The sequence below is a fragment of the Pieris rapae genome, chromosome 14 (assembly GCF_905147795.1).
Source record: "Pieris rapae chromosome 14, ilPieRapa1.1, whole genome shotgun sequence".
NCBI classification, from domain to species: Eukaryota; Metazoa; Arthropoda; class Insecta; order Lepidoptera; family Pieridae; genus Pieris; species Pieris rapae.
In genome coordinates, this window is record NC_059522.1 from 2,639,356 (window position 1) to 2,783,534 (window position 144,179).

General features: G+C 32.8%; 10 protein-coding genes across 14 annotated transcripts; 7 read left to right on the top strand and 3 right to left on the bottom strand.

Annotated features, from left to right (window-relative positions):
• Positions 1–322: 322 nt before the first annotated feature.
• LOC123689745 lies at positions 323–5,888 on the bottom strand. The gene is made up of 3 exons (XM_045631157.1): positions 5,867–5,888; positions 5,524–5,799; positions 323–574 (listed from the first exon to the last, which is right to left on the bottom strand). Exons 1-3 carry the CDS (start codon positions 5,886–5,888, stop codon positions 423–425), a joined length of 450 nt encoding a protein of 149 aa, XP_045487113.1. The 3' UTR covers positions 323–422.
• Positions 5,889–10,746: 4,858 nt separating this feature from the next.
• LOC111001935 (cytosolic 10-formyltetrahydrofolate dehydrogenase) lies at positions 10,747–21,354 on the top strand. Its single transcript, XM_045631065.1, has 15 exons — positions 10,747–10,837; positions 10,924–11,065; positions 11,710–11,807; positions 15,060–15,196; positions 15,882–16,033; positions 16,228–16,346; positions 16,632–16,886; positions 17,172–17,776; positions 17,998–18,325; positions 18,461–18,623; positions 19,070–19,188; positions 19,742–19,939; positions 20,153–20,325; positions 20,827–21,026; positions 21,206–21,354. Exons 1-15 carry the CDS (start codon positions 10,811–10,813, stop codon positions 21,259–21,261), a joined length of 2,772 nt encoding a protein of 923 aa, XP_045487021.1. The 5' UTR covers positions 10,747–10,810; the 3' UTR covers positions 21,262–21,354.
• An 872-nt stretch (positions 21,355–22,226) lies between these two features.
• Positions 22,227–23,330, top strand: LOC111000316 (NADH dehydrogenase [ubiquinone] 1 alpha subcomplex subunit 7). The gene is made up of 4 exons (XM_045631048.1): positions 22,227–22,411; positions 22,491–22,579; positions 22,843–22,941; positions 23,202–23,330. The coding sequence occupies exons 1-4, from the start codon at positions 22,346–22,348 to the stop codon at positions 23,272–23,274; spliced, it is 327 nt and encodes a 108-aa protein (XP_045487004.1). The 5' UTR covers positions 22,227–22,345; the 3' UTR covers positions 23,275–23,330.
• Positions 23,331–24,192: 862 nt separating this feature from the next.
• Positions 24,193–40,119, bottom strand: LOC111001224 (bromodomain-containing protein 1). 2 transcript variants are annotated; one of them, XM_045631088.1, is made up of 23 exons: positions 39,439–40,119; positions 39,045–39,284; positions 38,392–38,535; positions 38,113–38,206; positions 37,910–38,011; positions 36,587–36,725; positions 35,679–35,787; positions 35,236–35,322; positions 34,491–34,710; positions 33,671–33,767; positions 32,485–32,662; positions 31,292–31,455; positions 30,477–30,676; positions 29,557–29,648; positions 29,347–29,482; positions 29,072–29,191; positions 28,468–28,542; positions 27,467–27,581; positions 27,179–27,283; positions 26,635–26,745; positions 26,126–26,243; positions 25,264–25,361; positions 24,193–25,042 (listed from the first exon to the last, which is right to left on the bottom strand). In XM_045631088.1, the coding sequence occupies exons 1-23, from the start codon at positions 39,886–39,888 to the stop codon at positions 24,712–24,714; spliced, it is 3,525 nt and encodes a 1,174-aa protein (XP_045487044.1). In that variant the 5' UTR covers positions 39,889–40,119; the 3' UTR covers positions 24,193–24,711. The 2 variants fall into 2 exon arrangements, with proteins under 2 accessions (XP_045487044.1, XP_045487043.1); XM_045631087.1 differs by having other exon boundaries at positions 28,468–28,557; positions 39,439–40,118.
• A 466-nt stretch (positions 40,120–40,585) lies between these two features.
• LOC111001447 lies at positions 40,586–42,644 on the top strand. The gene is made up of 3 exons (XM_022271387.2): positions 40,586–41,027; positions 41,129–41,353; positions 41,603–42,644. The coding sequence occupies exons 1-3, from the start codon at positions 40,741–40,743 to the stop codon at positions 41,760–41,762; spliced, it is 672 nt and encodes a 223-aa protein (XP_022127079.1). The 5' UTR covers positions 40,586–40,740; the 3' UTR covers positions 41,763–42,644.
• A 987-nt stretch (positions 42,645–43,631) lies between these two features.
• On the bottom strand, positions 43,632–76,061 carry LOC111000550. Of its 3 annotated transcripts, none has more exons than XM_022270141.2 (8): positions 75,761–76,061; positions 61,022–61,098; positions 50,472–50,710; positions 47,776–47,959; positions 47,148–47,298; positions 46,106–46,369; positions 44,549–44,650; positions 43,632–43,832 (listed from the first exon to the last, which is right to left on the bottom strand). In XM_022270141.2, exons 2-8 carry the CDS (start codon positions 61,079–61,081, stop codon positions 43,684–43,686), a joined length of 1,149 nt encoding a protein of 382 aa, XP_022125833.1. In that variant the 5' UTR covers positions 61,082–61,098; positions 75,761–76,061; the 3' UTR covers positions 43,632–43,683. The 3 variants fall into 3 exon arrangements, with proteins under 3 accessions (XP_022125833.1, XP_022125752.1, XP_022125913.1); XM_022270060.2 differs by having other exon boundaries at positions 47,776–47,962; positions 75,761–76,058; XM_022270221.2 differs by lacking the exons at positions 61,022–61,098; positions 75,761–76,061 and adding an exon at positions 54,398–54,559 and having other exon boundaries at positions 47,776–47,962.
• LOC111000889 (26S proteasome non-ATPase regulatory subunit 10) lies at positions 64,575–65,848 on the top strand. The gene is made up of 4 exons (XM_022270525.2): positions 64,575–64,836; positions 64,921–65,166; positions 65,301–65,470; positions 65,578–65,848. Exons 1-4 carry the CDS (start codon positions 64,735–64,737, stop codon positions 65,714–65,716), a joined length of 657 nt encoding a protein of 218 aa, XP_022126217.2. The 5' UTR covers positions 64,575–64,734; the 3' UTR covers positions 65,717–65,848.
• Positions 65,913–80,616, top strand: LOC111000741 (methyl-CpG-binding domain protein 4). 2 transcript variants are annotated; one of them, XM_022270334.2, is made up of 2 exons: positions 65,913–66,411; positions 79,755–80,616. In XM_022270334.2, the coding sequence occupies exon 2, from the start codon at positions 79,758–79,760 to the stop codon at positions 80,436–80,438; it is 681 nt and encodes a 226-aa protein (XP_022126026.2). In that variant the 5' UTR covers positions 65,913–66,411; positions 79,755–79,757; the 3' UTR covers positions 80,439–80,616. The 2 variants fall into 2 exon arrangements, with proteins under 2 accessions (XP_022126026.2, XP_022126105.2); XM_022270413.2 differs by lacking the exon at positions 65,913–66,411 and adding an exon at positions 79,325–79,479.
• A 2,146-nt stretch (positions 80,617–82,762) lies between these two features.
• Positions 82,763–103,109, top strand: LOC111002362 (jmjC domain-containing histone demethylation protein 1). Its single transcript, XM_022272550.2, has 21 exons — positions 82,763–82,920; positions 83,864–84,090; positions 86,329–86,440; positions 88,340–88,504; positions 89,894–90,029; positions 90,705–90,832; positions 91,374–91,523; positions 91,970–92,143; positions 92,515–92,674; positions 93,323–93,452; positions 93,650–93,773; positions 94,091–94,181; positions 94,355–94,509; positions 94,664–94,753; positions 95,254–95,347; positions 95,806–95,972; positions 96,156–96,323; positions 96,961–97,097; positions 97,639–97,927; positions 98,760–98,926; positions 100,055–103,109. The coding sequence occupies exons 1-21, from the start codon at positions 82,873–82,875 to the stop codon at positions 100,170–100,172; spliced, it is 3,030 nt and encodes a 1,009-aa protein (XP_022128242.1). The 5' UTR covers positions 82,763–82,872; the 3' UTR covers positions 100,173–103,109.
• Positions 103,110–136,476: 33,367 nt separating this feature from the next.
• LOC111000127 lies at positions 136,477–138,564 on the top strand. Its single transcript, XM_022269519.2, has 3 exons — positions 136,477–136,725; positions 137,662–137,833; positions 138,284–138,564. The coding sequence occupies exons 1-3, from the start codon at positions 136,477–136,479 to the stop codon at positions 138,562–138,564; spliced, it is 702 nt and encodes a 233-aa protein (XP_022125211.2).
• The last annotated feature ends 5,615 nt before the right edge of the window (positions 138,565–144,179 follow it).

Below are 144,179 nucleotides of genomic sequence, written 5' to 3' on the forward strand. Positions count from 1 at the left end.
CTATTTCAAAATTCACAAAATTGTCGTAGTTATTCGCTGTTGAAAAACCATCTCGCGCATTTATTTTTCTGCCAATACTGTTTATCTCTTCTCTATTGCGTCAAGTTTGAAAGCAGATGTTTTTGAATACTCTGTCACTGAAGCCTACCACTGTTCAGTTGTGGGTTTAAAGACGTTATAGACGACAAGAAGTGTATAAATTTGTTGTATATGATGTATATTCTAACCATACGAACATATACCAATTCCCTTAGTTAAAACAAATAAAACCAATTTTAAAACATAAGTTAAAGGTTCCTTGTTCATTTTACAATTTGAGACTTTATTTCAAAATACAAATAGAAAGTATTTAGCATATTAAATTAGTATCACAGAAATAAAATTAAACAAAATAAACGTTAAAAAAATGCAATTATATAATATTAGACACTGTCTTGATTGTTATTTTGTCTAGAATGTTCGAAGTGACTCTGTAGGCTTTGGCTGTTCAGTTTTTCTCGTCGTATAGCTTGACATCGGGCACGCCTTTTACCAGCTGGAGACGCCATTATGGAGCGTCTTCGATCAGCTAAACCTACAAAGTTATAACTGGTATATAGTTGGTGTCGACTAAATGATGAAGGGTTTCTGCAGAAATTGCTCACGGTGTCCTCCATTTCAGCAATTTTATATATATAAGCGCACTACCACTCTGTGGAACCAGCTGCCCAATACTTCAGTATTTCCGAACCAATTCGACTTAGGGTCCTTCAAGAATAGAGCGTACAAATTCTTAAAAGGACGGCAACGCACTCGAGAGCCCTTTAGCATCGAGAGTGTCCATGGGCGGCGGCATCACTTGACATGAGGTGAGTCTCCTGCCCGTATGCCCCCAGTTCTATAAAAAAAAATATTGGAACTTTTAAAAAATTCTAAACTTTTAAAAGTTCGATAAATTCCTGAGGACTAATAAATAAAATAAAATAAATAAAATAAAATAAAAAAGCCTCTTTATTTCCTACAAATATAACTACTAGATAATATTTACTATTACATTATTTTATTGTATTATTAGCTGGCTTGGTTAGATTTTAGTATACTTAAATAATATAATTTGTAGGAACCCCATTATTGGGTGAAGGCCTCCTCCAAAGATGCCCATTTGTATCTGTCCTGTGCAGTCTGTTTCCAGTTTGGGCTGGCTACTTTTTTGATCTCATCATCCCAACGAGTATGTGGTCTTCCTCGATTTCTTTTACCTTGAGGTCCATTCCAAAAGGTCACTTCTGTGGTCCATCTTCGGTCTTTAAGCCTCGCGACATGGCCAGCCCATCTCCATTTAAGTTTTTGTGCGTATTTCAGTGCGTCTGTAGCTTTGGTTTTTGATCTTATTATTGTGTGTCGTATTTTGTCTGATTTCTTTAGTTTAAGCATGCTGCGTTCCAGTCCTCTTTGACAGGTGGTGATAAGATTTTTTACTTTTGAAGTGAATTTCCAGGTCTGGCAACCATAAGTCAAACTTGGAAGAAGGTTAGAATTCATAATTTTTGTTTTTATGGTAATAGGCAGGCCACTTTTAAAGATTTCCTTTAAACTCCAATATTTATTCCAAGTTTGTTGTACTCTTCTTTTCACTTCTAGTTCGTTATTTTTCGGATGAAAACTAATTTGCTTACCTAGATAGATGTATGAATCTGTATATTCGAGTGGCACATTATCTATTGTTAATATTCTTCTCCGCCGATTTGTCATTGCCATAGTCTTAGCGAGATTCATTTTCAGACCCACCTTGATACTAGCCGAATGTAAAGTTTCCATCATTTGTTGTAACTGGGTGCTGGATTCTGATAACAGCACTAGGTCATCTGCGAATCTTAAGTGACTTATGTATTTGTCTTTTATATATAGGCCTGACTTACTCCAATCTATCTTCCTGAAGATAGTCTCCAGAATTGCTATGAATATTATTGGAGATAAGGGGTCGCCTTGCCGTACGCCTCTTTCTATAGTAAAACTTGGTCCTAGAGATTCTAGCTTAATTTTGCCCGTGTTGTTTTTGTATACGCTCTTTATGACTTGTATGTATACGTCTTCAACTCCCTGCTGTTTTAGGCTTTCCCATATACTTACATGTGTTACTGTATCGAATGCTTTTTGATAGTCAATAAACGCTATGTATAGCGGTCTTTGTTGTTCTTGGTACTTTTCGATGATTTGTTCAAGTGTGTGTATATGGTCCACAGTTGAGAAACCTTTCCTGAAGCCTGCTTGCTCTATTGGTTGTTTTAATTCCAATGTGCTGCTGATTCTTTTATTTATAATGGCTGAGAAGAGTTTGTAGAGGCTCGGGAGTAAGCTTATTGGTCTGTAGTTGCCAATATCTTTCGGATCACCCTTTTTATAGATGAGTATGATGTCCGATTCAGACCATTGTATGGGCGTTTTAGTCTTTTGCAGTATTAAGTTAAATAGTTCCGCTAGTGGTCCAGCTAATGTTTTGTGTGCTAGTCTTAATACTTCATTTGTTATGTTGTCCGATCCAGGGCTTTTTCCCAGTTTTAAGCTATTTATTGCTTCTTGGACTTCCATTTCGTCCACTGGTTTTATACTTATTTCGTCGTTATTTTCGTTGGTGCTTGAGATGTTATTATTTTGGATGTTATCACTGTATAACTTTCTATAGAAATCTGTCGCCGCATTGATAATGGCAGTGCGCTTGCACAAAGTTCTGTTGTCTTTACTTAATCCTCCTATCCAGGTTTTGTTCGTTCTAAGTTCCTTAAAGGCCTTCTTTGTGCTTCCTGTGTGTTGTAGATGTCTTTCTATAGTATTTTCTCTGTATTTAGCGTAATCTCTTTTTATGTATTTATTTGTCACTTTGTAGAGGGCGGAAAGCTCATTTCTCATTGATCTCGATTTATTATTTCTTTCTTGTAGTTCTTTTCTTCTTTTTAGTAATAGAGCGGTGCGATCTGATAGTATTTTGTGGTGTTTGTGTGGCTCTCTTCCCTTTTCTCGAGCTTTTTGCAAGCTTTGGCTAATAGCATTTACTATTTTGTCGTGATAAGTTTGTATTGATGTATGTTTCAAGTTGTAAGAAGGGTAGGGTAGCATTGAGGTTAAGTTATTGTTATATCTTACTACTTCGTCTTTGGTCTTCAGTTGAAAGTTGATTTTGCTTGTAAATTTCACTCTACTTTGTTTTTGTTTGGCTATTTTTAATGTTGATCTAATTAATCGGTGGTCTGACGGATAGTTTAAATTCAGGACTTCAAAGTTATTGAATAGTTTTGGTTGGTTGGATAGTATATAGTCGATCTCATTTTTGTGTTGTCCATTTGGGGATCGCCACGTCCATCTCCGGCTACGGTTTTTCTTGAAGCATGTATTGATGATTGTTAAATTGTGTTCAAGTGCGTAGTCGACAAGTCTCTGTCCTCTATCGTTTCTTTCACCGTCCCCATGTTGATGCACTATTAAGTATTCACCTTCTTTAGGAGCCCCTACCTTCGCATTAAAGTCGCCCATTAGTATAATGTTCTTATGTGTTATTTCCATAGCTTTGTCGATAGTTTTATAAAATTCCTCTATTTCTTCTTCTTTTGCGGATTCGGTGGGTGCATATACCTGTATAATGGATATCTTAAATTCGTGAAGTATTAAATTTAGCATTGCCACTCGTTCTGTTAGGCCGATGAAGCTTTCGATGTTGTTTTTAAGAGACTTCTTAATGATGAAGCCGACTCCAAATTTACCTGGTGTACTACCAATGTAGCAGAATATTAAGTTGTCATATTCCTCTATTTTATTACCAAGTCGTCTGATCTCTGAGATACCGATTACGTCATAATTGATATTTTTTGTTGCTTCATTTAACTCCAACCAGCGTTCATGTGAAGATAGGGTCCTGACGTTGTAAGCTGCGATTTTTAATTTGGTTGTGTTTTTGTATTGTCTCATCACCGTCTGTGTGGCTTTTTTTGGAGGGTTTTGGTCGTACTCTCCCGCGGTGACCGGCCGTATTGGGAGATTTGAGGTTGGGAGAGGGTCCGATTTTGATTGCTATTCAGTGTTGTGTTGAGATGTATTCGTTTGGCGTTGAGTTGTTTCTGCTTGAGTGAGGATTAGTTTGGGCTTTTGTATAAAATAGTTCTTCATGCTTCCTTTGTTTTTCTTAGGTGGTTGCTTTTTAGCTTGTTGAACACCTTGGCTGCCGGGGTGAAGTGTCTCCGGGGATTCAGAGAGATTTCTTTTGTTTGACTGTTTATACAACGGTTGTTTGTTGTTCAATATAATAATTTTGTCGTACTTTATAAAGGCAGTATTGCCTGCATCTTTTTCTTTTTGAACTTGGACTTGAAGTTCTCTACGCTTATTTAAAATTTCGATTGGGTAGTCTTCTTTTAGGTAATAAGAAGTATTTTGGAGGTAATGTTTATTTTTTTGGATTTTTAATTTGAATCCCAATGTGTTGAATGTTATTACTATAGGTCTAACTTTTTCGCCTTTTTTCCCCAGTCTTCTAACAGCTTCTATATTGTGAGTTTCGCATGAAATTTTGATGTATGTATTTATTATGTTTATGACCATTTCTTCGAGTTCATCGTATGACTTTTCGCTCTCATCTACGCCAAACAAGATTAGATTTTTGCGTCTAAACTGTCTTTCTAGGTTGTTTATTTTTTTTGTTTGTTCTTCTAGGTTTTTCTCCAAAAGCTCGTTTTTTAGTTCTAAGTGATTAAACTTCTCGTTGAGGCTGTTGATTATTGTACATTTAATATCTTCTTTCATATCTAGCATGTCTTGTTTTTGTTGCTTTATATCTTGCTGCATGATAACTAACATATTTTTTATTTCCTCCATCGCCTGTTATAATGCACTTAGTGCCCTCTATGAAAGATGTATATATATATTTTATATTCTTATATTAAAATTAAGTGTTCAATATTTATTGAAAAATAAATTTTTGAAAGTTATTTTTCTCTAGAGTGATTCGAACTCGAACCCAATGGGAACGTCACCGGCACCGCAAGCTATTTGACTAAGTGTCCTTACTGCATTTGCTTGAAAATATCGTACAAGTTACACGCGTCACAGACATTAAATGAGTTATATTAAATGAGTCAGTCTTGACACTTGTGTCGTTATTTTTTGCAAAAATTAGTTCACTTCACATCACTACACTATTTCACTTTAATGTTGTTCATTGTGCACAATTCCTGCATTTTACGTATTCTTTTCAACATAAGTTATCTACAAAAGTCATTCGTTTGAAGCGTTGTGACTTTGGCGAATTATCTATGCTTTTACAATGTTTCTCGGCGGAATAACATTTACACTTTTTTATCTCGAAATATTACACCACTTTTCCTACTTTTGAAACGATATTATTTCTTGTTTGATTTTTGACTAATATTCACATATTAATATTATAGGTATTCTATAGACAGCTTGTATTCGTATATATCATGAATTGGTGTTGTTTATAGAACTTAAAAAACTAACTGGATATATTATGGTAGAATTAAAGTTAAAACATTTCACCTTTTAGTCTAGTTAAGTCAGAATAATCATGGACATCATGCTTTTCTTCTTCTTGACTGGCCTTCATCATTTCTTGATACAAGTCGTTAAATTTCTTACCCAAATGGGCATCGTCCAAGGTCCGACCGAGGCGCTTACCAGAAAAACCTAACGACTTGGATAATGGTACTTCATCCATTGATTCTAAGTTGGGTAGTTCTGATATTGTTATCTGTAAGGAAAATCTTCTGGATTTCGGATTTTGTTTAGACTTAAAAATAAAAGAGATATCGTTAAATTTTGACAATTAGGTTAATTCGGGATGAATAAATGTAGCAAATTAAAAAAAATTGGTTCTACTTACCTGTTACTGTTCTGTTACCCATTATGGGTTTTTATTAATTAATCTTTAATTATGTACTCAGATAAATTAAGATTAAAGAAAGAAAAGATAAATAAATTAGTTAATTGTTAGATATCAAGAAGGCATTAAAACAAACTTGTAAAAACCCATCGTTATATTGTCATCACTGTTGTGTATTTATTTATTTATTTTCAAAAATTTGCGTGATATCAAATAATCTTTGTTTTTAATTTATTTTATTATTCTTTATTACTCAAGATGTCATATGGAACATGGTGTAATGGTTGCAGTTCCTTACAAACGTTGTGTAAAAGAAAAAAACTTGTCGATGAAAAAGAGTGGCGGAGAGTTTATTGCCAGTTCTTCTCTTCCATTCTACGCCCTTGATTTGAGAACTGGCAGTATTAGAAGCATTTAATGTATATTTCTTTTTTTGACGTTTATTAGTGTACATTATGTTACCTACATGAATAATTGAAATATGAATTTTAATTTGTTTTTTACATTACTCTTGCGTTACGATCCAAGTTATCTTAAAAAGAAATATAAAAAAAACAACAAGATAACAGTAAAATAAAGTATAATTTTAGTTCACAAATACGGTCCCGATATTCCAAGAGTTGGCGCTAATACACGGAAAAAATTATCTTTATAATATACCTGCCCGCAAGTTTCGCACAGCTGAACTATATTTTATAATATTTCACAATAAAATAATATAGCCTATAGAAAAAATTACAAAAATCTCCTATTACTATAAGTATAGATAAAAATACTACAACCAATTGTACGGGAATTCTGTCTTTAATCAGGCAACAATTGGTAGGTACACTAATCATTTAAACTAGGCATACAAACCTACGTAATAAATTCAGCCCTGTGATATTTTTACTTTTTATTGAACCTCAAAAGGAAATTAATGTTAACTTACTTAGAACCAATCAAAACGGAGATTTAAGTTATAAGTGCATTTACGAAAAGTAAAAGTGCACCACATTGGAAATTTAATTGTTAAATTATATGAAGATACCTCAATTAGTAGAGAAAATAATAAAAACAAAACCATCACTAAATCAAAAAGACCCATCACTGTGTCAATCAAGAATTATGTCATAACTGAGTCTAGGTATGTCACTGGTTCAACGGAACGACTTGATCTTGCATTGTTCAAAGACAATGGTATTTATAAGATTTTAAAACAAACACAATTATTGAAGCGTGTGTTGGTAATGCAAGCTATCTCTTTTAACGAGCTCATTGCAACGGTTCCGTACCATAGCTTTGACATGTATGTATGTATGTGGGGGACTCCGTTTCCGCAATTAGACTCTTAATAGGTCCGTTGTGCGTGAAGTCCTGGCTAACTAAGCCAGCCCAACTCCTTCCAAAAGCACAGAAGCTTCCTGGGCACTTCGCAGGCTTCTCGGAGCGACCTCATTGTTCCGAGGATTTCTTTACGTTGTTTTGCCACAGCCTCGCATTCCAGGACTACGTGGGTGACTGTTTCCTCTGCGCTGAGACAGCCTCTGCACATGGGGCTATCTGTCACGCCTAGGACAAAAAGATGTTTGTTGAGGAGACAATGGCCCGTGATTGTACCTATCATTGTTTTGAGATTAGTTCTGTTGAGGTTTAGTAGTTGTTTTGTCATTTTTGGATTAGCTGCCGGCATAACCAATTTGGATTGCCTACAGTCCTCACTTCGTGCATAGCTTTGATGTAATCAATTTGTTTTGACTCCTTACTCATAGGATAAGATCGTGTCTTCTAACTTATGAAATAGAGTGTCCCTTTATATTACACATCCCTTTATACTAATATTCCGATTTTTTTTATATAGAACAGGGGGCAAACGCAGGAGGCTCATCTATCAAGTTCCATACCAGTTCCAGTACCGCCATGAACACACTCAATATCCAGAGGGCTCGCGAGTGCGTTGCCAACCTTTTAAGATTTGGTACGCTCCTACGACCCAAAATTAATTGTTTATTGGTTGGGTTGAACATGCACTTATATAAAAATTTCCAAACAATCGCAGTTGGTTCCTACACCAAATTTGTATGGGTATGACCACGTGACATATGTGAGTCAATTTGTATGGGGCTGACGTTAGTCTTCACTTGTCTCAGTCTCCTGGTTGAAGGAAACCTTTTAGGCTATATTATACTACGACCGAATTTACGCTGCATTTTTTCCAGCTGTAGCATTATTAAGGACAAATCCGCGACGAAGTTATTACCATAATATTACATGGATTTTCTCAATCTATTTAAAATTGAAACTACCTCTCACGATATGATGTCTTTTCCGTGTCTATTTTAAACCAATTATTAAGAATTGAATCACAATAGCTATATAAAGGCGAAGCAGACAGTGTAGTTAAGGCAAATTAAATATGTCCACAATAAAAGCATAACCCTTTATTGTAAGAATAAATTCTAGAGTTGCTGAAAATTTATTACTTAATTTCGGACAATGAATATTAATTTATTAGACAAATTAAAAAAATTCCTACCTATCTGACGATGCAGTAGTATTAAGAAAAAAACATTAAAAGAAAATTATTTAATTCCCTAACCCTGCGGAGATCTTGCAACAGTACAGTTGGTTGTGATTTCCAAAACTTTGGTAATGTAACATTGTTTGCAAAATGCCAAATGTGCAATTGAAGTGTACTATAGAACAAACAGATGGCGCTTTTTTATGTGTCGAATGATTTTGTATTGCTCTCCTAAGGCCAATCTGATATTACACAGGTCTCAGATTTTCGGGTCGAATGCTGATCTCCTCACCAATACCCAATATAAGGAATTACGCTATTCTATATTTTTAGAATACACCACTCTCTCTCACCCCTGAGGCTGTCCGTGCAATTACCGGTTATCCCCCAACGGATCATATTGTCTTATCCACAATTGCTTGCTTGAACGGTGAATTTTAGTTTTAGTGACTTTGATATTCATAACTGAGATATGCGAGTGCTCCCGTTCGGAGCATGACACATATTTATGTAGTAGACTTTAAACGTATAAAAGAAGAGTGAGCAAAGGAACAAGCAATGGCGTAACTTGTAACGCCACTGGGTTGTTCCATTATCTAAAAAGATAAACACGCATTAATTTAACATAAACAAAAGAATAGCGATCAAAAACTTTTTCCACTACTCAAACAATACGCGATAAGAGTGGAATAAACAATATTTCTTTATGTCATGGGTCAAGTGATTGTCAGTATCGCCTCTCGATGTAACCAGATTGAACTGGCTCCACATGAACAGTATTGCCAATAAATAATTTGTAAATTCTCGGGGAATTTCTCAACGTTAGGCAAGATTGTAGTATCGTTAATTACACAAGTCGATTAATTAGTCTATGCTTGTTACAATGTTATATGCCACCTGTTGAGTATAGTGATATAATATAAAGATTAAATCATATAGAGATATATCAATCATAGATAGACGTTATAGAACACACAATTTTTTGGTACGCAGGCCGCATCGTTTAAATAATAACTAGATTATGACATTATACGTATTTTGTTCTTACGAAAGGAAGATATAATTTAATAAATACTATACATATTATTATTTTAATATAAAATAAATAATATCCTTATATCTTAAATATTATAATATTTGAATTACGAACTGCAACTTTAACAAAAAATAAAATATATATGATCATTACGAAGCTTTGTGGTGTGTGAAAAGCACACAGATAATTAGGTAATGTTAATCGAGTTTAAACTAGTATGTCATATAGATTTTTCATTAAAAAACCCAAATTTTTCCCAATCGTAATTGCAAATGTAAATTGACAGAAAGTGCAATTATAGTTCCTATAATGTTTATTAATTTTATAAATAACTTTCATCAAATGCAATCTTTGTCATCGCTAATATAGGAAGTATCTGGCATACTTTACACGTAGGTTAATAATTTAGAAATAAAATTGGCCTTTACGACTAAAAACTGGTAAACGACTTCGCGAGTCGACTCCCCGTTCATAATGATAGGCCGGCTTTCTTGAACTATCTGAACTCATTTTGAACGGCAAATAACTGCTTTGAACTGGTTATATGTCATATTTTAGTTTTTATTTATGTTATTCGGAATTTACCGCTTTGCAAATTAGGGTTAAGAAACCGGAATATTTTTGTTGATTAGTGCAGGGGTACTCCCTTGCAAATGACTTTTAAAGGATTGGTAGTATGAAAAGGCACAAGTATGTATGTGTTTATACTAAAATGTAAATGAATATCTACTTCCGCAATATTTGATGAAATAATGTAAATATATTAATACAATAAGTTACACATTAATGTAGCAATACAAAATTAAAAGTTCGCAAATAAATTATTTGGGTATATGTTGTAAATCTATAACGTATGTAAATATATTTATTAGAATACAAACTCCTAAAGTATAAAAAATAAAAGTTAATGCCAAATTAGATTTTCCTTTTTCTAATACTGATGTTCATAAGTGTAAATAGTAAATATGTATTTAATTTAGTGTAAATAATCTGACATACAGATAGAGTTAGAGTTATTAATATAAATTGACACACCTTGAACTTCACAACAATAAATATATGTACATATATACTTAAACACTTTCTCGTAAAAAAATATAATGTTCCTTGTCTTCAACTTGAATTAATAAAACGTATGAAATATATATTTGAATATCAGAGCAGGATCTAATTTTAGACGTCACGCTAGCTTTTTTTTTGAATTGATTCAAAATTAAGCTTTTTGCAGTCTTTAAGTTAATGGTAAAGCTATCAAATGTTTCGGGTGACAATCAAAACAATGACGAAATACCAAAGTCAAGGACGCAGTGAACCTACAATTATTTCTTTATAAAGGAAGGAGATCATAACTTCGTGTTAGTTAGACCACAGTCGTAAACACGATCGGGCGAAAATTACCTACTCAAAGATGCCACCCGTTGCTGTGCCCAATGAGGTAATATTCAATTGAAATTATATTTGTGTGGAATTTTTCTATTTTATAATTCTCACCCTTTCTGTTGTTTTTTTTTTAATTTTTAGGCGCCAAAAAAATCGCTTCGGATTGCAATTATCGGACAGAGTACGTTCGCTGCGGAAGTTTTTAAATTACTTTTAAAGGATGGACACCAAGTTGTCGGTGTATTCACTGTCTTAGATAAAGGAAACAGAGAGGATCCTCTGGGTAAGCATTTTTAATCTAAACATGTTTTAAATTTTTTTTCGCCCATGGCGCAGGCTTTAGTCTTTCGACCATACCGCCCTAGTCTTTCGTAGAATTTTTACATTAATTGTATATTAGGTTCATTTATATCTTTCGTACATATACATATTTTTTAAGTTACCTCAACTTTAATGGTGATGTCAAATGTCAAATATTGTTTTGCCATTGAGAGTCCCAAATATTGTTGATCTGTTGTCGAATTTCACTTATTTCAGGAATACAATTGAGTAACAATCAGCTGACATTAATTAAAATGTAGGGCAAATATAATAAGCAAGTTTAATTATTAATAGTAATGCTGATAATATACAAAGTATAAATGAGATCAAATAGTATTTCCTGAAATTAAGATTACATGTCTTGCGATAATATTTAACCTCAATAATATACATTGAAATATAATGTTTATGTACTATTATTTGCTAACAATTTTCACGTTTGTTGTTTTTAAATAAAATAACATACACTTGATAAAATTTTCACATCAAACTGAGTTCTTTGCGTTATAAAAATTTATAACATAACTGCTAAAAATAATAATTTGTGTAAATGAGCAAAACTGTCCATCATAACTTTTGTATAATTAATTAAATAATTTTTTTTAGCAACCATCGCGTCACAAAATGGAATACCAGTATTCAAATACAAGAGTTGGAGAATCAAAGGCAAAGTTATACCAGAAGTTCTAGAAGAATACAAATCCGTAAGTTTTTACTCTTTAGCTATCGTTCAGTTACTTTATCTGTGTAGAAAGTGTTGTTTATTTTTTTCTTACCGGCTTAAAATTTCGCCCATTGCTGTGTATTGTATTTGAAATCTAACGAGGCTTTGTCGAGATGCCTAAACAGTAGTGTATGTAGAATGTGGAAAACTCCCCAAATTTAAATGAAAATTTGAGGACGCAACATTTGACTAAGCCCCCTGATTTCTATCTGTATAGCTTTTTGTGTGCTGACATTTGACATTTTCCTATGGAAGGACGATTTGTCGGCATAACTTCGATATCCTATATTTGTGTGCAATTTTTATGCTTAAATGTATTCTAAATCAACATAATTTTGTATCTGTTACGAAATACGATAGAAAAAAATAACCAACATAATAAATAGAAGTTCTAATTTACATCTTACCTTTAACTTCTTATGTTAATAATATTCGTTTATAGACGATCTCGGATCTCATTGGAATATTTGCAAATGATTTATTACACATATAGTACTAAGAATGTAATTTACATTCTTTAGTTTTTATACGGAAACGCATATTATCGTGTGTCACAATATTGTACAATTACTTTGTGATAAATGGATAAAGTGTCAAATAGCTATGCAACACATAAATTATTCGAAAGATAAAAGTTCCAAATAAGATACTTCACATTTAATGACGTATAGCGCTATCTGACAGTCGTGAAACGCAAAAATACTATTTATCCTACCAATAAGTAACAAATAGCTTATTAGGAACTTATCCGGACATTGTGAAACAGGCCCTTAATATAATTTTAATTTGGAATGAGAAAAGTTTTAAGTCATTAGAAATAATTGTAAAATATAAAAGACTGCACATAATAATTAAAAAATAATTCCTTAAATAAGAACAAGAGTTTACGAACATTAACAGATACAAGTACCACGTAGTAGATTGATAACCCATTCATATCAGACAGCTCGATGCGTGACAGTTTAAATGATATCTACTTACCTCTTATGGACTCCCAATAGTCAAGTAATTTAACAGATGTATAATAAATCTGTCTAAAATTTTAGATTCAGTAAATGTTATACGTCTGTTGGTAAATATCTAGGATCTAGATGAAATAAAAAATGGAAACATATGGTTTTCTTTTGTACTTTCTTAATTTGTTCTTTAAGGAAATGACGTATTGTTAATTTTATAAAGTTTATAAAAAATAATGTTGTATACTAAGTATTCGCGTCTTCCGTGAATAACATTTTCGCGCGTTCATAAGAATTTACTTGACACATAACATTTTGTGCCTTACTTAGTTGGCATAAAGATTCTTATGCAATGTAAAATATATTTAAAAATAAATATATTTAGGTCCGTGGGGTCCTAGCGCATTAAAGCTTTTTAGGGAATTATCAAAAAGGTTAGTCGACATCACAGGAGAACGAAGAGCTGGCAGCTACCTCGCACTAAGAATTAGTCTAGCTATTCAAAGGGGGAACGCTGCCAGTATCTTCGGAACCTTGCCTAAAGGGACTCCTTTTAATAATATTTTTTAATAATTAAATTTTAAGGTTATTTATTAGATATATTTTTAGTTTGTAATTGTATATTAATATAATTATAAATAAATATAGAAATATAAATTATGCAAATACCACATAAAAGTATACTAAATAATGAAAGAAAAGAAAACAACGCCAAAGATAACGATAACATTTAAAAATTAAAGTTCATTCTGCGGCAATAAAAATGAAGCCTGAATACGATGAGTGTTGCAGGATTTACAGAACATACTGCTCCGAACAAATTTCTTTGCTATGATATATGTTCATTCATTTACCAGCTGCCCAAACGATTATTAATATTTATTCTTTTTACATTTATAGCGTTACATATTCTTTATATATTATATGACGGCAAATTAAAATACATAAGGCAATAAAAACTATAGAGCCGGTATAAAAAAGATAGAAATAGAACAATTTGAAGTTAACTTTTTTAATGATTTTCTCCAAAAAAATTCAATCAACATGCTAAGGTTGTTTTTAAAAAAAAACTAAACGTAACTTAGAGCAAAGTGGTAAACAATATTTATTTAAATTTAATTTATTTACCAAATCATTTAGAATATGTTTTCTATTTATCTTCGCGAGAATTTGTGTATTGTGTAACCAATAACGAATGTGTCGTATGTTTTATCAACACTTACCATTATAACTCTAATTACTTTCATGAATACGGGTTTGTTATATAAATGCCGCTCAAGCATATTAATTAAGCATTACGAAAAAAAACATTCTTCTTATTTTATTAAACTAAATATATTCTTTGTATTTCGGCTCAAATCTATTAAAAAACGAACAAATTACAAGACGCTAGTCTGAAAAGGTTCGACTATCAGTGGGATAATACAATAATAGCTTATAAGAGAATATATCAAAAATCGTTCTGATCTAATTGCTTTTAAGAACTTAATTTCCAGAAACATCGAACCTTTACTTTTTAAAATTTTACCATTACACAAGCAAAGATTAAAGAAACCTCCGTAACTAAAACTGGGAGAAAGACTTTCTTCCAATTAGATTTTTTGTGCAACATGTCTATGATGCCTTCTGCAAATTTGATAATATATATGTAATATGTATTATATAATAATCATACATGTATATTATATATATATATTTAAATTTGGCATAGATATGCTGTAAATAAATAACGCCTTCATCACCATTACTTTGCACTTTTTATAAAACTAACTTATTGTCTGACTATGACATAAATAATTGGTTATATCACTGAACATATTATATATATCATATTTATACCACTTCTGGAGTAAAATTTCCAGACGGGGATCTCCGACATCTCTCGCTTCATTCACAATAAATGCTCATCGGTCATGAGTACTTTTCGCTGGTCCCTTCTCTAGTACTTTCTGGAATTGGTCCAGGTACGCGCGACATCGCCTATCTAACCCTAGTTGCCTTGTCTATCCTATATATCTAATAGATTCTTCTTATTCATTCGTTCCTATTCGTCTCTTGTGATCACGTCCTCTTTTAACCCACGTTTCTCATCTTTTTGTTTGGACCACACATTACAGTTCGAAAGTTATCATCTTGGTTCTTAATATGAAAAGATTCAAGGACAATTCACACATGTTTTGGTCATATCGTTAATATAGAAACAATATGAATTGAAATGATTCATTCTACGATTCGGTAGTTACGTAAATTTTTCACTGGTAAAATCTTATTTGCAGGTAGAAGCAGATTTGAACGTTCTACCATTCTGCACCCAATTTATCCCCATGGAAGTGATTCTCTACCCCCAGTACCAAAGTATTTGCTACCACCCCAGTATCCTCCCGAGACATAGAGGAGCGTCATCCGTGAATTGGTAAGTGGACTTAGCTACTTTTTTTAGTCTACAATTATATATATATATACAATACAGAACTGTCCAATGGGCACATCTAATAAAAAAAAATAATACATAAACTTTAAAAGTAAAGCTATACTTTCTGAACATCAGTGAACTTTTAATCCATTATGAACACAAGTTATTTCTTAATTTTAACGTTATTTATGTCAAACCACAATGGTTTTACTATTTATTGAAGTGAAACTTCTTTAGAATCGTTGTGATTTCAAACCGGATGCAACGAAAAAGCGACAGTAAAAAGAGACAGAAACATTAATTCATATGATTTAACGTGGGAGAAAATGAGATAGATAAACTTCTTTCGAATCGTCGTGATTTCAAACCGGATGCAGCGGTAAAGAGAGACAGAAACATCAATTCATCATATGATTTAACGTGGGAGAAAATGAGATAGGAGGCATTATACAGCCTCTATTTACTGCCGCTTTTTTTTTGATCGAATTTCAAACTTTCGTTGTTTTAGTTTTTGTCAAATTAAAGATTTATATTAAACTTATAAATTAAAATGTATAATTAAAATATACTGTTTTTAAAGAACACACACATTTAGATAGTGGAAAATGATTAATTTATATTTGTTTTTGAAGGTTTCACTTCTACCATGTGTGAATTGCACAAATGTTTTTTTATTTATTTATAGGACCCTTATAGAAGGCGACACAACTTGTGGTCTTTCCATATTCTGGGCGGATGACGGTTTAGACACAGGACCAATTTTACTGCAAAAAAGTTTTCCGTGCACTATTGATGACACTGTTGACACAATTTATAATAAATATTTATATCCCGAAGGTAAGTTTACAATAAATTAGCGATTAAAATTAATATGTTGACAGTTCGAAGTTTTTTTAGGTCTTAAATGTCTAGCCAAACACGATTACGAGGATTTCATTCAGAATATTTAGTATGTTCTTTATTTTTAAATGTATTTTTTATACCTTTTAAAATTATCGTTATATTACTAATAATAAACTACATTTTTACAGGAATTAAGGCTTTATCTGAATCGGTAAATATGGTAGCAAACGGTACAGCACCGAAAATTAATCAAACAGAGGAAGGAGCTACTTATGATCCAGCATTGTTTAAGGCAGAGACGCATCAGGTACCAGTTTATATATATTGCTATGCCACGCTGATTAGATTAAAAAAGCATAATTATTTTAATTACATAAGTTTTCTTTAAACGTACATTTTTGTATATGAAACGTATATTATTATACAATAATTTCCTGGGTTTTGACGCAGATTTTATTATTACATCAGCCGGACTATAATATATACATCGTTAAACTATTTTTTTTTAAATACGGAAAAAATAAACTATCCTTAAAGAATTGCTTACGCAGCTATCTTTTAAATAAAAAGTTAAACAAAAATCATATTACAGATCGATTGGTCCAAAGGTGGTGTAGCCCTACACAACTTTATCAGAGGACTTGATTCGTCTCCAGGAGCCACCACTTTCATTAAACCACAATCCAAAGACAGTGAAAATGAAAATATTGAGATCAAGTTCTTTGGCTCTTCTCTATGGGAAGGCGAATATGAAGCAGAGGGAGATGTTATTATTATACCTGGATTAAATAAACCGGCTGTGATTCATGATGGTGGTTTGCTGATTACAGCAAATGATGGTGTAAAGGTATGTAGAATTAATAGTTGATGTCATGTGTAGATTTATGAATGATGAAGTGAGTATTAGTTATATGCTTAATGAATGGCTATTAAAAGTAGAGATACAAACAAACGAATCGACTTAATTTTCGTTAACGTTTTATGTGTATACCTAAATTTAATGTGCCGATCGTAGAAACTTCTATATTATATACCTGAAGCTATCGTCCAAGGTAGTTCAACAATTCAAACGTACATAAGCACAAATACTACATTTTCTCAATTCTAAATTTAATATGTGTAAATTTTTCAGTTAAACATACAAAGATTAAAAGTAAACGGAAAAATGATCAACGCACAAAATTTTTATAAAGCCAATGAAAACAAAGTATCGCTAGAGTTAACTGACGAAGAAAAGCAATTCGTTGAGAACGCTAGAAATATTTGGAAAGCAATACTTAGAATAGACATAGACAATGACACGGATTTCTTCGACTCGGGAGCAGGATCCATGGATGTTGTTAGATTAGTAGAAGAAATCAAAGATTTAGTTAATATAGAATTACAAAACGAAGACATTTATATGAACACAACGTTTGAAGAATTTTACAATATAGCAGTTTTAAAAGCAAGAGGAGATTCGAGTAATCAAGAAATTAATTACGAAGGTGTTGAGATGGAAACTAATAAAATGAAAATAAAATTCCCAACACAATTGTTCATTGATGGACAGTTTGTTGATTCTGATAGTGGAAAGACTTTAACATTGATTAATCCAAGTGACGAGTCAGTTATATGCAAAGTACAGAGTGCGTCCAAAAATGATGTTGATAAAGCTGTAAAGGCTGCGAAGAAGGCATTTGAGGAAGGGGAATGGTCGAAAATCAGCGCCAGGGAGCGTGGACAAATTTTATTCAAGTAAGTAAATATTTGAAATTTTCTTTCTTTTTTTTTGGTTGCTCTGTAAAAAAAATATTTTTCAACGAACTTCGGTCTTTTAGAATTTGTCAAAATAGTTGTAACATGAGTTAGCTATTTATTGAGTTTCATATTAAACTGCTTATAGACACGAAAATAACCCAAAAAAACATATGTTGCGACGGAATTAACTTAAATCGGAAACTATTAATCATTTTCAGGTTAGCAGACCTTATGGAGCAACATAAAGAAGAACTCGCCACTATAGAATCGATTGACTCAGGTGCAGTATACACGTTGGCCCTCAAAACTCACGTGGGAATGTCCATTGAAACCTGGAGATATTACGCGGGCTGGTGTGACAAAATTCAAGGATCTACAATCCCCATTAATCATGCCAGACCCAATAGAAATTTGACTTTAACGAAGAAGGAACCAATTGGTGTCTGTGCGCTCATTACCCCATGGAACTACCCGCTCATGATGCTTTCGTGGAAGATGGCAGCCTGCTTGGCCGCTGGCAACACCGTTGTTATGAAGCCTGCAGCGGTAAGTTTTGTTTTGTTATGTCCATTCTTACAGAATCTCTGGCTCTCATGTAGGCTTGCTGTACTCCTGGATTATTATTATTATCATTACTTCGTGCACATTATAATATGTAGTTATGTATATAATTTCCCCCAGGTTTGTCCACTTACCGCTCTCAAATTCGCTGAACTATGCGTGCGCGCCGGCGTGCCTCGTGGTGTAGTAAATATTCTCCCAGGAAGTGGCACGGTCTGTGGTCAGGCTCTGGCTGACCATCCACTAGTTAGGAAACTTGGATTCACTGGCAGTACTGAAATTGGTAAGTTTTAATTAAACTAACTCCGAGATGAATTTGATTCCTGGCGAACCAATAAATTTATTCGATTGGATGTATGTTAATAATTAAGAGGTCCCTGAGAACTGGATACCCTAAATATCCAAGTTTATTTTTAAGTAGCAGTAAATTTCGATTGCTTCGTATGTTTCTATATATTTCAGTGTTGTGATAATATGCCGCTCCATCCAAAAGTCTTTCTTTTTATTCATCTATATTTATTTATAGGAAGAAAGATTTATAGAAAGGCACACAGAAAAAAACTATTACAATAATTAGACCAATACGTGCCCTCGATTATACATATATAAATTAAAAGCTTTTTCGATTAGAATTCCTTTCGTTTAATTGATATAAATATTACCTTAAAAGGACAGATAAATAAATACAATTGTTCAATTGTTGCGTTCTATAAATGACGTATATTCCAGGTCAAACTATAATGAAATCCTGCGCAGCGTCCAATATGAAAAAGGTGTCGTTAGAGCTGGGTGGAAAGTCACCGCTCGTGATATTTGAAGACTGTGACATGGATAAGGCTGTTAGGAATGTGAGTATCTTCTTTAAGAGATCTTTGACTGCATTAAAAAAGCTATACTTGATTAAATCAAGAGTAACCGTGACTATGGAAATATAATGATACATTTAACAAAGCCCAAAATGTGCGCGATTAAAGAAATATTAAAAGACAATGTTAGCCCCAAACATGGATGGGGATTTCTTTCTCGCTTTACACACACGGATACAAAATCTATCAAAGATACACAAATCTCTCAAACCTTAATTATAAAATTTAATTTTTGAATATCCTCGAGATCTCGTAGGAAATGCTATCCTCCTCCGACCCTATTGCAAGTTAATTTTGTCAAAGTAGGTAAAAATACGTTGTAGGTAAATTTTTTCGTATATAATTTGTTTTTTTTTAATTTTTACGAAATATTATTTGCGTTGTTATACAATATATTCCGTAATTGATTATTTTTGCTCCTGAATTCCTGCAATCCATCCAACTCTCTTACTGCACAGTAAAACATCCTCTATCAACTAAGTTCTCAAAATAATTTATAACAATAACTTAATAAATCACTCTAAATTATTCTTAGGGTATGGCATCAGTATTCTTCAATAAAGGCGAAAATTGCATAGCAGCTGGTCGTCTATTTGTAGAGGAGTCCATACATGATGAGTTTGTTAGAAGAGTTGTAGTAGAAACGAAGAAGATAAGTATCGGGGACCCACTTAACAGAGGAACAGCCCATGGCCCCCAAAACCACAAGGCACATATGGATAAATTGATTGAGGTAAGTTCTGCATTGATTCTTAAATTTCTCAACATAACGCCCTAATTTAGGGTGATATTAAACGAAACATAAATGACACCCGTAAATCAAAAACGTATTAAATTTTGACATTCGCGAGCCATAGTTATGAACGCTAAGATTCTGAATCTTGGTTGAGATGAGAAATTTGTGTTTGCATGTTTGCAAAAATAAGTTTGATAAAATCTATTTCAGTTCTGTGAACGAGGAGTAAAAGAGGGCGCAAAATTAGTATACGGCGGTAAAAGAGTAGACCGACCAGGCTACTTCTTTGAACCAACAATCTTTACTAATGTCACAGATGATATGTGGATAGCGAAAGAGGAGTCGTTTGGGCCTATTATGATTATCAGCCAGTTTAATAGCAAGTAAGTAGCATGCGGTTTATTCAAAAACATATAGAATTTAAATTTAGTCAACATTTGTCGTTGATTTTTATACGATGTCACCGGTCTTAGTCTTACTATGATATCAAAACCGCGCTATTGCACTGAAGTTTTTCCAAACTCTAAGGATGTATATCAACCATAACCACTAAGGCTTTCGGATAGACACTCGTTAAACTAGTTAAGGATCCTCAATTTAAATCGGAGGATAAGCAGCTCCTTCATATGGTTAGCCAAAATATAGAGTGGTATTTTTATTTAGAACAGGCAAACATGCAAGACCTTTATCTGTTGTTAAGTGCTACCGCCCCTCATGGCCACTATGCCAAAGGGCTGGCGAAGTGCATTACTTGCTTTATAATTTTAAAATTAATTTCCCGGTCAGTTCTACGCTTGAACCATGACTGACATAAACGAAACAAAGCTATTTGACAGTGCTTTTGTGTTATAAACAGCAAAATGTATGTCTTGATATGTTTTCAGAAACATGGATGAAGTTATTCGTAGAGCAAACAATACAGAGTATGGTCTGGCTAGTGGTGTATTTACCAAAGATGTCTCCAGAGCTCTGCAATTCGCTGAAAAAATAGACGCTGGAACAGTTTTTATTAACACCTATAATAAGACAGATGTCGCAGCACCCTTCGGTGGTTTTAAACAATCCGGTTTTGGAAAAGATCTAGGTAAGTTAGGTGTATGGCACCAACTACAATTAACAAAATAATCATATAAATTAATAATTATATAATCATATAAATATTTCATGTTTATGGACCTAATGCTTTATGGATCTGTCAGATGACCTCGACAGAATCGATCCTGTTTTGTAATACGTATTCATTTTATTACTTTTGTGTTTCAGGTCAGGATGCTTTGAACGAATACCTCAAGACGAAAACGGTTACTATAGAATATTAATATGTCTTAGAATAAAAATAATGTTGTAAACAATTTTATAATAACATTATAATGTAAATTTATTTATAAATTATGTAAAATAAAACAATAAGTAATTTATTTTAATGTTTTTTTAACAACTCCTCTTTCCTTTGGAAAATACGTACGTATCTATAATATGTACGTATCTATCAAGAATGATGATTGATGAGAGATATAGTAATTTTAACAAATTTTTAAGAATACTTAATAAAAAATCCCGATCTTAACGTGATAAATTGTTGAGCATAATTAAGATACAGAAACTATAAAGTTCATAAAATAGAGCAATGCTATAATTTAAGCAGTCACACTGAAATAAGTGAGACCTAGGACTAGATATATTCACTTTTCGACAGATCTTTTTTGTCACTTAACCAATACGCAATTGTTAAATAATAATAAACAAGTAAGTAAACAATCTGACGAAATTCAATTTCAAGACAGTTATTAGACAGATGAAGAAATAGGAAATTGCGCATGCTACGTCATAGTTTTTTTGTACCATTGTGACGATATTTATAAGTATTTTTTGTGAAATTATTAATGATTATATACAAGTTAATTCATAACGCTTTTTAAAGCCCTGTTGTACATACGGGTTGGGTTTACAATTCAATACCTTGAATTTGATTATACTGAGTATGTACGAATCTAAGCGTCCAAAAAACGAATTATTATCTAGTTCGGTTAGGTTAGGTTATGTTAGGTATTGAATTGTAAACTTTAACCAATTAATAATTCAAAATTGATTATTTTTTATTAATTACATGCCACAACCAAAACAGTGTAATACTAAGTCACGATTTAGTTTTTATTATACTTAATTATTAAAACAAAAAATCATTTGCCAGTGATTGCAGAGGAGCGAAATGTTGTGGAAAACATTTATAGATTATCTTAAAAATTTACGATGAATGTGCTGTCACCTATCAGCTCTCAAGCTGACACTGCTGTCAGTTCACAGCTGTAACATATTTACCAACCTATATTTCGCTTTACGAAAATTAGTCTCAAACAGAAAATTAAGACAACAATCGAAAATTAGTAAATAAAAGTTCCAAAAATGGTAAAGGTTCCGCCGCGTGATCTTTCACCCTTTATGCAAGCGTTTAGAAATTATCTTCTCGGCGTAAGTAGCATTGTTTTGGTTTGTTATTATGTAATAATTTTTATTATCCTCTTGTTAGAACATTTTATTTTAATTTTAGAGAAAACATACGAATGCATTGAGGTTCGAACCGTTTCTTGCTGCTCGAACTCAGCCACCTCCACAAATTCCTGATGGAGTCTCTCACAAGTTGGTATATCATTTATAAACATCATTGATTGACTATTTAATATCAATAAGTTGTTAATGTTAATCAGAAGAAATAAAGGTATCATCAAGAACTGATACCGAGTTACCATGATCTGCTATTCATATGAAAAGATATTCAAAACAGTTTCTTAATGATAAAAACTTCATGATGAACCAAATAATAAAAGTAAAATAGGTTGTCCAGTGACAAACACCAAAATATAAAATAACATCCTAATAGCATATTTATTTAAACATTCTAGACATGCACACAATTACTACTGTACTCGTGATGCGCGAAGAGAAGTAGCACCACCTCTTGAAATATCTACTAAATTGTTAACAACTGGAGCAGAAAAGGGGTAAAAAACTTTGATCAACTGATTATTTGAATTTATTGTAGTAATGTAAGAGTATATGAATTTAAATAGTTCAAGGAGTGAAGGAGTATGATCCCTAAATATTGTTCTATTTGGTATAGATCTATGTAATGTAATATGAAACATGGAGCAAATTTCACACCTCTTAAATTTTTTAATGTTTAAACAAAACAATATATAAATATGTTAAAAAGTAACTGTCATATTACTTCTAATTACCTGTACAAACTTTTTACTTTCAGAGAAGCAAGGACAGCTGCAACTACGAGGCCTACACCTGGCAAACTATTCAACTGGGACAAACACTATAATTAAACAAAGAAATATAGAATTATTGTGAATTATTTAAATGAGTAAATAGATATATTACACTAATCGTTTTTCTTAAGACAGTATAAGTTATACCACATGGATCATTGGATTTTTTGGAACAGAATAAACTGTCAGAAATTTTAAGTAATTAAAACATTAAATCAGAATCAACAATAATCTAAATAAGATTAAAATGTAAAACCATTTTAAATGTTGTTTGATACTTCATAAACATCATATAAATATTTGCCATTCTTTATCAACTGTTTTCCAGATATCACTACATAGTATAAAACAAAGTCGCTTTCTCTGTCCCTATGATGCTTAAATCTTTGAAACTACGCAACAGATTTTGATGCGGTTTTTTAATAGAAAGAGTGATTCAAGAGGAAGGTTCCGTGATGATATATGTCTATCTCTTATGGATAACCCACATTTTTATATAAGATTTTCTGAAGTGTATTTAGTATCAGCATTGCACCCGTGCGAAGCCGGGTCGGGTCGCTAGTAAATAATAATTTTGGTACGCCTGCGAAGCCTTTAATGGCCTTTAGGTAATATTCATGTATAAATATTTAGTCATATATGTAAAGCCGAGCAAAAAAAAAATCATTATTATTATAAACTTCAACTTCTACAAATAATTACAATTTTTCCGCCTACATTGCAAACGCAGGCTGAACCCTACGAGTTTTATCAAAATAATGTACTAAGTATTGTACACATTGAAAAGGTCTACAGAAAAGTCCATGATGGTATATGTCTATATGGATGTGTCGCGTATATTATCGGAGCTTTCCAGCGACGGCAATAACAATACATAATAAAAACCTGCTTTTCATCAGCATTGCACCCATGCGAAGCTGGGGCGGGTCACTAGTTTATTTCTAAAAAGGTTTTGAAAGTATTTAAGTATAAAAGAACATTTATTACAAAGTTTATTATCACTCACAAACACATTCATAAATACTAAGAGAATTCTTACAATGCAATCATAGCTCTGCTATGCCAAATTTACCTCGACACTAGCTGATTAAAACGCATATATTGTTTATCCTATTTCAACTAAATACTCATAACAGCTGCAAACTGAGGCTACAAAATTAACAATATGTGAGTTTTAATCAGACTCGAATATCTATATAGTAGGCAATAAGCCTTTTTATAAATACTTGTCAGGCTTTATTATTTTTTTAATTTCATTGATTCATCAAATTTGTTCAATAACAAATTTTAAGTTTACTACACAAAATACATAATCATGTGACGTTGTTAACTAATTACAAAGATTACAAATTGTAACACTAGTTACTTCAAGTAACAAAGATTTAATAAAATCTAATCACTACTGCTATCAGTAGTGTTAGGCGTCTTGATCTTCATATTTGAGAACATCCCAAAGCTAAACTTGTAATTAGGCCTTTGCCTCCTAAACCTTTGTCATTTCTCTCCGTCCACCTGTTTCCTGAATTGCATGGCATCACCAAAGGCTTTTTTAACTGCTTTCCTCTCGGTTGGTTTCCTTGATTCAACCATCTTTGCTTGATCCACTGCTTTTTCCACGCCTAAAAGCTCTAATTTGTTTGGTGGAAGCCATTGCCAAGTTCTTTTTACATCAAAGAACAGAACAAGGTAGAGAATTGGTTCATGAGCATAGTTTTTCTTTAGGTTAAGAACATCTTGTGGAGGTACGGGGAGTGGGACACCGTTATAAATAAATCCTTTTGGCATTTTTGGATCAATGATTAGTGCAGGGTACCATGGGTAGCCTCTGAAAATACAGATTTTTTAGATTAAGTAGGTTAGTACTCTATTATTTTAGATATTTTTGGGAAAAAAATGGAAATTAAACACTAACTAAACACACACACACACACTAACATAATCGGATTTCAGTTGCATGAATATTTTTTTTTACTAATTTTAATTTTAGATTCTCTATTGCTTTATAATAGGTAATGGAGATTTAATGATACACTAAAAAAGACAAACCTGCATTTAGCCCATACGAGTTGCAGTGGTTCCATTATTATATCTGTGGTCGATGTTTTCAACGGCGTCTTTGAGGTAGTAGACCTGGTGCCACGACCCTATTTATACATTAAAAGATTATTTAAATCGAATCAAAATAATATCTAATATTAAGTTATTTTTTTTAATTAAAGTGTTAAAGAAAAACACTTTTTTAACGGATTATAGATATGTATTATTATATTTAAACTTATAATTATTTTTACATAATTTTAAATTTAAACCGACGTTTCGCGTGCTTTACAGCGTGCGTGGTCACGGTGACTGAAGACAAAGGTGTTAAATGTCAAAAAGTATTACAGCTGCAGAAAATGTTGTGTTATCTGTATTTATTTCCCCGGAGTTAATTATCAAACACCTGGGATCCAATAATATCCAAATTAAAATCTCAAAATAAACAACCCGCGAAAATGGAGGACACCGTGAGCAATTTCTGCAAAAACCCTACATCTTTTAGTCGATACCAACTCCGGGGAAATAAATACAGATAACACAACATTTTCTGCAGCTGTAATACTTTTTGACATTTAACACCTTTGTCTTCAGTCACCGTGACCACGCACGCTGTAAAGCACGCGAAACGTCGGTTTAAATTTAAAATTATGTAAAAATAATTATAAGTTTAAATATAATAATACATATCTATAATCCGTTAAAAAAGTGTTTTTCTTTAAATGTGTAAAAGTTATGTAAATAAAAGACAATATTAAAGTGTTAATTCAAGTCAAAAATTCAATCTGATATTTATAACTTATAAATATAATTTTTTTTTTTAAGTTCTTGCGTTATAGTCTATCTACAACTAAAAAATGTCGTTAATTACTTTTTGCGGTGTAGTTGGTGTTTCCCTTTCAGACTCGGCATTTCTCGTTCGTCTCGCGGGACGCCGTTTGTCCGAGCTCCCTTCGACGTTAGATTCCAATGTGTCATTGCAGCTTGAACTATAGAATTTAAGTTTTTACAAAGAAGCAAAATCTTTATACGGCGGCATGTCGCTGATTTTTTTTCGGATTAGTTAGTTAGCCATTGTGCTTCATCGGCTAGCTTTTTAAAACTAATTGCTTTAAAAATAGACACAGAACCATGTCCATAGCCTGAATGAAATGTCTCATTATCCATATGCCGATATATGGCAATACGCTATGTTATCTTATAGCGTATATTGCAATAAGATTCGTGTAAAGGGATATTGGTTGGTCATTGTTTGAAATCTTTCAGAAATAATGCTTCCTACTGAAAATAATACATTTATACAAACGCTAATAAAATACTAATAATATGATACTAAAAAATTCAACACTACGATTTATTTATATGAAGCGCAAAACTCACCCCTCTGCATCAGACGATGATAGCGAGCACGTACGATCGGATGCGTTCTCGTCGTCATAGTGCGTACACGACGAACACGATTTGGACCACACCGAACTACTACTCGATGACCTGATAAATATTATAATGATTAATAAAAATTAAGTGTAGAGGGATGACACACAAAGTAGTCGGAAACTTCTTGACCCAGATTGGTGCCGGACATGCCAGGTGTTTTGACAACCAGACCAGAGTCAGGTTGTCAAAACCCTCTTGGAGGTTGTGCATTCAACTATATCAACACTATATAGTGAAAGAAACAATGTGAAATTTTGCTCTTGGATAAAAAAATTAATAAGAATGTGAGGCCAAGTAAAAAATAAGGAAACCGTGGAAGTTTATATGAAAAACTATGCGTTTATCATAGATATATCAGATTTAGCTTATATTCCATAAGAATATATTAGTTAAATTCAAACAGGGAATTCGGGAATCAAAGCATTTATAACTATTTTTACACGACATGCAGAAATTAATCTGCCCCATACGAAACTTCAGAGTTTACCTGGATAAGGCCAAATCGCTGTCAGATCCAACTTCCCCAGGTGGTCCACGATATTGCAGAAATGAGGCCGGCACTGGGGTCTTACTGTCGCCCGTGAGCGATGACCTGCAGTATTTATTTTTATTCATAAACCAGTATTTAAGTAACAATAATCATAATTTTTTCAATTCCATAAGAAAGCAATTAAATAATTTCTAGAGATATTTAGCTAAAATAAATTTTTAAAAGCAATCTTATAATCGTAAAATTTTGTAAATCTATACTAACTCGATACAGAGGAACGTTTACCTAAACAAATCTGGCGAAGTGGGCTTCTCCTTTTCCTGTTTCCTAGGTCGACCACGCCCCTTTTTTCTCGGCTCCGGCGTGCGACCCAGGCTGGCTGATAATGTAGGCAACGTTGCTATAACATATGTAATTATTTATAAACCGTCTATTTCAATTCTAAACACTATAAAGTTTTCAGATGCAATATCAACAAGTCTTTGAGAAAAACTAAATTATTTTCTGAAAAAAAGTTTTGTTTTTTTTATGTAGTTTGTAGATTATTAAGTTTTAATGAAAATGTGGGTAGTTATAAATCTATTGTCTGAACAAGTAACTGGTGTTAACAAAATAGCCTCAATGTCTCAATGTAAGAAGTCTTAACAAAGTCACGAGAAATATTTTAGAGCTTTTGGCAGTGCTTACTTTTTTTATAATTGATACAGCATGTTTTATTTTATTTTATTTAAATTATATGTTCGAGTTATAACTAAAAATAGGACTTTCCAATCTACAATTTAAGATAACGCAACATTGGAATTTTTTTTAAATCGAAATTAAATATTTGATTTATTATTATATAAATAGCATCAAAAAAGGTTAAAGCAATTAGGTTTCAATCCACTTTTGCGGTACATAGGTTTCTGATTTCTCTTTTATCAAAAGGCAGACTTTTAATAAATTTAAGAAATGTATTAAAGAAAAGCTGTGTAAAAGGGCTTACTATAAAGTTATTGATTATCTAGTTGATAAAAGGGCCTGGGACTAGTGCTGAGCAGGCTACCTCTAATTAATTTGATATATTTGTTTTAAATATTGTTTGATGATTTGCTTTTTTAAAAGAGTACCGAGAGTTTTTTACGTCAGCTTTTTCTCTCGGCCAACACCCTCTGTCTTCTTTGCCGATGAGTAGGGATGCCTACAGGTTCAAATTTAATGACGTGGAATAAGTGATACCTAGATTATCTTATGTTCCAAAATAAACGTATTTTATTTTTATTAATTTATTTTTATAATGAAGTTACCATCAGCACCAAAACTTCGGGGTGGTGTTGTGATGGTCGAAGGCGGCACAAGCAACGTTGGCTTCCGAAGACCACCTAAAAGACCCAAACCTGTGAATTATTTATTTCAAATAATTTAAATATATCTAATTTCGGCAACTTTTTTTCTCTTAACCTTCTAATACTATCGTATATATATGTCGTTTATACGTTTGAATGAAAATGTATTGACATTTTTTGAAACAATTATTTTATTTATTGTCATTTTTGTCACCAATTTCTATGTTTTATGACATATTCCAATTTTTAATAATCTGTGGCAGCATTATTTGGCGCCATTTACATGCTTGAATAAAATTATCATTTATTTTCAAAGAACAAATACATCAACAATGTTTTACCATTTACTCAGTTATTATTTTTTAAGCTTTTCAATTTGACAAGCCATTATGAAGACTATAAATTCATATTCATTAAAATAACAAACAATCAACCGACTTTAAATAAAAATCATCTCAAATATGAGAAATTTATGGACATACATAAAAATTAAATTATCTTACATGTTTGAAAGTCAAAATAATATACAGGTCAAGTCATATTTTTTTTTATTCGGATAAATTACCTGTACTAGGCGTGGTAGGTTCTGGTACTTTTGTTGGTGATTTGTCTGGCGTCACAAGTTTCTGTGTTCTTTCCACTTTCTTAATAATGATTGGGGTTTCCGAGTCTGATGTAGCTGTATCTAAAAAAAGTTTAAATATACTTTTATAAGTATTATAAATATTTAAAATTTTAGTTGACATTACATTGTCATTTTTCTTAAGTTAAATTTAAATAAATCATTTTTATATAGTCTCTATGTCATTTGTAAATAATAAAATTGTGAAATATACTAACCAGCTTCTTGCACCCGCCGTACAGCAGACAGTGCTGGTCTTCCCCTCCCTCTGCGACCACGCCTTCCCCTTCCCCTGCCCCTCCCTCGCCACCAATTCTTATTAACCTTATTCTTTACTATCGGTGAGTCATCTCGCTGAAAATAGTAGTAGGTAATATATAGCCTCATACTAAAAACTCTAATTGGGGACATATTTTATTTATATTTACCGTATCATCATCATCATCATCATCCGAGCGTACTGGTGTGATGGCTCTCTTTTCACTGGGAGCAACAGAAGCGCCTCGTTCACTGCGCGTATCTAAAATACAATTTATTAATACAACTTACAAACTATATTTATTTATTTAATAATAAGGAATCAACAGCTACTTAACACATATTATTATACAAAACACAAAATACAATACACACAGCCAAAACAGATTCCGATTTTTTTAAGTAGCAGTTTTTTTTTTAAGTAGTAGATATTAATAAATTCGTAGTATAATTTGTTGCTTTTTTTTAATTTTGCAGTTTTTAATTTTATTCTTTTGTTTTTCTTTTAAATGACACTTTGTCTTTTATAAAAATTGAACATAATTAAATGAAAAGGAGGGCAGCTGGCGGCCTTATTGCTTTCGAAAGATTTCTTCCAGGCAACCACTGTGAGTAAAGGGAAAAAAATGAATTAAATCACATAACGTAGGCAAGAAGTGCAAAAATACATATTACATACATAATAAGAAAAAAAAACTTAACTGGAACAAAAGTAAAAAGTGCTCATGAATCATGATAATCTAATTCAAGATCGGTCTCACGTCAGTTAGTACGCAAATTAGACATAGACATATTATTTATTACAAACAAAACACACACACATAAATACACAACACAGCAGTAATCAAAGAGAAAAAATTAAATAAAAGATAAATTAGGGATATGACGTGGACAGGTAATGTTTGTACAACAGAAATTTAAAGGAAGATAGAGAAGGAGCTAAGCGAATAGTGACGGGAAGTGAATTCCATAGCCTAACGGCTGAAACCTTAAATCAATCTCCAAGAAAGATTTAATTTGTGGGTAGATAAGAAAAATTTTTCTTGTTATCTACCCACAAATTAATAAATCAAAGACAGTAGACGCATACCAGCTGTGTGTTCGCTATCACTGCTACTTGGCCTTGTACGGCGCGAATCACAACTTTGTCTTCTTCTGGGGCTTAACCGTGTATCTGAGGACTCCTCCGCGTCACCACTTCCAGCCAACTCCGGCATACCAGCTTCACGTACATCGCGTCGCGCTTGCCGGAATATAGACTTGCATTGTTCACGCATTTTCACGCCCGCTCTATTTAAGAGAAATAAAAGTTAGTAGCTAAGAAATTATATTAGTGAAGGCATCAACTAAATCTTCTCTTAAACATAACACTCGTGGTATAAATAGTATTAATTTAATTTTTGTTGCAAAAATTGGGCGGTTTTATCGCTGTCACAGCAGTGTTGGCCTCGTGCGTTCAGCGTGCGACTCTCATACCCGAGGTCGTAGGTTCGATGCCCGGCTGTGCACCAATGGACTTTCTTTCTATGAACGCATTTAACATTTGCTCGAACGGTGAATGAACATATCGTGAGGATACCGACATGTCTCATGGCACTGGAGGCTGATCACCTACTTACATATTAGATTCAATAATGATCATGGAACAGATTCAGAAATCTGAGGCCAAGACCTAAAGAGGTTGTAGCGCCACTGATTTTTGTTTAATCGCTTTCATTCCCACCTTTAACGGTAAAAAGATAAATAAGGTGAACACAAGAAGTCCAAAATTACAAAAGATCTTACTTATGAAATCAAACACATTGCTAAAAATTATATTTAAATTAGGTTTAGCCCAAACATTTTTTTACAGCATTATAAGCTACCATTCAATTAATATAGCAAACCAAAAGTTAAAAAACTTACTTATAGAACACAGTGTCCTTATTATTGTATGTGAGACAATTATCTATCATGAGTTGGAAGTCTGTTTCTACATCATCTATGGTCTTGTATTGTCCCTTGTCGAGTTTCTTTCCCATCGTACTCAGATCCATTGGATGCTTTACCACAGTACTGTAGTCTGGGACCTGTAAAAATTTATACACAAATATACAACAATATTTGAATTATAATTTACACCTTATGGATTTTCTAAGAAAAAATTATCTTAAATTATAATTTTAAAAAATAATTTTTTTTATTTTTTTTCAAGTGAAACTTCGCATTTAGGCGCATGAGGGTAATTTTTTTATGAAACGTCACTAAGATTTGCAGCATTTTTGTCGAAGAAAAGGGAGAACGATTGAGGCCGATTGAGAAAGAGAGAGAGAGAGTGAGAAAGGGAATTAAGAGAGAGAAAGAGAAAGTAAGAAAGGGAGATTGAGAAAAAATAAACGCTATTGGTTGATGTATTCGATTAATTGTTTATTAGAACTTTAGATGGCAATTCTGTCGCATAGCATCCTGTGCAGTAAACGCAGATTTTTTATTTATGTATATTATCATTAGTAAACAGTGTGAACATAGATATATCTATGTTATATATAGATATATCTATATAAATACGAGTGATCATATACTGGTAAAAGATCATCTATTGGGGCTTTTACTTTAGTCATAATTAATTTACGAAGATTTCAAATTTCAATGCGGCTTCTATGGCTCTACTACTTGTATAAAATAATTTAAATTAATAGTTAGTTAAATTCGAGTATGAGAAAAATAGGAGAAGAACATTTACTGGTTGTTACGGTAAATGTTACTTCTGTGGTGTCACCACGGGCCTACTAAGATTGAAAATCACAAAAGCGTTTGAATTAGTCAGTGCATTTTAATCTTTAGTGCGAAACTAAAGTGGTAAGTGAAAAAATTTATTCTTTGTCTATGTCTAAGTATTTTCCTTAATAAAAACCGTAAAAAGTGTTACGAGACACTTTCTTATGTCAGATATACTTTTTTGTAAATTTCTTGAGTCTTAATTTAGGCTAGATTGTAATGTTCAATGTATCAGTAAAGATATAATTTATATAAAAAATGTGAAATTTTTTTGCTGTTTCTGTCAAAGTAAATATTATATTCACTTATTATTCTCCACCCTATTTAAAAAAAAAACTAACCTCATTCAGATCAACAGGCTCAGTAAATATATCACTGGCATCTCTTAGGCGCAACTGTCTCAATAACTTATGTAACGCTGCGCGATCAGGCCGAAGTGTGTGTAGCACGCATCGTTCCCAGACACGTGTGTACTCCGCCTTGAGACGCTCACGTTTACGCACCAATTCGCAAAGCAATCTTAAAAAAAAAATATTTTTCATGACATTGAATAAAAATAAATTATTCAAGTTACGACGATCTCTTATTAGCAAAATAGGGAACTACAGCATCCGCGGCGATGGATAAGTTTATACATTCAGGGTCGAAAGTTTTAAATTTTAGGTCTGGTGTTCCCCAAGGTCCCAAATAAGACCTCAATTACAGTAATACCCCGGACTTACGCGATAGGTGGGACTGAGCGCTATCCGCGTAAGTCGAATTCGCGTAAGTCGGGGTACAAATTTGCATATAAAGACATACAAAGTATGATTAATTGGGACTGGAGACTAAATAAAACAATAATTTAGGAAATAATTAGTATCTCATTCTAGATAATATGACAAACTATATTAATAGAGTGTATAAACGCAATCCGAAGTTAGTTTGATGTAGAAGGTTTCATAAATTGTAATTACAAAGTCGTTTTCTTCTCCCGTATATCTCCTCGTAGCATCCTAGTAATTTTTTAATTCCATAATTTGTTAACCCTTTTTCAATCGAACTGAGGGCTTCTGTCAAGTTTCCAACTGTCATTTGATCTTCCAATTGAACTGGATCCAAAGAATCATGATTATCAATTTCTTCCTCTTGTTGACGCATTGATGCTCATCATTTGTGACCTCCTCATTGTGTGAATCCACAAGCTCTTGAACATCATCACTATCCTATACAGTTTACACCACTACACGTCTGTGCCTGTTGTAAACTGAAGGAATAATAATGCGGGCGGGGGGAGTCAGGAACAAACGCCGCCGCTTGACTTTGACTGCGCGGCGTTCAAACAAAAAACGAATAGACGAGAAAATTAAATCGCGTAACTCCGAATTCGCGTAAGTCGAGGTATTACTGTATTCGCAATTTATGAGACTTTTTAGTTCCCAAGTAATTGTTGGGCATGCAGCTTCATTTCCGTTCTGTATTTGTTGCACATATTTCTTACGTTTAAAGAGTCAATAATTAAATAAATAGAAAACAATATAATCGCACCTGGCTCTTTCCAGATCTTGTCGTATCCTCTGCCAATACTTAAGTTGATTGCACAACTCTCTAACGTTTACTGTACCATCTTGGATTCCTCTTGTGCCTGTAACGAAATTAGCTGTTACAACAAATATTTGTATGAAGCTACATAATCAGGATGAACGACCAAACTGCACCGGGGCATAACAAGTATTAAGATACTTATTAGGCCTTTGAAAGAATAGGACACTCGTAAAGAGTTAACCTTACTTTACCCCTAAGTTGTATAGGCACGAAAATACATTAACTGGCTTCACAATTATAGTAATATTTATAAATTGTAACTAAATTTTTTTTTAAATTACAACTTCGAAAACGTAACCAGTCATTAATAATATTTATAACTCGTATTAATTGGTATGTAGACAAACATATTTTGGCTATTTGAAATCATGCATCGATCCTTACCCACTACCTTATTATGTATATGCCGTCATGCATCTTTGGTCACACAATGCGTTGGGGCAACGAAAACCTAGAGAAGCTCATCGTGATTACCGAACAAAAGATCGCGTCGACTTTCAGCAACGAGATAGACGATCACGTCAAAGACTCGTCATCAAAATTATACATCGATGTAAAAGTCGCGCCAGACTTCTTGATAACACTACTGACACTTATCGATTTCTTTATAAATTATTGTTATTAATAATCAACTCATTTCACTTCGAAACACTATTTAAAGACATCTACATGGATTCATCAGAATAAGAGTTTATTTTTCATACTATCAGGTAAACTTTCCACTTGCAGGTGGTATTTTTGAATCAATAAGATTAGCACTTACCATGATGACTGGTCAAACTCTGCAGTCGTCTCAACAAGGGAACACCGTTCCTACTATGTCTCTTCAAGGTCCAATACGCCAACAAACGCTTCATAAGCTGAGCCCGAGCCGCCGGCGGCCCGTCCGCTAATTGCGCTATCTCCGCCACACGCTCCGCTGGTAACGTTGGCACTAGCACCACTGGTGCCCATGTGCGTTTCAACGCTAGGACTCTTCGTGCCTAAAAGGTTTTTAAAACAAGTCACGACAACAACTCTTAAACACACATGTACGTCACACATGTACGTCACAGATGTTGCGTACGTCCTTGATATGCGTATACCATTCCAATGCGAACAAAGATATACGCTACTGCAGTTCTCGATGCCAAATACGTCCCGTTATTATATTATTTTAAGCAAGAGTTTTGTTATTTTGTTTTCTAATCAACTAGAAAGCTTTGAACTATGAAACTAAAAACAAAAGCGCTTTATAAGTATGAATCTTGTGTGTAATACTGTGCGTTTGTTTGTGTTTGTGTTTATGTGTCCGACTTAAAAGAGTACTACAACTCTCGGTTTTGACTTGAGATCTGTCTTCCACATTTTTATTCTTGATGTCATGAACGATATTTTCCTTCCAAACAAACAAAAATATCTTTATTCAAATAGGTAAACAAGTACAATTATGAACATCAAAAAAATTAATTAATTGTGAATTTACATTTACTGCCAGTTCTCAAATTAAAAAAAAAATAAAACATTACCTGTTTGATCTTATCACGCCCCTTCTGACGAATCGCTGATAAATCATTTGTTTTGGAATCACATTCTGATTCAGCTGCTCGACGTTCCTATAAGAGATTTTTTTTATATGGCAGTGTTTTTTTTTATTTATTTAATAGTGTTAAAAATATACTTCTTTAACCAAAATTCAATTATTAGCGGTGAATAAATACTTTTTAGGAGAATATTAATAACATATACCCTACGACTTAAAAAAAATAAAAAGCCTCGCTTAGAACTCGATCTTATATTCAATATCACATCATTCATTATTTTCATATAAAGTAAGAAAACAGAAATTTTTATTTTAGACTTTTATAGTCTATAGTGGGGTGGTCTGGAAAGTAGAAAACAACCGTTTCCAGGTAATCAAAAAACCATAGACAAAATAGATCAAATTGCATTTTTGAAATAAAATTCTTACCTGCAGAATATGCGCAGGAGTGTGAGCGTCACAATATGCCATTTTGGCAACTTGTACGGGTTGACTTGGATCTCTTCCTGTACCGGCCGCTTCCATTTTCATATATAACCTGAAATAATTGTTTTCTTAATTTTGATCGATTTTGATGAACCTTTGTAACCGTGGTAAAATATATATAATTGTTCAATTAATAATTTTGAATTACTATACCATTAATTATTATTACTATTAAATTTTCCACTTTTTTAATAAAACTATGCTTGAAAAACATACACAGACTCAAGCAAAAATATGCCACGGACAGATTTCAACTTCGAATATATACTTCTATAAATATGTACTTAAAAAAAGCTTTAAAATATTCTTTTAAAAATACCCGACATACATACATCCTTAGCACATTAGGCTATAGGGCATATATAATTAACATAGTAGTCTTTTTGGAAAAAATGTATTACAGATAGTTTTTATAAGGGTTAGCGAATTAAATAAGTTTATTTTATTCCACAACGCCTATCAAAATATCCATAATTTGAAAATATCTTTTTTCATAAGTTACTCACGTGACTTGTGTCACAGATAACAAGAATCAACCTCGACGTGTAAATAATAAGTCTTTGTCTAGTACTATATCCAAAGCTGGTTTAAAAAGCGATATTAATTAGAACTTACAGGGTTCGTTGGTCTTGTTTTGTTATGATATATATTTATTTGTGTAATATAAGTCACTGAATAATAACGCGTAAAAAACCTTAAAAACATTTGTTTGCTTGTTTACAAGCATGGTACGTCACAGGAACGACGCCATCTTGCCTAGAACACTTCATATGCTCGAGTTTAAAAAAAAAATATATATATATATATAAAGTAAGATTAGTATTCTAGTGCAATACATTAATGTTCCTTACCCAGCTTGTTGTGCACATGTAACATGAAAAGCACTATAACAGTTGCTCCTATGACATTGTATACAGGCGCCCACTCCTCGCTGTTTGCAAACCATACATTGCAGCTTCCATCGAGCAGGTGGTATTGTCTCTATCGAATCTGAAAGACTTTTGACTTACAATAATATTCTACAATCGCAGAACCATAGGAGCAGTGTTGGCCAAGACAGTAACAATGACATGACGTCCAAGAAGTCGTGCGTTCGATTCAGGGTTGTGCCGAACCGAATTTTTATAGCGTTATATCAAATCAATCAATCAATCAATCAAAATTTATTTATTCAGTTTAGATGCGACTTAAGACATGCTTATGAATGTCAAAAACGTTTGCAAAATTCGCGAAACAACAAAACTACGCCATCCGTTCGCAAGACTACCAGGAGGTCTTGTTCTGAGAAGTACGGGCAAGAAACTCAGCAAGTTTTATCCGATTATTTTATTTATAGCGATTATTATTAATGTTCCACAACATTAAATATAGCCGCGATACAGCCCTTAGACCTAAATTTTTATACGATTTCTTGTTTTTTTTATTACGACCAAGATTCAGATGCACGATCACTGAAATCTTGGAAGTTTCTGTTACGCGCCTAAACGCAGCGTAACATACCTGACAACTATAGTTTTAGAAATATATAATTTAAGATCGCCCCGGCTTCGCACCGGTGCAATGCTGATACTAAATACACTACAGAAAATCTGTGAACGTTGTATATAAAAATGTGGGTTATCCATAAGAGATAGACATATACCATCACGGACTTTTCTGTAGACCTTTTCAATGTGTACAATACTTAGTACATTATTTTGATAAAACTCGTAGAGTTCAGCCTGCGTTTGCAATGTAAGCGGAAAAAATGTAATTATTTATGTCACACATTAGAAACATTCTCCACTATTTAATGGATTATACATATAAACCTTCACTCTATCTATTAAAAAAACCGCATCAAAATCCGTTGCGTAGTTTCAAAGATTTAAGCATACAAAGGGACATAGGGACAGAGAAAGCGACTTTGTTTTATAATATGTAGTGATGGTATGGTAATAGTTATAGTTTCGAGATGACATAAAGAAACGAGTAGAGCACGACGTACAGAATCGAGCGGTAGCGCAAGTTGGGCTCCGAACATCAAGAGCAACGTTTATAATATTTTTTTATTCTTTATCATAAAATAATATAGTATACTGTTATTATACTATATTATTTTATGATAAATAATAAAAAAATATTAAAAAAGGGAAAACTTTATACCAGTTTAAAGTAAAAATTGTTTAACTTACCGATAGGTTCTAAGAAAACTGTGTTAGCAAATCTCACTTCCGGGATCCAAAGAGCACAGACCACATGCGCCCAAGTGCTTTGGTCAGTTTGCTTAAATGCTCCTAAAAGTTGACAATTGACAGTGACAAAGATTACATATAATAAAATAAAAAATCATTTATAGAATTATATGCAAGTGATTAGAATTTAGAAAAAATTAAACCTCCAGTGTTCGGGCATAAAACACAGTTTACAAGTCGGGATGGTGATTGAAGACATCTTCGGCAGAGCCACTGTCCCTCAGGAATATAGGGAACCTGAAATGTTGAAATATCATTTTAGTTACTTCAGTTGGTTATTATTTAATTGTTTAATTTTGTGGTTGCTTGTTTAATTTATTCATGCTACCACAGTGAATAAAAATGTATTGTTTTCTTTTAAATTAGGTCTAGAATTTTTATATGTATACATATAACTGTTGTTTTGGAATTCTTACACTTACCCCATAACAATCCTGATGAACTGCTAAATTGCACATGTCACAAAATAGAATAACATTTGTATTTTGACATTCTCCATCCATACAAATACAGCATACAGCATCTTCATCAACTGTTGCAGCTGTTTGTTGTCCATTTTGTGAAGCCTGATGCGAATAATATATAGTATAGGAAGCTAAACATGTTTTTAATACTTTTTTTTTTATTAAAATTTGGCAGTTCAAGATATTGTGAAGAGCATAACAACCATTTTGTTAAATAATTTAAAGTAATTGGTGTTAATAGAATGTAATTTAGTATTATTTCATTCTTTTAAATTGTAAATTAAGAGTGAGATTCAGAAACAAGACTGTTATAAAAAAAACCATACATTATTCAATATATGGAAGTCAAACTTACTGCACTGTCTCATTTCTGAATAGAAGTTATTATTTTATTTTCATTAGCCATTTTTTTTAATGTTCACATACATAGAAATATTTTGATTTCATGTTCAAATTATTAAGATAACAATTTAATTATAAGTCAGAACATGTCTATTGTTATGCACATGTTTATAATCTGAATTAAATAGTCTCAACTGTTATAATGATATGGATGAAAATCAAATCCAGGACCTACATTATATAAGAACAGAAGCAAAATAAAAACTAACTTGAAAATATGACTCTTTCTCCAATCTATCCATTAGCAATTCCAAGGTATCAACTGAAACTGCAGTCAAGCCCTGCTTGATTCTTGTTTTATTGATTATTGCAAGCCATGCAGTATCTTCCTCATCCACATCATACTCCACTTCTCCATCAAGCTCTTCAGCAGATTTTTCAATGAAACGGATGTAGGCGTTGGGACGTGGTGGTGCATCGCAAACTCTTTCATTATAGTCAGGAATGAGCTGCATAAAAAAAATATGATAATGGCAATTATTATCAAGAGTATAGATTATTTTTACATAATGCTAAATACAAATGTTGAAAAAGTCTAAGGGAGGCAAGGTTCCCAAAGTTTTATGAAATGGTGAAACTAAGTGTCGTAACAAGGAAATTTACCTTGAAGCTTGCTTCTGGCAACTTAACATGTGGTTCCTGTGGTGGCTCCACAAATGGTAATGGCTTTTCCAACTCTGAATTTCTTTTCTCCCATTCTTCAAGTGAAATTACTGCTACAGGTTGATCAATAGGAATTCTACTAATTTTACCATCAATTTCAAATTGTACTACTTTCTGTGCTTCAGCAAATGTTAATGCTTCTTTTGGTGGACTTTGTAAAGCTATATCTCCAGTAGGAACTGCAGCTTTAAATCTACCTTTCTTTCTATGGTGTGGAACTGTAGGCGTTGCCGGTGTCGGATTGTCATGATCGTAATTGACCAAGTGATATTGCAAGCCACATAAACTCTTATACACTTTATCACATTTCTCTAATGGACATTGGTACGGAGGAGGTCTATTTTGTCGTAACTTCTTACAGAATTCTAAGACATCGAAATCCAAACCCATTGCTGAATGCACAAGTCAAAAACTATAGTTTACACGGCATCATTTTAAAACAAGTCTTCTGGTTGTGCAGCTAATTAAGTCGGCAACGAGGACAAAAAGACGGATTTATTTTGATTGTGTTCATAAATACATATTAAATATGTGATACGCCTCAAACCTATGTGTTATAAAAATAATAAATAATAGCTAAGTTTAACGGAGTAGTTTCCACCGAATTTATCAATAGACAAAATTGTATTGATGTAAAATTATATAAATGTCAAAACTTAAAACGCTAAGCTTAATGCCAAAATAATTACAAATTTCAGTGTCAAGTCTCAACACAAGTTAACTCATAATCTTCTTTCACTTTCTGAACTAAATATTAATTTCATAGATTCTAGAAATTTCTCATTTCACAATAAATGTTTTGATTATTGACTCTATAAGGGTTGGCAGAATACAAAATTGCCATATTATTAAGGAAATATTTAATACATAAACAACAGAAATCTTGAGTATTATTATAGAATATATTGCTAAAATTTATATTTAATATCGCTGGTAAGTTTAATTTAAAAAGGTGTGTTTTAATATTTAACTAGTACATATTGTTGTTGATAATACATACCAAGATGACGTCATGTTAAGATGTTTACATTTTCTACGGCAATAGTTGATCAAACGATATAGCAACTCTGATTATTTGTTCGGTGCCGTCAAAACATAGAAATTTCCAGGTGTCATATGTCAATTTGAGTTCGGAATAAATCTGATTTGTTTATTGTGCTAATAAAGCTCTCCGTAATTACTATTGTTTTCTACGCAAAAGATATATATAGTTGGATGCAATTGAATTGAAAAATAATCGAAATGGATATTTATGGATACGCGGCATATCAGTATAATCAGTCAGATGAACTGGCGACGCAAATGTTTGCTCAACAAGCTCTTGCTTCCTCAGTTCAATATCCTGATTCCCATCGTGGCTTACCAGGACAAGAAGCGCACACGATGCCCGTCCCCACGGGAACACCGTGGAATGTTCAAAGCCTACCATGGAGCTTGCAATCTCCTCCTAATCTTGTTCACTTTACAGCTCAAATGGAAAAACCACTCTTACATTGTAAGAGAAAAAGTACAGATTCTGAACCCGTAATGTAAGTAAATTATATCTATATTCTCTTATATTATTCAAATAATCTTATTGTCATGGATACCTATTATTTTTTTGGTAATACTAATTTTAATCATCTTTTAGACCCCCAAAGCAATTAATAACAGAGGAAAAAATGGCAGCCCATTTCAATAGTCTTCACATATCTGCTGATTACACACAGCATTCACTGGCATCTGAAGATGTTATGGAACTAGCTGTAGACCCTGTATCTATATCTGAAAGATTAAAAGGACATAGAATTGTGCTCTCCGAGGATGTTAAGAAGTTGAAAGATGAGCCTTTGTTACCCCCAACACTAATTGAAAGGTACTTTAGCAAAATGCAAATAAAAGCTACTGCTATGTTTTTTTCACTATGGCTAGTCTGTGGTTTATGGCCATGATATTCCTGAGTGAATTAAAAATAAAATATACTTTTTAAATAATAAATTTTAATGTAGCATTATTAGCAACATTGCACATAGTTTCTTAGTATATAGCTTGTTGGGTTTTTTAAGAATAAGCAAACCTATACTCACCTATAATCATCAACTAAACAATATTTAAAAAATTACAGCATTCAAAAACCCCAAATGTCCCTAGTGGTTTGGCAGCCTCGTGAAGAAATCATTAAAGTTAAAACAGAAGACGAAAAATCAGAACAAGATGAAGAATTCAAAAGAAGAAATGGTGTTCTTGTTCCACCAGAACCATCAGGAATGGATGTTGAAATGTGATCTTTGTTAGTTTTTGTAATATTAGGGACTGATTTGTATGGTATATTTTAGTCATTAGTAGTATAAGTAACAAACTATTATTATTTTTTAAGTATAATTTTTGCCATTAAATGTTTATGGTTGACTATTGATATGCTTTTCTGATCAAAATTTCCATTAATATAACATGTTCTTTAGTGATGCAAAAATTTAATCTATATGTGATAAATTTACATTCAAGTTCTGCCACTGAAAGGTAATTCTACAATTGTAATACTCATATAAAATAAATATTAAATGCAATTTAAGTATGTAATTCACTTCTCTTGGTTTATGATAACATTTGCATTCAAATTTTTTTTTTCATTTAGCAGATTAAAGTTTTATTATTAAAATACAATTGTGTAATATAATAGTTTTTTTTAAATTGTATTACAATGTAGAAAATACCGCTTCAAATATCAACATAAAAAGAACTATATTTAAATAGGATTCCTCTTACCTAGGGCAAAATCTGAAACATAAAATACTGAAAACATTCACGATTTTGGCTAATACTAGGATACCTATAATTTTACAGCCTAGATTAAAATAGGTAGAAACTATATAAATAACACCCAGTTTGCATAACACTATGAGTTTCAGATTTTGCCATACTTAAGACTCGGGAGATAAAAAATAAAATAATCTATGATAATTGTACCCCTCTATGAGTTGTCTGCAGTTTTCTATGTTGAAAGTCAATTATTGTATTATTAATAATTTTCTAATAATGGTTTTGTCTTAAGAAATTCTTACAAAATTTAAAGTTTAAGTGTGTAAATAATGATAACAAATAATTTGGTAATCTTGTTATAGGTATGTAAGATCCATTTATGCCTTATTTTGGTCTTCTTTAAGTAATAAAGAAAGTCACAATAAATGTTGTTTTTTTTTAAATAAACACTTCAATACCTTGCCATGGGCTCTGAACATTAACTTGTGCAGGTACATTGAATCACACCTATGTCTGGCTAATAATGAAATAACTTTAATGGATATGAAGAAAACAAAATCTTTTATAGAACATTTTTTATTAAGTTTAAATTGTCCTATCACAATTAAATTAATTCTTATCAATATGAATACTGATAGGGAATTTTATTACATTGGTCCTTTTTTTACTAAAATACTTATCACAATATGGACAGTCATACAGGGCAAGACACCGCCCATTTTTGAACATAATATAAACAAGTTATTATACATTAATCAGAACCTCATATTTTGAGCTCTGCAACACCTAAAAATATATTTATAAAACACTAGAGGGCGTCATATCCTTCAATTTGTAGACTTATCAAGTTTAAAATGATAAGTTTGGTGCTTAATAAATGTGGCCGGCACAAAATTGTTCTCACATGAGTTTAACTAAGTACACAACAAATGTATATGAAAATATCAATGGCTACGCTAAAACTTAGTTATATTTGACGAATTTATTGCAGACTTAATCATACTCAGAGTTGTTGAAAACCGACTGTCATTTGTTTTTAGTTGGTTAATGACCAGCCGTGATGTTTTGTTTTAAAAAATACTTTTAATTTTAGTTATTGAACAAACACAATGCTTGAATTTATTAAGACGCACTCTAGTGTTTGTTTTATATTAAATAACACTTAACTAAGAGATTATAAATAGTCGTTTTGTCGTTGTTTTAGAATTTATCGAGTCAGATACAGAAGTTTATAAGAGCCATCTTCTAAAAATGTCCAATATGACGCATTTATATACAATACAATCTTTGAAACCCATAGTTGGTACTTAATCTTGTCTCCATACAATATGTTATTAATTGAATTTTTTTAACATGCGTTAGGGTAAAGGATTCAAACGTTTTAATTTAAAAAAAAATTAAAGGTTTTTTAAATCATTCTAAAAATCTCGAAAATCACAAATGGCTTCAGGGGTACATGTTTACCTTAACAGTGGCAGTGTCGAGGTCTCTTTTCATATTTTCCAGCTGTTTTATATCTTGGACGGAGGTTTCGCATTTCTGCACAACCAGGGAATGGTAGAAGTGTATCGCGAATGCCACGAAGACTATTAAAACTGCAAGAAAAATATCATTCAGTTACATATAACGGATAATCCAAAATCCGTCAAAAATTTACAAATTTAAATAATTTATTCTCCTTTCAAATGTCAGATGTCAGCAATTTAATTAGTAACTATTTCTCAGTTCCAAAGTAGTTTGTCGGGTCTGTTTGTGTGTGTGGGTGTGTGTTAAACTAATATTACAGACAAGATGCGTGATCAACAACAAGTCAACCCTGAGCCCACTGGCGTAGCTTCCTTGGGTATCACCCGGTACGGAAGTAAAAAGCAATAAATTTTATACGATAAAGGACATGGATCATTTATACAAGATCACGAGTATGGGACGGGGAATCCCCTACGACAGCGTCAGCCTCTTTTACGGGAATCCCCGAATTTTACATAAAGCTAAGCTAGTACTAGTGATGGATTCCCTGAAAAAGAAATTTATATGCTAGCGATTATTTTTTTGTTTGTACATTCTTAAAGTTGAGAGACCGGGTGGGTGTCACCCCAAAAAAGTTGAACCCGGTGCGGCCCGCCCCCGCCGCACCCCCTTTGCTACAACCACTGCCTGAACCTGTGCATTTAAATCAATGGATTTTAATGTCAGGCAGGCTGAACTCCAAACGCGTGATGATAATCTAACATGTTGGTTTTTGAGGTGGAAAGATCTAGAGTTTGTAAGTAACGACTATATATTTTATGAAAATATTTCATGTAAATTTTACCTGGTATAACAATAACAGTGGCTGCGGTGGCGGCTGCGAACGAATAGTCCCAGAATTTAACCCAGCAGAGTATTGCTATTTCCACCAGAAATAGGAAGAGACCTGAAAATACATTATTAATCAATTGGCGATAATTCATAGAAAAAACGTAGGATCACAAGATGGCGATGTAGATGGTGGAAGCGACTTTGTTAAGAGAGTACTACTCTTTACGCTGAAGCCTTTGTGGCTTCAGCGTGTGATGGTCATCTTTGAGGTTGTGCGTCTTGTTATACGGGAATTTAAAATACTCTTTTAGCTTGGTATATCAGCCGTTCCTTTGATCACCTCGTGTATTATATTAGGCAAATTTGCATTACAGCTTCCCAGGGGTATACGTATAGGTATATAGTATATACCTACTAGTTCGAATTATGACTGTGCGAAATCGATGTGAAAATTAATGACATGTGTCAGGCACAGAAGGATAATCACCTACTTGTATTAAATGATTACAAGAAACACATGACGATTTATTATAGATTCTGATATTTATTAACATTTTTCAAACAATGATATTTTTTAACGAAAACACTTGATATCATGCCACGCAAATTGTGACAGAGCAATCACTAATAAACAATAAAGAAACTGTAAACGAATGAAATATTAACGAGTTTAACTCTTTTAAAATATTTACCGATTTTAAAAGGTCATATTTACAAACAAATTATGACGCCATTTTTACACACTTGCGTTTATTGTCTACTTAACGTAGTCGTAATGTTTATTGGTTTGTTTTAGTAGTTTCATTGCCATTTTTGTACCCATGCTTTTTTACGCCTATATTGTCGGTATCCTACTTGTACTTGAAGCTTTAGTATATCTACAACTATTGGTCGAAACTAAAGTATTATTGGAGTTGTAAATAATATGCTTGTTAAGTGTTCATAAATCTTATTCATTCATCACATAATTGCCACTATCGCTATTTAGATTAGTTGCCCGCTACTTCGTGTGTAATGGATTAATAGTATAAAGCCTCCCATACACACGATGATTTTCATCGTTGCGATAAAAACCGTCGGTGAAAACGGAAGTGTGTGGAACGAAATCCGACGGTTTTTATTTCTGCAGAGTCTTGATTTTTAACACGACGTGTTTACCGTTTTTCGTTTAAAATCGTAATGTGTGGACTTTCCGACAATAACCGACGTGTTTATTTACTGCGCGCATGTGTCATGCTAGAGTTTTAAATTCTCATTTCTTTTTTTTAACTTTCGTCCATATCGAAAGTTTTCTAGTATTTTTCTTTGATAAAATAGCACTTGCCACAGCCACTGCTATCAATTGCGTCGAATTCATGGTATACGAAAAAAAATTAACTATACCTAAGCTGAAATAAACTTAACTAAAACTGAAGCATCACTCGATTTGCAACACGAAGTGTGTATAACTGACGATGCAGCACGATGAAAACTGAGGTGTTTTTCTGTGACGATGAAAACCATCGTGTTACATCGTAGTGTATGGGAGGCTTAAGAGAACTGACATTGACATTTCTAGCGAAAAACTTACCTAAAACAGTACTAAACGCCCAAGCCAGCTCAATGAAACCCCTCATTCGTTCGTGCGGTGACTCCCGAAGCGCCCTTGATGGACACCCTGGTTCCATTTTGCTCACTGCGTCGATATTCGGTAAAAGATACGTGGATATCATCAAAGCGAAGATGTGAACAGCAACTAATACTGTAGTACACACCGCGAACATAACGAATAGCCACTCTGGGACGTTGGTCGGTTCGTTTATTTGTAGTTCGACCATAGCTACCATTGCAAAACCTGGAAGTGGAAAAGCGTTGTAGCGACGAAGACTAGTCAAGGTTTGGCAAATATAAATGAAATTAATGTTAAATAGCGTTATCACTGAAGTGGAGAATAAAAAATAAATAAATAAAAATTACTTTATTTAACTCAAAACAAACATTACATTCTATATACTATATTCACTATGATTAAGCTAAATAATATAGATCTATGAGAACTAGCGTTTAAACTAGGTTTAACCTGTACTTAAAATCTTATAATGAATTTTCTTGGGCGAATTTTCTTACGAAAAAAAGTAGCAATCTTTTATATGTGATTATAGAACTGGTTACGATATGAGATACAAATGATATCTATATAGTAGATATATAAAAGATTTTGAAAATTTCGTTTGATTTCTTTTTATGAAAAACATCTTTATAATTTTGTATACTAATCAGATTTAAAAAAAATATCTGTCGTTCGAATTTATTTCTGGTAAAAAATATCTATTATGAACTTATCAAAAAAAGCGTATAAAAATTAACTTCGAGAGCACATTATTGAAACAATTTGTGACGTGACCGTTTACGGGAGGTAAAATAATACATTCTTTTTAGACTACCCGCTTTTTTGTAACTACTGAGATATTCGATATTTTTATGAGATTTAAATATCACTAAACTTTGTCCAAGGTCTTAATGATTACTTTTAGCATATATACTATGAAAGTTAACTAAAAATAAGGTTCTTTAAAAAGAAACTAGGGCGCCAACTAAAATTAACTTGTGCAAGTACTAAAAGTTATATATACCAGACAACAATTCGGACGTCGTGGCTGTGGCTTTCAGTTTTGCTCTGGACATATGTAGTCTTCGCCAGGACAATCCGTCTGGCGACCCAGGCGCCAGCGCCTCATCGTTCCAGTTATTTCCAGGCATCGCTAGGGCCACTTCGCTTACACTCTATATTAATCATAGAGATTTTAACTTTTAAGGATGATTTTAAATTGTCCGTCTTTTAAGGACGTAATTATTTCTTTTTTATAATTATAAACGTATAAATATAGCATAGTGTTCTAATAATAATTCGGAATTAAACCGCGTTTAATAAGGATAAAGTGTTTGAAATTCATATTTTAAATTAAAATAAACAAAATCTCACTTTGTAGAGACTACCCTCATTCATAGAAAATTAAAAAAGTCTTTTGCTCTGTTTTAGCTAAAGTACCTAAACTTTCTTTTTCTGTCTAATTATGGTTACAAATTTGTTTCAACTAGACTGATAATTGAATAACCCTCTCATATCAGATAAGGAAGGAACATGTCGTAGGTTGCGCCTACTTCCCCACAACTTGTAAAAGCCAAGGCAAGCGCCGAAAGAAATTTAATACCCGAGCTTTTTCGTGACCGCGTACTACAATAAATATTTGCAATACTCACTCTAATGGACTGATTGCACTGGCAAGGCATGTAACCAGGGCTTAGCAGTACAGTCGCCGCAGATTTGCTGGCCATATTGGGCGTTATACTACCATTGGGTGTGCTACTGCCTTTGGTAAAATCGTATTCCAGACTGTGGGGAGCGGTCACTGATATTGTCGGGCTTTCTGTAGTCGGCTTTAATCTGCTGAAAATAAATGTTTTACGAGTTTTATAAGTTTTATATCTTAATACGATTTCGTCGCCAACAAATAAATTAAGAATTTAGCTATTCAAAGGGGGAACGCTGCCAGTATCTTCGGAACCTTGTCTAAAAGGACTCCTTTTAATAATTATTTTATTAGGTTAGTTATTAGGTATATTAGAATTAACTACAATTATATTTTTGACTTATTATATAAGTCAGATTTTTAAAATTATTATTATTAATATAATGTTAATTAAGAATGGACAAAGTTTCATACAGGTTTTGTTGATGCAGTAGAGATTTAAAACAGTTTTGTATCTTTCTAGCTAATAATTGTGACTTTAAAAATATTTTTAAAATGTTCGGTAACTATTTTAAATGTTCAAACAGGGTAAGAAATAAACGCAATGTTATATACATAATTCTATCTTTTATAGACGCTGACTAGAGATACTTGATCCTTTACAAGTGATAAATATTGTAATTCATATTTTCTGATATTGATAGGGTATTGAATACATCGTATGATCTGATGTAATAATATACTTCACAATAGTACATTGTAGATCTGTAATTGGCAATTTTACCAACCTTGGAAATAATAGTGTGAAATTTATAATTATTGGTTAACTCGTACCTAATACCGTACTAGGAAATACTTGAAGTACTTAATACGTTGTTGATTTTACTGTTCACCACTGTCACGATTATGAATAATCACTTATACTATGAATAATTTAATAGTATATTTTTAGTTATAATTGCTGTTGTTATCGTGCGATGGTATGAACGTTGTAAGCGAGGTGGAAATGAGCTTGGCACTAGTAGTTGGTAAGTCAAGATCACCTCAAGATCTACTGTTAAGTAGTGTGTGTAGTCGAAAGCTAAATTTGTATAAAAATTTATCAACACGAGCTGTCATTTTCATACAAATTTAGTTGCCGACTTTCTACATAATATACTAATTTTAAGGGATCTTGACTAAGACCCTAGTGGATCTACACCAAACCAAAAACAATTAAATTAAACAAAGTAACTTTTAAACGTTCATTTTAATTGTCTTTGACCACACTCAGGGGTGTCTGACTACCGTACGTATAAAATTTATTGAATGTTAACATCAGAAGACACCAAGTCTATTTCACCCATATTTCATATATATATATATATCATCTTAAAAAAATGAAGGTTCTGAGATTAATATCAACCAAAAATAATCAACCAAAATAATAAAGGTTTTTAATATTAAAATATATGAATCGAGATTGAATTTGACTAGTTGTGGAAAGGTCAGATAATCAATACCTTTTTCGTTAGAGTTGTCGTTCCATTTAAATTTGTGGCCTAAAAATTCTATCGTCATTACCCTACTCTTATTATTGTCTTATGACTTAACCCATTGTGTATTATATACAAATAATATGCTTTTTATTACTTATTATAAGGCGTCTTATAATAGACAATAAAATAAGTACTAGACTATTTAGTGATATTATTTGAAACGAAATAAAAACCGCAAATACGTTTAATGATTTAATAAGGGTAAAATCCATTGACATCCTTTCGTAAACCTAACACTTCTCTTCTGTCATGTGCTTATAAGATTTTTAGCACACTATTCTAAAGAAAGCTTTTGTTGCTGACGGCCCTGCGTAACTAGAAATGAAACTGGATCCTAATTTGCTGCCCGTGCTCTCCAATTACATAAGAAGACGCTACTGGGCAACAATAACTGTCGTTAAATTAAGGATCATTATAGTTAATAGACTTCCGATTCTTCGTGTCCGAGATATAGATATCTCGAGATATAGATAGATAGGGTATAGATATATTCTATACTTCTATCACACCGCGCAATCCCTACTCTCTGACTACTTTCATCACACCAAAGAAGAATTGGTCAAGAGACAACGAACAAATATCTATAAATAAATCAGCGGTTAAAACTGATTTAGTTTATGTAGAATTGTACGTCAGCCCCGTGGGCGTAAAATAATAGACTGCAAAATTAAAAAGGTGTCATTTTTTATATGTACTCGATATCTTAGAGACTCCTACGCAATGTTCGAATATTTCACGGACTGGCCAAGCACACAGAAGAGTACAAGAGTGTGCGCAGGGACAAGGGCATTTCCATTCCTTCACACTCATGCTATGATGTACACGTCTCTACAACACGACTATAGTATCATGAGCACTGATACTGTATAACCTCCAATAGGAATACCGATAAAATGGTAGGGCATTTTATATGCAATTTTGAAGTAGTTGTCTCGCATCCTTCGGGTCGCATGGTACAAAAACTCGATTTTGAAGTCAGGATCGCTATTGAGAGTTAAAGAGTATCGGCGCAAGCGCAAGAATCTGAATCTTGCAAACTCCAAGATACATCTTTAACCAATGTCAACTGGGTCCTAATGAAAATAATTTAAATAGGAAATTTTGACTTTTCTGCCCTATCTGGATTTAACAGAGAGAGGAAATGGGCCTTTTATACCCAAACACTTACTTAACATGACTCCCGTCATAGCTGGGTGGTTTCCCGAAGAACGGATATGAGTCGCACAGTCCCAAACTCTTCGGTCGCACTTCTTGCTTTGTTTTGTATGGCCTATGTCTGTCGTAGATGTGATCACTGGTGTTGAATCTTTGCAGCTTAGCCTTCACTTTGCCGCTGGGTGGCGTCTGTGTGCATTGGTCTATCCGTGCAGCCTCCTCTATGCTTGTCACGAAACTGGCCTCGGATATCTGGGAATATTTAATTTATTTAGAGTGGCAGATTACGTATGAAGCGCTGTTTAGCGTTTTTAACACTGTATATTAGGATTGCAATGTATAATATATATGTGCGCAATTAACACTTGCTGGTACGCTGAAGAAAAACAACGTAACCGATATGACTAAGACTCGAGAATCGTAAGGCCTAGATTTAATTTGGAAGAATGAAATCGACTTTATTTATTTATTTAATTATAAGATATCTAACAGCTTATACTTATACATATTATAATACAAAATACTAAGACAATACAGAAAGCCAACACAGATTACATAGATAAACAATTTATGTATAAATAACAGAAAACAAGGAAGCGCATTAAAAGACAAAGACTTTAAATGGCTTATAATAGGTATTACACATGTCCCCTCCAGAAATAAGATCGCCATAAAGAACATCATTTAGAAGTTTTTGGAAATTTGAGGACATACATTAAATTCAGCCAATTCCAAAAATATCATATACAGGTCTACCTTCTTTTGATAAAGTCTTAAATTTATTAATGTAAACAATTCTCTAGATATTTGTATAGAAACGAATGTTTTATATATCAGCTTTCATCAAGGACGCTTCAAACGAGTGTAACAATTCTTCAACGGCAATGTGAGCCTTCTTAAGTTCTGACAATGTTTAATCACACTTTTTTCGTAGACATGTGACACTGCTTGAAAGCTCGCTGTCGGCGATATCACATCAAGCGAGCAGATATCTTATACATATATAAAATACTCGTGTCGCGGTGTTTGTGGTTAAACTCCTCCGAAACGGCTTGACCGATTATCATGAAATTTTGTGTGCATATTGCGTATGCCTGAGAATCGGACAACATCTATTTTTCATCCCCCTTAATGTTAAGGGTAGTCCACCGCTTAGTTTTTTTTAAATTTTTAGATAAATTTTTATTTTTTTATCAACAGCATTAAAAAATACATACAAAACTCTAAATTTTCAACCCTCTACGATCAACCCCTATTTTTTATTATAAATGATATACATGACAAAACGACGTTTGCCAGGTCAGATAGTATCCAACATATTACTTAATACAAAAATTCATTAATCGACATATATTGTAGATTGAATAATGTTAATGTATTTTTTTTATTGTGATGACGATTTAACAATAATGTAACCTATATTTAATGCCAAGTCAATGGCTCAGCTATTAGCTAAATGACAGTTTTTCATATTCAAAGCTACGTCAAGGTTGGTTGGCTTCAAAGTATGATTTTCCATCGTCATCGCTATTGTCCTACAGTGGTTATTAAAAGGCCTGAGAACGTGTTCCTGCTTCGATAAATGTAACATTAGCGTGAATACTGTATTAGCTATGTAAAAGACCTGAAATTCCTTCCTATGGTATCGTATGATATGGTAGGTGGGCTCAATTCCCGCAACTAGACTCAGATTTGGTCCGTTTTGCGTAAAGCCCTGGCTTTGTTTTTTTTTACTGAGGTGGAAATGCACTAATGCAGGCCCGCATCAAGAATATCGAACTTGACGCGGGGACTGTGGGGCTGGATCTAAACTCAAAACCCTCTGCTATTCAGAGGGGTAGCGAGACCCTACCCACTAAAAACACCTCAGCCCATCACACGCCCTTAAGATGGGCCCTCAGGGTTCGCTAGGCATTCTACCCAAGGACGTAAAGCCCTGGCTACTTAAGCCAGCCTAGCTCCTTCCAGAAGCACAGAAGTCTCCTGGGCACTTCACAGGCTTCACGGAGCGACCTCACTGTTCCGAAGATTTTCGTACGTTGTTTAGCCACAGCCTCGCAATCCAGGAATACGTGGGTGACTGATTCAAATTCCTTCCTAAAAAGACTTCGAATGTGTAGACGTAGCAAAAGAAGTAGATACCTCAAGCTTCAAATTTATATACCTACATCTATTGTACTGGTTCTTCGCTTCGAATTAGTATACATATATTTTTTTTATATTTCGTACTGATTTGATTTTTATGTTTATTTGTTTATAAATAGGAAATGTATGCAATAGGTTATTTGGCTGGCTATGAAGTAAGTGTCAGGGAAAAATTCAGAGATGTACCCGAACTCGTCTCTCATTTCTTCCTGCAATAGTCAATCTCGTTTCTGAATACATATTTTCCTAAAGTCTAATAATGTACTAGAATAATTTAGTATTTGGCTTATATTATAGAAACTAAATATAAGATTACCATAAGAAGCACCGGTTAGGAATTAAACTATACTAAAAAAATTATACATATTTACTAAACTTCTAGCAATATTTATATTTTTAAATATTAATATACTCCTAGAATCAGTACGGAAAGGGAACCGATGATGTAGGATTTGAGGTCGCAGCAGTTCTCAATTATTTTTGTAAGACAATATAGCAACGTCATTATATATAAGAATATATATCTCTGTACTTAATAAGAAGAAATAAAATGTATATTTTTGTGAATTAATTAAGAATTACAGTAGATCGCATTACCGCCATACTGCGGCCTGTTCTCTTTCCGCACATACTATTAAATATGTAGTCCATCATAATTTAAATAGTCCAGATGGTCTAATTGCAGAAAATACAGCAATTAAAATATACTTTATTAAAACATACATTTACATAAAACATTTTTTTTTTAATGTCAAATAATTATTAATAGAATTTTAAAAAATCTAATACATACATTTTATTCAAATACATATATTTATAGGAAACCGAAATTAATAAGAGAAATTGTAGTTCGTATGTATTAGTTATTTATATTTTTTCTTTATCTATATACAGAGACTAACATTGTAAAAGATGGTAGCTGTATTAACGCCATGTGGAGTCGCCTCTACACAATCTATATTCTATAGATCTGTATCTAGTATTTAAGGAACATTTATTGAAATATAGAGTATACCACTCACTGGTATTCGAGCATTCATTTGTTTAATTACTTATCTTTCCGAACCTTACAGGCACTCCCTAAGCACATATTAACTTTGCCGTAAACAGTATTATTATAAATGTATTCTCGGGAAATGTATTTTATTCGTAATCATTTCAACTCATGATTAGTATATAAAAAAATAACTACTGACTGACAAGGGACTTACCTATTTGCCTCTCACGAAAAGTTGCGATAAATAATTGCTATGAGTAGAAACAAACTCAGTAAAATAAAATCGTATACCACTCACTTTGTGTTTATACAGTCAAAAAATATCCGTGTCTTCAACGTAATGTAAGAATTTTTCATGGATATAAAAACATAATTAAAAATAATGTCGATACTAAGTTACTTGAGCCTTGGAATTTTTTTATGTGAATTGTACTTTGATAGATTTTTATGTAAAAAAGGACTATTTGTATTTAATGGATATTTAGATGTATTAAAATCTTTTTGAAATGGATAAAACACACCGTAAATCCTTTAAATGCATGCAACTAAAGTTTTTGTTTAAGATATGGTTAAATCTAATTCATCAACAACTCTATTTAAACACATAAAATAAATAAAGACTGTGAGATAAAATTCTTTCTTTTAAGGTTTTTAGTTTGATGACGTAGTAGTGTATACAATATAGACATGAAATTATTTTACTTCGTTAAAAAATTAAAATCTAATTGAAATTTTCTTACGTTTTTATACATCTTAACATAAAAAAATATTTTAAAAAAAACCGTAAATATACAAACCTTTTGAGCAGATTTATTTGCCTTATCCATTATTAAAATCAACAAATCACAATCACATTTTTTTATATAAAACCTTAAACTTTTTCGGTTGACAGATGAAGTGCGCGAAAATTGGAGCTAAATTTCATAGACACAACTTTTCGCTGCTGGCGAAAAAAGTGTACTAACTACTTATGACTTGGCAGAGCAGCGTTTATGAAGATAAACGATTACGACTTTACAGCTATAAGTGTATATAATATATATATACATCACGGGAAACCACATTGTTATTCATTTTAATTATGTATCGAATGGTAAAACACAATATTTTGATGCAATTTTATTATGTTATTTTGTCTATTTTGGATGTGCGGCCATTTTTTCAGACCAATATTATGCAGCGAACACTTAATAACATTACCCCCAAACTGTCAGTAAACACATAATGTGCTATTGAGTAACAAAGAGCGAAATTATTAATTCCAACTGTATAATGAGTATTGAAGATATAAGTTAACTGTTTATTGGTAAAGCCAAAGGGTTCGCGAGTGCTTCCCGACCTTTGAAATTGTTTTATTAAAGTATGTGTCGCAAGACTTGCGATTTCAATTCATTGTATATAATATGATACCGATTTTTAGCTACAACGGGTGAAGCAAGTGTCTTAAAATTAGGTTAGAAGTGTGCATCTGTGGTAAATTAATACAGTTAATACTTTACTGTACTTTACAAGTTTTTATGTTTATTTTTTTAAGGAAATTTGAATAAATTGTAGACAGGACAGTAATAATGTACTAATACTAAGAATATTATTATTCTATTTGAAACAATAAAAAGTATTTCTTTTATGTACGTGTGTGAGTTATTATTAGGTAGGTACTTACGATCAAGGATAATTATGTGTAATAACTAAACTTATATCTGATTCCTATATTGTCCGTCATACAATTTTACTATACACATTTCTTAGTAATCAAATCTTTTGCATCTTAGCAAGGTTTTATGTAACCTCTTCAAGTATAATTGTTATATTTCACTCAATTTAAATATATGATACACCTAAATCTACCTTATTTATAGCCTTATATCAAAATCTATATATACATTTTAGCTATAGTTTTGTGTTAATTTACTTTAACTGATTCTGTGTGCCCACGGGCAAAGGCCTCCCCCATTTTTTTGTGTTAAAATTTAAATTTGAAAGGACATGACAATCTTCGAATGATATGGCACTATTGGTAAGTATATGGTCGAGACGGGCGCTTTAAATTAAGATTAAAAGACCATCTATTATAATGTCTATTACGAGAATAAATGTCTTTAAACCTAAATTTGATCGACTATATACTTACCAAATCTACCTTAGAAAGCACAATATCTGATTGAAAACCCGTAACCACATATATTTGATAGTTTTTAAGATTATCACGTATCATGTATTTCATAATATGGAAAGTATATCATTACATAATATAAATTTAATCACATTTATTTAATTATAATTCGGAGAAAAGATTTCACATTGGCGTAGGGTAAGCGGAATTGAGGAAGAATTCAATGTCTGTTTTCTGATACTATACTATGTTTGATCAAGAAATGTCCTGAACATCTGCAATTTATGAGCAAACGGGGCTTCACCGTATTCAACTTCCTTAAATTTTCTTGATGTAGAAATACGATTATACGATTAAGAATTTAAAATTCATATCATGTCCTTGTAAAAACCACGCATAGGATTCCCTTTTCCTGTTGTAAGTATTTAAATAACTATTTACTATAATAGAGTAGTGGCTTCAGCGTGCGACTCTCATACCTGAGGTCGTAGGTTCGACCCCCGGCTGTGCACCAATGGACTTTCTATATGCGCATTTAACATTTGCTCGAACGGTGAAAAAAAACATGTGAGGAAACCGACATGTCTTAGACCCAAAACGACGACGTGTGTCAAGCACTGGAGGCTGATACCTGCCGATTAGATTTAAAAATAATCATGAAACAGATTCAGAAATTTGAGGCCAAGGCCTAATAAGGTTGCAGCGCCACTGCTTTTTTTAAATTTACTATAATATATATAGACCAGTGCCGAAGCCTTCAAAAATAGTAAAAAACGAAAAAAAATTACAGTAGTATGAAACCCATTAGAAATGCAGGGGTATATGATCAAAATGAAAGGAAAAATAAATTACGGTCGATCCGAGTTCGGGAAGTGGGAGGGGGGTGACTTTTAAGGGGGAAAAATTGTTTATCTTGATTTCCGGCGAAACTACCAGTCCTATGGAAAAAAGTTAAATGGCAAAGTTGTAGGTCGTAAAAAGATCTACAACTTTGGTATTTACAATTTTTTCACATAACCTCAAAATTTAGGTGAAAAATTCAAAAAACCAAGTTTTTAGTTTTTTATTTATATCTTTTTTAAAAAGTTTTTTTTTCCTACGAAATTTGGTGAAAACTTACCTTATTATGTCCCAAATATACTGTAATTTATTTGATTAAAAATATTTATTTTTTCGCCTCATTTTAACTTAATATCAAAAAAGCACCCTAATTTTCAATCGAAAATTCTGACGTCAAAATTTCAGCTTTTTTCAAAAAGTCTGGGGGCTTTTTGTTCGTTGAAATATCTACTTTCTGATGGTGTAAAAAAAAATATACATTACTATAGGAAATATTATTAGTAAATGCAAAAAATTGAAAAAAACCTCAAATTCGAAAATTTTCTTTTAATTATGTACAATTTTGAGGTATTTATTAAAATTTACACTTTAATTACTCAAAAAACGTAAGATTTCATGCTTCATTGATAAACGAAAAAATTGCAAATTAAAATATACTTCTATAATTAACAAACAAATAAGTTAATAAAGTGAATATTTAATAAGACATATACAATATTTTGAAAAAGTTGTAGAATCTTCTGTAAATAATATTTGTAGATGCCTATTTATTGCTGTTTTAAGATAATTTATATACCTGAGTGACCTTCGGTGAATTTTAGCCCAGTGTAAGTTATTTCATTGAGAAGTGGGGATGGACCTAGGAGGGTCTGGGCCTTACTGCTACCTGCTATTTCGTAGCAGCTGTAAAAACCGTTAGCCAGTATTCGAGATACAGAGTAGTGTACAACATCGTTTTTAAAAATACACCTGCAGGCTGAGTTACTCTAAGTGATTTGTGAGAAATTTACTTTATTCAAAGAAAAATTCAAAATTCACCGAAGGTCACTCAGGTATATAAATTATCTTAAAACAGCAATAAATAGGCATCTACAAATATTATTTACAGAAGATTCTACAACTTTTTCAAAATATTGTAGATGTCTTATTAAATATTAACTTTATTAACTTATTTGTTTGTTAATTATAGAAGTATATTTTAATTTGCAATTTTTTCGTTTATCAATGAAGCATGAAATCTTACGTTTTTTGAGTAATTAAAGTGTAAATTTTAATAAATACCTCAAAATTGTACATAATTAAAAGAAAATTTTCGAATTTGAGGTTTTTTTCAATTTTTTGCATTTTCTAATAATATGCCCTATAGTAATGTATATTTTTTTTTACACCATCAGAAAGTAGATATTTCAACGAACAAAAAGCCCCCAGACTTTTTGAAAAAAGCTGAAATTTTGACGTCAGAATTTTCGATTGAAAATTAGGGTGCTTTTTTGATATTAAGTTAAAATGAGGCGAAAAAATAAATATTTTTAATCAAATAAATTACAGTATATTTGGGACATAATAAGGTAAGTTTTCACCAAATTTCGTAGGAAAAAAAAACTTTTTAAAAAAGATATAAATAAAAAACTAAAAACTTGGTTTTTTGAATTTTTCACCTAAATTTTGAGGTTATGTGAAAAAATTGTAAATACCAAAGTTGTAGATCTTTTTACGACCTACAACTTTGCCATTTCACTTTTTTCCATAGGACTGGTAGTTTCGCCGGAAATCAAGATAAACAATTTTTCCCCCTTAAAAGTCACCCCCCTCCCACTTCCCGAACTCGGATCGACCGTAATTTATTTTTCCTTTCATTTTGATCATATTCCCCTGCATTTCTAATGGGTTTCATCCTACTGTAATTTTTTTTGGTTTCAAAAATTATCGACACTGGTCTAATAGGGGTATGAGTGTCCGTAGTGACAAGTCTTACAGTACTTTGTGACAGGTCCAAATTAATTTATTGAACACAAAAATAATTCAAAGGTATTTTCATTTTTAACGAACTAATTAATAATTAACAGCAGACTATACTGCAAGTGCACAAAACTTGGGTTAAATAGGCCACACGCGGTATTGGATTTCAGCCATCCTGGACCGTCTGCCACCATAGGGATTTGGCATTCAGTAGCAGTGGTACTCTGGTACTTCCAACAGCAATAACAACAGCGTTCTCAAAATAGATATTTGTATCCAGATTCCAAAAAATTAATTTACAATTGATCAAATTTTATTGTTATCATAAGGTCCAAATATATTATTAGTTAGAAATATAAAACGGGTATTGAAGATAATTAAAAAATAAAAATTATTGATTTTCTACATAATTAAGTCAATTAATTTCTCAGGAAGTATTTGTAATACAATTTATCCTTACCGAGGTGTTAATTGCATGAAAATTTCTTAACCATAAATAATTCAACTACCTCCATTGTAGATTCAAACTAATAAAAATAAAGACTATGTCGATGCGCAAGCAAGCTGTATCTCTTGTATGGCGTGCCATAATAGCATGCTGGCGGTAATAGCGGGAAGGTTGCATTGCCCTTACATGGGTCATAACAGACAGGCACGTGCCTGCATGTTAAAAAAAATCTGTGCGTGATTTTGTTGCGGTGATGTGTGCGAGGGTAATTCTATTATTCATTTTTGATTGAATATACCTAATAGTGTAACTATCACATAAATAACCATGGACATATGCTTGTCTGTTTAATAATAAAAGGGACATAAATAATGTTTACTCACCTAAAACTTAATAGCACTTGGACGAAACGTATTAATGACTAAAGCACTAACATGATACCTTCATGCGTTGAGCATCGTATCTAACTGTTTTGCTATAAAATAAAAACTCACTGACCTACACTAGGGCTGCTAAATGTAAGTACGCCTTATGTGGCGCGAAACCAAATGCAGAATATTTCCGTATAAATATAGAAAATTATATGAATATAATGTTACCAGACAACAACTAATGCCTCCCAGTCGAGTATTTACCGCTCAGAGCCCTGTCCATAGGTATTAAAATAATATAAATACAGAAGCAGATGACACATTTTTCATTTTAGCATACCTCAGTTTATTTTGATATGAAATAGGAAGCTATTTAAGTTTTATTCGGTATTTCACAGTTGTGGTATGGTTTATTATAGAATATGATAATTTTTGTTACGGAAAATATTTTTTATACAGAAGCGTCAAAACTACAAGTAATTAGCGGTAACCGGTTAATAAATTTATTACCTACAACCTGTAATCATATTTTGAGGTAGCCCTGCGTAGCGTTTTGTTTGTGAATAAAATTAGAACAATGATAACGCTGTTGTTTGAGCAATAGAGATTTATATTCAATGCTTTAGTTCAGAACTCTGGGTTTTTCTTCTTCTGACGATCAGAGATAATTAAAGTCATAGAGCAAAGTGGTGTAATATTAAATATCTTGTCTTTGGTACGGTCTCTAATTACTATTTCGATGCATAACAAAAAAAAAACGGTTTTATAAGGTTGTAGAATATATATTTGTAACAGTCAATTATAAATGAATATCAGTCACTACTTCCATAAAACAGTAAACAGGATACAACGGTATTACTATATTTATTATCACAAATATTTGTTTCGTTACAATATGTTTCATGAAATGTTTCTACATTCATTGTTCTGTCTTGGCTGTAAATAATGCAATCTAATATAAATAACGCAATTGTTGATGAACATAAAAATCCGATGGCCTTACAACTCTATGGATCTTGCATCCGTTACTTAGATCATTTTTATTTTATAGACAAGAAAAAAAATGTACGCACATTCTACAGGGTTAAAAGAAGCACACTTGAGCCACTCTTCTAGGCCTCTTAAATTCAGATAAATATCACAAGTAATCTCCACAATTTATTATAGTAAATTGTTTGAAAAATTGTACTACTTAACATAAATTATAGTGACGCAAGGCAAAACGTATTGGTATAAACGTAATGGAAAGAAATTTATCCGAAATAAAGCCTATTTTATTTTATGATTTTATTCTAATAAAAAAATTTTTTAAAGATTACTCTCACTTTAGTGACTAATCTTACGTCTACCATGTGTATTTGCTTTATATATATATAAGGCGCTTAAGTAATTTTGGCACGAGCGGCGTATGAGACTTTTTTTTTTCCCTTTGGCTCTAACACTGTTTGTGCATTAGCCGTATGAGACTTCTTTCAAATATAATAAACCTGTTACAGTTGATGTTAGACTGTAATACCTGTATTCTTGTATGTCTCCCCTTAAGCTTAACTTATGCTTGTTATAAGTGTATATTAAGAATCTCCTAAATATAAGAAGAAGTATAGGTGTAGGAATGTTCAGCATTAAGCAACGATAACGATTTCAGATTGAAGAAATTAAAATTTAATATAAAATTATTTAATTAACTTACGTTGTCGCTTGTTGCTTCAGGAACTTCCAACATTTTTGCTTCGTAGATTATGAGGTACATCCCCAAGAACAATCAACCTGAAAATATTATTAACTGTAATACTTCAATAGTTATAGTAGTGCTTATTTTCAACTGTAAACATGATAAACTTATATTGTATAACTAATAAGCTGCGAAAAAATAATCTATCATATATTAAACGTTTTTTAATTCTAAATTACAATAATTAAATACATAATTATTGTTTTAATAAAATAATTTAGCGTATGATTATGGAAAGTAATTTGTTTTTTCCGTGTTATGTATTTAAGTTTGATCAAGAAAATGTGGAGCAAATTATGATATTGTGTGAAAACTGAGAGTGAAACAAAATACAAATCAGCTATATATTCTCATTACGTCCTTTTATTTAGGAAATAATAATGGTTCCGACAAATAAATAAATCTCCAGCTATCTCTGTCCGACTTTTATTCTAATTTACCAGCGTTATAATAATATACCGACAAAAAAATTCAAAGCATACCGAATAAAATACCTAAATTTTGCTGACACCTATGAACACAATCAAATTACATTTCTACTTAAAAATATATTAAACTTCGAATAACAAAACTAAACTTCTGAATAAAATACTGAACCTCCGACGAGATTACTGGGTTACTGACAACAGAGGTCATGTCAAAATAATCATTCTTTTACGAATTTTATGAGTTATTTAATTTTCTAGTGTTGGTTACCAAATATATTTTTTAACTCTCAACATTGATGAAAATACCGAAACTGGTCGGACCGCGCGAACGGCGTTTGGGTCGCGTTCGGGTGTTTTCGCGTACGTTCGGCGTGACGTCGGAAGTTTCAAGCGCAGTGCGCTTGCAACGACAGCTCGCCGCGTGTTTCGTTTGTTTGTTTACATAAATAATTATAATATTTGTATTTGTAGTTGAAACTAAGGACACTGAAGTATGGATGAGGTACCTGTGTACCGTTCTGACTCTGATGAGGAAGAAGTGGGAGCTGAACCGTCAGTACCGGCGAAGAAGAGCCGTCATATTAAAAGTTGGGTGTTAATCAAACGGTGCAGTGAACAAGAAGCAGAAGAATTTGTGAATGATGAAAAGACTTGGTCAAGAAATTATACGCGGGATAGTGAAGAAGGCCAAAAACGGTTCTATCGTTGTAATAAAGTAAAATCCAAAGGGCCACAGTGTGATTGTGCCTTGTATTTATTGTTTGTGAACGATTGCGAAGATGTTTTTATTTTTAAGACTACTTCAGAGCACAACCATGACCAGATTGGTACGCGAAGTGATTACGGAATTTCGTAAAATGTTAAAAGAGAAATAAATAAGCTGTTTGATTTACGTCTAAAGCCAAAAGCTATATTAGAGGCTCTGAACAAGATTGAAGGGATAAAGGTCCCTTCTAAAAGGCAACTTAATAACTACTTATATGACAGAAGGCGCGAAAAGTATGGAAGAGCTACAATTTACTTAGGTGAACTTGAAAAGTGGATTTTCGATCGAACAACTATTCCCGATGATGAAAATGAAGTTTTTGTGTTTAGCTATTACGTGCTAGAAGATAAAGTACCAACTTTTCGTCTTGCATTGTCAACAAAAAAATTACTCAACATTGTTTGTTCCACTGACGTACTTCACATAGACGCCACCTACAAACTCATATGGCAAGGGTTCCCTGTTTTAGTTCTTGGTACCACTGACAAGAACCGCAAGTTTCATCCGCTTTGCCTTGGTATCTCCACAAATGAACGTCAAGAAGATTTCCAAATGATTTTTGGTGGCCTCAAAGAAAAGGCACTAAGTTTATTTGATCACATATTGGAACCTAGAGTTTTAGTTTGTGACGCTGCTCAGGCTATAATAAATGCTTTCATAGAAGTTTTTGGTAATGCACCTGTTGTTCGTATGTGCTGGGCTCACGCGAAGAAAAATATGCAACAGAAAGTTCAGAAAACCGTCCACAAAACAAAACAGAAAGAAATCATACAGGACATAGACACGCTACATAATGCTACATCATATGAAGTATTTAATGCTGCGTCACAAGCATTTGTTGAGAAATGGCAGACTCAAACCGAGTTTGTTAACTACTTCCAAGAAGAATGGTTAAAAAAGCATCCGAATTGGTTTTTAGGTGCAGCGCCGTGTTCACCTGTCACAAATAATGCGTTAGAAGCTTTTAATCGGAATATTAAAGACCACAACACCTTACGTGAACGTTTTCCGCTTTCACATTTCTTGGCCATTGCGACTGAGATGGTTGGTCAATGGTCTATACAAAGCTGCAAAGAATCTTTACCTGAAGAACCTACTATTGAGCTAAAGGATTGGACTGATGGTTATTGCTGGGCAAAAAAAGATTTAAAGATAAAGATTTTATCATCCAACACAGCATACACAGAATACTTGATCCCAAGTAGCCAAGTAGGAGACGTAAATTACGGCGAACAGTGGTTAAACTTCGATGATTACAAGAGGAAACATTTTGCTTTCTGGAAAGTCAAGGTCCCAAAAAATGGAACTGAAAATGTAAATTGGAAAAAAGGATCCTGCACTTGCCCGCAGTTTTATAAAAAATACATTTGTAAACACCTTCTTGGGCTCGCTATCAGATTGAAACTCGCGACTCCGCCTTTGGAAGCGAAAGCATTACCTATAGGACAAAAAAGAAAACGGGGTCGTCCTACTAAATCCAGACCTGCTCTTATAATTCAATGAATTCTTATAACGCGAAATATTATTAAGATTAGGTACTACTTACCTACCTCTTTATTTTAGGTTATAAGAAGAAATGATGACATTTTCTACTACTGATTAAAGAATATTTTAGATATAATAAACTGAATTTTATTTTATTCTTTGCTCCCTGTACCTGTAGTAACTAGAATTCATGATTATAGTAAGTACATTTTTGTATTTTTAATAACTTTCTGGACAAGCGCCAACAATAGAAATTTAAGTATAACATTGTAGTAAAAATAGCACAGAGTTTATGAAAAATTAAATGTAATTGATGAATTTCTAGTTGGCAAGTAAAGGTAATAATTACAAAGCATTGTTATCAGTAGAACATAATTTTATATGGTAAAAAAGTATTACAGCAATTAACAGTCATAAGATTTTTTCTAAGATTTAAGTATATCATTCGGTCGTTTCGTCATTTTTAGTCGGACAGAAGTAGTCGGAGATTTAGTATTTCGGGCAGTAAATATTATATTTTTAGTAAGGACATTTTTAAATTTATTATCGGAGCTTTTATTACTACCCCTTTTATTTGTTCATTGTCAAAGTTTTAGGCACGTTGAAGGCCGCAATAAAGACTGATACCAACTTAGCAGTTCTGTCGCTAGATGACATGGAATCTTGGATGCGTCAAAGCTTAAAAAGCAATAAGCGACTAGTGCCGTGGCTTAACAAAAGATGAAGTTATGTTTAGCGATGAATTATAAAAATACGATTTAATCTAGCGCTTTTTTCAATCTTTCAGCGCAATTTTGTAATCGAGAGTTGGCACCTGCCATATGAACTGCTAGTTGCTACTGCAAGTCATGATGTTGTTTACTTATTCTGTGTGAGCCGGTAAATCGAAAGTAATTCATTCATAAAATACATTTCAAAATAAAGTGATTAGTACTACAAGAGTAGAATATTCTATTTGTTTTTTTAAATTACCAAATACCAACTCAATCAAAATGTCCATCGGTTCTGTTTATGAAACGGCATACAAGGGAGACTTTAATCAAGTGAAAGTAAAAATTGATGAGAATAAAAGATTGGTTGAAACACCGGATTCTGTAAGAATAGTTTGAAATTTGTTTTGTTTTTTGTACTTTAGATGTGTGGAATAATGTATTTATAGGTTTTTTTGTAAATTACAGAATAAATGCCTTTTAATTCATTGGGCATCTCTTGGAGGTAATGAAAATTTAGTAGATTACTTAATAGATACAGGTTCTCCTGTGGATCCGGTAGATGATACAAATTCTACACCTTTAGTACTAGCTGCGTCAGCTGGAAGGCTGGAGGTTGTAAGACTTCTTGTTGGTAAAGGAGCAACTGTTAATCATAAAACAGACCGGCATCAGACAGCTTTACATTATGCTTCATCCAAAGGACATAAAGAGGTAATTTACTTATAATAAGAGGTTTATTTTTATATTTAATTCTAATAGGTTATAATGACTTTTAGAACATCATCTGGTCCTTATTGGAAAACTTATAATGCAAGAATATCAATAATAATAACAAAATTTTTCAGCTTGTAAAATTCCTGATTGATGCAGATTGCAATGTTAATTCTGCTGATGTGTTAGGTGCAACTCCACTTCACAGGGCTGCGGCTCAGGGTAGAACAGAAATTGTTGAAATGTTATTGAGTTCACCACAAATCAATGTTAATGTGCAGGATTCAACTGGATGTTCACCCCTGTAAGTGGACACAATCATCCTTTTTAAATATATTGTGGAGGATTTCCTTATTACTATTTGTTATTCAGTAGTTAAAACTTATTGATTATGTTTTTGTATAATTTTAGTCATTTGGCTTGTGAAGAGGACCGTGAACAAGTAGCTGTTTTATTAAAAAATGCTGGAGCTCAAACTGATCTAAAAAATAAGGACAAAAAGACACCATTAGATTTGTGTTCCCCTAAACTGAAACGTTTACTTGAATAAATAGCTGAAGCTCAGCACTATGATTTATGTACGGCATCTTTAAAAAAATAAGAGGCAAATATATTGTCTTGATAACATAGGATTTATATTAATTTATGTTATAATTGTGTATATGAAACTAAGTTGAAATGCTGAGTTTGTTTTATTTTGCAAAATGTATGCGCTGCCGCTATTTTGATGCATTGGTGATTTGGCAATCCTAATAGGTAAATTGAAACTAAGCTTAGGTTGGCTACTGTTTTCCTTTAGTATGTAATTGTCACAAGTGTCTGTTTCAGCCTTAAGTATTAAATTACAAGATAATAATTTATTTTTATCCCTTGTAACATTAACAACAATAAAAATGATTAGAGTTGAGAAGGTATTGGTTGGAAGAGACTGGTTTCCATACTAGGTAGTAGGTAAGAACCAGAAAAAAAGAAAGGATTGTTATAGTCTTCTGTCTCTCTGACCAGTATTTATATTCTATGGTAATCACTAAAACATGTAAAACAATATATTCCTATTTTTAGTCTATATAACAATTTTTAAGCTGTGATAGTTTGTTTTTAAATATCACTGTTCCTTTAATGAAAATTTAAATAAATTGTTATTGTATTGAAATTCTTAAATAATCTTTAGTTAGTTCGACATAAAGTAGTACTGAATCGTCAATTGATTATTATTCTTAGATTAAATATTTTATAGTGTCTTTGGTAAGTAATTTTATTTTTTATTTCTTGCATATATTTTCATTTGGAGTAGTATTTTTTAAGAAACGATATATTTCTAATAAATAATGTAGCCCTACCGCTTTTATTAATTATTATAAAAAATATTATTCCCAGTGTGTGTGTAATTAATAAAAAAAAACAAATAATGTTTTAATATATTCTTACACTTTGATTTCTTTGTACAATATAATAGTATAGGAATATTATATGTATTTATCTAATATTTATTAGCAGAAAGCTGTTACAGTTGAGTTTTAAATACTACATGTTACATGTACTCCATAATCACCTACAGGTGATTATGAGTATGATGATTATGGAGTAGTTAAATGTTTTCTTGGCCTTATTATAAAATAGTTTTCCTAAGGCAACATATACATCAATATATTTACTTCCTCTTCAAGCCATCAAAGAATTTTAACCCTTCACTGTAAAGAAATAAAATGCACTGTTAAGGGTAATTGAAAGTAGCTCTTTGCTTTCTATTACCTAGTAAACTTGTCACTTGATGTTTCTATACAGAAATCAGAATGTTTTAAGTGCATAAAACTTAAAAAAAAGGCGTGAATAAAGTTGCATATACTAAAAGGTGAGAATATGAATTGTGTATAAAAATTCATAAATTATGATTTAGTAAACTATAAGGAAAGATGGTAAATTATTCAAAAGTCATTCTGAATTTTGCAAAAGTTGGGGAAGGGTTCCTTCTAGTACATCATATTTACAACTTACTTGTATGGTATATACATACCAATTACTTAAAAGTTGATTAAATATAATAATATTGCTTATGTTAAATGTCAAATAAATAGTTGAACATTTTATAGCATCTGTGTATTGGAGTTAATTTTCGCGACGATGCATTCATAATAAACGCTAATTAAGATTGGCTCTGTTGATGACATAATTATATAGGCATGTTGCTTCTTAGTAGTTGTAACTTGTTAGTATAAAGTTTCTAATACCGATGTAATTTGTTGTGAAGTTAGACTTGTAGAAATTGATGGTTGAATATATCATGAAATTTTCTTGGTTGCAGTTTTTATTCTTTTTTTATCTACATTAATAGCTTCCCGATTGTATATTTAATGTCACAAAACCATCACCAAATCGCATTAGGCTGACAGAATGTGTCAAATGCAGGCAAGTGACTGGACCCTTGTTTTGTCTTCTATTCCTTTCTAATTATAATTATATGTTATTATAGATAAATGTAATTCCTAATTATGTCTAGTGCTCTACAAGTAATTATGTAATTTATGAATTAATTAACTTCTATCGCGATGATCTCTGCGATACAATCAGAATCAGTCACGACGGGAATACCAAAATATATTCTTAGCATGAGAGAACTTAATATGATAATTAAAATCATTATCATTTCCGAATAACGTATTGTTAATTAATAAATGATGTTATAAAAAGAATATTTAATTTTAACCAAATGGTACAGAAGGTGCTATGTATGTTGATGTTATAAATACAAAAAATACTAGGCCATGAGTTCTGCTATTAAAATGCTGTACATGATGATAAATCAATAGTTCTGTTATGAATGAGGAGGTTTTTTTTAATAATGTTATAGTAAAATTTAAACCTTTATTAAAGTCTCGGCTAAACATAAAAAAATATTCTATTCGAAATGGCCACTTTTGGTTTTTATACAGGCCTTATAATCATAACTAACTAATCTCTTTGGTCAGGCATCTTTGGATTTACGCAGTGTTACCAAGGGAAATTTTGCGAATGCTTGCTCCAAAGATTTTTTAAGAGACTCGCCGTGCCGTAGAGCAGTCCATGTCTTGACCATAATTCGAAGTCTGGGCTAGGTGAGGACCTGTCTTTAGCTATTATTATAAAGTCTAGAACGCCAGGCTTAGGTAGTTCGTGCCTTGTGACCAGGTGCAGAATCCTGATAGAATGTCCGTGGTTTATTTTTAAAAAGTGTGTTGCTGAGAGGGTTTCGATGGCTTTAAAGGCATTAACAGCCTTTTTAGTTCTAACAGCTCGCGGCCGCCCCGATCTTAGGTAAAAGTAGGGTTATCACCGCCAACCACTTTTGTTGCACAAAAGCAATTAATATGAGCTGCAAACGCGTTATACTGCACCCGAAGACTTTAATATGATGTACCCAAAGTAGATCTTAAATAAAAGAATGTATGACAATTACTTGATCGTGCATAACTTAATAAGAATTACGTTGAAAGAAACTACTAATGAAACAGATGAAAGATTTAGATATTTAGTATCTGTAGTAGAGAAACGTTAAGATAGTCACGATAGAACAGGATGTGAATTATAGACAGCAAAAACTTGTGTTCTTGTAAAAAAGGTTGTTTTCTATGTGTGTACTTCTTGGGTCGATGACACGAATGTTGTATTCGTATCAAATAAAGCTCTGTTATATTCAAAGGCTACCCTTTGAATATATTCTAAAAATGGTACTACCTTCCTATGGAATTGCATAATTCATTCGCTCCAGCACAGTAATAAATTTATATACATCGGCCATTTTTATTGATTTATATGATACCAATAATAAATTAATTTATTCATGAATGTTGCGATGTTTATTTGTTTCTAGGAAATCTTATATTTATTTTTATGTGGTATAAAAGCTTTTTTCTAAAGAACAATTTGAGCTCATAAGCAGTTAATTAAAATAAGCCCAAAACAGAGTTGTGCGAAACGTATAAACCTTAATTTATTGATAAAAATATCAATATTAATACTATGATAATGAATAACAGGAATAACATTGTTTTTGATCGATTGACAGTCCTGTTTATAAACATTTAAGTATTATGTTTTCTACTTAAAAAAATAGTAATTGCCAGACTAAATCCAGATTTGCTTTTCCATTTATTTTTTTACGCAAATTCAATACCGCGTTATTTTTCCGGTAATTTATCATGATAACATATTTGTTGTTAATGTTATTTCAATGGCTATGTTGAGAAGTGTACTGCACATTCTCACGACTAAATTCAATTTTTTTAGTTGCTTTGGTATGGGAAAAAAACTGCTACTCAAAGTTGCGTGGTAGCCTTTCTGGTGTCGTCATTGCTAAATCCGTGTGTTCTTAGAATTACGGGTCATTTTATTGACACTACAAAAAAGGCTTACTACAAAAAATATTGAACAATTCAATTATAGCCAGTACAAAAACCGCAATGTTGTGTAGTCTGGGAAGTACTACCTACGCAACAGTTTATATTGGTCGTATTGATTGATGTAAAAATAGTCTGGGATATTTTACATGCGAATAGAATAGCCAAGTTTATAACAAGGTGGCTAAGTGTCTACACAGGACCAATAAGTTTTTCTTATTATGAGCGCATTTAACACGGGCTGAAGGAAAACATCGGCATGCTAATGTCTAACTTCTACAGGCTAAAATAATACAATTTATTAATTAGGTAATTTATACTGCGATTGTGACTTGGGTAAGTACAGAGCAAGCGATCCCCGTATAAACGTCATCCTTCGCTGTGATTCTCGACTTTGAACTTTGTACTTAAAATATAATCTGTTTGTAAGTTTTTCAAATGAATAAATGTCAACTGGTTAACTAATTCAGGTTTTTAGTTTATGAATAAATGTTTAAGGAGCTTTATTTCTCATTACAAGAGATACAGGTCGCCATTAGCCGTCCCAATTTTTGTCTACTATGTTCCCTCTAACATCTTTAATTCCTTTTTGAATTTGTTAAACTAAATACGACCGTGTCAACTTCATCAACCTGATTTCGTAAAAACTACATTGAATTACATATTTATATGTTTCCTAATTTCCTACAAACGCACAAGAATATCTAAGACAATTTGATTCAAAATGAATTCACTTATATAATTCTATTCTCATCAAATAAACGTTGTTGTGCTAAGTGCAATTTTACATTTGTCTTTTCGTTACGAAATTTATTAAAGTAAATTAATAATTAGAACATGTAAGATTAATTAATTATTATTAAAAGATTACAAACTAATTAAGTCTCGGCGGTGAGATTGATGACATAAAGGTAAATTGTTCATAGCATAGATAATCTGTTATATCCTGCCGTCTATACTGTGGTACATCAAACGCTAAATATTTCCGCTTGAAAATAATTTTCATAGTAGAGACCTTACCCTTAATAGAAAGTGTATGTAGTTTTATTTGACATTTTCATTTGTTAAATATCCTTTTAAATTACTTATTAGTATTATGTTGAGATCTTAATAAGAGACAACTACAGACTTTTAAAAGACAAATTTATGAAAAAAATATAGAGAAGACTGTTTCGAAATTGTAATTTTACTTTTCTCGCACACATGCTCATTCCTTTAGCTTATCGTTCAATCTTTCATTCATGTAACGCTCAAGGTGGAATCCTTTATAGGTGAAGTCATAAATAAATGGTAATATGTAGTGTTCACAGACCTGGAAAAGATTAAAAATAAAGTGCAACAAGTGTAATTTTAATTATAGCAAAGTCACGCGCATCGATTAGATCTGCATTTAAATCATTATTTGATTTATCGAAAACGTTCGATTTATAAAAATAAAATATTCCTGCAATTGTGTTTAAATACAAAGATGTCTTCCCCAGCTCAGTTCTTCTAATTCGTATGACGTATCTCAAGTCAAAAAATCGTCTAGGCCTATCAAATTTTATGTCAAACCTCTTTGAAAAAATGGTTGGACACTAGGTTTGACATAAGATTAATATTAAATGACATATGTATTAAATTCCATGATTAATTATTTTAAAAGTATCTGACGTCATATTCAAATTCTTCAATTGTATTAGCTGCTTAATAACCTTCACATACTGGTATGAATTTTGCATGTGTTACAATGTTATGCCGCATCTTAGTACGAATATATCATAGATTTTTTTTATTGTTAGAAATTTTAGGAATGTATGGCAAAAATTGTTAGTTGTGTCATATTCGAGTGTTGTCATCATTGACGATCCTAAAAAGTAGGACACCTTAGATAAATTGATATTGATGAGGTTAAAGATAACCTAGTAAAGCAATTTACACGGTTTTATTACTAAAACGAACGTACTTCTGAAGGGATAGTTTCATAGTTGTGTTTTGTTGTACTTCAATATTTCGGCATTTAATCACAAGTATTTTTAATTTACAAGCAAAAATGCCATAATAAATATATTATACAAAAATCTCATTATAATTAAAGTGTCTTTATTATTCTGTGGACGGATTCGTTTTACTTTCTCGTAAGAAAGTGTAGCGTAAACACTCAGATGTAAATATTCTAACAACGTATCAGTACATTCAGTATCTTAAATGTATGCTACTATTTAGTTGATGATCTTGTGCCTTATCGATCGCCATGTCACATCCAAGAAATCTTATTTTAGGAGTAACCTACATGTAATGTGATATTGTTTAACATTCAACGATATCCATGCTGAAATGCTCATCAAATCCGAAAAATACATGACAGTATTAGACAGGCTATTTGACTGTATGAAAATAAAGATTAATTATAATATTAATAATTTCTAGGTTGTGCAGGAAGCTTATTATGTAACTTCAATTAACAGTTGAGATGTTAATATTGAGTTCTATCCATGTAAATCTAAGCTTCTGGCTTCATTGTTTGTATTAATATTACCTATATTGCAATTTTTAGGAGTTACTGAAATTTATATTATTACCTGTGGACCTTACAGTGTAAAAACATTTCTGTCATTGTGATTTAGGAAACGTTTAAAACATTTTGTTATGAAGTACCCTAACAGGTAATGTGAAGTATTATATTTAAAAAAAAACTACTCCTTTCTGTATGTACTTTAATTTCGCTGTAATAAAACATTGCATAAATTATTGCTACGGTATTTCACAAATGTTGTATATTATTAAAATTGTTATCACGTTTTCGCAATAAATATTGTGATAGCTAGAAACGGGCGACTTTTATTGGAATTAGCTAAATCACGTTTTAGCGATAGACTTAGGTTTATTTTAATATTAAATTATGTACTAAGGTCTAGGATATAATCTTAAATATCTTACTTACTGCTCTTGTTAATTAATTTTTTTCAGTATTCAGTAAGGGTTTAAATAAAAACGTTCGTACGTAGAAACGTACGTAGAATAACCAAATACATATACTAAACATTTGATTAGTTCTTGAGTATCAGATTGATTCGCCTGTTATGATCTGGCAATACTTGGCTTTTTTAATGTCAATACTCGCGTAAAAATACTTGAATTGTCTGCAGTTTCTTACACAAGTATGTAACAAGTTTAATATTAAATTGTTTGCATTCTGTGAATATATTACGTCATTGTTAATAGAGTTTTTAATATTAATGTTTTCGAAATTCCTTACCATACATATTCCTATAGACAATTTAAATGTTAAGCTAAATTTTATTATATGTGGGTTATGCCAGGATATGCCAGTTACATATAATAAAATTATGCTTAAAATTCGGATGGTCGCACGATAATCACGAATAAGCCAGGAAAGTATTCACACAAACTAGACAAAAGATAAAAAACTTTTTGTCAATATTGTTTATTAAAGACTGATAATTTAAATAAATTAAAATAAAAAGTACCTATTGTTTTGCAGGTAATGGTGGCTTATTTGGTAATTTACTTTTTAATTTAAAATGTATTAGATAAGGATATCTCATTAAATATTTTGAAAATTACGTTTATTTAAAATAGTCAAGGATACATAAGTGGAAGCAACATTAATAAGATGTTTGTTTTTTATTATGATTTGACCTCGCTTGTCATGTAAAAAATTATTCGCTTTTCGGACATCCAACTACACCAAATAATTATCATCGTTATGATTAAGATACAATAATAAATAATAATCCACAGAGCTACAATTATTTATGGTACCTAATAGATGTTTGTATGTGTTTAATCATTATAATAGACAATTCTTTTACGATTTAACTACGACTAACTGTGACTGCCGGCATGGGAACACAAGAAAAAAATCGCACAATTAGGCTAACACAACTCTTATAATGATATAAATCATACGCAAATAAAATACTTATTAATAATCGTATTAAAGTCATAAAATATCGTTGAGCGTTTAGTCGCTGTCACTCAAATTCGCCTGATTTAGTGTTTTTTTTATATTTAATCTAAATAAAGTATTAAAATACTGCTTTCTACAAAAGTCCCCGACTTGTTTATATACGTTTTAGTCAATATTTTGTCTGTTCTGTTTGTACTGGGCATGATTCAGACCGCAAGTCTACAACTTTGCGTGAACAATGACTCCCGTACATGTCAAAATACATTTCGCAATACAGTTATATGCTTAGATATTTCCGTGCAATGGCAGTGGCAGCGGCTGTCCGAAAATAATATTTTGTACACTCAATAAATCATTAAAAAGTAAATTTACCGGACTATAGGAGTCATACTTTACATCAGTTTAAATACTAACTAAAGTCACTGAAGTATTTCCGAACCAATTCGACTTAGGGTACTTCAAGAAAAGAGCGTACCAATTCTTAAAAGGCCGGCAACGCACTCGCGAGCCCTCTGGCATTGAGAGTGTCCATGGGCGGCGGTATCACTTAACATCAGGTGAGCCTCCTGCCCGTTTGCTTGTACTATACCCCTGTTCTATAAAAAAAATTAAAAAAAGGCGGGTCTATAACAATTTTAACTTTGTAGTTAAACTTATTAGTATCCTGCCGTCCGCATTCTTTACGGGGCGGCGATTACGTCACGTGTTTGTCTCTTCGAACAATACAGTTTTTATATAAATTTAGTCGTATCAATCTTTGATAGCCGACCCCTAGAGTTAATTAGTACAAATTGCTGTGAATCATTAACATTTTATCTAAACTTGTCATCATTAGATTATAATAGTCTCTTAGATAACATATACCAGAGGAAAAACTGTACTGTATACTCGCTCTCGCCTCACTCTTGCTATCATTTAAATGGTAATATATTGTTTTGTTTGAGTGATAGGCAACAAAGGAGTTCACTCTCTCTCTCACTCTGCCGGGCTCCAAGTACTTTGTGTTGTCAGTTGCAAAATTAAGAAACTTCACTACAAAACTTTCATATTGTGTTTTATTATATAAATAGTAAATAGAGTTAAATCAAAATATTTGTGAGTATTATGAACTATAAATGAGATTGACAAATGCTAACGAAGCGTTGCGTCAAAGTATTCGCAGGCAAAAACAAGAAGAAACTCAGTAAAAACTTGAATAATGGTCGACCAGGCGCGAGTTTACAGTAAATATAATGTTTTGAAGAGCTCTTTCTATCTGTACTAAAATAAATGCATAATATCATATGATGGATACAAATAATAATTGTAGATGAAGGTTGTTCAGGAAGTTTTAAAAGGCCGGCAAAACACTTGCGAGCCTTCGGGCAATGTGAGTGTCCACGAGCGCTATCACTTAACATCAGATGAGCCTGCAAATGTTCCCCCTGTGATATAAAAAATTGTTCATTTATTTCAGTTATAATACATTTGTACGAGTTGTGTTTGTTTCTTGTTGTAATTACTTTGTAAATACAGGGATGTAACAAATCATTAAACACGTTCTTCAAAAGCGTTATATGTTATGTATATCTTGTATCATTTTGTGAAAATACTAAAAATAATTTTAAAGGCCGGCAACGCACTGGTGAGTCTTAACTTCGTGAGCCTACTTACAGGGGGATTATATGAAAAAGTATAAAGTAATATTAAATGAGACTTGGTATCCTATTAATGGTATCTATGTATATGTTTGAAAAAAATTGTGTAATGTACAATATATAGCCAAGGCTCATTAAGCTTTATTGTTGTGGGCCGCGGATATTAAAATCGCAAGGCAATCTTTTATCATTATTTCGGAATCATACCATATTTCTGTATTTAATATTATGTATGTAAAGACTGTTCTTAAACATAAATAATGAGCAACAGAAGATTTATTTCTAACAAGCGATACTTATAATACTCTTCATATACATTCTTCAATGTGTTTACATATCGACAATAGCTCTGTTGCGATTGAAAGAAACACAAGAAACAATTCAGCCGTAAAGCGTGACTAATTTTATTTTCGTAATGTTAATGTTACTATGAATGAAAAAAAGCCTGTGGTCGTAAAATCCTTTAATGTTGTTAGTTATACAATAATATATATATATATAAATATCTGATATATAATACCGGATATAAACTTTAATCTGAAGGCTCTTCTAAACGAGTACGATCTTTAAACTAATAGAACTAGTTTTTTTTAACGAATTCAAAATTTACTATAATCAAGACGCACGAGTATATTTATGATAATATGCCAATATTTAAGTTTTCTACTCACCATAATGAAGTCCAAGGCACGAATCCATATTCAACACGCTACCAATGACTGCGACCACAAAAACACAATTCAAGCGAACTATAAACTCGCACGATATCCGATAAAATGTTTTGATTTTCGCCACAAAGTGTTCAACATAACGGTGTTTTTCTCGTGAGAAGCGCGAAACACGTGTTGCTTCGCCGATAACTCAACCCAAACAGACGAAAGCGGCGACAGATTTTAATTTCTTCGTACATTGTGGTAATTAGTATGAGAAAAATTAACAATGGAGCATCGGGGAATGAATATAATCGGTGTATTGTCTGCCAGCTGTGAGCACACCTGATAGCTATTTGCATTTGCAATTGGCTAGCGGACAGAAATTAGTATCTAATTTTGCTATTATTATTATCTAAATGTCAGGTTAAGTTCTCAAACGTAAATCGTATTTATACGATGTAGGTATACGCAGCATACATAGACCGCAGAGTAAAAAAAAAGTACTTAATAGTTTTCATAGAGATCAGTTTCCTACGCAACTTATTTTCTTATCAAATAAAGCCTAGAATTTTATATCAATTTAGTATTCGATTTGAAATAAATCATATTATTATTTATCAATTTAAATATATGTAATATCGATTTACATTTCTACATTTCAAACTTAAATGTTATGGAATTAGGAAAACCCTAAATTAACGTTTTTAATTGAAATTAATAATTACCTTACATAATAGTATTTCCCATTATAATAGGTTCTCATTTGATTTGGGTATTGATTGGGCAAGAAAGCTGATCTGGTTCTAAACGTCTTGCTAAATAGATGATGCGTCCTTTACAATTACCCATTTAGGAGCCTGTAATCCATAAACAATACTAACAAAACTATAAAGTGTAATACTTGATAGTGAATAAAATCATAGACAACACAGAAGTGATCATAAAGAAGTTATGCTTCATACCAAAACGCATTTCAAATCACAGTCTTTGCTTGAACGTTGAGAAAATAATATAATTTGTTACATTGAGTTTCAGTGGCATCTGAGTCAGGCCTACTAGGGATTTGTTAATGAAATTTTTATGACGTACATGTTCTTTTCATTCTGGCATTGAAATTCTTTCGGTTATTATGAAAACAGTTTAAACAAAGAACACCCATGAGGTTACATGTTTGAAAAACATTTCAATTAAAATTCATATGTTTTGTATATTGGTGGCGCATTTTTTTTAAGTATAAGGAAAAGTATGTCAGTTAATTTAAAAACAATAGACAATATTTATAGTTGCTATACTTATAGATGTAATTTGAGTGCACCTATTCAATTTACAATGCAACATAGTTAACAGGTATACAAATTTGTATATGTAAAACCGTTTATAAATCGGTTTAGAAGTTAGTAAATTTAAATATATTCATTATTGAAAATCCACACAATCAGCTATATAAAAATAGGCATGTAAATGTCACATTAATTTTCATATAATACGGATATTAACATAATGTCATAATAATAAGTTATGTAAAATTGTTGTAAAACTTATGGTATACAATCTACATACTCGCCCACACTAACTAATTTTCAAAGGCAAATAAATGCCTTTGAAAATTTAATCACCTTCCCCTTGTAAGCATTACACGGCAGTGATCTGTAACTTCTAGAAAGGTGATTAAATAACAATATTTTTTTAAAGTAAAAACAAGTCGGTCATCGTTCATTTTCGTAAAATCGTTCATTCAAGAATCCTCTAGTTTCTCTACTCAAGTAAAATAAGATTGGCTTTGCTTTTTAAACAAGTTTTGGTCCTAATTAACTTTTTGTCCCGAACTAAGACTTTTTGGTACCAGCCCATTGACGTATTTCCTAACCAATCCGACTTATAGCGGAACAGAGCGTAACAATTCTTAAACAGCCAGCAAGAGATATGCCAGATTTCTGGCATTATGGTGTCATATCAAGTGAGCCTTCCACCTAGAATATATATATTATGTGCATAGCCATTTGTCACTACAACAAATCTAGAAAAGTCAGTGATATACTGACTCCTCTTTATAGAGACGTAGGTATGTAGTAAGTAAGTTTTAAACTGCTTATAGCTGTTAAGTTAGGCTCGTAATGTCAAATGATATCTTTGTGGAGAGACAATTTAATTAAAAAAGGCAGTATAAAAATAGAGTATAATGTCGTTTACAAATAACTTCCGGAGATCTTAACCACCTTGAGGTTGTAGGAAATATGTGCAATTACACTAATAATGTGCGGTTTATGCTAAAGTGTTTGTGATGTAGCTTATAAATGTGCCATATACACGTCTTGGTAGTTATTCGTTTCGTAGGTACCGCCTTGAAGGATAAAGGAAGTATGTAGTGTATGGTGTTTTGTGAACTACAATGACATTGACATCTCCCTGTGTTCCATAGGTAGACTGTTGTGATCTGTGACTTTTGAAATTCGGTATCAAGAATAATGTACATATGGAACTGGTTGAGGAATCAGTTCCATATGTAACAAACATAAGAAAATAAAAATATCGTATGGTTGAGTACGATATGGAGTACCTACATTAAGTAGTGTAATTATTATTAGTACACGACCTCCGACTGAGTATTTTTCAATCTTTTTCGCTTTTTTCGTACATTTTCCTAGGTATCTGGTGGGCTACCTCTCTTTTTCGTATAGAAACAGGTCTTAAACTTAACATAAACAGATATTGCAAATAACTTTATTCATAGGTAAACAACTACACTTATCAACGTCAGAAAATAAGTTAAATTAATATATAATAACTAACCTTAAAATGTAATTACTAAAATATATTATTAAAAGGAGTCCCTTTAGGTAAGGTTCCGAAGATACTGGCAGAGTTCCCCTTTTGAATAGGTAGACTAATTCTTTGTCTGACATAGCTGCCAGCTCTTCGGTCTCCAGTGATGTCGACTAACCTTTTTGATATTTCCAAAAATGACAACAACATTGCAAATTAAAAGTCACAATACAAAGGATACAACTTTTCTACAAGTATAAGGTCTAAACATAGCCAAGTATTGAAAATGGTGGAATGATTTGGACGATGCTTTTTCCTGTCCCCCACAGGGCATATAAATAATTATACTACATTTTTATTACTTACAGTTAATGTCTTGTGTCGCATATGTGTTAATATTTTTATGGAATACAACAAAGCTACATAATTAATTATTATTATTATTAGCACTACATATAAGTAGGGATACCTACTATTTAGAGACTGACTAGAGAATTTGCTTATGTGTATCCCTTATCAATTATATAAAAAGTTGTAACTAAGTTGTGCCCTTCATTGGATATTTTTTTAAGTCTATAGTTAAATGTTATCTTATAAGTTACCAAGTACTGTACCCAAAATATAGTCGCTCTTATCGTGCCAATAAGGAAAAAATCTATGTCAAAGTTTTTTGTAAACAAATACGAATGAATACATACAACAGAGTGGAAAGATTGCTAATTAACACTCAAATACACCTACATCTATTGAAAATATTTGATTAATACAAAACAACAAACATGGCTTGAGCTTCAATTGAGAATTCATAGATTGTAGAATTTTTACGGTTTGAACATTTAATACAGATACTTGTCTATAGACAAAACCATTTAATCAACTGTAACAAAACAAGTAGCAATATTGTGTGTATGGTTATGTTGATTTTAAAATAAGCCTGTTATAACCTAATTTAATGAATACTTGTTTGGACATAGGTAAGGGTCTTTTGCCCCTGCCCTAAACAGGCAGGCTGGTAATTTATAAAGCGTATTATTTAAAAAAAATCGTTTATATTCTGGCTGTGTATAAAGTATTTCATTTCCGGAATTTATTGGATGGCACAAACTGCGTTACACTAAGGGTATGTGTCAATGCTCTCCTGGACAATGACCAATACCCACGAAGCAGGTGCAAATGTTCCTGAGTAATTAAAAATATACCTACATTTCTAATAAGAATCCTATTGGTTAAATCTTTATATTTGTTTCAGAAAATGGTGAACGATCTGAATTGCATCAGCACATATTTCGATTTAAGTTCCAGAACAGATACATCCCTGAGCTCTCAAGAAAGTCAGACGTCAATAGATTCCGAGACAGATGGGCTGAGCTTATCTCAGCTAACAATACAAGAACCGGATCCTATAAACATATGCCCTTTCTTCAACATAACCCCGAGGATAATGCCCCAATCACCACATTACATTATCGAAGAGGAATTCTCTCAGAATCCGTGGGCAATGCTGATTGCCACAATATTCCTTACAAAGACATCCGGGAAGATGGCTCGACCGTATATAAAAAACTTCTTTGAGAATTACCCAACACCGTACCACGTATTAAATGATAACCCGACATCTATAGGGAGATATTTCGATAAAATAGGCCTACGGAAACGTGGTGAAATCATTTGGAAATTGAGTTATCAGTTTGTCTCGTCAAAATGGCGGCGGGCAAGCGACTTATGCGGTATCGGGAAGTATGGCGAGGATGCATATAGAATGCTATGCTTGGGACACACGGATTTGGAACCTGATGACAGATACTTAAGGCTGTATTTAGATTGGTTGCAACGAGACACGGAGTTTATGGAGCACAATGGAATGACGGACAGTGAATTCATGATAGACGATCCAGTTTTAAAGTATTATACAATTAATTTAAGAAGTATTTAAGTTTTAATAAGTACGTTATATTGTTTCAGTAAATTCGTCGTGACTTCCTTCTCATTCTAGTTTCCAAATACTATTGAGAATTAATTATTGATCATATTAATTAATAATTTTATTTCTCTGTGATACGTAAACTAAACGTAGATTTTTAATGTATGTAAATTTTTATTACGTAGTAAGTAAATACATTTGAACGGATTTTTTGTTTTCTTCACGTGTTTCACCGAATTTCAATATTCATAAATAATAACTATGAATAGAAGTTTACTATAGCAGTTGGTACAATAACAAAAATAACTGCATTTGTTGCATTCCTTTTGCGACCCTTTTTTATAGAACATTTTATAGGCAAATGAGCAGTAGGCTCACCTGACATTCAGTAATACCGCCCGAGGACACTCGTAGAAGGCGTTGCCAGTTTAAGAAAAATATACATTCATATTATTGAAATTATTATTTTTATTAATTTAAATCATTGATAAAACCTATAAGGAGACAAAAAAACAATAAAAATCCTTATATCGATAAATATTATCAAAAGACCAAAGTGATCTAGTACAGTTTTATAGAAGTAATCAGTTCAAGTTCACAAAAAATTCCGAAATACCATTGTAAGAACTTCGTAGGACGGATGAAGTCAATATTAGTGATGTCCTGCCTTTGTCTTACTATAATAAAAATTCAGTGAACATATACATTTTATTTATTACAAGCGATGAAAAATGCGACAAACAATGCAAACGGTTATAACTACAACAATCATATTCACTCCTAACATACAAATACAATAATATTGTACTTGTATGTTAGGAGTGAATATGATGTCACTACACCATGTCTAACTATCACATATTTTATAAAATAAAAATCCACCTGTATGCTGCGACTGAACTAGTTGGAATATTAACATAGAAAAACAATTGTAAAAATACTGATTAAAATAAAAAACAAAACAAAAGAGCAATATAGAATTACCACCAGAACTTCATATCTTTTTACCAGGCGCCAGCGAATGGAAAATAAATGGTAGGTAGTAGTAACCTAGTTACAACTTCACATCGGTATTGGCTTCTGCATTTCATTTTTACAGAAGGGAAACAGTCGTTTGTGCCTCACATAGGTCAATTATTTGGTACAGCCAGGCTTCAAATATATGACCAGAGTTAAAACTCAGAATGGCGACTTAGCGCTAAGTAAGATGTTTATCAAATCCAATATGTGTTGACATACGGTAATCAATATTAGAGCTTAGCCGAGGCTCCCCACTGAATCATAGCCTTATATAGTTTGTATGTATAACTTAATCAGAATAAAATAAAATTCCACTATTTTTATATTCCATAGAGAATAAAGAAGACCTGTTCTCATTCAACAGTTGAGCTACAATGAGCATATACACATATAATATGCACATTGAGGATTTAAAAAGATATTAAAGGTGATTGAGACAATTTTGTGTCAATGAAGTATTTCTGCAAAAATCCTCAGTTACTTTTACTTTTAGTTGCTCCATATTGAAATAGTAAGTTAAATATTTGTGTAATCCACATACTTGACCTATTACAACAAGGTATGTAATATTTACGGTCTGCAAATAAAAACATTGCATAGTTTTAGGTTAATATAGAATAATTTAATCAACATATTCTGTCTTGACTGACTTCAAAATTAGTCTAACATTTGCATATTACACGTAACCTATTAGCAAGATCATCATCAAAATTACTTCATTTGTAGTAATTAGAATTTGTAAATGAATACAATCAGAAATAATAAATAAAGTAATATTTACAAAAATCCCCACGAGATGTCGCCTAAACCAAAATCTAACATTGTATTGCTCCTGTGGCTATTGTCATAATAAAACCCGATGAAAATAAGCATGTAACGGACGTGCCGACAAATTAAACAAATCACGTATGAATGGACAACAGACAATAATCTTAAAAAACTATTAAACCCTTTTGAATATATTTTTTTTTCAAAATATGCTAACTTAATGTACTTACACATATTTTACTTTCTGAACTTACCTTAATTTATGTAAAATTAACTAAACGAATAACATTACATTACTAAACTATGAAGGAACTTAAATATTACTATTATTTAGATAATCTACTCATAATAAAAATAATCAAGTTGTGTACAACAGTTTTATACCTAAAAATAACTCACATCACGTCGGAAAATTAACCAAGTATATATTTATCTTTTGAGTTTCCCGCTGCTTATCTTTCGGTCGAAATAAACCAATCGCATGCTACAAGAAGTGCCAACCTACAGAACGTAGCCGGAATGATCAGTTTTTTCGTTGTTGCCAGCAGTGACGTGTGTGGCAAATGGTGGATTGCGTTGCTTTTTGTCGTGCTCCGTGTAAAATATTTACGTAAAATAGTGTTCATTTTGTGGTGCAGTGTTTCTGGCTTATATAAACATGTCGGAAACACTGCCGAATAATAAAAAGCAAGTTCCACGGCAGCTGGTAAGTTTTTATTGTTAGTTTTTACGTATTTAGTCCCGGGTGACGCCATGGTGGCTTTATCTGGGATCACGTAAACACGAAATGGTGCATCGCTGCATTGTGTATCGATTTATGTAAGTCATGAGAGTGATTAATAAAATGTTGCAAAGGGAATTTATTTAGAAATCATTAATTTCGGGTCTGATCAACCGAAGGAGTTATTGCGATCACGTTACGAGTTCAAAACGCGGCGGCCGTATGCATTCGCGCATGCGGATGGGTGTCAAAATCTATAATAGTTTCGGAGATCGCGGCATTGTGAATAATATGACAATGAGCGATGTGCTGTGAGCGGCATCGACGTCCTCATTTCAGCAAACTGAGCAGGCATCTGGTAGGGACGAAGGCGTTTCCTCGCTTTTAGCAGGCGGCCTGGGGCGTGCGCCGTACGTCGTACGTCGACCACACGTCGAGTCCGAACTATGAAAGTACGAAGTAAACCTGCGACTCGCCTCGTAATCTAGTTTAAGACTGTATGATCTTTCGCACAATTACATGTCGGACACAAGACTTGGCAAAAACATTGTTACAATTATTTGCCGATTACTGATCACAATTTTATTGAAAACTCGTTTTACCGCATGAATAAACTCTTTGTTATTTACGTTGTCGAAGCGCTATGTACGAAAAAGAGATCGCTAAACTATCCTTTCCCATTTATTTCTATTTGCATTACACTTGCTCTACTTGACCTTGAGTGGACGTTAATAACGATCCATATGAATGCTTACTCTTCAAATTTTATTTGTAAGCAAGCACATTCGTGCTAGAAACTTTTTACATTTAAATAGGCGACATTTTTGTCTCGTCTAGCTTACAGTACTTTCAATAGTTAAACTAATTACTAAGTAGAATATTTATTAAGTATATACACAATAACTTAATTGGATATCTTTTTATATAGCGTGAACGCAAGCAGCGAAAACTTTATTCTGATGAGTGGGCCCTTGGTGATGATGAAGCTGAGGGTGGCCGGGGATTCTCCCTGGCTGATAAGCTGGATAGTTCAAGATTTGAACATTCCGGGGATGTTTTGGATATGCAGGGCTCTGATCTAACCATAACATATCTCCAAAAGCATGGATTCACAACTCCGCTTCTGTTCAAAGATAAAGCAGGATTAGGCCTAAGGTATGTATTATTGTAGTCTATAATAATAGATTAGATTTCCAATTTATTTAAACTTTTTTATCAATACTTAATGATATCCAAGTATAAAATGTAGATATCACAAGTATCAGCGACATGTGATTTTGATTTTTGAACATCTTTCATTTCTCCTTTTGTGTATATTGAACTAGTGGTAGACTAACATTTAATGTCAGCGATTCAAATGGCTTCAATTGTTTATTATTTGATGCTCAAATTAGGTTACATGTTCTTTTGTTGTCTATGTTTATTAAAATGTGTGTTCTTAATTCATAATTATCCAATGTAGTCTACTATTGTTATAAAACTATGAATACCTTCACAATGACTCTAAGATCTTAGTATAATTTCTAAATACTCTTTCACTTCTGTGGTTTATTTTGTAAAGTGAAACCTAGTGGTTCGGAGTTCCATTCCCTAAACTATATTGTTTTGGGTTGATAGAGACACAGAAATTGGGTTATAGGATATCCATGAGGCATAATATGTCTCATACTCTGTAAGACAATCTAAAGCTACAAAATTACTGATTCATTGAGCTAAACACATTACATAACGTCATATTTTTCTGCATTAAGACTATAATATGGTACTGAGGATATTTCCTCTTAAATAGCATCATTAATGCGGAGGTGTGTTACACTTTAACTGCTAAAGCGGCTTAGGGTTATAGATTGATTAAAAAATGAGATGACGTCATAACATCCCTAATATTTTGTCATTACGCGGGTTCTCTTACCAAAGTGTTATTTAAACTTTCTTGCATAAATATACAAATCAATCACCTTCAGGAAATGGGCGGTATACACCAAAGCTAAGCTTTGGATAAAGATTAGGCCATTTGACAAATATTCTTTTACATTGAAAAACTCGATCATTTTCATAACTAATAAATACACTTAAAATCTCAATGAAATTTATACCATTTTTTTTCGAGCGGATTTAAAGGGTCCTTCCCAGAACCTAACCTAGATCCCTACAGCAACAAACACCTCGAATTTACAGTAATATCAGCCCAAAAATCTGAAGTTATCCATATCGGTTAAAAAAATTTTTTGGTATACATAACTGCATGCATTGCATTTGTAGATGGAGGAACATTCACTATTCATACTAAATTATAACATACCCAGTGTACCTATTTATTATTAGCAAACCTTTGTGCCTATTACATCTTACTCCCACTCAAACACCCACGCTTTGAACTTTGCACTGAAAAGCTAACAGCAGGGCTTGTATTGTGCACGTTAAGAGGTGTGTAGGTAGTAGTTTTTCAGTCCCTTTGGCACCATTAGTGCGACATTCAGGTTGAGAAGTATGACTCCCGTATGTCAAAAACGAATATATTTTTGACGTTCGGGAGTCTGTCTTAGCGCTATTAATAAAGTAGAGATACTTTAAACAAATTGCTTTCATAAAACACTAAACAAATATTAAAAAGGCACATCTCTCTTTTAAAATAGATTTAAATTTGATTTAAAATCTATTCGTATGTAAGCAATTTCTTTCAAGCAAGATACATATACAACATTGCTAGAACTAGAAGCATTTTCAAGCTGACGATAATACGTTAGAATTATTTAAATTGATATCGTTAATAAATTACGAAATAATAGAGAAATTAGCTTGTGTCGTTGAAAATATCGTATTAAGTTCATTTACATTGAAAACAAAGCAATAATATGACTTTTAGCGCACTTTGTTATTGCACGACAGTTCCGTGCCCTACGTCGACAATTCGTCAAGCAACGATCAATATTTCAACTATGCATAACATACACCTGTATAAGCATTTACATTGGATTATTTTATTTTAAAAAGATGAGGTGACTGTAAAACTATGCGAGCGAACGTATTTAGAAAGAATCATTTTTGTATATAGAACATTATAATCGGTACACAAATAATACCTTCTTCAGTCCATATGTATATCTTAATATAAAAAGAAAATAAATACATACACTCCGAAATATTCTACTTAAAATATCTGCAGTGCTGTATTAAATGCATCAGCCGAAATTTTCCTCAATAATATAAGAACTCTTTTGAATCATTTCCATTGATCTATACAAATTCATTTGAAGATGAAAGCATAATTTTGTATCTTAGCCTAATTGTTTAGGCCTTTTATGCATTCGTTGCCGTTTTTAATACCTTTGTTCGTGCCTAACAAAGTTTGAGCGGGAGGCGACGTGGTCTCACTTTGGTGTCTGTTCGCAGAGTGCCGACCAGCAATTTTACAGTGAACGATGTGCGCATGTGCGTTGGATCGCGACGCCTTCTCGACGTTATGGATGTAAATACACAGAAGAACATCGAAATGACTATGAAGGTAAACGACGCAATTGTCCATATTTAAAAAGTCAAAATTGGTTTATTTATTTATAGCTTCCATAAGCAAATAGAAGACAATACGGACATATGCAATAAGAGTACACAGATAATTCGAATAGGTGCCCAAAGAACGGCCATTTGTTAATTTTAATATTTTTTTCTCTTTGTTTTCTTTTACAAAACTTATTCATAATAGATAAGATATTTTCTAACGCAGTTTATCAATCTTTGTCCTGTTTTATTTAATATTTTTAAATATGCCGTTGATTAATTAAAATAACACTATGGTATGGTTTCATGTTTTGTTTTACACCCTTTGCTTGACAAATAAGAAAAAAACTTACGACCTTGCTTACAAATCGGGTTATTGCATTTAGGAACTGGTAGTTTGAGCAGCAGTAGTTTATTTAAAATTTATTTGTCGCACATGAAATAAATAAATCAATGGCGCTACTACCTTTTTAGGTCTAGGCCTCAGATTTTTGTATGTGTTTCATGATCATTTGTTAATAATAGGCAAGTAGGTGATCAATATTCTGTTCCTGATGCACGCCCTTGACTTTTTGGGTCTAAGGCAAGTTCACCGTTCAAGCTAATGTTAAATGCGCACATGGAAAATAAGTCCATAAGTGCACAGTCCAGTCCAGAGTCGCACGCTAAAGCCACTAAGCCAACACGGCTTATTGTTGCTAAACACCTATAACATAAGTAAAAACCGTTTTAATAAGTAAATCATGATAGTGTCCCGACGTTTCGCATTTAGGCAGGCATGGTTACAGGTCGACTTACTAGGGACTCTATAATTTGGTAAAACATGTCATGTCTATTCAAACATGAAAATTTTGCTCATAAGAGAGGTAATTGCTATAACATATTGTATTTTTCTAGTTTAGTAAATCTTAATTCACTGATAAATATGTACTTAAGGAAACTAAAGCTTATGACATATAATAGGTTGTTAGTATTGCAACACTTACGTGTCCATATATTATGTTAAGTCATCAAACGGTCTAAAAGATTTCCCTAAACATATGTACGGGAAATATATTTAAATGTTTAAAGTTATTGACGCAGTACAGGTATGTACTGCGTACGTACTTGCTTAGTACATAGTTTTCATAGTAGAAATATATGTTTGGTTTTTGTTTATGAACCAACGTTTCATCCGTTATGATGTACCAACTTTGATGGACTTATTATAGGTAAGGTTTGCATTTGATAAACAATGTTTGGAAAAAGATCTATTCAAATACATTTTTTTAAAGGAAATTGTTAAATTAGGTCATACTCTTAAAAGTTAATCTATGGAAATTTACCTTGACATATTATTAACCCTGTAGTAGTCTGTGCCATGATACTTATCTGCGCTAAAACAAATGTTTTGGCAGGTCTGACACTATCGCAACTAATAACTATTAAATCTTAGGCTAATATATATATTATAATGGTTAAATGATTATGGTTAGCATCTGACACGTGCCAATAATGTCTGTGTTTAAGATCTGTGGTAATAATTGTTGACACTGATTAGGCAAATCATAGACAACCCAACTCTCCCTAGAATAAAATCGCCTGCTATAGAAATTAAATAATTATGGGTAGTATGTTAAACTTGCCATAAATATCTAAGGCCTATGGTGATCATAGTTGGCACAGACACAGGCAAATATTCAGAGACATTTCGAATCTCGCATCTTGAATAATATCATATAACAATTTAACATATTCTGGAAGTGTAGTTCTCGGTTAGGCATACCTCATGCGCTAAGCATATTCCGAATATAAATGCAATATTGCAGTAAACAACTTTAATATCAGACGATTTATTCACCATTTTATGTACATAGTAATGTTTTATCCATCCTTATAAATGGCTATATTGTGCTTTATATTTCAGGACTGGCAACGCTACTATGACGACCCAAACAAAGAGCGTCTTTTGAATGTGATTTCCCTAGAGTTTTCTCACACGCGTCTCGAGAACTATGTACAGGCTCCCCGTATCGTACGTCTTATTGACTGGGTCGAGACTGTATGGCCGAGACATTTGAAGGACCAACAGGTAGGTTATGGGTCATTGGCCATCCTTTGAGTCGTTTTTGATTATTTAATTGGTGTAAGAAAAAACCTAACCTGTTACAGACATGAAAAATAATTAATTCCAAAGTTTAGATAGATGTATCCTTGCAGTCTATATATACCTGTGATTGGTTTTCTCAGGAATTCTGGGATTGATTTTTGACGTATTAAAATGTAATGGAAAATCTCAGCTTTTGATTTTTTGTGCATTGTTAAAAAAATTTTTTTTCAATATAAAATAATTAAACCTTTATTTAGATTTTAGATAACATAAGAATGGGAAATTACTTGTTTTTATTATATTAGAGTTGGAATACTTATTTACAATTAAATGTATATAAATAGAAATAAATATTTGACAGTTTATGAAAATAGATTTAGGTTTGAAAGGTCTGAACGTGGCACGGCCATTGGCTACATAAAACTACTACTGATTTTATGGGAATCGAATTCGGGAACTCTGAGTAATACATGTTTTAAACATACTATATATCCATATATTATGTTACAAATTATTACTTTTGTTATCAAATTTTCGTTATCCGGTGACTGTTTGTTATAAGGAATTGCATAAATCATTTGCATTTGGTCCCAGCCGAAACTTAACTATCTTGTCTTCCAATTCACAGTTCGATTAAATGGAGACAAAACTCACACAGACCACGATTCCTGAAAAGACCTTGAAATATAAATTTATGTTAATAACGCAATAAATATCGTTGTTTTTAAATGCGCAGTACTCGAGAAAATCATAACAACATTATACACTCTTCGCTTATAAGTGATTCTATTTTTCTTCTCGAAGTTATTTACAATACCACCTTCACAATGACCGGTTAATCATCCATTAGATGTTGTCTATGAGCTGCCGTAGTCATCCAAATCGTCTATACAGTATTATGTAGTGCACTTTATTATAGACAGGAATTATTTTTGTCTGTGATAGGTGAAGGCAGAAACTACTGCGACGGTTTAAAAAAAAATTATACCAAGCATAAATATAACATAGCATTTTCAATTACATAGTATATTTCGCTACGATTAATGGAAGTGGAGTATCAAAAATAAATGTTCTAAAATGGTTACAAATTATATCTTCACTAGATTTTACCTCAACATCGAAGGAATATCATCTAGGAGTCGAGGTATTTCCTAAATAATTCGAGTAATTCAAGAAGAGTTTACAATTTCTTAAAGGGCCAACGCACTCGCGAGCTTTCTGAAATTGTTCTCCGATCATCAACAGTTAATTCCTCTGCCCGTTTATTTATTTGTGATGGGGGGGGGGGGGGGGGTTAGTATTTATGAATGAAGAAAAAACTGAGGACTATTATAACAATAAACAGTTTAAATTTAAAATAAATAATTTCAGACGGAGTCAACTAACGCCCTGGACGACATGATGTATCCCAAAGTTCAAAAGTACTGTCTGATGTCTGTGAAGGGCTGTTACACAGACTTCCACATTGACTTTGGTGGAACATCTGTCTGGTATCATATACTGCGAGGTTAGTATTTTTATTACTTTACAAAATATAAACAATATATATAAATACTAGCGGATCCGACAGACGTTGTCCTGTCTATGCGTCTTTAATTTGAAAATTTCAAACTTTTTTTAATAAGCTAAAACATTCTGGACCATTTTGATGAAAATTATTATTCAAATGTGATGACAATATCTAACGATCCAGCACATGGTCTACAATAACACAAGGATAACAAAACTTTTTTTTAATTTGATCGCAGCGCTAACTGTCGGGACAGACTAAAATTAAAATTCGAATATTATTTAAAATTTGACAGTGCGATGGTAGCGCCGTCTGTCGGATCCAATGTAAAACATTCCAAAATCAACAACTACTAATTAATTAAAAAAAACATTGTCCAGCGGACAAAATTGTGAATCTAAACCATTCTCGAATCTCCACGAACACACACAAAAAATTTCATCAAAATTGGTCCAGTCGTTTAGGAGGAGTTCAGTCACATACACACGCACACAAGAAATATATATATTAAGATTAAAATAGAATTTCAATCAAATCTAAATCTAGGTACAGATGCTGTCATACAGTTTTTTCTGTATGAAGTTTGACACATTTGTGCTCAAGACGAGCTTGTGACCTGAGATATGTTTGCCTTCTGAATACAAATGATAATTAAATATTTTTTTGTTACAGGGGCAAAAGTATTCTGGCTAATTCCACCGACAGAGCGTAACCTTCAATTGTATGAGAAGTGGGTGTTGTCTGGAAAACAATCTGATGTCTTCTTCGGTGACACAGTTGAAAAGTGTATACGGGTTCATGTAAGTAAAAACCAATGAGATGGTGTCTTTGTTTTTAGTCCATGTATTGAACAACTTGACATCAGTATCAGGGATACTGGATCTATTTCTCCACAAAGCAATAGTATATTTGGATTAATATAAACTGATGTTACTTATCAAAAACAATTGGTGTAACTGAGTCGTACTTGAAGTTAGTGGTTTCGACGATAAAAGTTAAAGAGTTTTATATGCGTGTTGTTCCTACGAGAATGTAAGTGCGCGCTCCTATTTCACCATGCCTCATGATAGAGGACAAATCTTTGTTTTTAATTTATTTTATTATTCTTTATTACTCAAGATGTCATATGGAACATGGTGTAATGGTTGAAGCTTCTTATGAAGATTGTGTAAGAAAAAAACTTGGCGATTAAAAAGAGTGACGGAGAGTTTACCAGTTCTTTTCTTCCGTTAAAATTTGAGAACTGGCAGTAAATGTAAAATTAGAAGCATTTAATGTATATTTTCAGATATTTGTTTTTACATGTAGGATTTTTACAATCTGTATATCTTATTATTGTAGCTTCAAGCGGGACATACATTCTTCATACCAACTGGTTGGATACACGCTGTATATACGCCAAGCGACTCTCTGGTCTTTGGGGGTAACTTCCTCCATCAGTTTGGTATTGAAAAACAACTTAAGATCGCCCAAGTTGAAGATGTTACCAAGGTAAGATTGTATAATGCAAAATATAGGTCCTGTAGACTAATTATCCCTTTTGTTTATAGTAAAATGCGAGCCATCTAAAACAATTACACATGTTGTGTGTTTGTGTTCTTGGAAAAAATAACTAAAATTACTACAATTACTATTGTCGTTTATATATAATTCTACGCGAGAAGAATGTATTTAATTCAAAGAAATTTATCAAATATGTAAATATTTTTGTAACAATGCAAATTACAAGTTTTTAGGTAATAGTTAGTGTTAATATTACATTTTTAGCTTATTAAACAATATTCCCTTATTTATTTACTATCTATACATGTAAGTTAATGAACTGCTAATATTCTGTTTCAAATTAATTAAATGTCCTGCGTCATTTTCAACTGCCACAGAATACGAAAATATATAGAGAAATACAATTTCTTTACACATGTAATATATTTTTCCAGGTGCCACAAAAGTTCCGTTATCCATTCTTTACGGAAATGCTGTGGTATGTGTTAGATCGCTATGTGTGTGCGTTACTCGGTCGGTCTCATCTTGCTCCTGAGGGTCAAAACCCACCTCCAACGGCTCCTAAGGATCATATACATCTTACTCAAAATGAGCTGCACGGATTGAAGGTAAAATAGAATTAATGAGCTTGAAATAAAACCTATATTAAAATGTATATTTTAAATACTTGTATTTTTCATTTAGAAATTAGGTAGAAAAGATTTTATCGCTCGATATTATTTTAATGTAATGATGAATAATATGATAAAGAAATGTAGATTTTAGTTAAAATGTTGCATATACACCTAACTAGGGAAATGGATTTTATGGATCTTTATATCTTGGTTATGTTTATTGATATCATAGCATATAGCTTTTTTTAAATTACGATACTCGATAAGCATATTTTATCATTATCCAAATTATGTATATTGAAGTTCTAGTTTAGTCTTATTGTCTAGTAAACCAGTAAAAATGCATAATAATATTTTTATTACAGGAAATAGTGCTGTATCTGCATCAATTGCCTGCAGCACGTAAATCAGTCCCCGAATTACTCAGCGATCCCATAGCATTAGTTCGGGATGTGCGTACCTTGGTGGAACAACATCGTCATGATAAACAACAACTTGCGATTACTGGACAGCCCATATTGAAAGGTTAGTTAGTAACTACATATCTGCCATTACATTTAAGTTAAAACCAACCTTTGCAACCTTTTTATCTAAAAAAATATTTTTTATAAATTCTTTTTATCAAAGGCTTAGTGTAGTACTTTTTTACAAGAAATTAAAAAAAAATATAAGCGACTAAAGAGCCTATAAAAATTGTAATTGAAAATTCTATTAAGCTCTAAAAATTCAAATTAAACATTCACAATTTCAACAACCCGCCAAAACGCATTTCTAGACAAGATGGCGTCGCACCTGTCACTATGACGTACCATGTCCATAATCACGTAGACAGTATGAAGATTTTACGTGTTAATTAGGATTATTAAATTACACAAAACCACATTATATTTAGATCAAAAACAATCCGACGAAATTAACTCCAAGTCGGTATTAAGATTAGACTGACTAATGTTTTTAATTATAGATTTTTAATAAATTAATATTCTACTCAATAACGCTTTTTTAAAGTCGTTTTATGCAGATTACTCTCAATAGCACTCATTTTTCGTAATTAATTTACTCAGAATCTCTACTATTTATAATAATGGCTTTGACTTAGGGCAGTTTAATATTGATTTCTATTATGTAGTATATATTTTGCATACTGACATGTTTAAATATTTTTTTATATAGGCCCAGATGACGCTGGCGGTGAAAGGATCCGCCAATGGGGTGGCGGTAGAGGGCGTGGTGGGCATCGCGGTGGTCCCGCTAGACCACGTCCCGAACATGCCAATAACGCACCTAGGCGACGCAGAACCAGGTATGGTATTTTTTTTAATTCTCCATACATTACATAACTTGTACTACATTTTATATTTTTGACATTAACCAGCAAACTTAATATGGTGAATTTGATAAATTTTTATCATCTTCATAAACAACAAAACCTCATTTTGCTTATAAATATATTAAAATCCTACTTATACTTTATAACACAAACATTTAAACCCTTTTCAGATGTAAGAAATGTGAAGCCTGTCAGCGTACAGACTGCGGAGAATGTGTGTTCTGTCATGATATGGTCAAATTTGGAGGGATGGGACGGGCTAAACAGACTTGTGTTATGAGGCAGTGCTTACAGGTACATATAAAATTATTTTTAAAACATAAAATATACGTACTTATTAGCAATTAATAATTCTAACTTGTTACAAGCGAATGATCACAAATTGTGAGAAGTGAATAATGAAACAAAATCACACTTGTCTGGCAATGGAGTGGCTGAATTATATCCCACTAGGATAAGTGTTCCTTAAAAACTCCGGTAGCTCATTAACAAATCTTGGAATTAAGAATTCCAATATTGTACTATCGGTTGTTTTTTAACTTGACTTTTTATTAAATGTTACGGTTTAACCCTACACATACAAATTGATATACCTAACTTTTGGTTTCCAGCCAATGTTGCCTGTCACAGCATCTTGTGCAGTTTGTCATTTGGATGGATGGATGCAAACTCCGGTTGCACCACAGGCTAAAGGGAACTCTGGTAAATAAATAAATAAATTTTATTTGAATGAAGCATGCATATGCTCGCCTACAGAGTAAAGTTGTTACTTGTTCTGATTTGAGAAAATATATTTGTCGTCGAGTTTGAATGAATAGTAATATTGAATAATTATGTTTAATGTTAATGAGGTAGTAAAAAATATTATTTTGCAGGTCGCAACGGTCCATCATTACTTCGTGAATGCTCAGTATGCTACAGCATAGTACATGAAACCTGTGTACCAGCTGGAGGTCAGTTAAATGAAGACTTGCCTAACTCCTGGGAGTGTCCCACTTGTACTACTATGGGACTTAACCATGACTACAAGGTTTGTATGAATATACGCTTTACATAAAAAACTAGTTGATATTCACACTAACTATATATAGATTTGCGGGCTCAAAGGTAAACCTGCCTGTGTTAACTTTTCTTTTTTAATAGCCTTTTTATGCCTGTGTTAATTATTTAAATAATAATTTCAGCCGCGCCATTTCCGTGCCCGTCAGAAGTCTTCCGATCTTCGTCGTATGAGTGTTAGCTCTGACGCCAGCCAACTCAGTCAGAATTTACAAGTGAGTACTCAAACTACTTAATTAATTAATCTTCTGTGTGTGTGTTTGTCATTAAACTCCTAAACGACTGGACCGGTATTGATGAACTTTTTTGTGTACAATTGTATTCGAGAATAGTTGACAATTAGAAGATTTTTTTTAAATTTAAGAATAATATATTAAGTCCGTTAGCGTATAATCAAGCCACCTTAACACAATTCAATAAACACAACTACAATGTACGAGAATTCAGTTATGCAAACATCATTATTATTATAAGTTAGTCATAGTTTTTAGTGATGAAACAAGCAAATTGTTCAAGTGAAATTCCTAGATATTTTAACTGAACTATGCTACAAATATTGTATGATATGAGACATATTTTTACTAGAGTTTTATATGATATGAATATTAATTACTTATCGATATTTTATATTTCCTTAGTAGAAAGCTCGGATTATTATTGATATTCTTTGTATAAATTTATATAAGTTTTGTAATTATTTAACAAAACTTTTCAGAATAAATTACCTCCTCCATCATCAATGTCGGTGAAGACTGAAGCCACTTCTGATGCTGAGAATAAGGGTGATACGCCAGTTAAAACTGAAATGGGTTCGTACCTCAACTGAATTTTATAGAAATTAATATTAATATGAGACACAATATTGAATAAAAAATGTATTATTTTTGGGAAAATAAGCTGCTTCTTAAATAAACGCTAACTGCAAAAGGGCATAAGATATTATTTTCTCCTTTTTATCTTATTATTATATTATGTAATAAGATAAATTTAGTAAGTTTATTTTGATTTGTGGATGTAAGCCGAAAGTAAGATGAAGCCTTTTTGGTTTACTCCGTATTGTTTAATAAATGTATTAATTAATTAAAAGTATTTGTTTTAATAAGTTGTAATAGTGATTTTATTAGTAAATATATTCAATGAAAAACTAATACATATGACTGATATAGGCCTATAGTTCTAAATTCATTAACAGCAAAACTAGTAATTTTCCTTTTTAGAGTTGTCAGTTGTTTAATTTCAAATATATTAAAATTAATATTTTTTTAAGACGTGAAACAAGACGATGAAGTCAAAGAAGCAGGCGATAGTGCTGATAGGGGTGAGGACTGGGAGCCAAACAGCAAGAGGCGACGAGCCAGTGATGAAGATGAGGCACCGAAGAAACAGGCTTTGAGGGCGCATTTGGCTTTGCAGCTTACTCACCACTCGGCTAAGGTAATGCATGGGGTATGGGGATATCTATAGGAAAATATTTGAAATATGCAATTAGATTGATATTTTTAATATGGAGGTTAAACTATAACCATTAAAAATTAATTGACGCTTTGTTACTTTCATTTGATTTCTGTTTTTATTTATGGCATATTTTATATGAAATTGTGTACATCTCTATTCCAGAATCTAAAAAAACCATTATATCCGGTTCGCCCAGCTCCGACGTCCGGATCAAATATGGCTGGCACTCCTTGGCTGGATCGAGACGCGATGTTGAGTGTCTTTGCAAAACTCACCCCGCATGAGTTAGCCACTTGTGCGCTTGTATGCAAGTCTTGGGCAGAATATTCCGTAAGTAAACAAACAAACAAAAAAAAAACAAACATAATACTTTATTTGTTTAGCAATATGTACAATATGATTCAGACTGAAGCCTCCCTAAGTCAGTTACCTGTGACAGGGAAGCTTCGCTCTTCTTTAAATTTACAAAGTATTAACAAGTCGTATTCAAAAAAATTTGATTCAAAAAAAGAGGGTACTGTAAAAATAATAAATATATGAATAAATTATAATGTATACTTGTGTATGTGTGTGAAAGATTAAAAAAAAAAAAGAAATCTAAGCAATAGTGTGCATGAAAAGAGATGGATTAAGGAAAAATTTAACTTAAAGGATTTAGTTGTAGCAATGAAAATGTGCTCATTTTTTTTTTTATTTCTGTCATTTCGGATCCTAAAAGTACATTATTTGAAACTAATAAGCGAGGAAGGCAACTAATGGTGTCTCAATAAATTACTAAAACACTATGTGGGAATTGCAAACAAAAACACACACATAAATAGAGTTCAGTTATTGGTTTTAGCTGCTTCATTTATCTTATGCTGCGCTTATGAAGTTTTATCGAGATAAAAAACTATATTTCTCTCTCTCTATACTTTATATCTGAGCAAATTTACTAGAGAGTGATAAGGACGGATGGATATTTCAGATGGACCCGTGTCTATGGCGCAGCATGTCGTTCGTACAAGTGCGTGTATCGGCCGCTCAGTTAGCAGGCATTGCCCGACGACAGCCCTTATCTTTAGGCCTTGAGTGGTGTCATTTGGCACGACGACAACTTGCCTGGTAAGTTTAACAAATTTTTGTTTTAATTTAAATGTTTTGCATGGCGAGCTTAGTAAATATACAATAAGTATAATAATTTAAGTTTAATTTTTTAGTATGGAACGGTTAAATTCCATTTTTAGAACAATGTTATTTCCAAGTGAATCAGATGAGGTAAAAAAATTAAATTACTTAATGTGCTAGATACATTTTAAAAACAATATTTTCTATTGTCATTTTTACACAGGCTTTTATACCATAAATAGTTTTAATTAGTTCGGCAGAGGAAACATCTTAGCACCTAATACTAGCATTGTTAGTTATAAATTATATCTGTGGTCATAGATCAGACAATGATAAATACATTTTTGACTTATTAATATATTGACTGTTTCAATTTATAATAGTGTATTTAAGATTTTTTTTAAAGTATTTATGTATTTGTTCTGTAAAGTAATGAAATTGCAATTATTATATTCAGACCTTTGGCCACGGATATTCTGATCTCTGTGAAGTTAGTACCACTTGTTCACAAAAACATACAATATTTAAATAATTCCAGGTTATTGGCAAGGCTTCCAGCCCTTCGATCATTATCTCTTGCTGGTTCTCCTGCCGAGGCAGCCCTGGCGCTTCGATCAAGCTCGTGTCCACCATTAACATCACTGGATCTGTCTTTCGCTCGTTGCCTGGACGACGCGAAACTCCGGGGTATTTTAGCCCCACCGGAGAACTCGCGCCCAGGTGGTGGTGCCCGTTCGGGGACTGAGCCGTCTCGTTTAGCAGCACTTGCCGTCTTGCGGCTCCCGGGAACTGATATCACTGATGTTGCTATGCGATATGTTGTTCAGGTAAAGAAACAAAAGAAAATTGTAAAGAGCGTACCAATTAAAAGGCCGGCAACGCACTCGCGAGCCCTCTGGCATTGAGAGTGTAGTGGCGGTATCACTTAACATCAGGTGAGCCTCCTGCCCGTTTGCTGCCCCTGTTCTAGAAAAAAAAGTGCGAAAAGGGAACCGGCATTGCGCCTATGCGAACAAGTATAATTTCTAATTGCTGAGCGTTATTAATAAACTATATTTTTGCAGATAGAAATTATAACTATGTATTAAGTATCTAAATTTAGCTTAACCTCAAATCGCACGACATTTCTCTTTGTACATTTTTACTGTTTTTAAGATGAAAGTTAACTTTAATATTGCCTCTATCTGAATGGTAGTTGATGCTAAATAATAGCATACTTAGCTAATTGAATGTAACATAAACTAAATAGTACTTTTATTTTTCTGAATTTTAAAATTGTATGTAATACATGTAATCTACTTATCACATAGTTTTACTTGTAATGTAGTCTGTTGTATTTATAATATCAGGCTGCAATTTTCAATTTCAACTAATATATAATTGAGTAAGAAATTAACAAATAAAATTACTAAAAATAACCAAATTAAATTACACGAAATTAACCACAAATTCAACAACAATAGTAACGTCCTATATCTAATGCGAGCGTCGAAGAAGTGCACCCGACCATACAGCGCGCCGTGCCTATATATAGCCTGAAAACCAGTTTAGTCCAGTATACCCCACTGCTACACGTCACTTGACTTTTTACAGCTTATTATTGTTCTTAGAATTTAGTTTAAGTCAAAATAAATGATATATTTTGATGATATCTTTCAGGCTTTACCAAAGCTAGTAGAACTCGATGCGTCGTCCTGCGCACGTTTGACAGACGCGGGCGCAGCACAGTTGGCACATCACGGCCTTCGTCGATTGTCTCTGGCTGGATGTCGATTGTTGACCGAGGCTGCATTGGACCATCTTACTCGATGCCCTAATCTTGAGCGGTAAGAACTTAACGTATTTAGTTTGATGACAGTGTACCGTTAAAAATGGGACACAAAGTTGTTGTTAATTAGAAATACTCAAATTATTTAATTCAAAAAAATTGTTTATTTTTATAGTATTTATTTACCATATTACTTTTCTTAGAATTGAAATTTTAAAGTTTTATTAACAGATAGTAAGTAGGTAAATAAAGCAAAGGCACTGAATTTAAACTCTTAACATAAAAAATATAAGCATAAATAGTTAAAACAATTTATATATAGGTGATCAGACTACTGCGCCTGACACGTTGTATATAGTCCAGTATACTATCCAGTTTCACATGTTAGAGAATGTTAATTGTGCACATATTTATTTATTGTTACATTTGGTACAGAAACAAAACAGATTGAATAAATATATATAGTTACTAGCGGATCCGACAGACGTTGTCCTGTCTATACGTCTTTAATTTGAAAATTTCAAACTTTTTTTAATAAGCTAAAACATTCTGGACCATTTTGATGAAAATTATTATTCAAATGTTATGACAATATCTAACGATTCCAGCACATGGTCTACAATAACACAATGATAACAAAACTTTTTTTTAATTTGATCGCAGCGCTAACTGTCGGGACAGACTAAAATTAAAATTCGAATATTATTTAAAATTTGACAGTGCGATGGTAGCGCCGTCTGTCGGATCCAATGTAAAACATTCCAAAATCAACAACTACTAATTAATTAAAAAAAACATTGTCCAGCGGACAAAATTGTGAATCTAAACCATTCTCGAATCTCCACGAACACACACAAAAAATTTCATCAAAATTGGTCCAGTCGTTTAGGAGGAGTTCAGTCACATACACACGCACACAAGAAATATATATATTAAGATTTTAGACACTAAACAACATTTGAAAACTTAAAATCCAATTACATCTGTACAAAGCATTTTAGTGGCATCTTCAGTGTTGGTTTACTTAACATTAACCATTACATACAGTAGGTATATATACTATACATATATTAAACTTCATGTCAAAAAAAAAATATTCAGGTGTAAGTGTAATTGTGCTCATATGTAGTCTTGATGTTTCGAAACCGCGGTTAAGAGGGTGTGTAATATTTCAAAATTGTTTCAGATTGGACCTGCGACACGTGCCACTGGTCTCAACACAGGCTGTGATCAAATTCGCAGCCAAATCCAAGCATGACTTGCACGTTAAGGACGTTAAACTGGTCGAGTTGAGGGCCACCTGATCCGAGGAGGACGTGGCGGAGACCACGTCAAACGATGACGTCATCAATGACGCCGCTGACACGCAAGAAGCTGCTTAAGTGATTAGTGACTTGTGAAATTTTGGTTCTAAGTGATAAGAGTAACCTAAAACTTGAATGTGTATGTGACGTCACAGATGTCGTCCACGTTTACAGTGACTTGGGTGCTGTGATGATTGTTGAAACCAAATGGTACCTTAAGGTAATTTTAAGCTCATTTTAGTTGCAGTAGGCCTGTATGACCCTGTTTAAGTTGGTAATACACGATTGTGGAAAAAGGAGTGTTATTTTATTAGGGTTCAGATATAAGATTCTTTATAACTACCGCAATGCCATCATTTGAATTTTGTATCATTTTATCTAAAACATAATTCCCAATTACTGTTTAGTAGGGTTATTTCAGGCAAATATTTGCTTAGGTTGTAGTTATATTTTTGCATGTTGACTGAGTTATTATAACTCTTTGAATATCATATTTATAATGTATTGCAGTTTCTTTGCACTTTTCAAATTAATTAATCACTTAATTATCATACTGTCTGGAAACATCCAATATTTATCACAGTAAATATGAAAAATTGTGTGAATATTTTTGACAAATTTATCTTTGCCCTTGGAATTAAGATGTCAGAAATCACTTCTCCAAAAAACTAATCAAAACTGATACATGGTGTATCAAAACGATTATTAATCTAACATCTAAATAGTATTTTTTGGATTGAAATAATAAAAATTTTAAAACACCTTTGTGCCAACATAGCACATGATTTTTAAAGCACAATCTACAAATTAGTTAAAAAACTATAAATTTTATTGCATGCTGTTGCATTGATATATATTTTATTTCTTTTTGTTTTTATGTCTAAACTTCAAAAACTCAGTCTGGCTTGAGTATATAGGATAATATTCAAGAAACATGAATAATTTAGCATAGCCAAGACGTCACGTTTGTGTTAAGATTCTATCAACTAAATCCCTAGTTTCATGGGAGAATTTTAACAAAATATATCACCTAGATGCAACATAACCTTAAAATTTTAACTCATGTATGAGACCGTTTTAGAGATTTTGAGTGAAAAATGTCTCTGAATTTTATCCTTACATCGTTGGTTTTCACCAGTGTAAAGATTATTGGGAAGTATATAAGGAAATTTGATAGTTCTTTATAATAGTATAATTTATATACCTTTGTATAATGACTTAATCTAATGTTTGTTTTGAATTGGTGAAAACCAGTGCTTACCTGTATTTGATTTTTATATATGTATATATTTATGAATCAACGGCAGATTTGGTTTTGAGTGGCCTATGACTTTAAGTAATGATTATTGTTTACTCCAAATAGACTAATTTTAAGTTGCTTTTAGTTTCTTAGTTCTAGTCGCTTAATAGGAATATTAATATATAGAGGCTAAACAATTGATTTTTTTAAATGCATTTATGTTTAATTAAAGCTGTCGAAGTCATTGAACTTTCGATGATTTAAATGCAATTTTGTACTAAAAATCAATTGTTAGTAGATTTTGTAAAATAGTATAATGACTGGTCAGTTTAGGTCTCACAGCCGCCTATTATCACTTAGGCGAATAGTTTCAAGTATTAATGTCTCAACTGTCAGAAATTTTTTTGTCATTTGAGAAAACTTTTTTGATCCCTATTTGCTACAGTTAGATAAGCTTAACTTCATTTTTTCATCTACTTTGAGTTTAATTTCATTTGATATTGGGTAAGTAGTTAAGCTATATAAAATGAAGCTTTAAGACAATAGTTATAAAAATTTAAGCAGTGCTGTGTAATATTTTGGTTTTTGAATGAATAAATTATTTGCAGTATAGACTAGTTAAAAATTTTGTATCACCTTGCTCATTATAACATCATAAATTTCTTAACACTTGCTTTACATTAGATAAATTACTTGACTACTTAGGAAAATTAAAAAAAACTTACTTTTAATATCAATAAATTTTGTTGTTTATAACATCAACACCTAGCTGTATTATTGTTGTCGATAACTTAAATATCTTTTGAGAATATGTAAGTTATTGACTGTATAGGTAATAAGTATTGTGTGCCTCTGTGTATAGACAGTTAGGATTTATGTGAAGGGTACTCAGTTACAGTAAAAATGGCTTTAATGAGTTGTAAGATTAGTAACAACAAATTATATATAATCAATTATATATTCATATGTTTCGGCAGATGGAAAATTAGACAAACTTCCTGGCTTAGCTGGTTGTTTTTGAGATTTTGAATAATGACATTTTAACATCTGACATGACAGCAATATAAAAGATAAAAATTACTACAGTAGAGTGAAATTTAAAAAAAGATAATGGTTTATAATATAGATATTATATATTATAGTTTTAGACCTTCCACAATCAAAAGGCCACAAAAGTACTTCTGGCACTCAAGGTTATTCATAGGCTGCAGTTTTGGCACACAGAGACAATATAGATATTTGAGTCTTATTCCCGATAATTGAAATGTATGTCAATAAAATATTTTTGACATATGGAACGAGTCTGACGATATCACCCTGACACTATTGTTAACATAATTTTATTCTTATTGCAATACATTTAATTTATTGCAATTAAAATATAATTAAATACACTTGTTACAGAAAACTGAAAATACCTTTTTCTGTTCCACCTTTTTGCCTATGTCTAATACTATATACATAGGGAGTTATGTACTTCTAAGTGAGTACCCTACATGTTACTTATATTAAGAATTAATGTAGATAGTATTTAGTTTAAGATTGAGAATTTTGAAAGACTTGGCTTAGCTGGCAACTGGATTGCAGATATGGTGATATTATAACGACTATAAGTTATAGATTTTATGTTGAAGAGTCTTATTGTATCATTGGTTACCATAAGCACTTATAGTATTTGAAATAAATATTTACAATGATTTGGGTGGTTTTATTGTACTATTAACCTAATCCTCCTACGGCAACAACAAGGATGTTTGTAAGAATTTTTTTCTTTATTGTTTAAGATATAAATTGAATTCAACTAGAATATACCAAAGAATTACAGGTCGAATTGATAACCTTTGGTTTTTTGATGTTGGTTTAAAATATTTGCATAGCTATAGGTTTACATATTGAATTGGATTAAATGATCTTGATACTGTTAAATTTTTATTTGTCTTGAGTGTTAATGAACGAAAAGTATATTAGTTATTTGGATTAAGAATATTCTTATACATCGGGCTTTTGAGATAGGAAAATGTCATAAAAAATACTACTAATCTTAACGCGTCGCGTTGTTTGTCCGCTACGGACTCCTAAACTACTTAACCGATTTCAATCAAATTTGCACACCGTGTGCAGTTTGATCTAACCTAAATGATAGGATAGCTTACATGTATATTTCTACTGAACGTGTGTGTCACTGAACTCCTATTCAACGGCTGGACCGGATTATTTTTTTGGGTGGAACCCTGGATGGTGTAGATTCACAATTCAGCCCGGCAGATGGCGCTGCAGTCTGTACTTCGTACTGTGTTTTATTAAATACATTATGTACAAAGTACCGACGTTCCAGATCGCTTGACATATCATACAGAACAACGTCTGTCGGGTCCGCTGGTTTATTATATATATCATTTCAATTATACACAACTTTTTATTACCCCTACGTTTTGCGTCTTCTGTAACAAAAATGATTAGTGACGTGCTCACAATTGATAATACTTCAATCGCAATACATTTTCAGTAAACATAAAAATACTATTAACAAATATTTTTTTTAGTATTTGACTTGCATCAAATAATTAGCTTTTGACGGTTGTGCCAATTAGGTACATGATATGATTGACGTAGTTCCGTACAATTCCTTGTGGTGACAGGCTAGTTAGGTAATAAACCAAAATATCATTTTTTTCATTAAAAAATTAAATATATCCGAATTCGATTTATTATCAGTTCTCAATCCAAAGAAACGGCCAAGAACTAGCAACTTTCCTCTCCCCCTAATTTGTTTGTTTCACACATCAACTTGGTATTGATTTCCGGAAATACGTTTTTGTTATATAATCTACCTGGCCTGTGTAAATGCCTGTCAATACGGTAATGGAAGTAATTTACTTTTAAGTAACCTTAACATAGAATGTAGTTCATGTAGATAGTGTTTAGTACCTATAAGGTTAAGAGTTTCAAAAGCCTTCGGTGGTCACTTTTGCTTTCCTTGTAAGTTCATCCATTTTTTTATTACCTTTCCTTTACATGGAAGAGACTATATTTAAATATGTATGTACTTCAATCTTCTAGGACTATATTATATGGGACGCTGAACCACCTGGTGTCGTTTCAGGCTGCAAAACTGTTGCTTTTTTATTTCTTATTTGCAGTTACTGTACTATCCGTTCTCAAAAATTCTCCAAGTATATGCTGTGTTCGGAGAAAGATATTTATTACACCTTGCTCCGCGTGACAGGGAATGTATTATGACTCAATAAATTAAAAAAAAACCAAAAGTTTATTCTTTATTAGCAGTGGGTATGCCGAAATAGAATTACGCTTAGTTGGTTCGTTATAATAAGAATAACACGCAAACACAGAACATAAAAGTTACACAAATTAAAGGAAAATTCAAATGCGTGGTGTTTTCTTAACTAAATTACGTCCTTTGTACCATTCTGGATAAGTCTATGTATATTAAATACCTACCTTGCATACCTATATATTTATTAAAATAACACCTACAGCCCTCTCAATACTTGAACACGCACTCAAAATAAATGAGAGGCGACGAGATTAATCGAAAATCCAATTACGTTTTCGAAATTTCTCATTTTTCCCCAGAGCAGGTTCAAAGCTCAAGGAAAATTATTTTCTTCGCCCCTAGAAATGAAAAATAAACGTACCGACCGTTATGAGGATGCTTGGGAAAGTGAAAAAGAAAACTCAAACACACGGGAGTAAAGGAGACAGCCTATTTGTGTCGCGCTATACTGGTTTAGCACTACCCGTGCCCCGAGGGATGCGTCAAATGAGTCAATAATACTTATTTATTTTAGACAAAGGTTGGTTTTATATTCACAAGAGAAATTAAATATTTTAACTTCACATATAATTAACTCATAGTCTATGGCTTAATTGATTTATATATTTCAAGGAAAAGTGCAAATAATAATGTTTAATAACACTAAATATTATATACATACGCGTTATTGCTCGCTATAAATGCTATAAGAATGGGTTGAAATCGGATTTGTAATTTTAATAGAATCAAAGTTACCACAGAATTATCATTACAAGATAGATGAGCCTGATTTTTTATTTTAAAGCTTTTTTTATTTTAAATTTCTATTATAATCGTGAGTCCTTGGTCGATATATCTGAAGTATTTTATTAATATTTGCTGGTAGACTTTCTAGATTTTCCACATTGCAGGCCGGTATGAATTTATTTACCCCTTCCTGCATGATTTTTTGTTTTCGAGCCAAAAAAATATATGTTACGTAAAAAAATAAATAAAAAGACACGTATTTTAACAAATTAAAATTTATTAAAAAATATGTAAGAAAATCAGGTTTTTCCACTTTGGTTCAAATATGGCACAATGAGCAGAAATTGCAAAAAAGTATTAAATAGTATGAAACAGCAGGAAACAATTTCTCTTCTCATTCAAGCATAAGTTAACTTGACATTTCCTGCATAGCATGTGGGATATACCCTTGCACTCAGGCACTTTGCAACGCTACCTGGATAACCCGATACGCAAGTGATCCAGCTGGTCAAGACGAACATCCAGTTCGAATCCAGAAAGATGGCATTATTGCAATAGCTCCTATGGACTTCTTCTCCTGCATTGCAGTTTCGATAAGATTGCAGGATCCGCGTTTGGTGACTGTGCTGGGCTTATTGGTTGGGCATAGTGAGGGCTTCCACCACAGCTACTTTGAAATTGCTACGGGGAAACCATGCACCAGCGTCAGTATTTCCACGTCTATATAACAGCCAAGTATTGAGCGTCGTCGTATCTAAAAGATGAAAGAATATGCGGTGATAAAATTTGTGTGATCAGATCTGGATCCCGCCTAACCAGGAAGTGCATCTAACAGATCCACACCTTCCATATGACTGTTGTATGTCGTGACAGCCTTTGGTCGGGGAATAGCTTGGTACACTTTTTCTTTTTTATCGTAACGTCTCACTTCGGTCATGGGTTTGCTGCCAACGTAGGTCATAGATCATAGCCAACCTGACCTTTGGGAATTTGGGTTGAGTTATCATTGAAATGTAAGAAACGTTTAATTTCTTCAAAGCGATTACAGGATGATAACTCTAATTCCGTTATATCAGCAGGCAAGCTGGTATTGCCTAAGAACTGAATTTCTGTTTCTGTTTTCTCTAAAAAGCTGTCCCTCCATCTAGTTTTTGCGTTTCTGTTAGCACGTGAACGTGGTACTGGTAAGTTCTGATAATGGAATGTCGCCTTCCATGTCAGAATCTGATTCAGGTAGTATTATAGGTGGCCGATTCCTAGCCCGTTTTCTGTAGTTATCATAATCAGAAACCTTTTCATCAGTGGTGCCGTTAGGAAGTTTTTGAATGATGGTATTTATGTACACCACCATAAAACTTTATTGGGTCCATTATATGTACTACAACAAAACAATATGAATCTAAAAATTTAGTCTCTTAGTATTTCATCCGAATGGGGTGTTGTTCATTTAGATTGCATTCATCCTGAATCACATAGGTATTTATTGATGTTAAAAATAAATGTTCTATATCTTTAATTATAAAAAAATGTTTTTTATGCGATAATCGAACCTGCTGCCTTTCATTGAAATAAAAAACCACAGTCCGCAAGTATTACGTTAATGCATAATGTACCAAATATAAACCAACAGTAAAAGGAATATTTCTGCATGTTGGCTCATATTTAGTCCAAACCTTAAAATAACATTTTCGCAGAGTAAAATCATAAAAATACAGAAAACCTTACCTTGTCCAGATAAATTGTAATATTTCACCAACGTTACGTATTTTTACTAATAGAAATTGGGATGATAACTATTTTTAAACGAATTTTAAAAAGACACTTACGCGGGGCACCGGTCGAAATATGTCCTTCTAACTTGCAACTCATTTTTAGTACAGCTATTTACTCAAAGATGGTGTTGTTAGTATTTAGTATGGAAGCGTATGTACCGTTTATGATACTTCTATATAATATAAACGAAGTTTTATTTATTCAAACAGGAAATATTGATCAAAGAACGGTGTGGATCATATTTGTACCAAAATGCAGGAAGGGGTTAAAGTATTCAGAAGTTAAGTAACATAAACATTTTCTTTTTCAATATGACAGTAATTCCAGCTGTTGTAGGCAGTTGACAGGATAATAGCGGGTTAGTGAGGTTAGTGTGATATCGATCGGAGTCGAACTCGCTACCGCACGCGAACTTGCCGCTAACCACTGCTTCTCGCGTCGCACGAGTGACGTACGTCAGGTACCGTCGAGTAGACAATTGTATTTGAATAAAACTTATACATCAAATCTGAACATTGCTTGAGGATTAGAAAATTATTATACAATTAAAGATTATTATTTTAAATAATTGAATAATTATTTAAAATAATAATCTAAAATAATATGTAATAATTATTTAAAATAATATGTTTATTTTAAACTGACGTTCCATTCGGCTGTTATACTTAGTAACAGTAGAATCTCTGTTTCCCGCGAGGTATTGGTAGGTTTTTGTTGGGTGTTTTTCCAATTGGGATACGCAAGTATTCGAATTGAATTAAAGTCTAAATTTGCCATTAATGTGGTAGGATATGTATATAATTATTATCGAATTAAAATATTAAAATATTGGAAACATCACAATAATATACACTAAAAAGTCAAAAATGATTATACTCATTCAAACTTACAATATGTTACAAATGGCGGTACGGGAATGTCTTCAAAAATCTAATCACACATTTCTATGCAATTTTTTTAATTAAATTGTGTGCCTGACTGTTCTAAGCGTGTGGTTAGAATGAATGGCAGGCACGCGACGACCTGACTCCTTTCTAATTCTTACCATTTTCTAGCTGTTTTCGTTATAACAACCCATAGTTTGATTATTTGCTTAATTCGCGGCAATCGCAATTTTTTTAATAGATTTAGGTTTTTTTCTCTGTACACCAATTGAGAAACATATAGAAGCTGTATTAACACGTCACTATCGATACTAATATAATAAAGAGGAAAGATTTGTATGTGAGTAAAAGAAACCTACTGGACTGATTTAAAAAATTATTTCACCATTTTAATGCTACATTTCGTTTTTGATTAATATAATATGTTATTTCCTACTATTCATTATTTTTGATCAATTTACCCAATGAGTCCAAAAATGCTTATAAAATATCTTTCAAAGCATGCGCTGTAAACCAACTTACTGAGTAGACGAGAATATGGCTTAGTTTATTTGTATTGATAATGATTTTTAACTAATCATTTATTAATTGTCTTTGAAAATTACCTGATGTTTGATGACACCGCAAAGGTCTTTTGATAGAATGAAAAGACCTTTTTGAAATTTATTTTAGCAACGTGGATAGGTTAGCGTTAGCGTAATCGGCACACGTGTCACTAAACATGATAGATGGAGACACCGGCGCCTTACCCCTTCGACCATAACATATGCGGAGTTTTATAAGGAGTAAAACTTTTTTCTACCCACCCATACATATTTTTATGAGAATGTCCTCCTTGCAACATATTATGTTCTGTTTGAGAACAAAAATAAAATTCATTACATTACATTTTCTAAGTCTAGGTATTTTTGTAGTTAGTTATTTATTTACGTGTTGCATTCGATATAATGTTTTGTTAGTATCAAAACATGTTTTACATAATATTACATGTATAAATAACAAGTACATTAACGTTATTAAACTACTAAGTAATCTTCAAATTTAGTGAAAATATTGAGAAAAATATCGTGTTTATTATTTTTTTCTTATTTTGCAAAAGAGTTCTTAGCTAATAGATAGACCTATAACAAATTTCTTTACATTTTTAATTCAATTCTTTTTTTACGTTTTCTAAAACTATTCATAAAATGTATGCTACATATTCTAGTTCTTATATAAATAAGACTGTCGCACGTCATTGAGTCGAATATATTGTAAGTGGGTGTCAGTAGCTCCGCGTCGAGTATTCCCTGAAGTTATTATGGCCCAGTGAACCGCGTAACTAAGCTGGGCCCACTGTAAATAATACATGTTACAAATACTACTCCTTTTATATGACGGCTAGATGGCTCTGTCGTAGACGGAAATGCTTCAATCTACGACTGACAAATATTAGAATTCGAATTTGGAACGTTAAAAAGAAAATAAGAATCCAAAAGTTAAAATTAAAGACATTTCTAAATTTGATTATTTTTAAATGTCGTAATAGGCATTAAGTAATAACCATTGCCATAAAATTAAAAAAAATTTCGTAATTTGTCGTAGTAAAAAAATAAAAACCATAGACAATGCCATCTTTATATATTGTAAATAATTATAAAAAGCGTAAAGGTGATAAATAGTTACAATATTTGGATATAAATAGGTATGCATTTTAAAAGCAGATATTTATTTTAAAAATTTATTTAGTAAATAATTTCATTCAATTATTTTTGAACATTATAACCCTTATATTTTATTAGTTTGTAGCACACAATCAAACCGGAATCTGGGGACAAGTGTAAACACAAATTGTCCCCGATCGCAGTAATCGTATGTACATAATGAAATGAGTGCAATATGCGTCGTACGGCCTCCTCCCATGGGACTACCATTCAACACTACTTGGACAACGATGTGTATGAATTGGATGCGCAATATGTTTTTTAACCGACATTTTTATAGTATTTTAAGATCTAGTATCCTTAAAATTATTGCTGGGAAGCTGGCATACCGGGAGAGAATCGAAAAATGGTGGTGAGGATGTTACAAGTGGGATGGGTGATGGGACAAGTTGGAGAATTTTAAAGAGATTTTCACCCCTTTGGAGGTCGTGTACATTAGTTAAACATTAGTTTAACATACTGACATGGACAAGTAATCCTGATTATGTAGTACTCGAATAAATGCTATTTTTATTATTTTTATAATACGTACTATCTTTAATTTGAACTTAAATTTATATCTTTCACAATACCCACAGCCCACATGGTTTTAAAATGCCCTTAATAAAAATGCAATAAACGTCAAAAAGGTGACCTAGCATAGAGGTGTTAGACAATAGCATAGATGTAGACAAGAGAATGGTTTATAACCCTATTTAGATTATATTATTAAGCGTCATAAAAAGTAGAAGCACAAATTACGTCCGTGGCTTACACAGTAAAGGATAACTATGGCTTATGAATAGGTTTCAAAAATCCTATGCAGCAGAGCTCTACCTGAAACCCTAATTGAAGCAGGAAAAGCGAGCATTCATTGTGTTTAAAAATAGTATAAAATGTATATGAGGCATATTTTCTCTTGTTTAAAAAATGTTTTTAGTTATAATGTTATTCAAATGTTATTTGGTAAACACAAAAATAATGTTTTGAAAACAATACTTTTAAAAAAATACCACATCCACGACTTCGTACATCTAAGTACAGGCCTCCGGAGACTTCGCCCCGCCATCGCCGATCAAGTCCTGATTTATTTGTCCCGATGCACAAGTGTGTTTACCAGCTATCCACTGTTTACTGTTCATTTATTTTTTACGCCGTGTTTGATAATATATGTCAAATAGAATTTTTAATTTAGACCGTGCAAGGAGATTGAAACGGATACATTTCTGTGACTGTTATATAGGTTTTATTAGTATGTTCATTCTGTGTCCACACTATACAGTGGTTAAATGAATAAATCATACAAAAGATTTACGTATTAAAATATACAAATATTTGAACATTACTATAATAATAATAAATTTAAATAAATGGAAATTTGTTTAAATGTATATAAAATATATAATGTAAAATGTATCTGAATAAAGGCTTTTACTATTATTATTATTATAAAAATCAGAGTAAAGGTGTTGCAAAAGACTGAGATCGCGTTATCTGTTACACCCGTGGGATATGCAAATAGAAGCGCTAGTATAGCAAATTTATAATTTAAATCCAACCTAGCTTAGCGAATTCGAACCCCCAAGCCGAGCCGTACACAATTGACGTTTCGCGAACCCCACTCTTTTATGCGTGCGACATGAATGCACCGTCTAATCTCGTTCACGTGTACGACACGCGTCCGTCTCCTGCACACGACATCACAATCAGCTATATAAAAGCATCTACGATTTTCACTAGACATAAGAAAATCTGTCCTACTCTGGCAACACAAGTTCTAAATTCGAATTTACAAATTTTGGCGCTTACCGACATAGATGTTTTAATAAAAAAGCGTAACCTTTATCTTAACTGATTGGATAATCTGTGTTCAAACGATATACTATGCCCATAGACTATGCCGTATCGGAAACAGAGATCTAAGCTTCGACATCCTGATTAAGTTTCTGGTTGGGGTAGGAAATTATAGTGATTTTTTTGACGTCAGAATTGTTTCCTTTGTTGGTGTTTTTGGGGAAATCTGTCAAAAATTGGCATTCATGGTAATTATTGGCTTTGTGGTGGAGGCGGAGTTAGATTTGACATAACAGATTTATCCGTAATTTCTGGATTAAATGTAATTTTGTTTCCAAATTGTATTTTATTTTACTCACTTATTATTCTCATTAAAGTATGTGACTGTAATCTTTATATTTGTGCCTGTAAGTGTGACTAAATAGAAATTCTTAACCTACATAGAAATAATAATAATTAAACATTTATAAGTAGAAAGTTAGAACTAATTTAAAAAGTTTTATCCCGATGGCAATTTCATTCTGTATTGCGATACTTGTTCATTGAACAAGAAAAGCAACACCTCGTATCACCGGTAAATGTTAAATTAGCGCCTGTGCACTTGAACCCCACGGCCCAAGAGACTACTCCAAAGGGATCAAAAAATTAAAGTTGGAGGAATCTTATATTTTAGCGGATTATGAGCTTGCTCTGCGCCACCTTTAGGGTTGTCCTAAGGAGGAGAGACGAGGCTATCATGTCCTCACAAGTTACATCTCATCTGTTGCCCCAAAATGGCTGTAACATTGACGAAGTAGTTAGTAATAATAATGTAAATGCTGTATATTTGTGTGTTGGAAATTATTAATGTACTTTTAGTTACAATACACATTTTTAAATGCATTAATTTTGAAATGGTTTACAATTGCGATTACGATATTGGGGTAGTAGTTTGACCTGTGCATAGAAATGAGATGCCTCATTTGTATTCATAGATTAAAGATGGCTGTCGATGTCATTTCGGAGAGCGGGGAAATGGCGGGAAATTCTCTTGTTTATAGAACATAAGACGAGCTACGCATTTTATGTACCTACTTATGTTTTCAGTTATATTATTAATTTATCTGACATAACGTAATGTTAGGTCATAAGATAGGAATACAATTTACTGATATATCAAGACGAGAAATTTGGCACATGATAGATAGCATATTGAAGTATATTTTTAATACTAATTTTCAGACTCGGGTGAAGTTGTTTGCTACATATATATTATTTATTATGTTTTATAGGCAAATGTATGTCTTTTGATCCGAAATAATTATTGTTTTAGGGGAATCGAACCCTTGATAGCCTGTGTCCTGTGTACTGACTGATAAATCACTATATGACTTGTATTTTTCGCATAGAGAACCAATTAGGTATACAAAAAGAATTGCAATCTCTTTTTACTCTTGTTTCAAGTATACTGCTTGTATCTAATCTTTATGTATATGTCAATTAAATAATTCACAGAAAAATTTACAGATTGTTAACTCAGCAGTAAGATATGTAATGGGTATTTTTCTTACCTATACAACTGCTGGAGTAATTTGATGGAAGCTGAAAATAACACAATTTTATTGACTAATTTTATTTTATATTAATGTTCTATATGTAATATATTTTACTGAAGACACAATGAAAATAATAAGTAATACAGAAATACATTTATACTTTCGAACGATCTCTTCCAGGCAAAGACTGTGAAAAAAAATAGCGCAAAAATACATAAGACATATAATTAAAACATATGTAAATAGTGAAATATTAAAAAAGAACATGATAAAGAAAAGAGCATATGAATAACGATAATTTCAGTTATATTTTATTGATACCTAAGACAAAATGTTAATGTTCTATATGTAATATATTTTACTGAAGACACAATGAAAATAATAAGTAATACAGAAATACATTTATACTTTCGAACGATCTCTTCCAGGCAAAGACTGTGAAAAAAAATAGTGCAAAAATACATAAGACATATAATTAAAACATATGTAAATAGTGAAATATTAAAAAAGAACATGATAAAGAAAAGAGCATATGAATAACGATAATTTCAGTTATATTTTATTGATACCTAAGACAAAACCTGTGTCCTTGAACCTGAACTTCTTCCCTGCGGTTGCAGATGCGAACCCTTGCTGTGCATCTCATAGAATTTCTCTGAGTGCGCATTTAACATACGGCGCATATAATAAAAGGCGGCGTGCCTTTTGGGTTCAAGCGTTGTCGTGTTGTCAGGTTCAGTTGGCTGATCACCTACTCGATTGACAAATGATCATAAAACAGATACAGATCAAATCAAAAATAATTTATTAATGTAGGTAACATAATGCACACTTATGAACGTCAAAAAAGAAATATACATTGAATGCTTCTAATTTTACTTTTACTGCCAGTTCTCAAATCAAGGGCGTAGAACGGAACTGTCCGCCACTCTTTTTAATCGCCAAGTTTTTTTACACAACGTTTGTAAGGAGCTGCAACCATTATACCATGTTCAATATGACATCTTGAGTAATAAGGAATAATAAAATAAATGAAAAACAAAGATATGTCCTCTATCAGCAGGAGGCATGGTGAAATAGGAGCACGCACTTACATTCTCGAGGGAACAGAAACCTGAGGCCCAAACCTAAAAATGTTTTAGCGCACGTGTTTTATTTTCTAATTTGCTGACCGTACTCAGTTACGTGTCGTCATCGTGTGTCAATGTTTGAGCGAAGCTTATTCGGTATATGCAGACATAATCGAGTCGGTGTTTGCCGAGCGAATTGATACTTAATCTGAAAACCCCTGTTCAATATTCATTGTTGAGGAAGTACTATTTAAAAAGGATCAACTGTTAACGCATGTTTCCTACAGTTTGGATCTAAAAATGTATCGTTTATAAATATTTATTGATTTATTTAAGTTCACCAAATCTTACGTAATATCATATTTACAGTTACAAGATTTTTAAAATTCAAGACAATTTTTGTAAACATAAACTTTATAAAGTTTTTAAATAAAATAAAATACTTACTAGTATTTTTTTTTAAACTGTTTACCATGCATTTCTGCTTCTTCTACAACCATACTGTTTATAGTAAGTTTAGTTTCGAATAATGGCCGGGCTTTTAAAGGATTTAGGATTCCTCTTTGGAGTAGAGATCTTGGTCTGATAGGTTCAATTTCACAGGGTAAATAAAGATTAAAGTTGGGGCCTGGTAGATGCCGGTTACCACAGAGCTATATAAGTATCGCAATACAGCGGTGAAATACTGTCAGCATTACAATTACATTGCCACAAAGACCGAAACATCGTAAGGAAACTGGCTTCACCAATAAGCCTACAGTATTATTCAGGCATATGATGATGATACTTGCCTAGTAGAAGAATCAAATGATCGCGAATAGATTGTTGCGCCACTGGATTCTATCATTACAAAATACTGTAGTACCAGTTTGTTTTGTCTATGGTTACAAAAATAACTTTAAGTCAGCTTATCCTGCTGCGTCAGCCTATCATTTAAAAAAATGCGAGCAACTTAATAACATATTTTCGCCAAAAGGGGCGGATAAGCGTGACCACTCGACGAATGGTGTTCGTACGTCGGCTCATCTGTTACAAATATTTACGAGAGCTTCAAGTACGACTAGAGATAATTCAATTTTTTTTTAAGAGTACTCCATCGCCTGCTGTTATCTGTTACGCAAATTATAACAGATGTATTACGGGCCTAATGAAATCTGTTCCCGGGATAATTTGGTACACAAGTATGGAAATCAAGGATAGTGTAGACTGTAGGTTAATTTATTGATTACAAGAGCGAACACTGCTATGTTCTTAAATCAAGGCCTCCTGGTATAGGCGAACGGATGGCGCAATCTTGCTCTTTCGCGAATTTTGTAAACTTTTTTGACATTCATAAGCATGCCCTAAGAGGCATCTGAACTTATTAAACGAATTTTGATTTTGATTTGAACAAATCAAAGCACATTGTAATTTTGAGTCTTGCAATTTGGTGATAGTATTGAGCGTAATATTTATTTTGTATTTTTTGTATTAGTTTCATAAAATCATAAATAGCGTTAATACGCGTATACGACATTGCTAGTAAAAATAAGTAATATTACTTCTTTGTGTGATAGGGTCTGATTATGTACTAAGAGGCATTACAAAAACTTTAACTGAAGATTTTTTTATGTTACAGTAGGCTGATGAGCAGGAGGCTCACCTGATGCTAAGTGACACCGCCGCCCATATGCACTCGCACTGCTAGAATGCTCGCAAGCGCGCTGCCGGCCTTTAAAGTTATTCATAGACATAGTTTATAAAGAGCAGTCTTGGCTTCGTGGTTTCAGGGTGTGACTACCATCCCAGAGTAGGTTCAATCCTCGGCCGTGTACCAATGCACTTTTTAAGTGCACATATTACATTCGCTCGATGAAGCTAAACATCGTGAGGATAACGGCTTGCCTTAGACCCAAAAACCGACGTGTGTCAGAAAGCTGGTCAAATACTTACCTTACTGACAAATGTGAGGTCATGTGAGGCTCAGACTTAAAAACGTTGTAGCGCCACTGATTTATTTACAAGTTTATATATAAAAATATTTAAAAAAAGATACACGTCAGAATATATCAATCATTATAACAACCATAATTAGATATAACACTGCAAGTAGTTATTAATGTAAAGAGGGCTAATTATTGTACAAAACATGGTCCTTGATCAGCCCCTGCTCACTGCGGTTCATTCTACGCCTTGATAGTTGCCACAGAATTAATAGATCAGATATGCCATAAACAAAAAGTATATTGGTAAAGAAACGCTTGTTAATAATAAAATTTTATTGGTTTATAACATTAAATCATGATTGTCCCGTAAGTATTCCATATTGAGTAGGTATCGTATATACTAATATTTTTAATTTTGAGTTAATTATATCGAAATCTTTTTAATTTAGAAGGTAAATTAGGTTGTGTAATATTAATTGGTTGGTTGCCAGCATTTTGTTTATGTCAAAACTGTAACAACTGTATATGTTTCATAAGGTACTTACATGCAATAGAACTAAACTAAATATATCTGTTTTCGCCAGGCCAGGCCTCATACTTAGTACCATCTACATATTATTTTAATCTTTATATGAATGAACACAAAACAAATCGCCAACAGGGGGAGGCGTGGTAGCGCCCCGCTGCGCGCGTCTGTCGCCGTGTTGCCAGCAGAAAAAATTATAATTCGTAACTATTGTACCGCATTGTACTGGCAACCCCGATGACAGGTCGCAGTTGGACACATGTTTGAGGCATTTTAGGCCAATTCCTTTGCCTAATGGGTGGTGTTTTAATGCTTTAGATTTATGGTGTGGGGTGCGTAGTTAATGGCGTATTAAGATCATTTATAGCCATCATTTTCGGCCACAGGTGCATAGTTTCCCCACAGATTTTTCTAATAGATAAATAGATCTTTTGCCTGTTATACGTAAGACCTGTGATCCTAAGGTTAACTCTTATAGATTAACGTATTTTTTTTACAATTATTTTTCACGTGCCGCCTCACACTTGATGTTAAATGATCAGTATATATCAGTTATAAGTGTGTAGTGTTGGTCTAGTGGCTTCGGTCTGTATTTCTCATCCCTAAAGTCGTAAGATCGATTCCTTTCGAATTCTTTCTTTGTGCGCATTTAACATTCGCTCGAATGGTGATTTGCTTAGGCTTAAAAAGTAGACGGCGTGTGTCAGGCACAGGATGATTGAAGATTGCCTAAGATTAACAAATGATCATGAAGAGGCCACAGATTTTTTTTTATTATAAACATATGTATAATAATATAAATCATGGCTATGAATGATGCTTCTTCATATCTATATGTAATATGTATTTTTGCACTTCTTGCAAACCTTATAAAATTTAATACATTTTTTTTTATTTAACTTCGTGGTTGCCTGAAAGAAATCGCTCGAAAGGGATAAGGCCGGACGTTTCCCTCCTTTTCATTTAATTATGTACAATTTTGTAATGTAACGAACCTTTAATATACCTATATAGAATAATTTATAAATAAAAAAAGCTGGACAGAAAAAATATTTTTTAAAACAGATAGTTTATAAAATATGTATATTTGTACACCGTTACAGATCTATTATAGCATCGTTCGGATCTAGTAAAAAGTAGAAGATACTCGGCACCTTTTGGTCGAAGGTCAAGAATAGTGAATGAGGTATCATAGCTATCATCAATCAATCATTGATTGTTTTCGTTTGAGTACTCTGTGATTGACGGATAGACAGAGGCTTGTAAATGAGGCAGCATACACTATACGGCAATTTTTATGAAACACACAACTTAAGAGAGTACTGAAAGGATACCTCCTGCATATTATATATGTGTCTTCCCTGATAGATACAACCTTCAATTATTCAAAGTAAGAGTATACGTCTCCCTCAAAGGCCGGTAACGCACTAAAAATGGCTGTTCATGAATCTAAATTATCCAGGGCGCCATCTATACAAAGAAGATCATTCAAATCGTTCCAGCTGTTTAACACGAGTTCTGTGTACAAACATACAGAAGAAGTATATAGGTATATACTTCTTCTGTATGTTTGTTAGCGATAAGGCCGCCCGTTGCATCCCTTGTAATTTATATATATTGTGTTGTTTGTATTTCTTTAGCAACGAAGTGTAAATAAATAAATAAATAAATATATAAATATTTTATAATTTGGTCTAAACGCTAAAAAAATAGCATATTGCGACGGACTGTATTTACATAGAACATATCACATATAGTAATATATTTTATACTTGACTTCCTGCCTACAAATAATTAAAAACATGACAAACATTTGGACAATCAGCGTGTACCTACGCCCTATACTTTTAATTTTTATACAGTTCTCAAATAATAATTTAATAATTGGTTTTGAAGTTATTTTTGTAGTATGTAGCCATAGTTCATTGACAACTTCCGTCTTAATCTTGCCTTTGCGGCATTCAATACCCGTGGTATACCGCAAAAGTCCTGGGTTTATTTCCCCGTGTGATTTTGGTTGTGAGGGCCGGACATTACAAGTTTCTCATACGAGTCGAAACAGATGCATACATCCTCCATGCCCCATTATTCATGGAACAACGGATATTTGATAGAAACTGTTAAACAGGTGAACATACACTCGGAATTTGTTTAAACTAATAGGTAATGTTTACGCATTCTCATTTTTATTTTTTATTTCCAATTACAATTTTATATACAAATGTGTTCTTTGAAAATGGTTAACTAGTGTAAGTAAATACTACTTCAATAAATAACCATGCAACTTAGTTCAAAAAGTCACTTGCTATGCAATTCATTAAATATTTATCCAACATTTGCATTTAAACAAGAAAATGTGAACATTACATCCACTACATTAAAAAAAGGTGTGAAAAACGGTTATTTAATTCTGACGATTAAATCCAAAAGTCAATTTTAATTTCCCCTACGAAGCGTCGCATTACGGCTTATCTGTGAATGTTGCAGGCGTCCGCACCCTTCGAACGTTATCTCGATACTGGCAGATTTGGTAACAATAACACCTCCCTACCCCCCCCTTATCTCGCGACCAATCAGAAGGGGATCGCAACATTTAAATTTAGAACCTCATAATTTTTGATATTCGAACTTGTTTACTGTACTGTAGATGGTACTCAATGTTTTTAGATAATTATTAAAATTATTCATTCACCATATCCAAGATTCGTGTCTTTGAAGATAAAATATCTAGAAATGTTATGGAATTCCAATTCGCCGGGTTGTGAATTTTTTGCATTGTCTTGTCATATTTGTTGTTTGTAAACTGTTAGATTTGTTTAATATATGAAGATATCACTTAAGATTGTATTGGCCTACTGAAATATAATTTTTAAAGAAGTTAACTTTTCATTTATTATATTATAGTCTTTGTATTTATAAAAATTAAAGTATTGACTTTATTACATTCGAAATAATTCACTTTCCAAGTCAATTTAATTTTTATCAAAAGATTTACCTAATCTCAACAATTCCACTTTCAATTTTCAAAAATTTCATTGTGATTATCCCATGAAATATTTGCGATTATACGTCGTTATCCACGCGGTAAAAATTAGGTGATTTCGTACCAAAATTAATTGCACATTACAATTGTAGCAACTGGCAACATTTTCTATGTGAGCACACCCTGGAGGGTAAGTATATGTGCGAACATTGAGACCAACTGTTACGATATTGATATGTTTTAAATTGTGGATTAATCCCATTCAACACAATGTTAAATATGTTTATGGAGTACATTGATGACAGGCAAAATCGTTTTCAATTGTTTTTTAGTTTTTCTTTAATTTATCAAACATCAAGTTAAAACGAGGGCCATCAAACTGTAATGAAATATAGAAGAAATAAAAAAAGAAGCAAGTCGACTTATTGGTTAGGCCTTTGCATAACAGGCATAACCTTCAAGGAAAGGAAGACGATGAAGAAGAAAGAAGACAACTAAGCGAAATAAAAAATATAATGCCAAATATTTAAAATTGTTAAGCCACTTTTCGAATAGTTATTAGCTAGAGCCCAAAAGAACTTTCTTTAATTTTTAAATTATAACGAAAATTTGACTTTGCAGGAATTAAAATTATATGTTTAAGTACGGTCAGCCACTTTGTTAACTACTATGCAGTAATTTTACATATAAAAACAGAAGTGGCGCTACAATCTACATATATAACATAGTCAAAAGTCGGTATACTTCCGTATATTTCCGGAAACCAAAACTTTAATGGCGAATTTTGATTAAGTAAATATGAATGTTTGAAAATGTGTATGAATATATAAAATGAGTTACTTACTCATTTTATATATTTTTTATACTTTTTATTTTTATTAAAAAAACATTCTTCGGATCCGAATTGTCGGTATACAGCACATTGGGTGCCAAATACTCGATCCCGAGAGCAAGGGATGGCAATGGTTTAAAAAAATGAACGGGACGCTCGCACGGATCCGAGTTGGCGGCACTGCTACTATAACCCCGCTCCACTCGGATCCGAGAGAAGAGCACTTAATTTGATATACTAGATTTGACAACCGAAAAATCCCGAAATAATTTCCAATCAATTTATTGATTCCATAAATCTATTGTCTATGAAGGGGAAGCACATTCCACGTAGGTGCCAATTGATTTCTGCGTGTAGTATATGTGTCAATCCTAGAGGTTTCCAACATTTAAGTCAAACGTAAAAAGTAAACAAATGTTTGCGGGCTTTGTCTAGTCAATCATAGAGACAGGCTCCGACTCGTCTAAAAGAAATGAGTAGAATAAATCCTAAATTCTGAGGTCAAGGCTAATTTAACAAACTAAGACATTCTAATACTTAATTGAAGTTTGACTGGTCAAAGCACGATTTCATAAAAGCCAGTTTCAACGTTTGCGAGACCAAATTAGGTTCTTCTAGGATTGACGAAAACTCTTTAGTCAGAGAAAATCTTCATTTTTTTGGGCTTCGATTGAAGATTAACTGTTCAAACCTAGAAGCGTCTTAAAAATTAGTCTTGGTATCAGATCAGGTAGACCTTCCCCATACGTCTATTGACGAGTTCCAAGTAAAAAAACAAACGTTTATTTTGGAACATAAGATCATCAAGGTATCACTTATTCCACGTCATTAAATTTGAACCTGTATCCATCCCTACTCACCGGCAAAGAAGACAGAGGCCGAGAGAAAAAGCTGGCTTAAAAAGCTCTCGGTACTCTTTTATAAAAGCAAATCATTAAACAATACTTATTTTAAAACAAATATAGCATATTAATTAGTATATACATAGGTGTACAAAATATTTCATTTGTAATAATTTGCGTAACACTAGACATATAAAATTCCGTTATGTTCCAACGAAGGTCCCCAATGTGTCGCAATGTTTCTTGGCGACCGAATTAGAAATAAAAATACGAATCATGTCAATTATAAACCAATCACAACCTATAATTGGCAAAGAGCAACAAAAAAACATGCAATTTTTCAATCTCAATTCTATTTAAACGAACAAAAGCTCGCCATTATAATTTTGGCTTTCAAATTGTACCCATTTAGTTTGGGGTTAAGAAGCCGTGGTGTCACAATGGGTGTCTTTTTAACACACTATTTTGACGGGTGCCCCTTTCATCGAAGGGTTGCCCCAAATAAGCTCGCAAACATAAAAGAGTTTTTCATTATCGTTAGACGCGTTTGCTATCGCTTTTATGAACTTTTTGTGGCTTCTGCGTCTACACAGAAAGTACTATATATTTACTTTATGAATTGAGTTTTAATCATTTCAATATTTAAATATTTATTAGTTAGGTAATACTATAAAATTTATTTAATTATATTAATATACAATTACAAACTAAAAATATATCTAATAACTAGCCTTAAAATTAAATTATTAAAAAATATTATTAAAAGGAGTCCCTTTAGGCAAGGTTCCGAAGATACTAGCAGCGTTCCCCCTTTGAATTGCTAGACTAATTCTTTGTGCGAGGTAGCTGCCAGCTCTTCGTTCTCCTGTGATGTCGACTAACCTTTTTGATAATTCCCTAAAAAGCTTTAATGCGCTAGGACCCCACGGACCAAGGGTCTCGACACCGAATGGGACAAAATCATATTCAGAGCCTAGACCCCTGTATTTGCAGACTTTAGCTTTTTCAGCCGCATCACAAGCCGCACCAGCTCTCTTGTTAGTTCCATGAAGATTGGAAGGGGCCAGTGTGTCTGAACAGGTGGCATCCCATACCAAAACCCGACCCATCTTCCATGGAATCAAACTCATACCGTCCGGTCTCTTGCCATCGTCTCTAGCAATTCCAGTCGGCTCAAGTAGATTAGGCACGTTGACGGTGGCAAGGGACCGATGCATGATATCGTTGAGTGCGGCATGTCTCGAGAAGCGGCCAGCACTTTTTTGACATGATAGTCCGTGATGTCCTAGTTTGTCGACATCACTGCCACAGGGACAAGTATGAGGAGCGCAGACCGGTACCCCAAGCCGCAGACAGGTTGCGATTCGGAGCGTGTCAGGTTCAAGAAATGTTCCTGTATTTGACGAAGGGTAAGCGTGAAGCCAATAGCCGGCCTCATGCGTACCCACGGCCAAAAGCCTAGCACGTGCTGAACCTGTACTACGGCTCAAAAGATTGTCATAAGTCATTTTACTGTCTATGTCGTCCCAGCTCCTCTGTGAATTTAGAGAAAATGGAAAATTTTGACCTGGGAATGCAATTAAGAAAGCGATTCTAGCTTCTTCCAAGCCAGCAATCTCAAAGTTTGAAGGGGATGCCCTTAAAATTTGACTTATGAGATTTGCTGAACTATGGACAGAAGATAGGAAAGCTGGTAAAGCGACACTGGAAATTTTGCGAATCCCCAAACCACCATAACGGATTGGTAATGATGCTTGGGTCCACGATTGCTCGTTCAGCTGTATATTAAGAAGCGATTCTAAGCTAATTTTGATTACCTCGTCTACTTGTGTCAAAAGATCTGGGTGATTCCAAAAGGAGCAGCAACGGAGCACATATGTAAATTTTGGGACAAAAAGACAGTTTTTTAAGATGCAAAGTGCATAATGCGGACTAATTTCAAGGAGACGATCAGCAGAATTTTTAAACTTATTAATAGAATTATTAATATATTCAAAAATAGATTCATCAAAAATTGGAGAACCTAAAAGGTAAAGGGAATTACTATTAACTATTTTAATATTTGGAGCCAAAATCTGAAATTTTTGTTTACCTGTATTTAAATTTAAGTCGCAGTTATTTATGAACAGTTCGCATTTGCTGAGATTTAGCTGCAAACCAATGGCTTCAAATTTAGATTTTATTAAAAATAGGTCCGAAAAAACAGTGTCCACATCACCTCCTAGTGTGCCGTCGTCTAAATACCAAACGTTGAAATTTGAATTTAAATTTTTGATTATTTTATTTATTGCCAAACTAAAAATTGCAGGCCCAAGGGGATCACCCTGTTGACAACCTACTTCTGAGGACAGTTCATTTGTACGATATAACAATTTTGTTGGATCAGCGTAACTGAGAAGAAGATAATTATATATTTCAGGTATATGTTGTTTTACTTCCGTCAACAGGGTATCCCTATTAACTGAATTAAAAGCATTTTTTACATCAAAAATTAATTTTGATTAAGTCGAAACGTTGAAAGTAGGTATTTATTAGCACTGACATTCTTTTAACGCAATTTCTTGGAATTACAGTCAAATTGGAATGAGGCATACCATTTAAACTTTAATTAATAATTTTTGACACGTTTTCACCGTATATAATATGTACTTAAAATTATATTAAATAGTTTTCATTTTCAACCTAATAAATATATTTAGATTTTGTTTATGTACATACATATTTTATAAGCAATAAATTATCATCCCAAAGCTTGCCAAATGGTAACACGTTAAAATTGTCATTTAATTCCCTAAATCCCTTAGCGTCAAGTACTTTGAAAACATACGGGTTTAAACTAGGCGCAGTAGCGTTGTTATTCTAATCAGTACTAATAATATACATTGCATCGAAAACTAACTGACATATTTCAAACAAAACAGTAAAGTTCAGTTTAAGAACACAAAAGAAAAAAGATGAAGGAAAATTTTCATTGTTACCTTTAACTGACAAATTATTGAAAGGTCACATCGAAATCAATTAATTGAGAAGTTCTCTTTTAATAATTTATCTGATAAGTAGTAGAAACGATGTTTATCATCGCAAAAGGCTTCATTTTGTGGTACCAAGTATTTTCTCGTTTTGAAGAAAATGATTTTCTCACCAATGTGCCAAAGAGCTATATATCTGCAACTATAAGTATTCTCCAGATTTGGCCCCGACCCACTTTTTCCTGTTCTCAGCCCTCAAGAGAATGCACGCTGGACAGAATTTTGCGCTGATAAAAAAGTAATCGCTGAAACCTATTTGGAGGCTAAAGAAAAGTCGTATTATAAAAATCGTATAAAGATACCCACTAAATTCGGTGTATCGCTATTGAATTTTTTCTTTATTGGTTTAATATCTATCTTTTTACTACAACTGAACGTAAAACGAATATAATTTAGGATTCTTACAATTATTAAAATTAAGGTATTAAATAAGAAAAAATATGTATGTGTTTGCTAACGACAGTTAATGTATGAAGTACCTTTACGAAGTAAAACTAAAATTTAAAATAACATTTTTGTTTATAAAATATAAAAAGATATATTTGAATTAACGTTTCCGTTCAAAATATGAATCCTTACATAGCGTTTAGGGACAAAGGCACCAACTGCGTTGTTGGTCGACATAGCCGACTTTATAAATGCTCGTTTGATAGCAACACAGATGCGCCGAGGATGATGTATGATTAGATTTACCGAGATTAGGGGGCATTACAATGAAATCGCGAATAATACTTGCATTTTTTCGTAATTTTAGTGTACTTCTATAGTATAGAGAAAACATGTTTGTATGTTTGTAACGAATAAACTCAAATAGCTTTTTTCTTAAAATTTATTCAATAAATTTTAAATAATTATTTATATATTTGTTTGTCTGTCTACATATTCTGCCAGTCACTGTCCTCCAAATTTGTTGTTAAAATAATATTAAGAAAAACGCCTTAACATCAAAATTTTCATAATTAGGCGTTCAATTGTCTATTATTTATTGGCGTTTGTATTCTAATTATTCCAAAATATTAATAAAATGTTGTTTGACTTGTGGGTATTTTTATAACATCAAGTCACAAAACTCTAATACAAAATAATACGTGTCGTAATAATGTCCTTTACTCTTTTAGTCAGTTAATAAAAACTATTTTGTTTAAGTAGGACGTTAAGTTATATAACGTTCCTCATATATATGTGTGTAATCTGTTATGGCTGTATTTTAAATTTATAAAATATGTATTATTAATTAAAAAATCTATGGGCTATCCAAAAACTGTTAAGTAAATGAAACTAAAACGTTTTTGAACTGTACCATTAGTTCAGTTTAAAAAGATTACATACAAATTAAAAAATAGAATTATTCGAGGAAAAACTTCTCATAAGCGATGACAAACTAAACGCCGACGACTTTTAATAGATATATAAAAGAGAACTTCACAATTTAAATGATTTCAATAGATTTTTTTCGATAACGCAATTTGTCATTTAAAGGGTCACAATGAAGGCGTCCTTTGTTAAATGACACTTGTTAGGGTGCGTTTAATTGCTTGTTTACATTAACAAAGGCTAGTTTAAATAAGAAGTGATTTTTGTTCCGTATACATTGATTTAAAATATACATTTTCTAATCATTCGTTAGATTGACAATTTTTTGGGTTATATTGTAACTGTTTTGCGTAATTAAATTGGTTAATGGTTATACATAATAATATAAATAACTTTATTTGCACTATAACACAAAGGGGTGAAAAATAAAATGAAATATATGAAAACAAAGGATGGGCGGTCGAACTTCTTAAAGCAGTTTCTTCCAGACACTATCTACATGGTCATCCAAAGTATTATTTATTCGCGATTTTATCATAAATTTGTAGTAACAAGAATTTACGAAATCTTGATATCGCTAATTTAAGTCATAACTAATGTTTTAATCTATTCTTGTAATCGAAAACTGATCCGCAGATAAACGCTCGCATAAAACACGTAAAAACTTGTAAACCGGCAAAAAATGCGGACAGATATTTTAAGATTTTTAAACGGCTTAAAACTAAGCATTAGCCTGTCTGCCATCCGTGTCCTGGCACCCACACGGATCAGTCACTAAGCTAAAAAGATTTACTTAATTCAATGTGACGGGCCCGACGAGAATAAAAAAGTTAAATTGACAGCGCTGCGCCTTACGACATCGTTAAATCCCGTCCGTTTGATAAAGATCGGTGACACCTTCGCTTTTTAAACGTATAAAAATTAAAAAAAAAACAACTGTCAGATCCCACCTGGGCTACTGTATTTAAATGAATTTTTTTAAGGAAACCCCGTGGTTTTCGGGAAACTACCCCTAAATGTGTGAGGTCGTAGAGGTTTTTGTGATAAGGTGAATGACACTGTAGTTCTATAGGTTAAGGTGATAACATCGCTATAGGTTTCTTTGCCTTTATCTTTTAATCCAATAAATGAGGATGTAATTTTGACGTGTAACTATAGTTTCTGTTCTACGCTTTTGAATTGCGAACTGGTAGTAACTGGAAATTTAGAATCACTTTAACATAAGTCGTAAGTGTACATGGTTACCTATATGAATAAAGTTATTTTGAGTATGATAGAATAGTCTATTCGATTGTAGATGCGAAACTGTTTGTTAGCATAGACTACTCACGCGAACTATACGTAGGTAGACTTATTTGGGTACACTGGCTGAGTTCTTAAGAGCTTTTTATACATATTATTACATATATTTTTAACCGTACCAAAATAATTAATATATGTTGCATGATTGAATATCATAATTAAGATAAATGATGTTTAGTTTATTTTAAAAATAGAACACTTAAAAGATCATAGACTCAGTAATTGACGTTTCTATCTCAGGCGTATTCACAGAATTTCGGCAAATTTTAACGCTTGCAATACGCTTAGTATATACCGAGAAATTTATGGGATGTGGTTCGAAGTGCTGTATAGGCAATTTTCCTCCAAATGACCAGTCCCAAAGAAGACAATGTGCGCCCATCCCATGTTGTCAAGGGATCGATCTCGGTAGCGCATTGTATTCAAATCTTCACAATTTAAATACAAACCCGCGATCATACAGAATAAGCCATTTCGTCCGGGAACAGATTCCCATCAGTGAACCCACTGTACGAGAAAACGTCGCGGAGTTGTAGGCATTAGTATTCACTTCTAGTATTAATATTCATAATTTTTTTCTATCATTCATAAGAAAAGCCATATATTTCATTTAAAAAATCCTCAATTGCAAAATAGTAAAATAAATTAATGAAATAAATTATTAGTTTCTTTGGTTAACATATTCTATCTAATCTGACCTATGTTGGACAGCTTGGGACTGATCCCACGACATCAGGGATGGGAGTCTTACGTTAAACCCACTAGGCCAACAATGCTCAAAGTAATTTACCTGCGTATAAAACGCGTCTTGTCATACGCACTGTGCGTATAAATATTATCAAAGATGATAACTGCGATTATGGGGCCATATGTTAAAAGTCACTGTTATGATGTGCCATTGTCCACACTTCCGTTTTAACTCTGCCTTTAATCATAAGTCTGTACCTTTCCTTTCATTCTTACGTATTTGACTTGACCATTACTCTGTGAATGCCATTTAAGTTTCTATATCTTCGTAGTAGTATTTCGTTTCATGTCTGTTTTTCTATTTCTTGAAATCTAGTAGGTACTTGATTGTGGTTGAAATCAAGACGGACACGTACACTATGTCCGCATTTAGCGGCGTTCATTCGGAAGTAGCATAACATATATGCCTGTATCTATGGACTATCTAAAGCAAAAGGATTGTTGAAAAGACTTTAGCTGACGTAAGGGTCGTTTAGCGAGTTAATCTTCCTCAGGTCGTAACTTTGGTTCCCTGTACGATGAAACAAATTACATTTTAAAAGTGTACTATCAATCAACTTATAACGTGTTATGACTACAATTATTCAGGCTAAATAGAGAACGAAGTAACAGATGGATACTATTATATAACTAGTTTTAGGGATTGTAATAAAGCGGGTCTGGTTTGACAGGTTAGATAAAAATCCGCGTCAAGACAAGACGGGTAGCGCGTGAGTACGATTTGACAGTTCATTTGACAGCTCTGTTGTAGCCGAAGGTCACTAACCATGTAGGTCTGATATTTTAGCACAGGTACTAAAATATCTAGTTGGGATTGGACATTCAAATTTCGAATGAGATATATCATCATAATTTCATCTTCTAAATTGACATTTAGTGTTTATTGTATAGAGCACGTCTGCTGCTGGTAATTACTTAGTTGAGCTTCTTACTAAAGCAAGTTATCATAGTGGTAATAAAAAAAAATTCTAATAGAAATCATTATTACCTAACAATATTCTTATATGGGACCAAGTGAAACGTGTTCCTCGTATCCGTATTACGGGTTATTCAGGGTCCAATAAATGTTCATGTTCAGCTACTTCGCGTAACAATTGCCCATTACCAGCATGTGCAAGCAAAGAACTGACAAAGTTTTATTGGACATATAATAAAGATCAATAGATAGACACTGAATATAGTCAGAGAGGGCTTCCTCTTGGTAGAATAATGAATAATGTAACGCTTTAACTCAAGAGATATAGCGTTCGCACTAAACGAAGTTCAGTCTATCTACTATTATTGCTGTGTTGTGTGTGAGTGTGTGCTTTAATCTAATAGTACCTACCGATTTAGATCGTTTTTATTCTTTAAACAGAGACCCAGCCCAAACATCTCCCTGGATCCGTACATGATCTAATCAAGTTTAAAAATGATATTAAATTTAAATTTAATATTAAATTAATTTAAATTCACCAGGAACTAAACCCTGCAACTGCCATGCGTTAACTCTACACCACGATTTATAATCTGATTAAGTATTACAGAAGATTCCATTTGCGCTAAGTATATTATATATACCTCCTACTTGAAAAATACGTACTACTACGGAGCTAAAGCTCATTTCTATATATTTTCGCAGACGCAAACCCCTAAGCATCAAAATCTCACCAGACGTGCTCCTGACGTCGGCTGCCAATCAAAAGGGCTATAACCTAATCCCGGTTGGATTAAGGAAAAAATAAACCAAGGGACCCCTTGTGTCCCGCGCAAGCGTTCATGCTCCACTGAGCGCAACACAAAATGCGTACAAATTAAAAAACACACGCGATTTTCAATCTTATCACAATGTGTTACAGTTTTTTTTTAAGTTTCAGCGGCACAGATAATTTTGCTTATGTTCAGTATTTTATCACAGATTTTATGCTTGAGGTTTCGCGTAGTGTAATTGTTGTATGCGCTTGATAAAGGTGATGTTTGTTTTTTCGTGTTCGAATTTCAAACTTGAAATTAATATTTCGAAATTCAAATTTGACAGTCTAGACGGAAACCAAAACATAAATTGGAATGTCAGAGAGTAAAGACTCACTTTGATATTGTTGAATTGTCACATTGTAGTAGTAATAGACTATTTGACAAGAACCTTACAAAATTCAAATTAAACCTACTTCACAACTAAAGTCAACCAAGTCGACGCCCAGTTTTCAAGCCGATCGGCGTTACGTAGAGATATAGAGTCTCTGCATTTTATCCCACATTTACTATGTAGATTATTCTGAGGAGTTGTTTTGATTAATATATTAGCACTTGAATTTCATCATCGGACGTCAAGGCAGAATGTAAAATTCCACTCATAGACATCCATCGTTTTATGAGCATTTCTCAATGTACCTAATAGATAAGTCATCAGCCTCATGTGCCTGACGCCGTCGACTCTTTGTGTCTAAGGCAAGCCGGTTTCCTCACGATGTTTTCCTTCACCGCACGTGCGAGTGTTAAATGCGCACATCAAGTCCATTGGCGCACAGCCGGGATCGAACCTACGACCTCAGGGATGAGAATCGCCCGATGAAGCCACTAGGCCAACACGGCTTACTTTTTTTTACGTTATAGATATATTTAGTATTGCAATTCTATCTTGTCCGTCTGTTGCTTTTTAGGAAGGGTGCGGAAGAGAACACCTCGCAGAAAACTCTTCAGCTTTTATACTTTACAAGATGTTGGTAAAAGGATGAACAACGAATAAACTTAAGTTAGTAATAAAATTATGACAAAACCCTCATTATTGATTTTCTTGGCAAAACCCAAAGCAATTCTTCAAACTCTTTAAAAACCATAGACAATAGCCGTAAAAAGTTTCAAAATAAATAGTTTTTACATTTTAACACCCTTTACAAATATCGTAAATGAAAACCACAATATTGAATTCACTTTCTCAAGCTGTTGCGGTCGCTTTGAACGCGGAAAAAACGCAGCTTAAAATGTATTATTCAATTGAAAGTAAAATTTCTAGAAGCCTATAGAAATATCAGAAATGTCAACTGTCAGAGACCACACACTATCGTAGGCTTACCGACCCTTCTTAAGTACTTATTCAATACAGATAATGTAACAATGAGGCGTCGAAATTCGAAATTCGAAATCTATACCTTCGCTAAGCCGCAAAAAAAAACAATCGCAAAGTTGCCAGCGCATCCAAAAACAGATTATGACAAGCCCCTATTTTGTTTGTAAACATATCTAAGGTGCAACAATAGCACATAGTAATGTGACACCTTAAGATTGGTTGGATAAGCATATTCATTCATGTGTGAATATAGGCGGGAAAAGGCCGTTTGGTTTTAAATGGACATCTGCAGAGTTTTTATATAATATGGGCTTTATGTTAATTGGTTTTGGAATCGGATGTACAGATCAATTGATTGGATTACCTACTTTATTTAGCCAACTCCGGACGTAGACGGGATTAACCCTATAGTATATAGTAAAATTATAGAAGTCAAGTTTTATATTATCTATGGACTGTAAAATTTATTATAGTTTGAAACACAGTTTGATATCTGCACAAAGATTTTTATTCTTTCTATTATAAGACGTAGGGCTATTATTAGGCATTTATAATATAAAATATAATATATGTATAGGCGCAATTTTATTAGATTTAAAAAAAAATACATTTAATGATTCGTTTCGTATTTGCCTCCTAGATGGCAGTGGTCATATCGTTACAAGTATGACTGAGGTCTTCCTTACGTTGTAATATTCCTTACTCTCTTTCTTTTTCCTCTTTTGTCCGATTGTCTTAATATGTGATAAATATATTAATATTCTACAAGCATCATTTGTGTAGTAAATTTATCGCTATCTAAGTATATAATATCTAATATTTTTGAAAAAGTTTGTATAAAGGATAAAGTTTTGATTATTTATTTCTAAATTAAATGAAATTGTTTATTTGTTTAGTAGTACAATTAGATAGATTAATTATTCAACGTCATATTATTTTTATAATGTCATACACATTAACAGGTTTCTAATGTTCCACGTTGTACGTACATTACATTACACCTTAGCAATGTAAAAAATAATAAACCACTGGCACTAGTCTCAGATTTCTGTATCTGTTTCATATTTTGTCAATCTGATAGGCAGGCGATCCGGCTGCTTTGCCTGACAAACGCCGTCGAAGTTTTGGATCTAAGGCAAAACGGTTTCGTCACGACCTTTACTGTTTTACTTAAATGCGCACATAGAAAGAAACTCCATTGGTGAAGTCCGGGAATCAAACCTACGATATCGTCGATGAGGGTCGCACGTTGAATCCACTGAGCCAACATTGCTCTTAAGATTATAAGCCAATAATAATAATATTATTGTAATTGACTCGATGTTTCTGTGAACGCAGAAATTAGTTTGAATGAGAGTGACTAATTTGTGTTCCATTGTCACATAATTTTTTGTATCTGATTTCTCTCTTATTATTTACTCGTGCATTTGTTTTTTGAATTTTTAATAACTTGCAAGTTCAAAAATTCAACTCTGATGAGGCAGTCGAAACCATTTTCAAAAATTTTATCAATTCCCGTCTTAATGGTTTTTTTAGTAGAGGGATCAATGAACCTATGATATGGCAAACGTACATAGACAGCAATAGTATTTTAAATTATTAAACATAATATAATATTTAAGAAAAATCTATTTTTTATTCCTCCCACGCCAATTTCCTCTCATATAAAACTATTCATTATATTATAACTATAGGAAGGTACTGCATTAGTGATTAACTTTATACTTGAACGGGTAATGTCAAAGTAACAAACGCTAATTAATTATATCGATTAATTATAATAAACTTAAAAAAAAAATACAGATGCTTAATCCTACAAACTATATGACTTTAAGCAAAATTATTTTCGGTGCGTCCTGGATTTACATTATACATCGGATTAGAGCGTAGAAGAAAACCTCAGCAAGGACGAAAATTATGGTCTGGTCAGCAGAAGGTACGTAGGTAGCATGCAAAATTTTGCCTGGCGCTCTGGGACTAATGATCAGGCAGATACACAGCCTCCCTATCATCTGTAGGGCTGCCACACATGCCTAACTAATTTAAACGATTTAAAAGAGTTGAGTTGCCAGTTCTTTTACACCCTACACTTAAAATATAAATCACCTTTATTAATCGTTTATAAGTGTTAATATTGTACTTTTCGATATCAGAAGCGTATTTAATTTAAAAACAAAAGACTACACACGAAATTTAATTTACATAGGTTTCTGCTCCAAGATGGCGTCAATTCACCAACAGTACGTACATAAGCGTTGATCTTTTGAAAGATAAGACGGGTTTTGGTATTGGTTCCTACTTGTGTGGACACGTAAGTCCCGTCTCTCCTCCGTTGAAGTATCGAAAACGCTGGGGCGTAGAGACTGCCTTGGGAGTACAGACTCCTGGGCCGTGGGGCTTAAGTGTACAGGCCCTAATCAAGATTTAAATTGGCACCTGGTAGATAGTACCGGTAACCCCAGAGCTGGTGTTTTCCGCGCTCAATGAATAATTATCGCAATACAGCAAGGAAATACCGCCAGTGTTAAAGATGGGGCCACGGGGACCAAACATTGTAAATTATTTAAATTTTCTTATTTAATTTTTAATTAGTTTTATATTAATATTTAGTTTAAAAATTTGTAAATACTGTATATTTGATTATTATGTTTAGGTTTTAATAAAAGATATATCTCAAATTCAGAAAACTTCTAAAAGCTAATACATATTAGTTTTGTTAGTGTTCTAGTTTTTGTATGACCCATTTGAGGATAATAGCTTTTAGCCTCTATTTCTAACATTGAATAACATTCATCCAGTTTTGCCCAACATTACATACATAATGCGCATAACCACACGTAAGTTACTGAGACGGTTTTGATCCTAAGTTATTTTTGGGAATTGGATCCGGACAGGATTAAAAATACGTATTAAATAATTCTCAAATACTCTAAGATACTAATCAAAGGCTTAATAATTAAATACAACTATTTAAACAAAACTTTAGCTAGAAAGTCGACAGCCCTGTCTTTTGATAATGAAGCAATTTAAATGCATGAGGCAGGGCGCGAGATGTTTTGGTGGGGAAAATGTTACTTGAATACAAAACGTCCTATTGGAAAATCATACAGGCTATTTTTATACTTATTGCTTTAGTCTGTTGGAGTGTTTCCGCCTGAAATGTATGAAGAGTTAGGATACATCGTTGAATATGGGTTGTAGGTATGATAGTAGATGCTCGGGGTGAACATAACTGCAGGTAGATTATGAGAGGGTGCTACGAATGTTTCGGAAAGTTTGTGAAAGCAAAAGTGGCGAAAGTGAGGTCGAACTAGTTAGTGATTATTAGATTAGGTTTAGTAATCTAGCTACTTATATAGAACTGTCGAAAAGTTCCCATTCACCAACTTATATAAGGCAGGTATAAAATTAGAATCATAAATGTCTAATGCAAACACATTATGTAGGTATTACAATTATTTTTGTAATATTAATGAGTTTTAACTTCGTATATTCTTCGTTATAACCTCAGATAAGAATAGATTGTATTAAGTAAAAGTATGTAAAAGTTTATAAGCCCATTGAAACAACAAAAAATCACCACAAGACTGTCAACAAACGGGTTAGGGAAGAGAGATGGCAAGATCGGTTTTGATCGTCAACCCGTTGCTAAGAACAAATTAAGGCAATTATGGGTCTCGACACGGGTTTGGGCTTTGCACGATTTTTTTATAGAACGGGGGGCAAACGGGCAGGAGGCTCACCTGATGTTAAGATAGGCACGACCTTCAAATAACTTCTTTTAATGAAGACTTTGAAAGAGCTGTATAAAAATGCCATTGTCTCTTTATACATAACCAGGAATCAGAAAGTACAGTATTCTATGCCTGACACTATATACTTTAGGGTCTAAGAACCTTTTACATTTATCGTACGCGTAACGCTAATTTAGAAAACACAATTTAAAAAATAACGTCGCTACAAACCTCAATCTCAGATAGTCGAATAGTAGTAGATAGTCGTAGTAGGTAAACGTATTTTTTTTTTAATTTAGGTCACACAATGTACAAATATGAACGTCAATAAAGAAATACATACTAAATGCTTCCAATTTTAAATTTACTGTCAGTTCACAAATCGATCTCTTCGTTTCTTCTCGATGTTTTTCTTCACAGTACTCGTGAGTGTAATTGCCCATATAGGAAGAAGTTCAGCGTCGCCGTGATTCGAACTCATAACCTCGGGGTCACGCCACTAAACCAACACTGCCTTGATACCAACCATTAAAACTTTATCGAATTGCAAACAGTAACTCAATACCTGTATGACCGGGTAGAACATGTACAATAAATCATGGCCGCCCATTCTCCGCCTCACCTTCTCATAAATAATATGTATTGATCTACCAGATAACTACTATAAGTGGTTTTCGCCCATGTCTTGTATTACCGTATTAACCACAACTTTCCTGCATAGGAGTCGATGTAAAGATTTAGATGCTTTGATCTATGAAAAAGAACAACAATTTTGTATCGCAAAAGCGGGTCACAGTGAAGAAACTAGAACTTTTAAGTTTATTTATTTATTAAAAGCCACGCCAAATATTATGTGTGGTGTACATAGCAAAAACACAGATAGAAGTTTTATATTTTATAGGATCACAAAACAACAGACCTCAAATTGCAGATTACAAATTCCAAATTTAATTTAATTTAATTACAATTTAAAGATATATATAAAGTTGTAATATTTCTGTTATCTATGAAAGTAAAGCACATCATGAATCATGCATTTCTGACAGTATAAGTTATAATCTCTCTATTCTAAATTACAGGACAAATATGGGGAACATAAATTTTACAATAAAAAAAATTTAGTTCTTACTTGAATAAAGCAACTTGCTTTTAGTTTTTTCATTTACTTTTTTTTTCTTTTATTTATTGAACTAAAAACTAGAACATGACAAATGAGTAGATATTTAATATTATTTTATTTATTGATTGACGATTTATTACGACAAGATTCTTAGGCTAAACTGTCATCCTTAAAGGGTTTTGTACAGATAAATAACTAACCAAAAGGCTTCTGGTGTATGAAAAAGAAGCCCTACACTATAATATATAACCGTGATGATATTCCGCCCACCGATTCCACTCATTCCAAAGATATGCATCACCACGCCCTCGACAAAACAAATGACCGAATTTTGATCATTTTACGGTTGGTGTTTTTGAAAAATTGTTTTGACTTTTCTCTTTAATGCATTGCACCTGTACAAGTTTTTTTAGTAATATATTGTGTGGTTTCTATTCGTATTACTTTATCTTAGTATAATTAAATTTATTAAATGCTCCCTCTTTCAAGATATCAAAATCGCTTAAGGATAAGAGACAAGATTGTCTCCTACAAAATTTTGCGTTAAATGAATTGGTATTTAGTCGGGCGGAATAAAATCCTCCAGGTATATTCCAGATGTAATATGAGCATAGAAGGCTTAAGAAGAATAAAAGGTAAGAGTGTCATTTGGGTAACCTTTAAAAATATTAATGGGTTAAATAATAAATACTAATATACAATGAATGCTTTATTTTTTATTGGAAATTATCTAATTTACACAGATGCATATAGAATAAAAATATATCAAACCGTACACTTGATACCGCCTGTGTCGTTCTCTCATGGTTCTCACGGTCTATACCTGAAACCAAAACATCCATTGAAAACAACATTACATACATTGGCTTTATAACGTGCTTCCCTTCACAGCAGCGACAGTAACCATGGATTTGTTCAATCGAATTGGTGATTTAATTATCATTTTAATATTTGCAAACATCTCGCAATGTTTGAGGGTAAAGGATGAATTCTTCAAACGTAATAAAGAGATGTGTATGAGAGTGGCCAAACAGCCATTCTTCGATGTGGATTTAGTTGTTGGGAAACCTTGGAAAGTATTTTATACGTGGAATATGAAGTTGGATGGTGCTATATCATGCTTCGAGTTTACGTTCAAGAATGCTAATGTTCAGGTAAATATTTCTATTAAATAAGCCTCGGAATGAACTTCATATTTTTTTTAAGGCGTGGTTGTCGTCGAGAGCAGGTTGCTTAATTTTATGAAAAGACATTTGTAACGTGTTAAAAGGGTTAGAAAGTATGAAGTGTCATTGTCAAAAATTGGTGTTTTTTTCGCCTCATGACAGTTTACATATGTGCGCAAGATACTGGCTGCTAACTGCATTTAAAAAAAAGTTCATTAATTAATCGTAGAGTTAGAGCAATATTTCCCTAGTGGATTCAGCGTGCGATTCTCATATCTGAGGTCGTTTATTTGTCTTTATTTCTAACTATGTGCGCATTCGAACATCACGAGCAAACCGGCTTGCCTTAGACTTAATAAAAAATGTCTACGGCGTGTGTCAGGCACAGAAGGCTAATCACCTACTTGATAATATGATACAAGAATTCTGAGGCCCAGAAATAAGAAAGTGTTAGTGCCACTGATTTAAAAAAAAATGCAGAATTGTATTTCCACTTGTTACTTTTTTTATGTTACAGAAGACAGACAGAGGCTCACCTGATGTTAAGTGACACCGCCGCCCATGGACACTTGCACTGCCAGAAGGCTCGCAAGCGCGCTGCCGGCCTAGATGAATTAAACATGTTAAATGCCACAATCATTACGGCTACTTTCTTGGGGACCAAACTTTTTAAATTTTAAGGTTTCTTTCATTTATTACTTTTATTATTTAAGTAGGTACAGCCAGACTTCAATATATGATATTGAAGCCTCATAGCGTAGTAGTATTGCCCTAGTGGTAACATTTACTTTCAATTCTGAGGTCGTGAGTACGAGTCCCAACTGTTTACCAATGTTTATTAAAATTAAAACTAATTTTATTCGAAGAAAATATAATTATATATAGTTTTTTGCAAACATGGTGGTTTATAATGATTTCTTTCAGACAATAAACCGCGTTTGGTCAGAAATGGGAGAGTACTTAGAACAGCAGCCAACTTGGGAAGCGGCAACTCTCAGTTTGTACGTGGGACCATCCAAACACGAGATGCTACTCTTCGCTGACCAGGGTCCTGCTGGAAGTTTCGTCGGTGTTCCAAATATGGTTCGGAGCTCAAGTATGTATTAACATTATAAATCAATTTAAAAAAAAACAACCTAAATTGATCGTGAAAGTTTACCATGGCACTGATTTAACGCGGCATTTGTATAAGTAGTTTGGGTAAGTTGAAAATTACAAAATGCTTATTTAGTAACAAGTTCCGTAGGTAGTTAAAACTTACCAGCAGGCTAAACAAAAATAAGTCCTAATGTATTATAAAATGGATAATATAATAAACATCGAGCAGTGAAATAGCTTTATATACATATAATTTTTTTTTATAATGGCTATATATAACCATTGTAAAATTTTTTTTACTTGACTTGAATGTTCCAGTTGATAAATTTTATTTAAGTCTACTATTCAACATCTAGCCTCAAATATCGGTGAATAAATTAGATTTTTTTTGCATTACCGCAACGATTTTGTCTTTAATGCTTATAATGTTGCTTATATCTTTTTCCAGGTCTAATACCGGTACGCAAAGGAGTAAGCCTAATAAAGTTTCAATTTAAGCTGCTAAGCGAAGGCAAGTACCTGCTGATCACGGACTGCAATCAAGGGGTTGCATCACTGGGTGCGAGATCAGAAGAACCACCCAACAGCTCGGAGATCGAGGGTTTGGTGGCTGGCCTTGAGCTAGGTGATGGATTCCCAGTCTGCGCTAAAGAAAGTAATAAAAACGAAGAGTTTATTGTAACGTCTAATGTTAGCAAGTTTGTTTCAGCACATGAGTTCGAGGCGTGATTATTTAAAAATATATTTTAATTGGCGCCAGCCGACTAGTTAGTAAGATCAATAAAAAATCTAAATATATTGTGTTTTATTTGCATATAAATTCGATTTATAGAAAACTTTAGATTTAACATACTTGGAACGTATACCATCGTAATTGTTCGGAATTGATCATACCTAAATCCGAGCAGTGTGGGTTAAAAGAGGACGTGATGACAAGGAGACGAAAGGGAATGCTTAGGTGGTTTGGTATCATATAAAATTGGGTTGGGTAGGCCTAGCCAGAGTACTAGAGTTAACAAGTTAAAACTCATTTAAAGGCCATGCATGTTGAATGTCATGAATTTGGATTAATCGAGAGAGTTACGTCACGTACGAGCAGTTGAGATCCTTGGTGTCTGATCCCCTGCGGGAAAAAGGCTTGATGATATAAATTAATAATAAGCAAGAACAAGTCTGTTGCACAGATCGCCGTTATCCAGGACGTTGCGCTTACTAAATGCTGTCTCCGAGACTATCGACATATTTGTATGTTCGCAGAGTGAATTCACAGAAGCGATATTGTGTATATTATGTGTCTAATTGTTATGTACATTATTATATTTTTAATAAATGTTCCACATTGTCGTTATGGACATAGGCTGTAAAGATAATGTGTGTATTGCTGAAATAAATGAATTCAGTTTAAACAGAATCATCAACTTATTTTCTTTACGTTTAAACTATCTACTACAACTAAAGTATTTAATACAATTAACTAACAATCAGTTAACAAAGTATTTAATACAATTAACTAACTAACAATCAGTTAGTTAATTGTATTAAATACTTTGTTTGTTTGTTTGTTCCCTTTTGTAAATCTTTTTATTATAATGTATCATGTATTCCATCTGTGGCTATGTTCTCGGTGTATTTGTTTGCTATTATATGTATTTTGTGTTAGCTGTAGGAGTACAAAATAAATAAATAAATACTGAAATTGTTCCGATTATAATAGGACACATCTTTCTCATAGTTCAAAGGAAAGTCATACTGTAAACAAAACAATACTGTTATAAAAATAAACAATTGCTATCGACAACAATTTCGCTTCGTTAAAAGACAGACATTGTATAAATTTAAACGCGTGTTAACACTCGTTGATTTCGCCTAATATGTATCAAATAATAATAGCGTGTTCATTATTAAGTTTCGCTTTGTCTATGGCCCCGTTAGTCGATAATTCAACTGTGGTAGAGAATTTGTCAGAGATATATAAGAAACGTTTTCAAAATTCTACAAGTTGTGAGGAGTTATTGGCGAATTACACGTTTGATCCTCTGGCTCTGTTTGATGTGGACTGGAAGACGTTTTACTTCTGGAATGCTGCGAAGGAACCGCTGCACATCTTTAGGTTTAGTGTACCATATCCTGTTGTATGTATTTTTTTACTTAACTAAATTCACTATAACACACACACATTATATTATTTAGGGCCTGTTTCACAATATCCGGATAAGTTCCAAATAAGCTATTTGTTACTGATTGGTATGATAAATAGTATTTTTGCGTTTCACGACTGTCAGATAGCGCTATACGTCATGAAATTCAAAGTATCTTATTTGGAACTTTTATCTTTCGAATAATTTATGTGTTGTTTAGCTATTTGGCACTTTATCCATACATTGTGAAACAGGCCCTTAGTCATATAAAGTTCGCAGTTTGTACGGTTAAAGAATATATTGTAAGGAAACCGGCATGTCATTCCCAAAAGTAGATGATATGTGTCAGGCATATAGGCTTTAGAAACAGATACAGAAATCTGAAGACTACCTAAGTGCATGTGCAGTGGTTTTTACACATTTTGTTGACTGGGCTGGGATTTGATTTAACGTAAAATAATATAATTGTTGGTAACGTAAAATAATAAGAGCAGTGTTGGCCTAGTGGCTTCAGCGTGCGACTCTCATCCCTGAGGTCGTAGGTTCGATCCCCGGCTGTGCACCAATGGACTTTCATTCTATGTGCGCATTTAACATTTGCTCGAACGGTGAAGGAAAACATAGTGAGGAAACCGACACGTCTTAGACCCAAAGAGTCGACGACGTGTGTCAGGCACTGGAGGCTGATCACCTGCTTAATTATTAGATTTAAAAATGATCATGACTGTAATCTGCGCTGCATTCTGTCAGACTGTAATCTGGTTGAAAATGTCTCAGTTGATTAAAAATGTTTATTTCACAAATAATACTCAGAAAACACAAAAACATTGCTTACGCACAGCATATATAACGACATACATATTTTTATAGTGTATAACTCCTTAGTGTAATTTCAGTTGTTAGACCGCTTCCGCACAGAATTGAATTTAACTCCACCAGTTGATTGGAATAGAACTACCCTCTTTATGGAGACATCGAATGATTTTAGCGCTTTATTCATTTCTACGAATGTCTCTGGGAGATTTCGGATCGTCACCAACTTAGATTTTTATCGTAAGTTTCATATGTAACCGACGCCAAACCTACCACACCTTGTATAACACTTTAAGTGCTTTTTTCTCGGATCCGGAGCGGGGTGATAGTAGCGGTGCCGACTACTCGGATCCGTGCTAGCATCCCGTTCATTTTTTTAAACCATTGCCATCCCCAGTTTTTGAATCTAAGTAGGTATTCGGCACCCAATGTGCTGCCGATCACTCTGATATTCATAAATATTTTCAAACAAATCATATTTCATATTTACTTAATCAAAATACGCCATAAAAAAATTTGGCTTCCGGCTATTACTTTGTGTCCATTATTTAAGCATTCAATGTGTTAAACAAAAAAAAATCTTTTTTAGGCTACAGGGGAGTTTTGACAGTTCCCTAGTTCGACAGATCTGCCTGATAATAACATATCCTGGTGCTATGTCAATACTTTGTAACATATTATGTCACATTCATTTCGTCATCATGTTTGAACTATTAAAAATGATTCATCTTAAAAAACTTTACAATAATATTCAAACTATTTGTGACTGCCAAGACAATAAATTAAATTTAAAAAAAATATGTTGATGAAAATACCTTTACAGATGATCTTCCTTACACAGAAATGGCATTAAAATTGGTAAAGCCATTCTATGTAATACTACTACAGTGCGAATACCGATTTGGTTACGCTCTTGCGCCGTTTGACAATATGCCTGACGAGAAACATGTAAGTGACGAATAAAATGTACTTTGTAGCAAACGTCCCAAAACACAACTGTACCTCTATTCTTGCCAAATCATGAATAAAATACCACTTGATTTGAAGGATAAGGTGCCATATTCTACATACCTTTTAGACTTGTGAGATTATACTGCTATATTACGATGATCTCAAAGCATTCGTATTATTTGTGATGACGATGCGCAACACTAAGACTTTTGTCGAGAAAAATTTAACATTTTTGACGTACGGGAGTAAGAGTTACTTGCGTTTCTGAATCCTTATCCTAGTATTATTATTATTGTTTGCCTAAACAGTTATATTTAATTACAGATTGATGAAGCAATATCAATTCTGGGAATCAAAAGTGAATTCAATGAGACTTATTTGTATGAAGAGCAACTCTATTCGCAATTTTCAATGTTGGAGGATCACAAAAATGAAGATGAATATGAAGATGACCAATATCTGGACGATGAGCTTTAATAAACCTAAAATGTAATAAATTTGTTTTATTTATTCTTTCTATATTTTATTTATTTACAAAGTGTGACTCAATACTGAAGGCTTGCGTTAGAATAATAACGCATTGATATTTTTTTTCTTGCTCTTGTATAGCAAACGAAGATCAGATGGCATGTCTGACATCTTTATATGCATATGACAGATACGACCTCAATATGTTCAAAGTAAAAGTGTACTCCTCCCTCAAATGCCGTCAACCCACCCGCTAACAATGGTTTCCACGGGCTGCAATGACAGTCCGTTTTGGGCGTAAAGTAGGCTCGCTCAAACGGGCAGGAGGCTCATCTGATATTAAGTGATACCACCGCCCACGGACACTCAATGGCAGAGGGCTCGCGAGTGCGTTGCCGGACTTTTGAGAATTGGTACGCCCTTTTATTGAAAGGCAGCTGAGCAACTGCTTCCACATACTGCTGGTGCCGTATCGGGTGGATTTCTTATTCTGCCATAACATCCGATGATGAAACTCAGCTGCAATAATCAGAACAACTACTCTGAACCCTCTCCATCTTAAATGGAGTAGAACATGCAGAGTGCTCCCACATCTCTACGCAAAGCCAAGGGATTGTTAAATAAATTATTCGATAATATTATAGTAAATTAAATCGTGTGTAAATACGAAATTCATAAATTGCCAATAACTTTTTGAAACGAATTTTTGTAATTGCTTTTCAAAATTTTAAAACTGTATGTTCATGTTAGTGTCAATACGTGTGAATAAAAGTCTCGCTTTACAATCTTTTGCGTTGAAATAGGAAACGTTGGGAGTAACAAAAATCAGAGGAATCCAACTTTTGGTTAAAAAAATCTATTTACACTTTAATTAACCCTTTATTGACGACATAATATACATATTTTGACGCATAATCTAATATTGAAATGTATTTTATATAAATAAATATAGTCAGAGATAATACGTATGATATTTGTTAAAAAACTTAAACCTCTCACATCTTTTTAATTTGTTCCTGTCTCATGCGTACGTCCACCTTGGCTGTGTATAGCGATATGTCATCTGGTCATCTTCCTTTAGGTGCTTATCTATGACTGACTATTAACGTTTTAAATTTATTTTAGTATCCTATTTATATCATTTTCAATTATTATTATTAAGATTGTAAATAATATTATAAGCTAATGAATTGAAATTAAAAATTGAATCTAAAGTCATATTAAGATGATTCATTATTACGACGATGATTTTCACAAACCTTAATTTACAATTCACACATAGACAAAAAAATAATATTGTAATATATATCAAATATTTTGAAATGTGTGCAACCTCTGCGATGTAACTATAAATTCAACATACACATCAAGTGAATCGTAACACGGAAAATGCAGTTCCTCTTCATAATTCTCCTAATTACGTTGACGGATTGTAAGAAATCGAAGCGAGCATCCGTTGACTCCTACAACAAACAGGATGTAGACTTCGGTCACATCTATAGAGATCCAGAGAAAAACAGACGTCTATTTGAAGGTGGCGATAAATTAAATATAGAAGATGCATACGCTATGAGAGACAACAGTCGAGACATAGCTGGCAAATACATGCCACCACGGGACAAAATGCTATATGAAAAAATGAGAAAAGCAGAAGAAAGTGAAGTGATGAGAAATAACAGTGGTAATCCAATGTATTATAACTTTGAAGCTATATTAGATCGTAATCTAGCTAGATCTTATCCTAAACCACTGGTTAAGACTATCCCACGCCCAGATACACCATTCACAAGTAAACCGCATAATATAAATATAGACGAGATAGAAGAAAGAACATTTATGATAAAAGAAACTACGAGTAACTGGACAACGTGTGAGGAATTTGCAAAAAAAGCGTTATTTCATCCTGATGATATAGTGAATTTGGAGTGGATTCCATTCTATATTTGGTCCTTAAGCAATGTTAAAAATGCAGAC

What these genes read in the sequence shown, in the direction of transcription:
- LOC123689745 (XM_045631157.1), bottom strand. Translation starts at nt 5,888, where the DNA reads ATGGGTAACAGAACAGTAACAG. An exon ending in GGGTAACAGAACAGTAACAG is followed by an intron (nt 5,800 to 5,866) that starts GTAAGTAGAACC and finishes AATTGTCAAAAT; the next exon opens with TTAACGATATCTCTTTTATT. An exon ending in TGACTTAACTAGACTAAAAG is followed by an intron (nt 575 to 5,523) that starts GTGAAATGTTTT and finishes ATAACTTTGTAG; the next exon opens with GTTTAGCTGATCGAAGACGC.
- LOC111001935 (XM_045631065.1), top strand. Translation starts at nt 10,811, where the DNA reads ATGCCACCCGTTGCTGTGCCCAATGAG. An exon ending in TTGTTATGAAGCCTGCAGCG is followed by an intron (nt 18,326 to 18,460) that starts GTAAGTTTTGTT and finishes AATTTCCCCCAG; the next exon opens with GTTTGTCCACTTACCGCTCT. An exon ending in TGGATAAGGCTGTTAGGAAT is followed by an intron (nt 19,189 to 19,741) that starts GTGAGTATCTTC and finishes AATTATTCTTAG; the next exon opens with GGTATGGCATCAGTATTCTT.
- LOC111000316 (XM_045631048.1), top strand. Translation starts at nt 22,346, where the DNA reads ATGGTAAAGGTTCCGCCGCGTGATCTTTCACCCTTTATGCAAGCGTTT. An exon ending in CCTGATGGAGTCTCTCACAA is followed by an intron (nt 22,580 to 22,842) that starts GTTGGTATATCA and finishes TAAACATTCTAG; the next exon opens with ACATGCACACAATTACTACT. An exon ending in ACAACTGGAGCAGAAAAGGG is followed by an intron (nt 22,942 to 23,201) that starts GTAAAAAACTTT and finishes TTTTACTTTCAG; the next exon opens with AGAAGCAAGGACAGCTGCAA.
- LOC111001224 (XM_045631087.1), bottom strand. Translation starts at nt 39,888, where the DNA reads ATGGGTTTGGATTTCGATGTCTTAGAATTCTGTAAGAAGTTACGACAA. An exon ending in GGCGTGATAAGATCAAACAG is followed by an intron (nt 34,711 to 35,235) that starts GTAATGTTTTAT and finishes AAAACCTTTTAG; the next exon opens with GCACGAAGAGTCCTAGCGTT. An exon ending in AAGGACACTGTGTTCTATAA is followed by an intron (nt 30,677 to 31,291) that starts GTAAGTTTTTTA and finishes TCTCTTAAATAG; the next exon opens with AGCGGGCGTGAAAATGCGTG.
- LOC111001447 (XM_022271387.2), top strand. Translation starts at nt 40,741, where the DNA reads ATGGATATTTATGGATACGCGGCATATCAGTATAATCAGTCAGATGAA. An exon ending in ACAGATTCTGAACCCGTAAT is followed by an intron (nt 41,028 to 41,128) that starts GTAAGTAAATTA and finishes ATCATCTTTTAG; the next exon opens with ACCCCCAAAGCAATTAATAA. An exon ending in CCCCCAACACTAATTGAAAG is followed by an intron (nt 41,354 to 41,602) that starts GTACTTTAGCAA and finishes AAAAAATTACAG; the next exon opens with CATTCAAAAACCCCAAATGT.
- LOC111000550 (XM_022270060.2), bottom strand. Translation starts at nt 61,081, where the DNA reads ATGTACCTCATAATCTACGAAGCAAAAATGTTGGAAGTTCCTGAAGCA. An exon ending in TATGACGGGAGTCATGTTAA is followed by an intron (nt 47,963 to 50,471) that starts GTAAGTGTTTGG and finishes ATTTATTTTCAG; the next exon opens with CAGATTAAAGCCGACTACAG. An exon ending in CACTGTTATTGTTATACCAG is followed by an intron (nt 43,833 to 44,548) that starts GTAAAATTTACA and finishes TTTTTCTTGCAG; the next exon opens with TTTTAATAGTCTTCGTGGCA.
- LOC111000889 (XM_022270525.2), top strand. Translation starts at nt 64,735, where the DNA reads ATGTCCATCGGTTCTGTTTATGAAACGGCATACAAGGGAGACTTTAAT. An exon ending in TGGTTGAAACACCGGATTCT is followed by an intron (nt 64,837 to 64,920) that starts GTAAGAATAGTT and finishes TGTAAATTACAG; the next exon opens with AATAAATGCCTTTTAATTCA. An exon ending in CATCCAAAGGACATAAAGAG is followed by an intron (nt 65,167 to 65,300) that starts GTAATTTACTTA and finishes AAAATTTTTCAG; the next exon opens with CTTGTAAAATTCCTGATTGA.
- LOC111000741 (XM_022270334.2), top strand. Translation starts at nt 79,758, where the DNA reads ATGGTGAACGATCTGAATTGCATCAGCACATATTTCGATTTAAGTTCC.
- LOC111002362 (XM_022272550.2), top strand. Translation starts at nt 82,873, where the DNA reads ATGTCGGAAACACTGCCGAATAATAAAAAGCAAGTTCCACGGCAGCTG. An exon ending in AGCAAGTTCCACGGCAGCTG is followed by an intron (nt 82,921 to 83,863) that starts GTAAGTTTTTAT and finishes CTTTTTATATAG; the next exon opens with CGTGAACGCAAGCAGCGAAA. An exon ending in ACAGGCTAAAGGGAACTCTG is followed by an intron (nt 94,182 to 94,354) that starts GTAAATAAATAA and finishes ATTATTTTGCAG; the next exon opens with GTCGCAACGGTCCATCATTA.
- LOC111000127 (XM_022269519.2), top strand. Translation starts at nt 136,477, where the DNA reads ATGGATTTGTTCAATCGAATTGGTGATTTAATTATCATTTTAATATTT. An exon ending in TCAAGAATGCTAATGTTCAG is followed by an intron (nt 136,726 to 137,661) that starts GTAAATATTTCT and finishes GATTTCTTTCAG; the next exon opens with ACAATAAACCGCGTTTGGTC. An exon ending in AAATATGGTTCGGAGCTCAA is followed by an intron (nt 137,834 to 138,283) that starts GTATGTATTAAC and finishes ATCTTTTTCCAG; the next exon opens with GTCTAATACCGGTACGCAAA.